Below are 144,179 nucleotides of genomic sequence, written 5' to 3'. Positions count from 1 at the left end.
CATGTTATTTTCTAGTTTATTTCCCATAATTTAAAAAATACCGCTATAGTAGATAATATTAGAGAAAGCAAAATAACATACTGTTTCTTTTATCCTAATAATGGGAAGGTATTTGTCTGGATAAGGTCACAGTTGCTTCTAAGTATAAATTACTTAATTGTTTTCAGTAGGGCTGTTGTGAGCTCCAGCACTAGGCAATCTAATCTAAAGTAGAACTCTCTGTCTTTGAAAGAATGTTTCTGGGGACAACCATTGCAGGATATAGGGACTGCTAGATCACCAGGGGCTGGACAGCTTGGGTTTTATTAATACTTTTTGTGCTGTTTTTCAAGAGAAAATGGATAATAAAGAAACATCATTTTACTGGCATTGTTTTCTATGACCATATACTTTCAATTCTTTGCATTGTGTAGGCAGAACCCACTGTCAAAACTTCTTCAAAAAAAAAAAAACTTCTTCAAAAAACTTCTTCAAAATCAAAACTTCAAAAAATTCTTCATGATAGCTGAATACATCAGCTGCAAGCTTGGTTTGTGAGATGTTTAATAACAGCCTGCTTTTTAAAAAAGAAAAAAACAGAAAATATTTTATGCTATTTATGTTATCTACATGGTAGCAAATTAAAGTCGGGGGACAGTGGCTCCCCGTAAGTATCACCTGCACATGTGCCTGATGCAGCTGGAACCACGTTGCTATGCACTCACGGAGCAGCTCCATCTTCCCAGATAAAAATAAATTTCATTCCATCTAAGTTTTTATATCCTTTGAATATGGATGGACAAGCCTGTGTGCACAGCCTTGCAAAGAACTCTGTCAGCATAAACACTCTCTCGCAAAATCAAAGCTGGAGGCCAGTTCAGTCAAGATATGTACCAGCTTAACAACAAATTGTACTAAAGAGTTGGGTTTTTTTTAACTGATATATCTGTGGACAGTCTAACCCCTACTTTAATCTGGCTTGTATCAACTAACAAACCCACAACTTTTGTGGGAAAACAAGCCCTGGCCCGACCCAAGTCTTGTGCCTGTGCAGAGTTTATAGAAAACTATGCAGCAGACTGCATTAGTTACAATGCAGAGATTCGCTGGGAGGGAAGAAAAGGACTTGTCCTTATGTGAACTGTGTATAAGATGCCTTTAATTCCTCACAGGGGCTTTTCTGGTGACATAAACTGAGGGAATGTTGGAGACAGATTTACAACGTAAATTTATGTAAGGTTTAGGAGCACATTTGAAATTATTAATTAATCAAATTTTTAAATATCCCTTTTATTAGCCAAATGCCTGCAACAGTTCTGAGATGGATAAATGCCAATACTGCAAGAATAAATTTAGCATGCACCACTATGCGAACAAACAGTTATCCAAAACACAAGGCACAAGGGGGGTCGGATTTCAGGGTGGGTTGGTTGGTTGGTTGGTTGGTTGGGGTTTTTTGCAGATTTTCCTATGGAAAGCTAGAGTAACCTTCTTGGAAGAAAGCAGGGCTTGCTTAGGAGCTTTGTCCAGGGCAAGCAGTACACACACACAAACCCACACCTGCAAACGCACAGAGATCCATACCCTACATTGCCTCAGCACCATTATGTCCAGCTCCAGTGGAAGAAGACCTATCGAACAGTTTCTCACTGGTCACGTAAGGAAAACAGGAATAGAAATAAACATTTTAATAAATATTCCAAGTCTCACTTCTTAGCACAGATTTCCAAGTAGCTTATTTCCAAAGACTTTTTACATGTTTGCATTATGATGTTTGACTTTCTTGTCTCCGTCTTGAATCATGTTCAGCCTTATCCCTCTGCCTCAATTTATTTGGTCCTCATATCCCTCCAGCTTGAGGCTCTTTTTGTAAACATAATAGTAAACTTAAATGTGGGAGCATCGATTGCTTCACTTTATTATGCTTTCGGTGCTCAGCAATACTAATATAAATATTTCTGGTTTTACATTTTGATTTTAATAGTTTAATCTTCTGTGTGTTTAAATTGGATGTCAGCATGGCTGCAGCCCTTAGCAGGCAATCCCATTCCTTCAGTGAGGATGCCTATTTTGTATAAAACATGTGATGTTAGAAAGGTTGGTTAGCGTATACAACGAGACAGCTAGGATGCCATCTATGGTTTTTGCTGTAGCCGATTATCTTATACCGTAGCTACAACCTGATAAATGTTGTTTAAATGCCTCAAAGTGCATCTTTAGCATGGTGCGAGGCATTTATACACATGCAGCTCCTGTTATTATCAGTAGGATATATATCTACTGCATACATCACTCTTGGCATGATACAGTAACTCTAGATTTATAGTTGTTCTCTGAAAGAGCAAGCATTTCTGTATAGGTGCTGCTGAATATATACAGAGATATCTTTTTTTACAATGTTCCACAGAGGAAAAGTTTGCTAATATCCTGTATATCTTGATGTGGAGCTTCAAGAGAAAAAAAAAAAAGGGAATAATGTATAGCTGAAAAGCCTCACCAACACTGAAAGGCACTGAAAGGCTCTGGAAAGCTGCAGCAGGACATAAATAAAGACCAGCCCACCATTTTGTGCCAGCTACTACTTAGTTGGGAAACTATGCAATGATTAAACAATGAAATTAAACACATAGGACCTGGTACATTTAAATATTTAAATGCCACTTTTCATAACAAATCATACTAATGCATGACTGTGAGTCTGACCTTGCTCTAGGATGGCCTATAACACTGCAAATAAGACAGCTAACTTTGTGCATTCCTCTACATCTTCAGTTCAGATCTGTGCTCTCACATAAAGGCAGGGCTACCCACATCGGATATTTATTGTGAAACATCTTCGTTCATATATATTTATCAGGGATATGACCATCATTTTTAAGTGAAAGGAGTCTGCTTTCATATAAGCATAAATCTGAAGCAAATCTATTTACCTCAGTAATGCTACAGGAAAATTTGAATCTGGGCTATTGATGGCTTTCTGTTACCTAAAAGTATCCTCATGGCATTTTAACTACTACTCACATTACCTTGCTGAATAACTTCATGGCTTCCTTCAGTGGAGTTATCTCCCTGGTCATCTGCCATTCAGGTAAACTTCATACTGGAAGGTCCTTCAAGAAAGAGGGTGACAGCTAGGGACAAACCTCCAGCAGGAGGAAACCTCCGTACTAGCCATGTAATAAAGCAAAATATTGCTATGTGTTGCCAACAGAAGTTTATATTACAGAAGGGGAGGGTCTGTAGGAGTCCATTCAGTGGCATACCAAACAGTAGTTCTCATTTTTTTAGTGATTTGATTTACATCAGCAAAGAGATGTTGGCTCCGCCTTGTTTCCACGTCAAAACTGTATTATAAGATGCATGTAAGTACATTAAGTGGTTTCCTAAAATTATTTTCAATTGAAAGCAATTGCAGGACTGCAACAGTATTGTGCAGTCATTGAGAAGGTAACTTGCTACTCTCCGTTTACAGCATGTCTAGAGGGGAAACAGAAGTGCACTTAACTAACAGGTTAAAAAAGCAAGAAAAACAAGGTAACATGGAGTCTAACTCTGGATAATGAATAGCTTGAGTTCAAATCGGCATTTTTCCACAGATGTCAGCTCCAGGTGCCAAGCAGAGCTAAACCAGACTTGCACTGTCACTGTCTCAGCCAGGGCTTTGTGTAGCAGAAGGGGGTGGGAAACAGCTTGGTCTGGGACTATGCTGCTCTAAAGGTCACTCTGCCTTGCGCAGGCAGCCTGCAGCAATGTGAATTCCTGAGTCAAGATGGTCAGGAAACATTTTTAGCTGGAACTACCCTTGAAATCATGTTTAAAAAAAAAATCAATAGAAATGGATCATCCTCACAGAAGTCCCTTATCACATGGGCATTTTCTCTTGGAGGGAATTTATCTTGATAGGAGCTTTTTAACCAACTTTAATCCTAAAAACAAAGTATTTGTGGCACAGATATGCAATGGCCCTCAGGGATTATTATTGTAGCCCTACTCTGACACCTGCACATCTTCTGTTTGTTCAGATTTTGCCGCAGGGAAAATATTTGCCCCTACATGCAAACCTAAGAATTTAAAAGGATTTTCTATCACGGATGTTCTGTCTCACAGCTCCAGCTCATATTTTTGAAATGTGTCAAAGTACATATTAGGGTATGCTAAGGCCTGCTGACACAGCCGGCTTCAGCTCCATCATTCACTCTTTTTCAGTTAGTCCTGTAGGGTGCCTGTGTGCGCGTATGTATGTATCTAGCTTGCCATGCACCCATCCATCCATCCATCCATTCTGTCTACCTGTCTGTATCTTTTCATGAGATAAATACATATATAGATTGAATAACCTTTTTATTTTCTGTTCACACCAACATAAAAAAACCCCAAACCGCAAAGGCAGATAATATGGCTTTAGAGATAGTTCAGATAGAAATTGTTTTCAATTGTAAATGACTGGTATATGTTATACAAAATTTCTTTAGGGCCCTTCTATAATTTGAAAGGTAAATTCTGGTTAGTCACCAATACAATAAGTTTTTTATTCCTTTTGTTTCTAGAAGTCTGTCTGCCTAATCATGTACCAAAACATTGCTCTACTCATTCAGCAAGTAATTTATTTTCTGGTTTATGACTTTACAATAGCAAAGACTTCTTTGCCTTTATCCAAATCCTCTCTAAAATTGATTTCTTCTCTTTGATTAATTCTGATCTATATATCCATTTCACCAGTTCTTAACAGTGAGCTCAGAGCTCCTGTTACCTTTAACTTTTTAGAAAGCTGTTCTCATAATGGTGTAGGAAAAGATTTAGTCCATAAAGAGCAGGACTAAGTATTGCATCATGGAGATCACGCGATTGCACTGAGAGTGGAGTCACGGCTGTCGGGCAGTGAGAGCGGTGAGGACATGTCAGAGTGGCTCAGGCTGTGGCCCTCTCACCCCTAGGCAGAAAAGCCATGTTCAAATCTCATTTTCGGATACTGTGGACAGAAGTTGCAACACTTAGTGGCTTCATCGCTCAAACAAGATATTGACCTGTGGTTTCTGGAAGTTGGTGATTTCAGGACACATTTCGAAAAGGGAATAACCCCAGTGCCTTGGCCAACATCCCGGTCTTCAGCAGAACTAGTATCAAAACAGAGTGTGATTAATGCTCAGTGTATAATGGCTGCGACATTTGCCTCTGCTAGCATTATGTCTCTTGCATGACGACTTTTTATTCTTTGTTTCTGGTTCTGGTTAAAAGTCACAAACTTTTCTTAGGTGCAGAACAAGCGCTGTAAAATATTTTGGTGTTCTAATGTTTTATAGAGATTATCTTGACTTTCACATATGTTTTTGCTGCCAATTTTAGATTTATGTAATTTAAAAACTTTCAGAAGATTTCCACTCCTCTTTAAGACAACAGTCTGTGGCCTGAGCTTATTCTCTTCAAACTCAACACCTCTGCTCTGATAATCTCTCTAAAGACAGAATGGTACTTAATATTCAAAGATGGGATTTTTGAGTGAAATATAAATCTCTCCTTGTTTCTGTTGCTCTTGAAATTTGCTGTAGCTAATGCTGGAGAAACCTAAGTGGTCAAGTTTAGTTTGATTTTCAGAATTATACTCTCCCACAAAATATGTGTTTAGAAAATCAGCTTTTGATAGTATGCTCTTCAGTACATAGGAGCTCAGACTGTGTCTCAGACAGTTCCCATGCTGATCACATATGGTTTGGACTTAGCACATTGGGAAACTGCATTAGAAGCAAATGTTATGATAAAAATTTGTCTTAAGCCATATAAAAACTTACTTTTCCAAGTGGTGAAGTTAGGCTGTGGTAGCCATTTGGGGCAGTCAGCAGCAGCTGTACAGCTCCTGGCTGGGGAGAACAACACTCCCTGAGCTGCCTGCCAGCCTTGCCCTTGCAGAAATGAAGCCTCTAAAAAGTAGGAAATGAATCATTAAAATGGCAGAAACTTGTGCTCCTAACATGTAGGAAGTACAGAGGTGAAATACATTCACTTCTGAAATGCAGCCCAAATTCTGCCCTGAGGCCTACAAGGCCAACACTGCGTGTACAAGCAAGCTGCAGTTGTAGATGTACTTTGGAGAGAAACCATATGAATACTGTAGTAAAGTAGTTGCCAGAACACCTTCTCTTTGCTAGGGCAGAGCTTGGCTTCTCAGACACAGAAAACAGGAGCTCCGTATACTTGGCCGATTTTCATATACTCGGGGTCATGTCAGCATGAAGACATTTACCCACTGGCGTTACCTCTGGCACGCAGCTGCCAGCACCATGGTTTGGATAGACCAGGTGAACAGCTGTCACCCACGGTGGCCTTCCCTGGGGAAGGCTGCAGGGTGATGTGCAGGAGGTTGTAGCATGGAGGGTGTTGGTCTCTCCTCCCGAGTAGCAAGTGATAGGACAAGGGGAAATGGCCTCAAGTTGCACCCAGGGAAGGTTTAGATTGGATATTAGGAAAAGTTTCTTCATGAAAAGGGTTGAGCAGGCTGCCCAGGGAAAGTGGATGAATCACAAACCCTGGAGGTATTTAAAAGATGGAAGATGTGGTTCTTAGGGACATGGTTTAGAGGTGGACTTGGCAGCATTAGGTTAACAGTTGGACTCAATGAACTTAAATGTTTTTTCCAACCAAAATGATTCTATGATTCTATACCCCAGCCCCCCTTACCCTGCTGCCTGCTGTGGTGCTGCCCTGGTGGGCAGCTTAGTGCTGTACTGTGAGTCCAAAATCCCTGCTTTAGATTTGTGATGGGACTTATAGGGAAAAGTTATTACATACCAGCCTACACTTCCTATAATCTTCTCATGCCTTTTATTTTATGTTTCCTCTGTAACATCCAGATTTTTTCCTGTCATGGTTCATTCTCTTCATTAATTTGCATAGGAATACAGGTGTGTGCAGGTCAATAGATGTTTTGGTACTAGAGAGATAAAACATCAGGGAGCTTTTTAAATTATCATTATTATTTGCAGAATTTCAACAATTATTAAAAGGACTGGTCGTAAAGCAGTGAGAATAACTGGAGTGGACAAGAAATTAATTCCTGCATATTACTGGTATTTAAATAACACCTACACATGGTAAGGGATTGCAAAGCATGTAATGAAAAGTGAGGCTGAACTGTCATATAAGCCTTGACAATCACCAGGAGGAGAGAGGCTATAGAGACAACTCTCTTGGAGAGTTCAGCCTCACCTCTTCAATTTGACATCCACTGAATGATGAGAGCTTTGATGGAGGAAAAAGACATGGTACTTACACTGCTGAAGACTATTATTTGTTTTTTCCGCAACTATGTGGAAGCTGGAAGATCTAAGGCATTTCATCCAAGACTGCAAAGCTACCAAGTGTGCGTGGTATTATGACCGTGGGCAATATAGGGCAAGTAACAGAGGAACACAATGCAATTTGCCTCCCAAACTGTGCTTTAGAGGGAGGTAATATCACAATTTTGCCACCCACACCCTCCTCTCTACTTTGCCAATGAAAGAAAAAGACCTAATTTGTCAGGGTTGTGAAAATGTTATTGGATCTTTGGGGACATATTACTGTGAACAGAACCGGTTGGGGAGATCCATGGTAAGTCTTCAGAATAAAAGGATTTTTTTAAAGCTTTTTCTAAGTCCTAAGGGGGAAAATCTTCCTCGACTGGCACTTTCACATTGGTTTTGTTGCCAGACTAACAGCTTCCTGAGGAACCACCTGTTTTCCCTATTCATCATGAAGCCACTGGGATGCAAAGGCAGATGTAAGCATAGCTTGAACATTTTACATTGCCATGCAAAATGACTGCTTAATGCATATTACCTGGAAACGCCTCATAATTAGACTATGTCCAAGTAAGCCAAAATATTTTTTCTTGTGATATTTGAACGCTGCATTTTCCAGAATATTTGTAAAACAAAAAGGCAAATGTTACCAGAAAAGGGGGCAGGGATGGAAACACCTTTGCTGATTTTCAACTACCAGACACAAACGCAATTATCAGAGCAGACTGTGGAGATGTGCACCTGAAGGAGGCCTTAAGGGCATGCTTTGATGGTATGTCAAAATCAGAGAACTATCTGCTTTGTGCTCATTTGAGTCATTGTAGTTGGCTTGCATACAGACTTTAAATAAACTGCTGGTTTTAAATGAATATGTCAGTTTTGAAAGCCAAAGTAAAACATGATCTACATAAGAAATCACAGCAAACAGAAACATTTCTATAAGGATTTAAGCCATGAACAGCAAAGATTCATGGTACTGACTATTCCTACATGAATCACAAATTAGAGTATCACTCCCCTTAGTGCACACTGTGGTCATGTGAAAAGACCCGGCTTGGCCATTATATGTTATCACGTGTCAGAAGATGGCTGTAACCCAGATCACAAAACCACTCGTGCAGTAGCTCCTGGCAAGTTTTAGGTTCTTCAGCATCCTAATGCTTTGTGATATATTCTTCTGGTACTTGAAGGGCTGCAAAACATCTTGTGTGCTTCCAGAACCACCTTCTGGTTCTTCTGCCCTCTTTTGAAAAGATACTCCCTTTGCTTCTCAGCTTCTGCACACCCTTGATCAAGTTAGAGGTCATGTCCTCCCTTTTTCAATTTCTTCTTTCTTCTAGTTAAGTTTCTATACTTGCTTTTTCCTGGGGTTGTTCTGCAGCCAAACTTATCACTGATTCTTCTCCACATAGACTGAGGAAGTTCAGGGCTTCTTTCCTGAGAAAGCTGGGGAGCTAGACTTTAAATGGCATTTTTTCTTTAGATTCTGCACCAAGTCATACCTTTATGCTTTAGAGGTAGAAGTACTGGGAAAGAGACCTTTTAAAGCACACTGGAAATTATAATGGAGGGAAAGGAGGGCTTTGAGATGTAATCAACGGGATTTTGGGCCATGGAGTTCAAGCCAATAACATGAACAGTGCTAGTTGTAGGAACATAGGCATTTTTGGTGAAGGACTGCTTTCATTGAGGATTAATGCAGCATCCAGACATATGCTAACAGAAAAGGATCAAAAGGGGATATATGTAGCTAGTTTTATTTAATCAGCCAACATTTGAGATTTTACCAACCAGACTTCAGATTGCAACATGGAAGTGCGTGCCAAACCAGGGGTAGGAAGATGTTCATTGCAGGGGGTTGAACTAGATGACCTTTGAAGGTCCCTTCCAACCCAAACTGTTCTATCATTCTACTGGCAAAATCATGGTGGCTAGACCTTGCCTACCTGTATTTAACAGCAGCCACATGAGATCTGCTCAATGTTAACAGTGTTCATCACTATTCTGACAACATCTTGTAAAATGACAGTCTTTACTCATCACCATGCCATAGAAACTAAAGTTATGCACGCAAACAGCCTGCTGACAATCAAATTGACAAGGTATCTTTCTGCTTCTACTGTTCACAGTCTACAGCCTACAGACTCTGGTACATTAATTCCATCTATCAGGAAAACTGTCTTCATATCTCAGTTTATATAGCCGCTGCTCAGGATCAGCCTTAAGGATCTTTAGCAGTAAAACTCAGAGAGAATTCTTCCCTGCCTTTTTTTGTGTCTCTGAATGCCTGAGTGCTAAAGGACTGGTTTATGAAACAAGAAAAGGCAGAGTATATTTCATGTCCCCGTTCAACAGAGTGGCCGGGCTGGAAAGCATCAGAGAGCTGAGCCAGAAGAGTGATGATGTCTGGCTTTCAGAGCAAATACGAAGTCCACACTAATTATCACCAAAGATATACCAACATAATAGCAGTTCTTGCCACCTTCTCTAATTTGAGTCTTTATCATTAAATAAAGACAGACTTAATTCTTGAAATAATGTCCCTTTTAAAAAATAAATAAATAACTTTTTTCATCCCTGCTTATTGTGAAACAGCAATTGCTGACTCATTTTGAGTCACTATTGCCATAACTGCATGGAAGCAACTGAGGCTTCTCTGCACTAATGGCATATGTAATACATCCTCAACAGTAGTTTTTAAGCAATTGTATTTTACCCAATGACTTTTTCCTTAACAGACCCCTCCAAAATACAACTCATTTTTGGGATTCTGGAAAGACTTTGTTACATGAAAGACACCAACACTACTTCTCTCATTCTTTCTAAAGAGAAACATCCAAATCTCTGCAGTGAGCAAGCACTTTCATGCGTTATAGTCTAAAGCAGGATCTTCCTCTCTTGCTGGTTACCTATACTATTAATATTTTAACAGATTTAGGGCACTAAGTACCAGAAAAAGTGGTATTAGTGTTATCACACCTCCCTTGAACACCTCATATATTATCTAAGGAAAATGTGGTAGAGAAAACTAGACTGTGATTCATTTTACAGCATCCCCAGTGCTTCTAAACACTCCTCAAATGACACTCATTATATGGATCCTGTTTCTAAATAAATTTTGCCAGTCTGGGTTGTCTTAGTTTACTCCTGATCTTCTAAAACCTCAGAAATTTTACATGCTCTATACTAATAACTCAAATGATTTTAAAATTAACCTTCTTTTGTGTGTTGTTCCTCTTCTTCAGAAGTTGTCGGTAAACTCATTTTTTATAAAAGCAGAGCTTTTGAGATAATGTATTTTTAACCTGAATTTTTGAGCCTCTTCACAAGAATTTAATAGACATGATAGCTTTTGTAAACCAGTTACCAAATGTTACAGAGGCTGCACAAAGACCAGGTGTTTTTCTTATTTACATTAAAATTGTAAAGTTATGGAAAAATAACTTTTATTAGTAACTACATTAAATAATCTCTTTTAAATCATTCATCACTATGGCATTAACACATACTTTTGTTGTCAAACGTCTCTGTTCTGAGCTGGGAAAATATATTTAAAATGAGCTGGAGATCAGATGCTCTCATTGTCAAACCAAAAAGTTCATGCCTTGAGACAGCAGCAAATTGTTCTGAAATATTACAAAAGTAGGATGAGTAAGGGTGATTTATTAGGAGTATATAAAATGAAGTGCAAGTTTTTAGATTAGCATAATTCACATACTCACAGTAACTCCTGTAATGTCTTGTTTGCTTCTTAAATATAAAAACAAGCATCTAGCTTCAAGAAACTGAATTCTTCTTCCTGCATGTAAGACCCAGGGTATCTGGTTTATATCCATGACACACAAATGAATGTCACATAACCAAATAAACTGAAAAACTGCAATCCTCCAAGTGTTTTCCATTTCTCTATATAGAAGCTTTAGGAGGGCTGAAATAGCAGAGTGATGTAGTTCATCACACAGATGTGCAGTAATATTAATTAGAGGCAGCAGTCCTGATCCTGGTGAAGATTTGGTCATTGACTTATGGTGGAGCGGTGGAGCGGTCTCAGTGATCAGTGTTCAGTAGCCAGACGCTGCACCTGCAGGAGGGTTTTTGTTCAGAATAGTAGTGAGGTTTCAAAGTGAATCTTCTGATCATCCCCACTCACTACCCATGGGCTTGGCTTGCAGAGTGGATTTGGTGTGTACAACAGATATTCTTTCTGGGAGGAACAGAACTGTAACTTTCACTCCAAAAGTCTATCTACTGCACTCCAAGTCTAATCAGTGCAGAAGGATTTTGAACCACATGTATGGCAGGCACCATCCACAGTATAAACCTGGAAACAGTTCAAGCATCACAGTAAATTTGATCTAATGTAAAGTGCCCATACAGACAGAATATAAATGTAGGACCCAGTGCCAGCCATTTCCAGCTGCTGCTCTGTTCCTGTTGCATTGAATTCCTTCTTGAGGTAGATGTGACCACGGTGCTAACACACAGCAGCTTGCAGCTGACTACTCAGTATTGAACAGGGAATCAGGTTCTGTAACATCAGAAATTTCCAAAACAGATCTACAAAGTGTGGGATCAACAGTGAAAGCTGTGCAAATCCAAGGGTTGGAAATAAAGTTGTGAATAATAATTACTTCCTACAGGCGGTTGCTCTGTGAGGTAAGTCTTGTTTTGGATTCTGCTTCTCTTGTTCATATCACTGGCATATAGTTAATGGGACTATGCAGGCTGAGGTGTAATTGAAGCAGCTTGATTGACTGTCCAGCCATTTACAGGTGTGCAAAGACAATGGAACAGTAGTGTTTAAAATCATCTCACCAGAAGCCAAATCCTTTCATTCCACTTTGTGCATGCATTTTGTCAGTTTAAATGAGTGTAAAGTGGGGGATATTAATGCTGCCTGGCTCCAGGCACCCATCTTAGGAGAGCAGTCTCCTTGGACTCCACAGTCAGTGGGAAGAGAAAGAGCTTTCTGAAGGGCAACTCTGATGACCAAACTTCAATGACTGAATTCGGATTGTGGAAACATTCTCTAATACATAGCAAAACAGAACCAAGTCTCCTGTCAACAGAATTTGGACCTCTATAATATAAAAGTGCATTAAAATAGTGAATTCATGCATTTTAATGCATTAAAATGATGGAAAATCAATTATTTTTGTACAGCACGGAATTTGAAATAAACATGGTTATTTCATGAGAAACCCATGTGATTCTTAAATCTGACGCAACAGAATTTTAGGTTGTAGAACCAGAGGAAAATAATCCTAAAGCTTTGGAAATTTTTGCTTTTTAAACTACTTGATAAACAGCAAACTGAAGAGCACCTGCTTCAAAAACAAAAGACCTGACAAACCTTCCAGCTAGAGCAAGGTTAATACATGATTATTTCTGTTTACTGTGACATGATGAAGTCATCTGTAAAACACAAAGCATTGGAAATCTCACATTTGCTTTTGATACATAACCTAAACATATTGTAAGATATGACATTATCTTTTCCATTTCCTTATTTAATATGTAAGAAATATGAAAAGTATTTGAAATTGTTCTGGTTGTGGGTCTGGTTTTGGTTTGTTTGTTTGTTTGTTTATTTTTCTGGGATAAATGAAGATCACTGTCAACAGAAGATAAGTTACTGTGAGTGCATTTTACAATCTTAAGTATGTCACTGGAAGAAGAAAATTCTGCTTGAAGAAGGTATCTGACAGAAACAAGTAAACGTAGATAATTCAGCACGCAGGCTAATCCCCTTTGTCATGTACGTTTATAGTTATGTAAGAACATCCCATCTTGAAAAACCCATCTCACTGCTGACAGTAGTTAGTCTTACTAATAGTTTATAAGTCTAAAGGTAAGCTGGGGATGAACTGGTGCACTGCCTAAACAGCAAAGGCCAAAACCTTTTTGTTTTTGAAGACCCAAAAGCTGGCATAGTGTCAAACAGCACTTTGTCAGAATCCCACCTTCTTGCATGTATATGTATCAATAAGCCTCACAGCTTTCCAGCTAGAAGCAAATGCACCAAGGGAAAAAGACTCTTATCCGGTCCTGTTGCACTGCATGGGAGCAATGGGTGCTAAAGATGTAATTGTTGTTCTATCTCTTTGGTTAAATTAATATAAATATTGTAATTTATATAGCATTAATCTCCTGGCAGTCATTTCACAGGCGCTGTGCAAAGATGTACACACCTTTGCAGCAAAATGTTTTATTTTAATGAATGACACACATGCCAGAAAGCTAACTCGTCCTCTTGCACCACCTTCAGCCCTACGGGTACTGAAAAGCCCAGGTTCACTGTTTATTACATCCTTTCATCCCCTTAAAAATTAAGGCTCCTGCTTATATTGAAGTTGAGGCCTTAATAAGTAGGTATGCATAAGTGTACATGTAAGCATATGCATACCTACTAGGCATTATAGCTCTCAATGGGACTGATTACATGATTGCACCTCATTATATTGATTAATATTGTGTGGAAACAAATGTTCCACAGATTTCTCTACAGTCCTGCTCTAACTTAATTAAAATTAATAAATGCAGTCCCTTCTAGGCCCGAGTACGCAATGACTAGCCAAGGAAGATGATTCTTCCCTCCAGCAGCCAGTCATTGGGTGCTGTGCCCTCAGGAACTAGACCTGGCTTCAAAAAGAGGTGCTATAGCCAGCAGACAGATGTCATTAGATGTTGGTAGATAGGTGTGTGCACAAAAGATGTCCTGAGAACAAGTACAGTGGCTTGAACTCTGTTCTGTGCCTTGCCTCTAGGTGTGGTCTCTGCTCTTGTCTCTGATTTCACCAGTCAGGATACAGCTCGCATCTGCCGCCACTTCAGTCGTAGTTCTGTCCCAGGCTGTCTGTCCTTGCTGCTGCTCTGTCTGCTCCTTCTCCTGGACCTACCTCATGAATTGCACTCCCTTGTTCCATCCAAAGCTTAGCTACGCTCTTGTCAAGGTGTGTGCAAGCTTCCTGGCTTCTTGGTGCCAAACCCTATCTCCAACCATACGCTTGCCTTGCTCTGTTAGGCTAATGAGTACTATATGTCTCTGGTTCTTGATTTCAGATTGCCTTAATTACATCACCTGGCTCCTGTCTCCACCCCAGACTCCAGCCTGGGGCCTCACTATGAGGCTTGCAACACCCATGTCCCGTCATAACAGTCTATGCGGACAGGTGCAGACAGACAAACAGCCTGTTTCACTAGTGCTCCAAGCTGGGCAGAAACAGGACAGCTTTGGTCTATGAGCCGTACACCTACATTACCTGAAGAGAAGAGCTCTTTTCTTTCCAGACAAGACACACAGCAGCTTGGAGCACAGACAAACCAAATCCACCTCTCTCTATACTTGCTCAGTTAGACATACTGTGTAAACCTATAAGAACTTTCAAGGTACAGAGTAAATTTCAATGCTAAATGTGCAGATTTCTCAAATGTCTACCCTGATGTTGAGCAGCACTCCTCTTGACACATAGATAAACAGAAGACTACTGTGTGGGTCAGATGGAACCAAGGCAGAAAGATTTCCACTAAACTTCTCTCATCTAAAAGTTTTTTTTAGCTTACCTGAGAACGTTACCTATGTTCACCATGTCGTTCAGGTGAGGCATAGAAACTGTATTTCATTATGTTTGTGTATGAACACAATTCTAGTCTCAAGCACACATCTGTGAATTAGGTGTCCCTGTTTCAGTAGTTAGTCTGGACTTTCTCAAAACATCTATTTCTATGAGTGAAACTCAAATCTTATACCTAAAGTACTAAACTTTGAAGTTCAGGCCTTTATCCAGTGTAGTTACATTAAGTTTATATCAGCTGATGATTTGATCCTGTGTAACTTCCATGCCAGCAGATAAAACATCAACAGATACAGAAGATGCCAGAAAGATGCACTTGAGCTACCTTAAAATTAACTAGCTTGGCCACTAGTAGTAGTGTAACCAGAGCTGCAAAAAGCTCAAGTGTAAACTAAGTTAGATTTAATCTAGACCACCAGAATTTTGCAGCTTAGGCTGATCTCTGTGCTTGCATAGCTCATACCCAAGCCAGGTAACACAAACCTAACAAAGGTCCTGTACACTGCAATCATTAAAGCAAAGACTGGATCTAAATGGTGCCTATTTTATGGCAGTTTTCAAAGCAAATGAAGTATTTATTAACTTCCAAACTGTTTCTAATACCCTAGTGCCTCAGTGGAACAGCTCACAAGTACTGCACGATGTGAGCAGCAGTGGCAGGATCTGATCATAAACTCCTTCAGGCATGTGATAGAAACAGAGACTTTTGTGCTTTTGTTTCTAGGTAACTGCCTGTTTTGGTTTACCTATGTTTTCGTTATGGTATGGAGCTCTTTAACACTGTACGGGCAAATGGTAAGCTTTATGTTATATTTAGCTTTATCTCTCTATGTATGATGACCATGTCTGGTAATTGCTTCTTTGAGGATCAATCCTTATCTCCTCCCTAAAGCTGAAGTGTGAATCCACGAGAACCTTACATAACAGGGGAATGTGATTCTAGATCTGCTACAGTATGTTTGACTTGAATAAACAGTCGGTCTGGATGTTGTCTGTGTGTTGTATAAGCCCATCATAAGTTAACACATAATAAAATTTCAGATTTTGGAACTTATACTGGAAATCACTTACTTGCATAAGTAACTCCACTGGTATTCTGTGGGGTATTAGTGGAAGCCAATACAAACTCACTAAGGCAAGGAGGACTTCCTAAACGGAGCCTTGACTGTTAAATAAAAATAAATTAATGTATTTAGACATTCTCTAGACAGAACAAGTGTCTTATGTGACCTATGTATGTATCACCTATACAACTATTATACTTCTAAAAGAAATTGTCATTCAAACAACTGCATATATTTGAGGCATAATATATTAAGAAATGTATTTTCCTTTGTGCTTACTGCTGCTGCAGAGACGTGTGAGTGTTATATGACAGCGATTGTATGCAGGACGTGGTTGCAGGATATTCCTATTTTGTGTGCCTGGTGTCTCTTAGAAGGTAAGAATCTTCCAAAATATGGGATGCAGAAAAGCAGTGACATGGATTTTGAATTTTAAATATGGATTAGCTATTTTTTTACAGAGAAATTCAGAGGAATGTTTCTTCAAGTTACTAATTTTTTCACACTGTTTCCTTTTCTATAGTAGTTAGGCCTCTTCCCCAATCTTATCTAAATGCAAAGAGAGAGTAGGCCCAGACCTTTCCCCTTCTGAAGTAGTTGACATTTATTTTCCTGTAGCTGTGATTTTTTAAGATCATAAGATATAATATTACATACAATGTCAAGATTATGCAAAACCTAAGTTTTTCAAGTATAGGAGCACACAGAACTATAACACAGACATTACAGCACAAAAATCACTTCAGTGCTTTCTAACAGACAAGAGTGTTTGTGTTTTTCAGAGTAGTCCCTGCTCAGTCAAAATTCCCACTGCAGAAGAAGCTGTAGCATCAGGTGCTTTATCTCCAGCAGACTTTTATATCTTTATTAAGGCTTTATTTTAAATCTTTTAAATCTTAAACTGTGAAGATTAGGAGTGGAAAGATACTAATTAATGTGACCAAAGTTTTTTATTCAGCTCTTGAAGTTTAAATACAAACTGAGGTCAGCATTGCAGAATTAAAAACTTTGTCTTATTTATCCCATATAAAATCATGATTCAGATGCAGAGCCAGGAATGGTCTGACTTCCTATTAGTTATTCTACTGATCAGCTCAGTGTCCTAAATAAGTAATCAAAACATTAATAATAAAAATAATCAACTCAATTCAATTTAAAAATTGTATCTTTAATTATATACACTAGTAGAAAGTTAATTTTACTGCTATTAATCTAGTTGAAATGTCATTTCACATCTATCTACCCACTCATTTGTCTTAAAATAAATGTAATGTGGGACTTTTCTAGGACCAGTCTTTACTTTCTTGAGCCTGTTCTATTAAAGAGAGAGAGCAACAAAGTCCACGTAAATAAAACTACAAATCAGGGAGTGCTTAATGCAACCTGGAGCCAAGTGTCTGATCTCAGCAAAATCAGTGTTTTACGTCTCAATTAGTGTTTGAACTAAAAGTAACCTGTGACTGTTTCATAATCACAGAGAGGGAGCTGTACCAGTATTGCATGCAGGGAAGTGACCACGATCCAAACATACCTGAGAGGAAGGGGTAGGTGGACATGGGAGATGAACATCAGCATCGCCCAGTTGTGGTTGGGACTGAGTTTGAGTTGGGGTCCTGGCTTGCTTCATGTCGCTGTTGCTGGAGTCCCAGGACTGAGTGGGTGCTAACAGTGTCCGCTCAAGATTGTTGCTTTTTAAAATGAAAACTGCCAAGAATGAGGAAGTTATTTTTATTATTTAATATGAAAATTATCTATCCCTCTACTTGCTACTGTGTTTGCACAGAATCCTGTTTGAGAGCTGCCACATGGAAACAAACATAAAGTGAAATGAAGACAGATACATTACCTCCATGGAGAAGACAAAATGGTGGGTAAAGGAGCGTGGGGAATTAACTTGACAGTTCTTGCTTGCCTTACTCTAGTTAGGTGATTTATTTTCCATGAGTCAGAATCCAGGCCCAAATGACACCAAATTATTAGAGAAACCTTCCCAGAGAGGAAAGATAATGATTTCATGGTCATAGCTAGAACTATGGGGGAGATTTAATGGGATGGTTGAGCCTACATAATGTGTCCCGGCTTCTGAGGAGAGCAACTCTGTCCTTCCTCAGGCCTGGCCACACACTCCTATCTCTCTGGGAAGCCCTCTGATGAGTCTCCTGAGTTTGCCAGACCAGCAGAAAACTAGCCAAGCCATTAAGTAAACAGTCTGCCAGTGCAGACGACTCGCTCAGGTGTCAAATGAACACCAAAGCCTGGGAAAAGCCTGGGAATGGTGTCTGTGCATCCAGGGGCAGGGAATGAGCAGTACAAAGAAAGGAAGATTGGCCCTTTCCATGGCAGTAACCTTCCTGGATGCCTCCACTATCTAGTGAAACAGCCTATGTCTCTTAGAAAATGCTGGAAGAGATAAGTTTCTCTCAGCCGAAGAGAAGGCTGTGTCATAAATCCAAAATGTTTAGGGGAAGAGAAAAGTTTGGCTAAGAACTAGAGGTTACAGCCTTTTCCTCACCTTACACTAAGCGACTAAATAATGCTTTGGTGGGAAGAAGCTGGCTTTGAGTTACTTTAAGTACCCGCTAAAGGAAAAGGACTTTTACGGTTCCCTTCTCAATGAGGCCTTTTGAGTTATCGTGATGACTGAAAGAGGGAGTTGCAGGACATCAAGACGATTTAGGAATGGTTAGGAAATGTGATTTCATCAGATGAGGGCTGAAAGTCATAAACCTGTTGAACCAGAAGCCATGTAAGAAGATTCTGAAGTGAAGTGTACATCTTTGTGCATTCATGATACAGACATTAAAGCTTCTAGAGTACCTTAGCATTACATTAGTGGTTGCTGCAGATTAATGTTGCTTCGGATTAATTGTCTCAATTAAGTCACTCTTCTTTTGAACTGACAGGATGAAGCAATTCAATTTCTTAATGGCCTTGTGCTAAGGAACAATAGGAGGCCACCAAAGGAGTGATCTGATGGTTTGGGATCAAGTCCGATCAGCTAACCTGTAGCCTGAGGAGTTACCTACCAGAGAAGTAACTCTACATAGCAAACACAGGGCTAGTAACAAATACAGGGGACAGAAAGAGACACCGCAAGTGTTTGTTAGGCCACTGAACTACTAGAAAAAGTGATTTCTAAGCAACGAAACTGCTTTCAGTTGCTCATTTGTGTTGTATTCAGGGAAACAGGTCTTTATGAATATCCTTATAAATAAGCATCACTATACTCTATCAAGCAGTTCTTTTTTAAATAAAACCACTTGGTTTTCCTTTTAATGTCTGTCTGAATAGGCTAAAGGATGACATTATTTTTGTCAGTGATATAGGTGTGTTACTTACATTACTACATTGCTAAGTGTAAACATGATATGAGAATGCAGTTATGTCATATGCTCTGCTGGCTCATAAAAACAGAGCCTGTAGGCACCGGGAGCAGCAGAGCACACTCCTGGATACCCAAAATCCAAGCCAATTGTTCAGCCATGCAGCGATTTTAGTATTTTTAAACTCCAAGTTAGAGAAAGGACACTTTCACATACCAAACCAAATATTTAAAGGAAGGCAGGAAGGCAGAAATCAAAGTGTCACAGCTGTCAATAACCTTTGACTATATGTATATTTGCATTGTGAGTGAGAAGCTAGAGAAGGGTGTCTTTCATTTCTCTTTGTCCAAATCGTCCTCCTGCAGCCCTGTAAGTATGTTTCTCAGCTGTGATATGTTCAGAATGTGGCTCACAGGGAACATCTCGCCTGCATTTCAGAGGGACAGGTCATTCCCTTCCTCCCTCAGTATTTAGTTCGACAGTACACTCCTTCACTCCAGCCACACACAATAGTGGAAAAGAAACACTTTACCAGCAGAAACGTTGAACAGAGGTTCACAAAAGCTACTGTGAGATTATGTGGCCTTGTGGACATCACAGCAAAGCAAAAATACTTGTTCTTAGCAGCAAGAGGCCAAAATGGGCAATTGTCACGGCAGAGTGTCTAACACCATACATGCAGTATTCCCAGCACTGCAGAGGCTGAATACAAACCTATATTGCTGTTACATGATGTATGGCTCAGTTCTGTTTTTGCACAGAGGGACTAGGCAAAACATGAAATTCAGTTGACAGTAAGAATGGTTTTATAAAGTCAATTTTATAAATAAGTGTATTTCCCGATTTCTAAAGGACATAGTGTTACTTTTTACTAGCCAAGGCAACTATTTTTAGCTTAACCCATGCACCGTTGAAATTGTCAGTCGACCAAATGCTGCTTTAACAGATGGGTACACGTAGAAGTATCTCAGAGAATCAAGCTTAAATGTTAGCTTGCATTGCCATCCAAGAATACAGAGACAGCAATCTGTGGAAAGCTCATGAAAGACGCTGGGAGAATACACCATTGCAACTCTGATTCAGAACTGCATAGTTTATAAATATGTGCCCTGGTTGCTATGGTAGTTTTAGTTTGGTGACTCAGGATTATGCAGCATCAAAAAGTAGCCCACCTTGAAACGTGGAGTTTCTGTGTAAGAATCTTACTCAGAACTGACAAAACCAAAGAGTGAGAAGTTCACTTCTTATATAATTGACTTCAAAATTTTGATAGCACTTTGTATATAGTCTTCCTATTTCTTTTTATCTGGATACAGAATGTACCAGAGTTTTCACTGCTACTTGTGTGGATTTGTCACACAACTGGAGTGGAGAATAAACCAGATTTAAAAATAGAAAGGCCTATGAGTGTCAAACTAAAAAATGAAAGAAATGCTTTATTCTTATGGTAAATATCTCTGTCATGACCTTTTCATCATGAAAAAGGTTTTTCTATTTTCTTATCCCATCTCTCCTTTTACAATCTGTGATTCTTTATAAAAACCTGGAAGATTTATTACAAAGTATTGTGTCAATATATACAGTATTTGTCTCTATCTCTTCAAATTATCCATTTTTCCCAGAGCTGGAGTTGAATAAATAAACTTTGATATATTAGTTTTCTTCAGTGGGGAGAGAAAAATGTTAGAACAAAATTTTTAGAAGCCACACTGTGTCTATTGCTGTTCTAGATGAAAGACAAGACAATAATTATCCTTAGGAGGTCAGAACAAAAAAAATTCTACATCCCAGAGGCTGACTATTTTGGGTAGTGCAAAAGCTTCATCTGTGTACTTCTGTGGTTCAGAAGCCTGCATGAAATACCTCTGAACAATGGTTGTAATGTTTTTAAGAAAAAATGGAAACCCAGAAAGCACACTGATAACAATCTCATTGCTAAATAATTTTATAGATCACTTGAAGCCTGCCACTAAATTAACTAAAAATGTATAAATGCACAGATGCTATCTCTGCAAAGGTTTACATGATTATCTCTAGAGAAAAGTAGGTCTACTGAATTCAGTGCTATTATTTGTATGTGGAAAATCACATACTCACTCACCTTTAGGAATATGTATATGCAGGCAAACAAAGGATTTTACAGCACATCTACTGTGTTGAGTAGTCTGGTAGAGATACATCAGAACAGCCTGATAAAACTAGGTCTGCTTAGTCTGTCCTTAAGTTGCATGCATCAGGTACCTAAAATGAGAAGTGACAATTGTTAGCATACTATTATTATTGTAAACACACGTGCAAGCTTATGCAGTTATCTAATCTAATCTTGTGATACTGTATTGCAGTAGTTATTGTTTTAGGACAAATTTTATACTCGCTTTCAATATGGTTTTCAAAGTGAGCCTTAATATATGGGATTTGGTCTAACCCTCTGCACAGATTAATTTCATCCTCCATGCTTAGGTAAATAAACGGATGAGAAAATCAGGTTTCTACTGCAAATATTATTGGTAATTCTTTGTATTTTTCTCAATTAGCACTGAATTAGAAGCTGTAGATGGTCTCACCTTCTCTCAGCTACACTGATTTTACAATAAAATTGAATCATATCAAGCTGGTAGGATGGAGTAAAGAATATGGCCCAGTATGACTTTGCTATAGGAGTATAAACTTTTAGGTGAGATATGAAATAGGAAAAACATGGAAATTAAAACCAAGTTGTTGTTGTTATTATTATTACTCTCACCATTTTTCCCTTCTTGCTCTGAAGTGTGGCTTGATTTTGTTGAATACAGAAAATGTGAACTGTAGAGTTTACATGAATGACAGATCTACCTGTTGCTTAAGGAAGAACAAATGCTTTGCTAGATCACATTCAATGGCCACATATAATTTACTGTAGAGCATACAGCTATCTAGGAAAGGCATATATACCCCATAAATATGGAATAACTGAATTTCAGCTGGCAACACACAATTTATATGTTGCCTGTGGGGTCTGTAAAAGGACTCAAACATAACTTCCCAATCACGTACAACCCAAAAAATATTGAAAATGGAAAGTCAAGGAAAAATAAAGTCAAGAATGTACAACATACAAATAGCTGCAAAGTAAGGAAAGGTATGTGCTCAAGTTCTCTGAAAAGCTGGAGCTGCATCAATGAAAAATGCCTTGGATAAAGGAACAATAGGAAAGTATTAGGTCTGATATTTAAAAAGACTGTGAGATACTGTCCTGGTTTTGTTAAAAACAAGACCAGTTCTCTTTTAATGATTTTTCTTTCAGCTAAGTTCTTCTAGGTGGCTGTATTTTTCTGAGTTTTAGCCTGCATTTTTCCTAGGATGCTGTACTTGGTGCTGATAAGAGACCCACGGAATGCTGAAGAAGCTCATGTTTAGATTTATTACTATGATAAGTAAGAAAGATTGATAAGTTCTCTCACGTTCTGTTGTGAGAGGGGTGTGTTTGAGGAAGGGTGGATGGAACAGGTGACTAGAACTGACCAACGGAAGTATTGCATCCCATAATCATCATACCCCCTATATAAGAGGGTGATCAGGAGGGTCAAGCTCTCTTCGACCATCTAGAGAGGACCCTGCCTGTCTGCCTGTGATCTACAGGCCTCATGCCCTGCATCCCTGCAACCAGGTTCCGGTTTGCTGTGAAGTGCCACCCATGACTTCCAGGGGCCTGAGCTGCACCTGCTGGAGCCGCCAGTTCCACACACCCAGCTCTGCCGCTGCTGGAGTGAAGCCAGCTCCGCACACCCTGCTCCGCCGCTGCTGGAGTGACGCCAACTCCGCATCGAGCACTCACGATTGGTTTTGTATATTTTGTATATATATTCTCTATTTATTAGTAGCACTAGTAAAACCCTTTAAAGCTCTCCAACTGGAAGTCTAAGTCTCTCTTCCTTTCCTCTTACCTTTCCAAACATCTTTCCGATCTAAAGGAAAGGGGTGGCGGGAAGTGAGGGGATAACAGGGAGCGTCTGCCACAGTTTATTGCTGCCTTGCCAGATACTTAAGAACACAAAGAGTTGTGCCTTCTGAGCTGGAGAACCTCTACAATTCGCTAACAAGCCAAGGAGAGTGAGCTGAAGGTGTTAAATAAGGATCCGTGATGAGAAAGAAAAAGCTGAGCTGGAAGAATAGTCAAGGAGAGAGGACTGGAGTCCATCTCCTGATGGAAACCTTAAAAAATGCTCCATAACGATGAAATTCCTGAGAGGGCATTTTGAATAAGTGCCTATCAATTTGCCTAGAATTACTCTGCAACAAAGCATTTGATTTAAATACTGCTTGCTGAAATCAGTGTATTACATTCTTCAGCTATGTGGTGTCTTTGATGAGTCAAATTTTCAGTCAGTCAACTGAAGAAAGAGAGAATCAGTGTGTTGGCGAGGGCACATGCAAAATACCAGAGATGTCTGTGGAAGGAGGACACAGCTCTTGTCTTGCATTACCTTCTCCTGGGTTATAGTTTTCAGCTCCTTGGGAAACAGCACTGGACTGAGAGTCTGTCCCCAGGAAAGTTTGCCCACAAGGACAAGACCACAGCAGGCAGCTGGAGCCTGCACAAATCCCCTCCTCAGGCATGAGTCAGTAGATGCTGCCAAGCTCCCGGCTGGTGACTGTCCACACTGGGCCGATGGTATCAGCACTGTGCCAAAGTACAACTCAGTCACTCCTGTGAGCAATAAACACTGCAAAAACTGCTTCTGAAGTGCATCGTGCACAGCCAGCCAGACTTTCAAACCCAGGAGCCTAAGCTGTACCTCTGGGCAGTCACAAAGGCTGTCAATTGGTAGGTATAAATTAGGTGCTGGGTAATTGTTCATCCACCTACTTGGAACTGCAAATCCTTATATGGCAAATCTTTCATCTGGAGTACGAGATGTCATCTTTCGTTCATAATCACATTGTGCCGTGTCTTATGCGCTGCTGTATGAGTAACCTGATGGATACTATACAAATATCTCCATATGAAAATCTGTTCTGAAAGACACTGAATACAAAACATTGCTGCAGGTACCTTATGACTCCTACTTCTTGTGAAATGCTGCTGACATTTTTAATCAATAAAAATGGAAATAAGAAGTCTGAGTAGGCTGTGAGACTGTCCAACATATGAAGGAGACATTATAATTAGAAAAGAACAAACTATACAAAATTTGAAGCGTATGAGGTTTGGTGATCCTCTCAAACTACACTTTGTTTCCTATAATTAGTTGAAAACAAAACTTGTTTTTTTTTTCCTGTAAATTTAAAACGACATTTTATCTCCAGTGATGATTCAATTTAAAACAAAATACATATTGCTTATAGCTAAAGAAAATACGTTGTTTATGAAAAAAAAAATACTACATATAATTGCTTGGTGCCTAGAAGTCACAACTCTAAATAAATACATTTTAATCTCTATTTATGCTTTGTAACCACTTGGTTTCTTCCAACAGAAAAGATGGATAAGCTACCTCAGGTTTTCAGCTAATAGAAGTTTTCTTTCATTAAAACAAACAATAAGCACAGGGATTTTCCCACTGTCATGCAAAAGTCTCATGGTAAATGGGAGATGATGCTTCTGTATAGCAACCTGGCCTAACGCAGGCATGTCTAACTTCCCAAAATGGAGGACCCTCAGTAAGTCACCCCGTTTGTTTCCTTCTTTCCTCCAGGCAGCTGCATTTGTGCTGTTTGCCAATGCAGGCAGGAATGCTGATGCTGTTGCGGTCACAGACAGCAACAGACAACACCTTTAACTAAGGTGCCTGGTAAGAGGTGAGAAGAGCAACATGTCTCCAGTCACTGCAGGCCCTGGGAGCCGCACGTCCAAAGCCTGGCTTACGTTTTTGGGTTTCAGGCCTACTAGTCCCACTGCCTTTCCTCATACACTTCATAAAATCACAGAATAATCTTGGTTAGAAAAGACCCTCAAGATAAAGTCCAACCATAGCCTAACACTAACCTGTGTCCCTAAGAACCTCATCTACATGTCTTTTAAATACCTCCAGGGATGGTGACTCCACCACTTCCCTGGGCAGCCTGTTCCAATGACCGACGCTTTCCATGAAGAGATGTTTCCTAATATCCAACCAGAACATCCCCTGGCACATCTTGAGGCCATTTGCCCTTGTCCTATCACTTGTTACTTGCAAGAAGAGACCAACACCCTCCATGCTGCAACCTCCTTTCAGGTAGTTGTAGAAAGCAGTAAGGTCTCTTCTCCACCGCCTTTTCTTCAGGCTAAACAGCCCCAGTTCCCTCAGCTGCTTCCCCTTGTGCTCCAGACCCCTCACCAGCTTCATTGCCCTTCTCTGAATTCTCTTCAGCACCTCAATGTCTTTCCTGTAGTGAGGGGCCCAAAACTGAACACAGGATTCAAGCTGGGGCCTCACCAGTGCTGAGTACAGTGGGCCAATCACTTCCCTGGTTCTGCTGGCCACACTATTCCTGATACACGCCAGGACGCTGTTGGCCTTTTTGGCCTTTGCTCTGGTCACCCCTCCGTGGCAGCTGTTTCACTAGCAAGGCCCTCATCTCTCTTTGCGTTCGTCCTCCCAGCCTTGCTGGCAGACCCAGGCCGCAGAAAGAGGAGGTCGGTGCCCCAACCACCCCCTAGCAGACAGCGGGCGCCGTGTGATGCCGCGGCCGCCTCTCGGCCCGGCTCTTCCCCGCAGGCGCGGGGATTTCCGCTCCGCGGCGGAGCAGAGGAAGCCGGTGACCCTTCGGCTGAACTCCTGAACTCATGGGCCCGCGATGAGGCAAAGCGAGCCGGCCTCGCCCCAGTCACAACACGGGCGGCGGCGCCACTCCCCCACCCGGCCCCCGCCAACCCCCGCCCGCCCGCCCGCCCGCCCGTCCGTGACACCTCCCGTCCCCGCCGTCCCTCCCACACCGCTTCCCCGCAGCGTGGCTCCTCCCAGCCCCGCCTTCCCGCCGCCGGTACTCTCGCGGGGTTATGCTAACGAGGCTGCCGCCACCGCCCCGCCCCTCCGGTTCCCTCCCGCCCTGCGCCCTCCATCTGGGTGGGTGAGCGAGCGAGGGCGAGTGCGGGCCGCGGTGCGCTGTGGGATACTGGCGGTATATAGTCTATCCTCGGTGCGGCGTTAGCTAAGGGGGCCAGGCAGGAGCGGGGTATGAAGATGGCGGACGCCAAGCAGAAGCGGAACGAGCAGCTGAAGCGCTGGATCGGCTCCGAGACCGACCTGGAGCCGCCCGTGGTCAAGCGCAAAAAGACCAAGGTGAAGTTTGACGACGGCGCCGTCTTCCTGGCCGCCTGCTCCAGCGGGGACACCGAGGAGGTGCTGCGGCTGCTGGAGCGGGGCGCCGACATCAACTACGCCAATGTGGACGGGCTCACCGCGCTCCACCAGGTCGGTGCGGAGCCGTTCCCGCCGGCCGAGGGGGGCCTGGCCGAGCTCGGCGGCGGGACCGGGGCTTGGGACAGGCAGGGAAGCGGGGGGGTGGGGGTGGTGGGGCTGGCCGGCCAAGTGCCCTCCCGGGAGGAGGTGGAGGAGGAAGGGGCCGGAGGCGGCTGCTCTCCCCTCCGCTGGGGGGTGTCGGGGCGGGGAGGGGCCGGGAGCGCGGGGCGGGAGGCGGCTGCGACCGGGGTCAGGCCCGGGGGCGGCCGGAGGGGGGAGCAGCCCGGGCTCCGGGCCGGCTGGGCTGGAGGGGGTCAGAGAGGCTGCGCCCCATCCCCGTAGGCCGGACGGGGGTGGTTGGGCCTCTCCCTGTGCGGGGAGGAGGTGCCGGTGACCCTCTTTCGCTTTCCCTGCTCGCCTCGCTTCCCTTGGGAGGGCCGGGGGCAGCGGGCCTGGCCCCGTGTTGTCTGGGAGGCAGGCGGGGGGAGCGGGCCAAGTGCCCCCCCGGCGAAGGGAGGGGTGGTGGCCGGCAGGTGAGGGAGGCGGGCCCGCCTCGGGGGCGCTGCCCCGGGTGCCTCCGGCCCGGGATCCCGGCAGCAGTTTCCTGCCGGCCCCGTCTCCCCTGTTTCACACCAGTTGAGGCGGTGAAACCCCCCGCGTGTGCGTGCGGAGGGACGGATCGCCGGTTTCCCTCCGGTTTCTAAGGGGAACCAGTGTTTTGTTCCTAACATAGAGACGTGTATCGATAACAGGCTTTCTGTAGCGATAGCTCCTGCCGCAGTGTGAAAGCCGAACTTTGAGGGGAGCGGGGCTCTTATAGTTCTCTTCCGTGCGGAGAGCAGTAAAAAAAAAAAAAAAAAAAAACCCACAACCGAATCCATATTGCTTTGTTCTGGTGTGGGTATGTAGGAGGGGGAGTTGGTGTTAAGGGAGATAACTTTCACTTGGGGCAGCGGGGGAATGGAAGGGAAACTGGCTGTGAAGTTTCCTCAAAATGGATGCTTTGTGCATGTTGAACTTCATAGCAGTCTGATTGGAATCTCAAAACGTTAGCCAAATAAGGAAAGGCTGTGGCAATCCGGAGATAATGCGGGTTTGCCTGAATAGTTTTTGTTTCTCTAGAAGGCCAAAAGCTTCCACACGACATTAAATTAACTAGATATCTAAAAAAAAAAAAAATCTTTGACAAGCTAGCTTCTTGTTTTTAAGTTTAGAAGTTGTTCCACAGTTAAAAAAAAATCCTTTACGATTATGAGATCTAGGTTGATTAAGTGGAAATCTTCTCAGAATGATTAGGTGAGGTAATTAGGATGTTATTATACAGTACTGTTCTTAAATTCACCACCTCATTTTTATTTGATGTATTTTATCCATCCCATAAAGACTTTTCAAGGATGTGAGGCTCTACAAATACATAAGTTGCCCCATACTACCGGATAGAATCGCCTCTTTGAACATAAGATGTGAAATTCTATTGCTCCTTGCACTATTTCCTGTGTATAAGTAGTTGCTTGCTCCTCTATAAAGGGTTTGGGTTTGCTTTCAGTTATGAACTGAACTAGAAGAATGTGTGTTATGGTTGAACGTGTCAGTATGTTACTGCAGCACGGTTACCTGACTTCAGGCTAGCCTGATGCTAGTGAGGTTTTATGTATTTATCCTTCTCTAATCAAGTCATGATTGCTTCGTACTTCCAGGGAGCTCTGTATGAGAAGTCATACCTTAACTGGTTAGATCGTTAGGTCTACAAGTTATTCTACAGCAGGGATTGGTAGGAAAGGATGACGTTTAGTTTAACTCTGTTAGAATAAGAGATGAACAGTGTTATCTCTCTTCATGAAGTCTGGATGGCATTTTCAAAATGGCTTTGATTACTATATACAACAAAGCTTTTATCAAGATGATTCTGAGCTTATTCTCCCCTTCTTGTTACCTGTAGTCGGCTTGCAGTTTGGAAGGGCAAAGTCTAAGGGAACAGAGGTGAAGATTTACATCACTGCTAAATCTCTTACTCACTCTCCTCCTTCCTCCCTCCCCTCTTGTAGCGATACTGAAGAGTCTTTTCTGGTTTGATGGTATAAAAAGCAAAGAAGAAGATGAATTGTGAAGTTATAATCCTCTTGAGGCAGCCCAGTAAATGTTGCCTGTTGCTATAAAAAAAGAAAGGCATATAACAACCCCCTGCCTGTGACCACCTCTGAATGGTTTCACTTCATTATTAGCAATAAATCAATATTTATCAATGTTATCAAGAAATCGTATTTTCCTCTAATATGCCATATAAGTGGTGCAAATCATACATGATAGAGTCTGTAACATGAAGCTGTTTAATCAGATTTGGCTGTGGCATGGAACAAAGCTGTATGCTTTCCCAAAGGAAACTCTTCAAAAACTTGTCATTCTTCCCGACAGAGTTGTGACTGATTGATGTCATCTGTCTTGAAGCTGGATGTCAACTGTGTTGAAGTTGTTATGTTTAAGACTGCCGTCGTTTTCTTTTGCTTTTGTGTGTGTGTGTGTGTGTGCATATGTGTTGTCTGTCAGATCCTATGTAGAGTTTAGTGCTCCACAAGAATAAATTTATCTTAGCAAGGATAAAGTGACTACCTTTTCTGGGTTCTGTCCTTCTTGTCTTGCATCTAAATTTTTTTGTGGTTATTGAGAACAAATGCATGTGTCTGAAATAGCAGTAGAATTAAATATTTAGTATACTATTCAGCCTTTGTTTTTCCTGCTAGATGTGACAGTTATAAGAAGAGACTTAAGGTTTGTTCTCAGCAGCCCAGGTGGTTGGAAGTGCTAAAGGGAAAGTACCATTAATCCTGGAATTCTGGGGAACTTCAGATCTGGTCTTTAATAGCGCATCAAGCTTTGTTACTAAAGCCATTAGCTAAAGTTTTTCCATATCAGTGGGTTAGAATGCCATCACCATCAGAAAGCTTTATGTAGCAGTTGTTCTCTTGCTGCAGGTACTTTCTTCATCTCTTGACACTGCCAATGAGTGATTTTGTTTTATATTTGCATGTGCATAAATGAGTGGACTTGAGTGTATCAAATCTGAGGACATATCAGTTAAATTTCTTTGCATTAAAAATCTTGCAGAAGGGGAAGAATTGACATTAGATGATGATCATTATTCCCGTATGTAATGTTGGCTTCAAATGTCATTCTCTTTAAGGACTTGTCTATTATATGTTTAGACTTGGCCTTCAGCACAAAGAACAAAACTGTGTATGTACTGTGTTTCTGTCTGTGTGAGATATATGCAATGTAGGATATTGCAGCAGGGTAGTATGTACTGTGCTGCAATATCCTGCATTTTATATAGCTATTGTGCATGTATGTCTGTAAGACCAGAAAACTTACCTTTAAATTAGACCTTAAATTTGCAATTGCATGTCCCTTCCATTAATTTAGTGGAGGCTGGAGTTCATTGTTTTTAAACATTGCATTCCCAGACAGTTGTCACACAGGTTGAGATCTAACTTAGTGCACCTTTTCTAATCTACCTTAACAGTTGAATGTAAGGAGCACTTGAGAAAAAGATGAAGCCCAAAGGTGAGCTGTGACCTTGCAAATTAATAGTTTCTGCAGAGGTGGAGAGAAAAGTGGCATATTTTGAAATAATGTTAAGCTGAGAGTATATACTGTTTCCAGTAAAACTTTGTCCCTTCTAGGACACACATATATTTATTTGGAGTGGGATTCAGTTTTATCATCCTGGAGTCTTAGCACCTCTCCTTAAGAGTCTGGACTCTTTTCTACTCTTTCCTTGGCTTCCATGAAAGAGGACTGGGTTCGCTAGCTCTGATTGGAATTTATCTCTTAAGTGACTGAAAGTAGCTTGTCTGCAAGTGACACAGAGCTTTGTACAGGAAAGAGGAGCCCACCCTTTCTGGGCAGCACCATGGGAAGGCTGTGTGTGGTGGGGAGGGACCGTGATGTGACCGATTTCCTGGAAGGCTGGATTTCCCGTGCACGCTGCTCCCCTGGGAGCGCGGGGTGTGTGCTGTGGAGTACCTGCATGCTCCTGATAAAGAAACCGACTGAGATTACGCTGTGGTTAGGTATGACAGTTTAAGCAGTCTTCTTTTTTGGCTGCCCTTTTTCTTTGAAGCTGCTCAGACTTAGGAGGTGGTAACCTGGTTTTTGGCCTCATTCTCTCCGGGTGAGGAAGGTGGGTGCTGTGGCCTAATTCCACTACACAGCATGAAAGGAGCGTGTCCTTCTGTCTTGATCTTACTTCTTCCTGGGGAATGGTGCTGCTTTGGATGTAAGGTAAGGGAAATTGTCCTGGCTGTTTGTGTGTGGGGCTCATTGAGTACGACTAGGTGTTGTCATTGTTGAAGGCTGAACAGCAAGAGAGGCTCCTTATCCTTAATAAAGGATTCATGTGCTTTTTTTTTTTTTCTAGGACAAATATGGTTTAATTAAGCAAAGTTCCCCAAAGGCTGTGTCTCTGTTGCAAATATTAGTGTTTTTCTGCAACTCTTCAAGTACTAAATTGAATGTGGAGACTGCTTTACCCACACTATAGTTATGTTTTAGTTATGTTTTAGCTTGCAGGCACAGCAGTATGCAATTTTAAATAGAAATTTTGATTTGATGCCACTACTGTAGGACTCTGCTGCATTGATTCCTTAGTAGTAATTAAGATGCTGGGAAACTCTTCACAAGTGTATTTCACTGAACATTTTTTCTTTCGAACTGGTTAAGAACAGTTATTACTGTCTTAACATTTCCTGTAGATTCTATGGGATTTATTTGTTGGGTAGGAATACCTTCTTTTGTGGGAGTCTCTGCAATAGTTTATGTGAAAAATTCTACTGGGACTCCTGGCGGCATGCTCATAGTGCCTGTTATGGTAAAGGGTATTGTTACAGTAGACATTAACTGTTGTCCTTGTTATATCATCCTTTCGAACAGCAGGGAGTGATGGAAAAGGGCCATAGAATCTACCAGCACTGGATCCCTTTGCCTTAGGACTTGATAGAGGCACTGTCAGGATCCTTTTTGACAAATGATAACACAGGTCACATATTTGAGCTGGGACCACAGCATGCGCAGCATGTCAAGACATAAGAGCAAAGAGCAGGTTGCTAAAGTCTTAAATCTCTACGGTGTTTGCATCATAACAGCAGCACCCAGCAACCAAGGGTAAGGAAGTTATGGAAATAGCTCAAAGCTGTCCTGGTAGCCTCCCAGCTATGACTTCTGCATTGCTTCTTTTGGAGGGAGAAAATAGTGGTGTGTATGGTAAATCTGTTATTTTTTCCAAGACTTAAGTAAGAGAACTTCCTTTCATATGAAAAGGTTTGCACTCAATTATGAACCTGATGCTTAAATCTCAGTGTTTGGAGGGGGAACAACCTCCCACCCCCAGAACCATCTAATGCTCTTGTTGTAGATGATACACAACTGAGAATTTTGGAGTAATTTGCTCAGCTTGTATTATGCCATTCTGACTTTTAAAAAAATTTCTCTATCTGGACAGCAAAGCACAGAGAAAATCAGTCCTGAAATAAGCGTGATGTTGAATTCACTCAGTGATTAGACTACAGAGGCATATTTGTTTAAAATCCCCTTTGTAATAGCAGTTGGTTCTTGTGTGGGCCATAGATCTTTCTCTCCATAGTTACAGTAGCTAGGTTCAGGTTCTACAATAAGTACTGGTTAACTTCCTACTAGTCTTGTCATCTAAGAATTTTTTTTAATGCTTTGAAATGGAGGCAAGAAGAGGAGAAAAAAAGTGATTCTTTGTAATATACCAGAAGTATAATAGTGGAAATTTAGATGTTGCATTCAAAACAATTGTGATCTGCTTAGTGTTTTGTAAAATAAAAAAGTAACAATCTTTTCACCTTTTTGTTTGTTATCTCAAAGTGTGTCTTGGCCTATTCGTGGTCTGTCAGGTTTGAACCTGGGATTTCTGTGTCTGGTTACATAGCAGTTTTCATTGCTATGGATCTTTCTTTTGCACAGATAAACAGCCCAAGTCATTTTAAATATGTGAAGCATGTTTCTATGTTAGTGTAACTGACAGATTTCTTAAACTTATGTAGTAATGGAGGAAGAGTTCTACATTCAGTATAAGGATGAATTCAGCTGGTAGGGCTTTAGTGTTTAACAAAGCTAATGTTCAGGGACAATTTCTGCTGTTCTATAGCTATGAGTTTTACTGTAGCATTAATGTTACTTTTACAGTAAAGCTTCCTCTATGGTTTTCTATGTATTCTGGCAAATTCATGGCATTGTTTGAACATTTTTTCATAATAAATCATGAAAAGCACTTTAAGAGTAGATGAGATGTGCTCTTGTATGTATGTATGAAACTGATGTCAACACACTTGATTTGAGGCCTTTTTGATCTTGACATTATAGTAGAAAGCATGCTGGTTTTTACCAGATTACTAAATTTCAGTTTGTTAGATAAATCTGAAGCTAGGTGACAGAAGCAGTCAGTATAAATCATTAGTAGAGATATAGCTTGGGTCTTCTAACTGAGGACCTGTATTCCAGGCTAAAGGGTATATGTTCAATTTTAGTTGGAACACATGGTTTGGCACACTCTTGGTCAGTTCTTGTTTATCCATTTGCTTGTACTCTCACTTGCTCTTTTTCCTCAAAGTTCTTACTTGAGCTTGGAAGACACTTATTGCAATCTTCTCAGACTTTGAGAGCCCAGCAGATTATTGCTTCTTTCTGTGTAATTTTGATTCCTGAGATTGGGCTAACAGGATGTGGAATTGAGGAACATGCATGTGTTCTAGAAAATACTTAAAATTTTATCCAAGAATATATTTGAACAGGTTAGTCTTACACAAACTGATATGCTCTGAAAGGAATGTGGTGGTAGTTTTGGATAACTATAGCATGAGTACACCCCGCTGGGTCTCTTGCAACCAAGAAACTGTAAATTATGCCTTGTTGCTGCCATACTGTAGTATCAGCATAGGGTATATACATATGGGACATGCAATGTATGAGGACATTTACCTAACAAATATTGTATCAGTGCTTAGCAATGTATCTTTCTTCATTGATCTGGACATCTGTATAAGTGAAAACTGGAATGCAGCTCCAAGGCAGTGGAGCTGTTGGTAAGCTGGGCAGCTTCTGATGCTGCTGGATGGGTGGAGACATTCCAAGCTGCTTTACTTTCCTATATGCATTCCTGAAATGACAGTCAATGGAAAGCATGGCATAAGAGTGGCAGCATTCCTCAGCTGTTTCCTTTCTAGTAATTTCAAGACTGTAAGGATAGAACAAGAAGGTAAAAGATAAGGGTACCTGGGGGTAGGGGAGGGAGTGTTTCTGGATTTATTATTTTTAAGTGCTTTGTTTTGACAAGACCTGGAACCCAGCTTTTCTGTCTCAGTTGTTTTGTGAGAACACTGAAACAGCTACTGTGCTTATCCTGGAAACGCTGGATCTTTGACTCTTTCACAAAACCAAAATTAGAGCAATATGATGAAGTCTTTGGAAAATACTATTTCCCACTTAATGCCTGAGCAGTGTTAGCACTTACCCCATTAACAATATATTTCTTAGACTAATGGCTTCTAAAGGTCTGTTGAACAGTAAAGAGTAGAGTTGGCTTTAAGAAGAGGGTGAAACCTCTTAAAAAAACCAACCAAACACAAAAAACGAACCACACCAAACAACAACAACAAAACAAAAAATAAACAAAACAAAAAAAAACTTGACCAGCAAATGCAGCCTCATTTTGGGCCTACATACAGAAGTAGATTTGTCTTCAAGGCAGAGTGTAAATAGTTTTTATGCTACTGTAACTTCTGAATACTTTTATTTTACATTTGGTCTATAACTGGCACATAACCATCTATTTTGATACTAAAATATCTGTAAGCTGTGATTTTTCAGGATGTTTCCAGTTCTAAAACATTCTGTCAGAGAATGGGGTTTTTTTTTAAATTAGTCTGAAATATTCTTTGATTTATTTTCTCATGTTGTGATTGTAATTCATGGTCTTGAGTTCAAACTATGACAGCTGGCTTTAACAAGATCAGTTAGACAGCCAGTGGTGGTTATTTTGCAAGTTTTAGTTCTGGGATGATTATTTATTTAGTTTTGCTGTTGCTGTTTTACTATCCTGATAGTGAAGCAGAGGAGTAACTGAAGTATCTTCTACATACATACTTGGGTATTTGAAGTTTCTTGTACATCAAGGGATTACATGCAGGTCTTGTGTGTTGTGGATCTGGAGTACATATAGATATATGTATATATATGCCACTTTTCATGTGAATTTCATTTTCCTGTTATTTTTTTGGTTCTTTCACAGAATGACTGAGTGTTAGCAACATGAGGCCTGTTTGTTAATAATTCTGCTTAAAACTTATAGGATGAACTTACCAAAAGTATTTTTCTTCAGATTTCATAATTGAATCAAGTATTTGTCTAAGGCAAAACACCAACATCTTCATCTGGTAACAAAGGTGAAGACAGCTGACAGTCGTGTACACCGATGTATGTGTGTGGTCAGTGCTCCCTTGGGAAACACTTAACTTGGATGAAGCTTTTACCAAGAATCTGCATTCTTCTGTCAAGTCCGGGATCCTTGTGGGCCCCATTTGAAAGAAAAATGCTGTCTTGGACTTTGACTTTGAAAGTTTTGGCTTACTAATGCCCTGAAAGTTGCTATAGCATTCTTGACTGAAAACCTGTGCTTCCATTACTTAAGTAGAAAATTTGTTATTTTAAAGCTGCGAAGCATGGCATCCCAAGTTTTAACAAAAGTGTTTTTGCTTGCAGTATGTTCACGAATGTATGCAATAATACTTGAATAAGTAGGCTATATTAAGTGAATAATCTTAATGAAATCAATGAGAATTTTCCAAAAGTGTGCCTCCATCCCAGAGGTGAAACAATCCAAAGATATTGGTGTTGGTTTCTTGGCTTCTGAGTAGAGCAGAACGGGTTGGTTGCATTAACACTGTGACTGTCAGTGGGTTTTTGTGAATCTCTCTGGATGTGGCTTTCTGGTCACTCATTTTCTACTTGCTTGCAGACCACGTGGCCAAATGGTGGAATTTGTATCTCTGTATAGCTGCACTAGTATGTGCATAGTAGTTGTATTGAATACTAGTATATGTATGTCACAGTGCTTGTTGGTTATTTGTGGGTTTAGTAAGAGAATCAACTTTCCCCTTTCTCTTTACAGCAGTAACTTAGCAAATCCAGTGGCTCTTGTGCTTAACGCTTGTAAAATACTGAAGAAAGCCACTGGCAAGTATATGATTGCCCTCTGTTTTAGTTGAGCTGCCCTCAAACTTGGGTTTATGGGAAATAATTTCTTCATATTTTTACCAGCCATTTGCAGTGTCATACTTCACCACAGTCTGCCTGGCTTTGGCCTGATCCATCAAATGTGACTTCAAAGAAAGCTCATGAAATTATTGTATAAACAAGTTTTACCTATAGCTCTAGGTAAGTATAGCAGTGACTTAAAAACTACTCTTTCAATGGAAAATACAAAACAACTTAGTGTGAATGCCAGAGGACATATTGTTTATTTTGTGAAGAGAAAGACGCAAGTTAGAGGACCTGCACCTGGGATCCTGGAAGAGAGTGTCTTGAGAAACTTCTGCTTTGGCAACATCTGCCGGTGCTGGATGTGTCTGCAGATACTGATGTGAAGTATAGAAACACAGGTAACCCTCTGGCTGCTTGTGTATATGAATTCTTATTTAAAAAGAGGTATTACTTGCTTTTCTGAGAGTAGGATGAGAGGTGTGGGGGAATTGTATTCTTTCTCTAATTTCTTCTAGAGGGTTGTTCTTGAGTTTGGTTATCTCAGTGCTAACCTCTGTATCTAGTCATCCTTCACTTAAAACCAGTAATTCCTGGCTAATTCCTTGCTAATGGTCTAGCTTTACACTAGTGAATAGCAATGATAATCTAATTTCATAAGGCTGAGTTTGGAATCCATGTGCTGTTCTAGTGTCTAAGCAATGAAAAGATGATGCTGTCTTATGGTGAGTTTACTTTTAAAAAGCTAAACGCAGACTATGCATTTTTTTCCTCCTTTTCCCTATAGTGATAATTGTAGGTAGTTGACTACTGCTAATTGGGAAAAATATTTAGTGTCAGATAATCAGTTTACATGATGGTGTGGTAGATTACTTCTGTCTCTTCCATAGTACCAGCATGGCAGATGTTACTCTTCTGTTTTTCTGAAGGGGAATGTGCTAAGAGAAGGTATTTATGTCACTATGAGGAAAAGCCTGTTTCCATTTAGCTGTCCCTTTGCCTTTTTTTTTAATGCACTTTTGTGACAGCTTGAGATACTGCTTTATATATGTGTGTGTGTATATATATATATATATGAAATTAATTGCTAGAGTCCATTCAACATATCTAAATTCTGAAATAGTGCTTTTTCCCCCAGTCCCTAGGAAAGCAAAGCTATGCTATGTTGATAGGTGTGACTGTTCTACAGATGGTGGAAGTTCTGCTTGGAGAAATGTCTATTGTAGGCTGGAAGTGCCAGGTGATTCTTAGCATGCCTGAGAAGGACTGTTTGATTTATCTACTTGGTAGTTGCAGATGAGCTGGTATTCAGGTTTAGTTTGTTGGGTTTGGTCTTGCTTAAGGCTAGAGGCTTCCCCAAAGTATTTGATTGCCACATTGCCTTCAGTAAGAACTTTGTGGTCAACTGAACACCACGCAGCCGCTTACTCATTCCCCCCAAAAGGGGGAGCGGGGAGAAAAACAGAAAAGTGAGAACTTCTGGGTTGAGATGGAAACAGTTTAATAAGTAAAGCAAAAGCTGCACACACAAGCAAAGCAAAACAAGGGATTCATTCAGCACTTCCCATCAGCTGGCAGGTGTTCAGACATCTCCAGGACAGCTGGGATCCGTTATGTGTAGTGGTTACTTGGGAAGATAAAATGGCATCACTCTGAATGTACCCCCCCAGCTTTATGTACTGAACATGATGTCATACGGTACGGGATATCCCTGTGGTCAGTTGGCTCAGCTGTCCCGGCTGTGTCCCCTCCCAACTTCTTGTGCACCCCCATCCAACTCTCTGGTGTGGTGGTGTGAGAGGCAGAAATGGCCTTGATGCCGTGTGAGCACTGCCCAGCAGTAACAAAAGTATCCCTGTATTTTTAACACTGTTTCCAGCACAAATCCAAAATGTAGCCCCATACCATCTACTATTATGAAAAAATTAATTATATACCAACCAAAACCTGCACGTAGTTATAAAAACAGGCTCGGAATTCGAGTCTGCATCTGTACAGAGCTAAACAAGGTGCTAATGCTTCTTGAAACTCAGCACATATCCTACTATGATTTCTTCCTCCAAGAAACGTCTGCTGCAAGTTTGTTTCCTTTTTTTTTGTGGTATCAACAGCCATTGAGACACGGGATATTTACATCTCTGCTCCTCTTGACTTTATGAAGATACCTAACATGATACCTTGTCCTCTCAAATGCATGATTGCACTATAAATTTCTTTTTTAACTCTCTTAACACAAATTGCAGAACACAGATTTGTTCCTGTAAAGCAAATTGTGTGAACCAAAGGTTTTTGGGAACTCTAGTTTTTGTCAGTCTCAGTATGTAGATTGTGAAATGCTTGTCGTTTCCAGTGAGTCTTGATTCACTGAGAACATTGGTAACTCAGCTAAGCTATTTACCTTCTTAATCTCAAATATTTCTGGGTGAAGTCCAATTTTAGTAATGCTCTGGCTTTAGAAGGTGCATGTAAGAATCTTTCTTAAATTCTTACACTGAGGTGCAGATAATTTGCCTGCTTTAGGGAAAATGTGGCATGTACGTTTTCTGCAATTTTCTTGATTTCTGAATACGAGACTAAGTTTCAGATACTTCAGTGGCTGAGTTTTATCAGTTGGTAGAACTTGACTCGATGTCCAGGGCTTGGAAAAAAGTTATTAAGCACTCCAGTGAATATTGCAAAAATTTGTCAGTCTCTTGGAGGTGATTCCCTCCTTCCTCAAAAAACTTCAGTTATACAACAATAATACTGTTGTCAATTTAGAAGAGTATGCAAAATGAGGGGAAACTGTTGCTTACAAGATGATGCTGATATATAAAGAGTGAGTAGCAGACTGTTGGTGGCCCACTGGAATAGCTAGGGAAAGGTAATTTATCTGCTTTGTGGGGGTGGAAGGGATGAGAACAGCACTTAATTTGTAAAATTACACCTGCAGGTTGGCACAGTGTCTAAACCAAAAAATAGGCAGTAAGTCACTGGCTAAATGGACTGGTCTGTCATGCCCTCTCTTCAGCCAGTGACTCTGGCTGCTTTGCTATCTTGTATTTGAATGTGCATTTAGAGGCCTGTTTAACTTGAGGCTTTTGACTTGTCATCAGGTTTATCCCTTTGGCTCTGTCACAGCTGATGTCCACAAAAGCAAAAATCAAAGGGAAGCACCTTGCTGAGTGAGAGAGTAGAAAATGTCAGATTGGACATTGGTTATGGTAAAGTCTGTAGGAGCTGTAGTATGAAGTAGAGCTTACTGAAAAGTTGTGCAAAAGATGCTGTAGTTACAAACAACTGTGGGAAAGTTATATTTTTGCAACAGGAATAAATATCCTCTATCAGCAAGTATCAAGAGGTTATAGGTAAAAGCAAACTCAGTGATTTTTTGGTTGATTGTCTAGTTTTAAAAGTATTTGGGGGCATCTCACTTTCTGACCTGCCTGTTCCACTTGAAGAGTATTTGGTTTCTAGCCTGAAGACTGGTGGCATATTTTTAAAATGGGCTGTTGTGATGGTTATGCTGTGTTTTGTTTTTTCTCCCCTCCCACTTAAAGTGTAAACTACATTTTATGGTTAATAATTCTTAAAATTCTGAGTGGCTTTTCTTTCCAGTTATTCAGAGATGTTTCTGTGTCATGTAGTTTGAATTTAGTGGCATCCCTCGAGTTCCAGGGTTGAACAGACAGGTCTGCTGTAGAACCTTCAGGTGTATAGCAGTGATGTGATTAACCTGTAATATCTCCATGTTATTACAAGATCTTCATACTGTTTTTACTAGAGTTTTCACACCTGTGATTAGTGAATAGTACAGGTGCTTAGCGGGTTGCCAGCACTCTTCCGCCATAAAACAAAGAGTTAAAATTTTGGCTTTAATTGATGCAATAAACTTTTACAGCATTATTTTTAAGCTTGAGAATTCAAGTGAATATAATACATCAACAGTAACTTTCTTTTTAGAAGAACATGCAAATTGGCAGGCTTTGTCTTCTCTAATTTATGTTTGCATAGGGTTTGACCGATAATTTAAATATACACACCACATAGAGTTAAAGAATTGTGGATTTTCAGTATTGTCATAATTCCTTCCTGTATTATGCCAGTAGTTACAACACTTTGTACTTCCACTAAATGTTGTAAGCCAGTAATCCTAATTGGCAAACTTAGGTTGAGTTGTACATGCTGCTGAATCTGAAGATAGAGGAGAATTCTCTGAATGCATGAAGCCAAAATGTTTACCCCACCTGTGATATGGGATTATTGAACTTGTAATTGTATCCAGTGCTTGAGCTAAAACTGCTAGAAGCAGGTGTAAAGTTCTCCAGTAGTAGCTGAATATCAGTAATAAAGTTCAGTGCAACTTCTGCCTCAGCTGATGAAGTTCTAGTATGCTTGCTTTGATGAATTTAGATTATCTTTTGTGCATGTACTGGCACAAGTAGATCCTTCAGATTGTAACCAGCCATGATGTGTAATCAAGGATAGCCAGATTGCTCTGACCTCCTGCAAGTTGGTCTCCTAAAATGGAAATTATTCATTTTGCAGATGGAAATTGGAGCCAAGCAGCTGTGAATTCCATAAGGCAAATATTGAGACAAATTCATAACTTTGCTTTTCTGGTCAACAACCGGATGACAGTTGATTCCAGTATTTGCCACTTGCTTTTGATCTTTGATTCAAAGATCTTTACCAGAAAGCCAGCAAGTATTTATATGATGATACTGCTTAATATCCGAAGTGATTTTTGTTTGTAGAAGTCTTTTTTTTATAATCCCTGCAATCCCTAGCTTCCGTTCCTTCCCTACAACAACAAGCTCTCGCTGTTCCCCCAGTCTTTACATCTGTGGCTGGTGTTTCAGGGAGTTATTGTTAATTTGCATTTGATCAGCTCTTACAGACTGAATGACAGGAAATTTGGATAGTTTGACTACTTTGTGTGCACATTTTCCTTGGCGTGCAGCAGTGACTCTGATTACTTGTGGTCTGAGGGGTCAGTGTGGAACTGCTGAACTAAAAGGGCTATGAAAAGTAGAAGTCAGAAACTACATGCTTATAAAAGACACTTCCATGAATCTCTGCTCCACTTTGGCTCAGCATAAGTGTTCTTGACTAGATGGAAGTTTCACTGGTTTATGTTTGATTTAGGTTTGGAAATTAAACACAAAAATTGGGTGAAACTGTAGTACTACTGTTGCTGGTGTTCTGTACTGTTCTCAGAGGACTACTTACTTAAACTTATAAAACCATCATCTAACTGATGTAGAAATTCAGTCTTGTGTGAAAGCTTGCTGCGTATTTCAGGTTTTGATGGAGGCTTACAACTAGCACTACTTCAGGTTTAGTTTTTGACAAAAATCTGACTCAAAAGCAAAAGCAGAGCTGGGAATATATGCAGGCAAACTACCAAACAGTTCTGCTGGTATGTTCTCAGGGTTATACAGAAAGTGGAATAAAAATTATGCAGCCTCCTTAAACTGCAGTCCTGGTAGCTATATTAAAACCTTGCCTTTAAAGAAGGAAGGCTCTTGTAGTTGCGCCCTGGGGCTGCAAAAAACCTAATACAATGGTATACATATGCAGAATGTTTAGGATCCTTTCTGAATAGCCAGGTCAGACTTGGAATTCTTTTTGGTGGAAAGTACTGTTTTGGAGGACCATTAAGAACATGAAAGACAAAGTAGAGCTATGGTTTGCTTTAAATTATTTTAGAAAATTAATTGATAATTATTTATTAATAGATATGTATTTACCACTAATTAATAAATTACTGGGTCCTGAAGGCAAGAAGCTGCTGTTGTGTGAGCTTTACAACCTTCCTGATTCAGCTCTTAAGGAATAAACTCTCTGAACAGGGTACTGCTTTCTTATGTATCTTTAGATGCCAGCTGTTGAGTGCCTAATGAAAGGCTGTACTATTTCTACTGCTGAAGTACCTGGAAGATAATTTGCTTAACCTTTGTCTGAGTATTTTAAGTGGAATTAAAATGGGAAGGCTGTCTTAAAAAAATCTCTAATATGATTTATGTGGCTTTTGATTTATAGGGTCTAAGGAATTCTACCTTCCCTGAGTCCTTAGCTGTGGAAGGCAAGTAAATATTTGGAGACTGGGTATTTACCACAGTTGGGTACCAGTCTTCTGTTTCCTGCTGTATTCTGGGTAGCCTTTTTAAGATGATCTTTGCTCTGCGCTTTTTTGTTTTGGTTTGTTTTTTTTTGTTTGTGTGTTGTTGTGTTGTGTGGTGTTGTTGTTGTTTTTTTTTTTTTTTTTGTTAGCCATGTACATTTAGCAGTTAGTTTTAGAATGCTGTTTGGTATTACACTGACCTCAACAGCTTGTGGTGTGGTCTTTTGTATTTCAGTTGGTGTAATAAGCAAGGAGTTTCTCTTCAGTCTAGATGCAAGCTTCAGTCTCTTAAGATGGGACATCTTTGCTCAACCTATTCTTGGACTTGATTTTATTTCTTTGACAGGTAGGCACGTGTTAGTTAGTTAGTCTAGATAGAAGTTTTGGTCATCTGAAGTGGTCTTGGTTCCTGAAAAGCATAATGTAGGAAGCAGAGGAACTAGGGAAGAGGAGGAATGGCAACAGCAGCATACTGAAAAAGTTTGTGGTTTAGATTGTCTGCTTTGAATAATTATTTTTAGAATTGAATGCAGAGATTTAGATGCCCAGGGTAGCTCTTCAGCAGCATTGTGGAGTTCACGACTTTTGGTGGCATGCTAATTAATGCTCATCTGTCTCTTCCCCGCCCCCCCCCCCCCCCCGCCTCTTTGGAGACTCTCTTGTTTTTTGCTGCACTTGGGGAGATTTTAGGTATTGAAGCAGAAACCTTTTCCAGAAAACCTGAATTGCTCCACAGATGTGGATATAGATACTTCTGGATATCCTGGTCCGTGTCTAGAGCTCCTAGGGGTCACAGTAATACAGGGATTTATGGGGTAACTGTTATACATTTAATGCCTTTTCTCCCACGATCTGCCTAATGTACAGACCCAGCGGAAATTCCTAATGAAACAGCAGCTTCACTTCCACAAAGCTCTGTGCAGAACTTGGAAGACGTTGTTCCTGCTCTACAGTGTGTCATAGTGGAAGATGTATATGAAGTTGAGGGAGGAAGAATACAATCAAATAAATCATGCTAGCCTGCATTTTAATGTCAGTTTCTTGTTGAATGAAAATAAATTTTTGACTTACTATAACATTCTGTCAAAGCTAGGTTGTACTTCATTTGTATCTGTATCTGCAAACTGAGGAGTGCTATAGTCACGCTGAGGGCAAAGAACAAAAAAATTGTCCATTGTTCCTGTGCTGTTTGGTTTTTATGTGGTTTTTTGTTGTGTTTTGGGTTTGGTTTTTGTTGTGTTTTTTTTTTTTTTTGCCTTACCTCATAAATTTAATTAGAGTAGTTGGGTAGGAATAATTATTCAGGATTTCTTGAGGGCAATTTTACTCCAACTTTTAAACATATTTTCTTTCTTTGAAAACTGGAATGGTATCACATCTGTGAAATGATCTGATTCTGTAAACTGTAAGGTTTTTTGTAATCTTATATGCACGTATTTAATGCAATAGCTATTAAAGAAACAAATATGCCATCTTGCTGTTCAGAGACTTCATTTGTAACACAACAAAGCAGAGGATCTTTTAACAGTCCGTAGTTTTTTTTAAGATTTCATTTATATAAAGCTGAGATCCTAAAGAAGTAAGTTTAAAACTGCACAGTTGAATCCCTGTCAGCAGCTGTGATGGTATAAGATATGGTATAAGATATCTGGTGAATTAAAAAAAAAATATCTAAGTGTTTGGTCCCTAAAATCCATCGGAAAGGTAATAAAACTGTTAATGTGTTATCTGATAACAAAGAAGGAATGGGTTATGTTTTGTATTTTGGTATTAAAGTATTACACAGATTTTTTTGTTGTTGTTGTTGGGCTGTAACTCTTACTTCAAGATCATGTTAATTGCAGCAAATTTTATCTTGCTTTAACCATAGTTCTCAATTTGTGATGTTCTGAACATGCTTAGAGTGAAAGGATCCAATAAAAACAAAGTAGCTTGCAGTAATGGAAAACATGACTCAGTACAAGTTGAGAACAGAAATTAGCTAAAAGGCAGACAGTAATCCTTAAAACAGAAGCTAAATTTAAGCACTTTATAAACTAGGTTCGGAATCAGTCTATTCTGCTGGATTTCCAGTTACACAAGTGCTTCAGTCATAGTCTTCATGTGCCGTTTTTATTAAGATTTCTGTTTTTCCAAACAGATTTCACACTTTGATATATTTTAGGTTTAGCCAATTATTATCGTAATTCAAGAACCATAAGCCAAGGCACGTGCAGTCACCTGAGATCAAGGTCCAATTTAACCAAGGAAACTCATGCTGCACACTTCAGAATGTCACCTGAAGAGTAAGGATGGTGCCAATTAGTTTGTCTTCTGCTGGTTGTGCCAAGAAGTGCATACTTCTTTGGAGTAATGAGGAGATTGCTGATGACATGAGGGCCATGGATGGTTCAACTTCTCCAGTTCCGTGTCTACGTGCCAGAGTTCCGTGATGTAGATAAAATAAATCTCAAATGAAAGAAACAAACCATTTATGAGTAAGCCAAATGTACTGCAGTTCCACATTTAACCTTCATTTAGACCTCATATCTTCAGTTCAAGACCTTAAGTACAGGCTAATTTTAAATATTAAACATTAATAGGGAAGATTGCTGTAATTAGGGACTGATTACTTCATAGTTATGAGTGAGGCTAGTTCAAAGACATCTCATATAAAGAATGGTATTAATCAAATTAACAATAAGGTGGTTCTTTCCTTGAATTCCTGTCTAATTCAAGCTGTTCTAACTGAACCTTTGCCCAAATGGAAAGTAATAACTAGAGTATTCTTTTTAAACTACCCAGTTATATTCTGCGATGTTATACTCGGCATTGCTAGACATAGCAGGTACCAACCAAAACAATAGCTGGAACTTGTGTTGTAATATGTGTTGCAAAACTTATTCCATAGACACTTCTTTTGCTGCCTCAGTGTTCCCTGAACATGCTTATGACATGGGAGGAACTAACTCCTGTTTTTATGACATCCAAATGAGATCCAAATTATAGAAAACTGGCTCTGTCACCTGGTGTTCCCAAGAAGAAGTAAAAATTAAAGACAACTTACTCTTGAACTTCTTAATCACTTTTTTCAAGGTGAAAATTCTCAGGTTTACATTCCTTTTACTTTCCCACATCTCTGATGTTGGCTCCTACGTGAATGGTGTCTTTAGTATGTAGGCAGCTGAAGGCACAAATGTGTGGACTTATTCCTTAAATAGCATTAGCTTTCCAAATAAGAATGGATAAGTTCTGAAGCAAAGGCTTTGGGTTACCTTTGTAGGCGCTTGCCACATTTGAGTCCGTCAACGCTTTCTAGTCTCGTTGTTAGACTCTACAATCACCTGAGTGCAGTGATTTAAAACACCAAGAAAATAAATACAATTAATCCTTATTTGTTGTCCTGTTTGTGATAAAATTGAGTCAAGTTACATTGGATAACTTGTTAACCAAACCTTACTAATAATTCTTCTAAGAACACAATTAATCAGTGTCTGACACCTTCATCTGAACACCTCAATTATCAATGCTTGTCTAAAGAAACAATGATTGATGTATTTGCAGGTCCTTATTGGACTCTACTGTAGATGGTAGTGAGCACAGACTCAAAAACTGGATGTTGCTTCTATACCTGGAAACACTTAAACTCCTATAAATGCTGCAGCTTTAGTCACATTATCAATAAGGCTTGCCCAGCTGGGACCAAACTCTACAGTCCTTTCTTAGTATTCTTGGAGCATCCTTTTTCAATGCTCACATTTAAGATCATATCTTACAGATTACTTGAAACTAAAAGCTAAACTTTAATGCAGTTTCCAGTTTGCAAAGGCATTGTTTTCCCCATCTCTAGAACAGTAAATAACCCTTATCTAAGCACACAGTTTGTGTCTGCTTTGAGTAAATAAGCTGCTTAGCAGAAGAAACCATCCTAATAGTAATACCTAAACCTGTTTTACTGCACACAATATCAAAGTGCTTTTTTTTTCTGGTCTGCTGGATAATTATATACTCTACTTTTAGAATGGTGTGGTTAAACACAAACCTCTAGAGCAGCAAGGTGGTGTGTCTTCTGTCACCACTGGTTTTGACTGTCATCTTCATGTGAGGGAACTTTGACACAGCTCAGCTCTTTCTTCTGCTTGCATAATAACCTCATTTGTTCATAAGTGTGCTGCTGCTGGTGTCCCTGATGTCCTGTTGCTTTCCATTAGGGCTAAGAAAAGTGCTTGTCATAACCATCTTAAAACAAAGCCTTTTCTTCTGAAACTCAGCATCTACATTGATTTTAGTGTAAATATATACACATGCTATTTTATTGATGAATACATCAGCAATATGATGTTATATGAAGATACAAAGAACAACTGCAAAGTTACTGCAAGCTTCTTGGCCAGAAAGTGACTGAGTTGGATTTGGATTCAACTAGTTTGGATCTGAACTTCTCTTTGGCCTCAGACAGCGATGGTTGTGTTCTGCCACATGATTGTCTTCCACAACTGCCCTCCACAGCTGCACAGATGCAACTATGTGATAAGCTGAGCACTGCCCTAGCATGTGATGGAAGGCAGCTGTTTGTAGGTTTTGAAAGAAGAGTGCTTGTTATTCTTTGTGACCTTACAAGGCTTAAGATTTCTAAATTATCACACATTAAACTAAGAAGTGTGAATGCTTCTGTTTTGTCCTGACCTGAATTCCCACTTTTCCTAAGTGATCATAAGGACTGCAACATATGAACCAATTCTAAAATTTTAAGCTGGATGACTTGTTAGTGATTGGATAAGAAGGTCTGGAGTGACTGTGCAGCATCAGCTGTTGTATGTATAGAACTCCACTCCTTGTAGGCTGCAGCTTAGGCTATTAAAGTGCAAAGTACTTCACTGTTTTAGCAACCTGTTCTGTCTCAGATGCTGGTTATTTCCATGGAAATAAAGTCATCTATAACCCAGACTAACTTGGAAAGGCAAAATCTCGCCTGCCATCTCACTTCCCTCTCCCTCTTGCCTACTGGCACATCACAGAGGACTTGGACACCCTCATGGTGTTCCTACGCCTGCGGCATGCTACAGCTGCACTGCGTTTTTTGCCTAACCTCATTTAGTCTAACAGGAGAAGTCTTCAGCAGAACAGTAGGTATTTTCTGTACCATTCCTGAGGTCAGTAATGTATTAACGCTGTATTGCTTCAGCTTTAACCCGATGGTTTATTTTTAGTGCAGAACTGTTAAGAGATAACTTTGTTGGATTGTAGAAGAATCTCAGTGCTGAGCACTGTTCTTCTAAATGAGAGCTCGCCTTCCAGCAGCCACAGAGGCAAGGCCTGGGGTGCCCATAGGAACTGAATGAGCATGCTTCCTTAGACACTTAGTCTGACGAGCACCCATATATGCAGCTTTTTGAGTCCAAGCCCACATAAACTGTACTTTAAGTGAGCTAATACCCTGTAGAGCAGAAATATAGTTGTAGCTACTATAAATTTATCTGAAGTAGCTTGGTATAATGATACTTTATTCTAAACCAAGCGTGCATTCACTTTAGATAGGGATGTAGATACTCTCAGCTACAATGCTGCTGTTATTCTAGACTAAACGCTTACTTAAGCACAGTACTTACTCCTTGACAGCTCCTGTACATTCCCATGCTTGTTCACTCTTGTGTAGAGGAGTTTAATTTGTCCACTTGGCAAGTCACTTAGTAGACGAGCTTGTAGTTGGAGTGCAGTAACTTCTAAAATATTGGTATAAGAACTAATTGAGCAGTTCATTAAATTAATGCTTAGGACAACCCATGATAAGATCTTGAGAACTGGAGTCTTAGCTCTCTTCTGTGAATAAAATCACATAAATCTAAATGCTTTACAGCTCCTTAAGGGATCTTTTTAATTTGGGGGAATACCAGCCAAATGAATTCCAAACTTGAATAGAGATGGCTCTGGTTCCCAGCATGGCACATAGATTTCAAAGGTGGTTAGTGTTGGGGGCAAATTTAAGAACAGACTGAAATTTCATCTTACCCACAGATGTAGTTGTCATCTCTCATCTTTGTGTATGTATTTATACTGTGGTCACATAGGTACTTAATTTCTAGATGTACTGATTTTTGAGACTTCTGCCAGTAACTCACACCTCAGCTGGAACAGAATCTTCAGGAGATCTATGTGTATATATTTATATAGTTTAATAGGAAAATTGTCTTGTTACAGAAAGCTCTGTTCTGTCTTAAAGTGATAGCCATCATTTTACATTTAATAACTGTGAAAAGATCCCCCCTGCTGGGGTGTATCAAATATCTTATGAGAAGAGAAAGCAGTAGATTTTTTAATCCTTTCTTAAAGCTTAATGCTTCGAAGACTGTTGTGCCATCCATAAGTATTAAATACATAGGTGAAATCTTACTCAGTCAAAGATGTGTATCCCACGTGCCTCATAGATAAATCTGGCCTTTCCCCAGAAAGAAGCCAGATTTCTGAATCTTATAGCTTTTATGTTCTATTCCAAATCTTGAGGACTGTCTCTCTAAATAAAAGGTTTTTTTTGTCAGTACATCCACTTCTGAGTCTGTTTATTTGCATTGAGGAAAACCTCATGAGCTGTTTTAGTACTTGAAAGTCTGTGCTTTAAGTTCCCAAGGAGCAAAGAGTTGTTTGCCTTCATCCATTATGGATGTTATACTCTTGTTATGGATACAAATACATATCAGTATGGTACTTAGAATAGAAGGTTCGTCCTTCTGTAAGTGGTTTTGCTTTTCCAAATCCGAACTCTGTCTTTTGACTGTTGCCTCAACTAAAAATGCCAGTTAACGATTACATGAAGTTTAAACATTGAAGTGGAACACAGTCTTCTTCTTTTCCTCAGGAAATTAAAAAAAAAAAAAAAAAAACAAACACATAACAAACCTAGGGGATGTAAAATTTAAGAAAAATATTTGAAGTTGACTGGTTTTGGATACAGGAGTTGTCATATGTAGGGGTGCTGTAGTGATGTGATTGATTAGGCATTGGAGTATGTGGTGTGTGTGTGTGTTGATAGTTAACATGATTTTTCAGTGTGCTTGCAGGAACGACTCAGATGCTTTTGTAGGCAATATAATTAAAATGGTTACATTATTTGGAGCTCTTTTATTTTTATGTAAGATATATGAAGTTGATCTCACTACTTGTCATTTTACAGATTCTTTGATGTCAGTGAATGGGATAGTAGCTAATATGTTGGTGATGTTGTCATTCAGTTTGTAAGCAGTTAGGTTGTGGCAGAGGGAATCCCAAAACAGCTATTAGAAATAAATAGCATAAGCCATATGCAATACAGAAAGCATTTAAATTTTGAGCATTTAATGAATAGGATTGTTGATGACTGATACTAATTACTGTGCATTATTACATGTTGTTTCACTGAACGTGTCTTACTTCCATGATAGACAGGATAGCAACAGTCTAAAATTTCCCTTCTTTGTTAGGGAAAGGATATTTTTAGGTGGAGAATTCTGTATTGAAAATACTGACTTCCAGCGTCATGTAACACGAGCCTGTGTCATACAGGCAGCTGGTAACTGGTGCATATAGTAGTAAGGAAGTAGAGATGCTTTTAAAAAAATCTGAGTGTTATTTTTAATATTAGTACAGAGGTTGATGTGTCTGTTAGATAAGTATATTCTCTGAGGTGCAAGCAAGCAGCTAGATCTCACAGCAGTTGGTATTTATTGGAATGAAAAGTTCTGTTCAGATTGTATTAAACTACACACACATTTTTTGTCCTTATGAATCAATAGACTATGTGTCGATTGAAGAATTACCTTCCACTCCCAGATAAAGCAGGTGCAAATGTCCTAGTTAATTTAACAGATCGGGTAGTCTGGTACACAGAATACTGTGAAGTTTGGTATCTGTTTGAAAAACAAATGCAGTGTTGAACAAACTGTACCATGTATTGGCCAGATCAAGTTCTCATAAAGCATTGATCTGTGTTGCAAAATTCATGCTTTAAAATATATTAATTTACATAACTGATTAGCCTTTTAATAAATGCAAATAGTAAGAGTTCTCTAGTAATTTTGATGCTGCGTTAAAAGTGTTGCTTCCCAACATCTAAATGCTTGATTCTTTCTGAAAAATAATTCCTAGAGCTGGAAAGACACTGTCGTCATGCTGGCACATTCCTCTGACTGAGGCTTTTAGTATTGCTGTGTTTGTCTGTCTAACCTTAAAGTCCGCATACTTTCTTGCCCCCCTTCTTTGAGACTGGCGATGTTTTCCTTCCTTCATCTCAAAAGCTCCCCTGCCCTTCTGGAGTGGAAGCCATACATTCCGTTTCGTTTTGCACCCCTGCCTGTTCAAGAATGGTGCTTTCCCCAGCCCTCCTTGTCCTTTCTCTGTTGGCTGTGTATTACCATCTCCTTATAAGCCCTTGCTCGTTAGAGTTATTCCTGTTGGAATCTAGGCTACAAATAATCTTTCCATGCAGCAAGTTGCTGCCTCTGATAAATACAGGCTGCAGCCAGCGGCTGGCAGGGAGTTTTGTTTGCTCTCAGACCCTTGAGTTGTGAATTAGGCTTTTCAGGTACTTTTCATTTGCACCAAAATCAAGGAGGTTGTGTTTATGAATGCTGCCTGCAGTTTTCAAATCGATCTGATCTAATATTACATAAAGAAACATATTCGGTTGAATGTTAAGCTGTAGATTCTTCTGGAATGCTACTTACATGAACTCTGTTAAGGCAAAAGTAATGCTATATCTGTAAGATTTAATTCTGAAGTGTGTTTTAAAAATGTACTGCAAATGTTCATATTAGCTATACTATATAAACTAAAAAGATGGCATGGATCTGATTTGTGTAAGCGTTTTCCATGGGAATCCCAGTGCCTTATATGGTCAACTTGCTTTGTAGTGTTTCAGTGAAATGAAGGCAGTCATCCAAAACCGAAAAAAAGCAGCCCAGCTGGCTTTAGCTTTGTCTGTAATACCCTCTTTCTTGGCCTCCTTCAGAAGCACAGTAGCTAATTATTAAAACTAAAAATGTGGCAAGAGTCTATGCAGCTAGTAGGAGAAATTCCTTTTGTGGCAGTGATTTAATAAAGAATAGTAGCATATTGATAATACAGCTTTATTGCCTAATGAACTTTTGCCATCAGATAAGCTTTACCCAAGCTTGTTGTAAACTAGGTGATAATTCCTGTAGCTGTTATAAACAAAGGTTAGTCGACAGAATCCAGCATGTTTTTTTCTGTGTGTTTGACTTGTTTGTTAACTGCTTGAATAGATGCTAACAGTTTAAATAATTGCCTGTTGAGGCTTGCATGTTAAGGGATTGCTTCAGAGAGATCTGGTTCAGGTTCCTCTGGAAAAAGCATCTGAGCATGATGGCACGAGTCATTGAAAATGACAATGTTGGCACTGAAGTAAGCTACCCTGTATTTACTTTCAAGTGTTAGGATGCCTATAAACTTTTCTGTAATTTTCCTTGTGGTAACTGTAATACCTATACTTTAAAAAACCCTCCTGAATGAGAGGCTAGACTGTCAAACTTAGTCATATATCTTTATTCAGATACACAGAATCCTGTTTTACAAGAAGTATGATAAGTTGAGAACACAGGAACGTCAGTACCTTTATTTGAAATACTAATGAAAAACACAACCTGTTTTCTGTTGCAAAACAGAAAACACAGAGCACTTTGTCACTTACCTGCTGTGATGAGAGTACTCTGCAGTAAAAATGCTATAGTATTCATTTGACTTGCAGTGAAGAGGGTTTCTTTCCCTCTGGGCTGCCTAGGGCCTTAAGGACTCTTTCAGTTAATCACATAGCTCCAGTGTAAAAAGGAAGGGCCAGTCTACTAAGCTCAGTAATAAGTCATCTCTGCTTTTGCTGATATGGGGCATTCCAGTCAGCTCTCAGAAAAGCAGCTTTTGTTTCTTAATGCCTTTTGGTTTCAGCTCTTACTAGCTTCATGAAATGACTTCAGCTCCTTGTACCAGCAGAAAAGGTGAACAACTGGTTTCATATTTGCTTTCTTCCTATTATTCATGATTTTGTAGTTGTATATTATATGGTCATCAAAGTGATTTTGTTCTAGGCTGAAGAGTTCTGGCCTATTGAGTTCTTCCTTTTCAGGAAGTTAGTCTGTACCTTTAATCCAAACCATGGATCTCTATGAAGTCTGTTCTCCTACTATTTTCAGCTAAGGGCTGTAAAGGAAGATGATACTGTCTTTCTTCTTCAGTCAGGCAGTGTTGGGTTTGCCACCATGTAGGACATTCTGTCAATTGTAGCTACAGAATGACAGCTGGATTTTTTTTATACTTAATCAGATTGGGAGAAGCAAAGAGAAAGTCTTGGTTGGATCTGTGTTTTTAATACTCTAGCATTTTGGAAGGTGCTAGGTTTTCTCAGAAGAACTCATTTCTTTAAAGCATTTTCATATTCACTGGAAGAAGAGTGCTTCAGAGAAAAGACGGTATCTAAGAGAATTTACCAAGACCTAAAGAAGAACTGTGGTACTGTACAGTGATTTATCTAAGTTAATTTTCAATATCGTAATTCAGGGCATGGAATCGGTGCAGATGTCAGGTGTCTGTGGAATTCTAAGATTCATTTAGAGATACACTAGTGCTATCTGTGCTGTGACCTCTTTGCCTCCACTAGCACAGAGGAGGAAGCTGTAAGATGCAAAAATAGAGTAGGGATGTAGGAGTGAGTCAGAAGAGTGGAGGCAACAGCAAGCTGTCAGATGTGGGCTGGCTGTCAGGATGAAACTGAGAGTTAGGAAAATTAAATGGTGGTGTGGAAGAGGAAGCAGGAAAGAAAGGCTGACACTAGGAATACTACAATAATGGAAGTTGGGCGTTAGTATATTGGATATCAGGTAATTAATGTTTCCTGTGAAATGTGTACTTGGATTTAACATGCATTAACCTTTTAATACTCTATTATGTCATCATACCTGGATTACAGGGCCTGTATAGAGGATTTGCTCTTAGGATAATTCAGGACATCTGATGAAAGATGCTGTTGCTTGTGGGCCTTCTGCTTGATCAGTGGGGGAAAAAAAGAAGAGAATAGTAAATGGGGTAGGAGACTGCAGGGAAATCTGTAGAAACATTATGCACTTGTGGCTCTGAATGTGATGAAAGGAAGATTTTCTTTAGAAATATGAAATGGTGTATATCTTAAAACCTCAGTTCCATAGTATTTCAAATTGTATGGTTAAATCAGGGAATGTGGCTTATGATGACTTTTTTGTCTGTTTATGACCTATAAAATGAGAACTTTTGTGGTGGAGGGTTTTTGAAAATCTTGCTTATGCCCCTAAATGGTGGTGAGTGCTGATAGGTGGAGGAGCCCATGAGAAAATGAGTTCCGTTTGAAACAAGATTTGAGTAATACAGGCTGAGCACTAAACAGTGAAGAAAAATCCATGATTTTGAATAGCTACATTATGAAAGCAATGATCGTCTCATAGATTGAATGAAACAAGTTCCTTTGGTCACAGGGAAATAGAGCTCACATAGGACTGCACACAGGTCAGATGTTTGTGGAGCTGGTAGCTTTGGCTTAGGTAGCATTAATTAAAGCATTTCCTAGTTCTGGAATATTTGGCTGTTCAGCCTTGCTATTGCTTACATATAGGTCTGTATGTAAATGAACATTTAATGTAAAAGTAGAGTACTTAGAGAAGTATAAAGCTTAAACATTATTTGGCTAATTTAATTGTGTAAGTTAAGCTGGCAGAACAGCTTTCCCCTGCAGGATTTCTTGTAGAGGAGAAAAAGCAAACTCAAGGCATGGAAGGTCATCTTCTGGCATGTCAGGGAGTGGGTTTCTGTTTTCTGTTTAACATGGAGGCATTTTCTCACCATGCGCTCCAAGGTATTTGGAGCATAGCTTCTAGCCAGATGGATAGATCTTCCACGAAAATAAATGGAGAACTAGTTTTAAAAAAAGTTTGCGTTGCAGAAGCTTTTGGTTTGCAGCATGAATGGTGGATGATTGAACAGTAGAGAAAGCCAGATGGGCCTTTGTCCGTCTGTCTGAAATGAGGAAACTTGGAAGTCTTCCCTGTCAGACCCAACCCCAGCCCTTGCCGCTGCTCTGGCCCTGCCAGCGCTGCTGAATGGTTACCTGCCAAAACTGCAGCGCATAGACTGTCCCCATGCTCTGGCAGTGTGTATACTTTCTCCATATAATCAAATCTGTTTCGTTTTTTGTGTTTTTCCACCTGTTTACTTTAGCACTTGTTCTTACGTATTTGTGGGGGAAATGCAGTCAGTAAAGGGCAGTCACGTGGTGATGACTGACCATGAATCTAAGATACTTTTAAACTGGGCTTTCGTTTTTGCGCTCTTTGATAATAATCGTCTTTAACTAGCAGTCTGATGTACAAGAAGCAGACTTTAAAACCTTTATGATTAATTTCATGATGACGTGCATACTGCTAAGATCAGGTAAACAGCATACTTCTGGGTTCTCATTTCTTTCAAGCTGACACAGTCCTGGTAAAGAGAAGGCCAGAGTGTTTTCTGTCCTGGTGCAAATCAAAGCTGTCAGCAGTCTCAGAGCTTAGAAGTCAACACAGAAGAGTTACTATGTAACTAGAAATGTAGACTTTTATCCCTTTCTCCAGAATCTTTTCTGAGAAGAAAAGTCAGAAATGGCTGCAGCTCCAGGTGCGATGAAGGAACTAATACTGTACTTCACTGCCTTGAAAGGGTGTACTCCGGGTTCTTCCTCCTGCCATGCTGCTTTCTTTCCCTCCTTTATTTATTTATTTATTTCAGTGGGTGGGGAGGGAGAAAAGGTTTCTACCTTGCTGGTGAGTTGAATTGGATAATGGAGAGTCTGACAAATGCTTTTGGGAGTGTGCAGTTGAGAATGAACAGGGAGACTGGGACCTCCCTGTTTGTCAACAGTGAGCTCCTGTGGAATCATGCCCTGAGTAATTAGTGTATGTTAACAGAAAACAATTAAGAGTTTGCTGGGTTTATTACACTGCCTCCTGCAAGGAACAGAATATTGCTTAAAACTCATCTTGAAACATAGAAATGCAAATTATCCAATAGGGATGATATTTATGAGTACTTTGAAACATTGTCATCTTCTGAATGTCAGAGTTTCTAATGCAGAATATTCAGTTGAGGGTCTAATTATTATCAACTAGGATATCCTTTCCATATAACTGCCCAAAATCAAGTGTAGTGGGGGAAGAAGATCCTATAAGCTCAGTTAGAATACTTTCTTAAATTGTTTTTATCAGCATTTGACTACAAGACCTTTTACCGAAGATACCTTCTGCTATTAATAACTTCTTAAAAGTGCTATTCTGCACTGCTAAAGACAGTCGAAGAAATACATCAATGTGTTTCTTTGATTCAGATGAAAGCTTCCTGCAGAGTGACACTACTGATGAAGTAGTGAGAATAAGTGCTTAAACTTTTTTAAGAAATATTTTGGTTTTCTGGCAAGTTTCTTTAGTGCCTTTTCTCCTCAAAACTGATGTCTGAGTTTGTGAAGACCAAAGGCTCTGTAAAGGATGAGGAAAATACAACTGTATCCTTTCCCTTTTTGTAAGCTCTTTGCTAGGCATTTACTGAGAATTAGAGGATGTCAGGCACAGTCTCTTCATGTCATGCCCCACAGCTCTGACTTGGAGAGTTTTTAAGTCCTTTCACGTGAGATGCTGCTTGCTGTCTGTTCGGTGGCAGTGGTGAGGGTGGTATAGCATGAACCGTAGCATACAGACAAATATGCCAGAATGGCGCTGGAGACATTGTCGATAATGGAGCAGTTTGAAGAAAAAAAAGCTGCTTTTGTAATATGCTGATCAAAGGTGTAACATTCTTAGTATACTTTACTTTGTTAGTATAGTGACCAAAAGTCAGCATCTATTTTCCTTTCCTCCTCTGTCACAGTAAATATGGAGCTGAGGAGTCTGGTTTGGCTTTCCCTTTAATGCCATGAGAAGAACAGTAATGCTGGTTGCAGAGAACTGCTGCTCAAAAATCTTGAATTCAGGAAGACATACTTAATGGTGTCCTCTAGTGAGGGAGCCTGCTCAGGTTCTCCACCTAAAGTGCCTTTGTTAATGAGCTTTTGTGAATATTTATGAACAGTTGCTGTGTGTGGAGTCAGCTTTCATCTGGCAAGGCTACAAGCTTAAAAAGCCTCATTGGATCCACGTTGGTTCAAAACCGTGTTTGCTGGTGGTCCGAGTCTTAGAAGCGTGTGTGAGCTGGGGTCCTTCGGTGTTGGTCAGCTCTGGCCTCATGGTGCAAAAAAAGTGGTGCTGTTGGTGAGGTTCAACAGCCTTTGAAGCAATATAACTGTGTTGGCACAGTATTGCCTTCCTGCTAATAAGGTTAATGAACCTCTGTTATCATGACATCTGTCACATGGATTTTTGTGTGTGTGGTTTTTATTTATTTTACACAGTGTGGCTGACAAGCTGGCTCATTTAGGCATCTGTGTTACCACTTTGCAGCGCTGGTCCAGTGTTAAGTCATCTACTGTTTCCCAGATGTTGCAAGATCTGTTTCGAAGATAAACATGGGCAAACTGGAAGCTGCCTTAAGTTACTGAATAGTGGCTAGAGACCTCCTTAAGCATACTGGCACTTTGTCCTACTAAGATCCACTGTGGGTTTTCAGTGTTTTTCTTTATTATTAGCAGATGAGAGGGTATATAAGTCTCATTATACAAGACAAATAAAACTTTCTGCTTCTTTCAAAACACAAAGTGGAGATATTTGTTGACAAAATCTCTCTCCCCTATATTATATATATATATATACACACACATATATATATGCCCTATATCATGGCTATTTTTTTCTCATTCTTAATATATTTAAGAAATGCATTGGTATTCCTGCCCCTGCCAGCTGTTTTCTTCCATGGATGTTAATAGCTTTCCTTTCCAGATTTCTGCTCTCTGTTACTTAAAGTTTATACTATTTATACACATTTTAAAAATTCTGGTTTTATATTGATTTTCACAGTTTTGCTTGTTAAACATTTTATTTTCAATTGCTGCCATTCCTTTGCTTTTTCTCTGTAGTACAGGAACATCCTAATCAAATGGCGTTGTAGAATAATGACTTCTGCTATTGGTCTGTGTGATACCCATTTGAAAAAAAAATTACTTAGAAATTGGCCTTTTTAAAATGCCACGTATTGTGTGTATATATAGTGGTATACACTGTTGTATATCTATAAACTTAGATTATTTTACTTGTTGGCTGTTGTCTTCCTGTCCATTTTTCAATGTAATTGGGATGTAAGTGGTTTCCTAGGAACTTGTGATTACTTGCAGTTTCTTCGTTAATCTGTTTTAATGAGTTTCTAATGGGACAACAGTACCAAAGTATTTCCTGTTTAGACAGAGCAGAGGAGTCTGATGCCGAAGCTGGTACTTCTGTCCTGCTCTTTTGGGAGAGAGAAAGTTCACAAAGTGGATGTTGTTTTTATAGTTGTGGGTAGAGATAAATTGTTAGACGTCTCTGCTAAGAAGTACTCACGGCTGTTTTCTTGTGCTGGTAAAAAATTTGGGTGCAGTTGATGGGCAGTTGTTGGAGGTGGAGCTGGGTAGCACGCACCCCTGAGCGCAGATTTCCTTGTCGTTCCAGCCAGTCCGGGTTTGCTCAGCAAGTTCACGAAGTGGCTGGCCTGTTGAAAATAAAGTATTGAGTTACACTGTGAGCAAAAATGCCTTTTTTAGAAGTTGCAAACCATATCTGTGTAGATGGAACAGCTGCGTAGCTAGCCTTTGAGAGAGAGGGGGTTTGGTGTTGAATACTTATTTTTATTCTTTATACTTGACAGAGGCTTGTGCATTTGGTTATCATCCCCTTATTTGTTTGTACAGTTAGCTACACTAAAACATGGCAAAGTATTTCATGTAAGTTGTTTTAGAAGATTGTTTAGCAAATTTAACAAAGGCACAGCATGAGTACACACTTGTTTAATTTTGAAGGGATTCCTGAAGTACCGAGGCTGACTTGAATTTTGGGTTTAGGTGTATTCTGAGCTGATCTTATTCTTGCAGAGGATTTATTCGAGCCTTGGTGACCTTTGTCTGTTGCAGGTTCCTTACCTTTTGGGGATCACAGTGACATTTCTTTGTGCAGATTAAATGAGAAAAAAGGCTTTTGGACAGGTTGTTCCAAGTGTTGTGGAATGCGAAAATGTATATGGAAATTACCCGACATTGATTTTTTTTTGGCGTTGTCTATACCTGATGTGCTCTGCTGAGTAATTCCTTCAGACTTTTGGCACATCAGAAAAGAAACATGATCCGATTTTTTTTAGGCTTTGTGCTGAATATATTTCTGAAGTTAGAAATGAATCGAGCTATTTTAAAATCTAGTTATGTATGTATCTGTATACCACAGCCACTCTTTTCTAAAAAGTAAAAATAGGAGACCTGCTGCTTTTTTTTTTTCATGTTGAAGAGTGAAGTTAAAATGCATATACATCACTGATGACTGTAAAACATACTCTGCTGTCTCTAGGTGTTTCAAATGCCAGGAGGATGATGCTGGAGGTTTATCGACATGTCTCCATTGTCCTGTTTGGGAGCCAGGAGGTTTGTTCCTTCTGCTGCCCCAGGCAAAGGCTGTGCCTGACACCTGCAGGGTTGTGGGAGCTGGAAGCTGCATATTTCTTACCTTCTTACCAACTGAATAGACAAAATCTGTATTAAAAAATATGGTTTTAAGAAAGAGCAGCTCTTTGATATTTACTGTAACAAATTTGGGCTGATTCGCTTTTGGATAACTTCACTAAAACTCTAATTGCTTTTTAGACAGTCCTTGGTTTTCTTCTAAAATTTTAGTGAGACTGTCTGAATACTCCACTTTCATTTTGAACCTGCTGATTTGAAGCCTACATCAGCTTCAAGATCTAGTAGCATTTTTTAAGAACTGAAAATGCTTTCCAATTTATCTAGTCAATTCAGCAAATTGTAAGTTTGATCATAAATAGGAAAAAAATACTGAGATTTATATGAGAGAAGGGTAGCTTTTCTTTTCCCGGTCTAGGAACTGAAAGTAGGAGTAGCAATACCTTCTTTCCTTAAAAATGGAAAGTGTTGAGAAACAGTTAGTTGAATTTCCTGTTAATATGTAGTACTACTTTTACTTAATTGGTTTTGTGTATAAAACGCAGTTTTGATAAACTAATATATTTACCGCATTTAAGATAATTTGATTAATGTTTAAGCAATTCAAAATTTCACTTTTACTTGTAATTTAGTTCTTGTTTCCGTCCAGGTGCAACATGATCATATTAATTTTTTTAACATATAAAATGTATATAAATCTAACTGATGTATCATTCATAGTTCATGTGTACTTTTAAATTCAATTATGTTAAATTGAATTTGTTTGTTTACATATATTCCTCTGCTTTGGGAAGAAAAAAGCCCTGAACGATACCAGCGTTACCTAAAAATATGCTTTTATTTATATTGTATAATGGTGAGGATAAAACCACACATAGCAAATGCTAATTGAATGAAGCATTCATAGGTGTGTAGTTGCAAATTTGAGTGTCTGACTGCCTTTTTGTACCTGTAATCTTGATTTCTTCTGTTAAAGGTGCTGTGTATGCAGTAATGTCTAGTAGGAAAATGAACTCAGGGAATGTTTGTCTTGGTTAGTTTAGTATAACCTGTCAATATTTATATTCTTTTTTTCCCTGATGGGATGAAGGGTTGTCGTTGTTTTTATTAAAGTCAGTGTCATTACTTTTCTTCTACTCAGCTTTTCCTCTTCAGTTGGCTAAAATCAGAAAGCAATGAAAACTTACACTAGATCCTTCTAAAGCAGAAGATAAAATGTCAGTCAACGAGTAGCCTATCGGAATTCGCTGGTAGATGTGGTCCGATTTGCTTTGTCCCTGGGTCCCAGCACAGTTTTTTGCCCCGAAGAACTCAAAGCTGAATAGAGTATCAGTATGTTAGGTATTTTAAATAGAAAAGCTACTTGGGCGCTTGAACTTGTGAAGTTGCCAATATGCTAAAAGCAGATCATGTTTACTCACAAAAAAAATTACGCATTTGAAATATGATTGGCATATACTTGAATTTGACTGTGACAGAAATACGTATACTATATGACACTGCCTTTCTCCTTCTCAAATTTAGTATTTACACAGTGTGACCATGAAAACATCACAATAAATGCGTGATGAAAGCATAGTTGCATAATGGCACTGTGTTTTTACAGTATCAAAATTTTGTTTACTCCTGAAACACATCTCTTTTCAATGAACAGGACTGCTTCAGTACCTGCCAGAAAGTAGATGTGGAGGGTCCTTTGTCTGTGTCCTACTGAGCATGGTGCATCAGCCACAACTGCTGAAATTGCTCCAGAAAGCAAACTGCAAAGGCATAGACCAGAGGAGTGAGAAAACCACTTGTGAAATGTCTGAGTCTGAAATTTGGTTCTGGATTTAATTTCCAAATTCACAGATTTGGTGCTGCTGCGCAAATGGCATAGGTTTCAACAATGTGGAGCTAAAACGAGAATCTGTCACATGTAATCTGTCTGTACATACCTGCCTGCCTATGCCTGCAGGGTTCAAGACAGCTTGTGAATTTATGCATCTACTCGATGTAGTACCATGCTGTCAGTCAAATCTTCGTTTCTCCATTTCACTGAGTAAACTCATGCTCTTTTACCTGCACTATGGTTAAAAAGCTAAGAAACCTGAATCTACATATAAGGGCAGGTTCTGTTGTTCCACAGAATGTACTGGTTTTGTTTTTAAATGGAAAGAAACCAGAAGGAACAGAAGAAGTTGTTTTTCAAATGCATAAGACCAAGAGTTGAAGGGAGACCCTCATTTGTGTCAAGCTAAGGGACAGGCTGCTTCCTAAATTCCTTTGTTTCCAGTATCTTCACCAAGTTCGTGACAGTATATTGAGCCAGGAGAGAAAAGGGCATTCAGGCAAATGGAACTGCTCCAGTATCAGCAGTTTAACAGTCTGAATGCTATATGGTTTGATTTCCTCCAAAATAATTTTGTAAAGGCTACGTTGTTTTTTTTTTTTTCCCATGACATCTCGGTTTTCCATGTTTGTTTGGGGTTTTTTTGGGGTGGCTTTTCAGAAGTATTTTTTGGCAGATTGTCTTGAGATTTTTCTCTGAATTGCAATAAATTACTACCAGTAAAGTTTAATATTAAACATTTAGTATGGTAGTTTTAATTAAGAGGTAACTTCTAGTGTGGGAATTTCAAGTGTTCCTGAAAAGAGATTTGCAGGCCGCTAAAAAAGAAAACAAATATTTATTTGAAAGTAGATTTGCATTTAATACTAGATAGCCTGGAGGATTTGGGTTTTTTTCAGCAAAAACAGGAAAGCAGGCATTAGACTGGGTTGTTTTGCCCATATAATGTCTGTCAGTGAGTCTTGATCCATTACTGGAATTGCTAGCAGGAATGGTAGTATCTCTGGTTATAGTAAATAACATGTTATGGCCAACTCTTCCACTTTATCTCAGCGGGAGGTTAGAGGACAAGAATAATTCTGTATCCAATTGTAACACGCTAAAAACACTTAAATATGTATATATTCTGATTGAGAACTGTACCTAAGCTTTCTTTAGAGCTTAAATGGTAGGATGTCCCTATGAACTTAGTTTAATAACACATAGTTTATATCACTCTCAACAGCAATAAATTTTAATGTTTTCCATGAATTGTGACCTTAATTAAATTTACAGTTTTAACTATAAATTACAAACTAGCAAAGCTCAAGTGCTTGTAATTAATTCAGTAGTTCAGTGTAACAGAGAGAACAAGGCAGAACTGTAGTATGGAAATGACATTATGCTCTTACTGAATAATTGAGCTAAACAATTATCAGTTTCATGTAGCTTCTGGTTTCACCTCTTGGAGCTGAAATGAAATCTAAGTCAACTGCTGTTGAGATATGCATATGACAAGGTGTTTACATGAAGTGGAATTAATAGCTAGAGAACTTTGAGTTCTGCAATGATTTGCCTGTTTTTGTCAGTGTTTGACAGCTCTGCAGTGTTCGAATTAAGTGGTGGTGGTGAATGGGTGCTCAGTTTCCATCGTCTCTGCATGCCTTCCCCATGAGACTTGAATGGACCTGAAATGTTGCATCAGCCTCAAACAGTGTTTTCTCCTTAGGAGAAAGCGTCTTGCCCACCTGCTGTTGCAGGTGTCTAAAAGGATTCTCATTTTCTACACTTAGAAGTGAAACGTTTCTAAGAAGTTTCTCCAGAGAAAAGTTTGCTGCCCTGCAGTGAGGGAAGGGGTTTGACATTGAGATTAACCCCAAGATTGGCTCTGATTCTGGGGTGAAACACACACAATAAACATGAAACTGATGAAACTTACAGAAACAATAAGATGCTCTTGAAATGACATGTTAATTTGGGTTACTGGAGGTGGAAACTATCATTTGAAGAATTTTGTGTGGATTTAAAATTTCTTAACTGAAAATAACACACACACACACTTCAGACACACATTATTTACAAACAAGTTAAACAAAACAACACTGTAGCAATAAAAGGTAATATTGCTAGTTTATCAAGAATGTTTACAAGGTAAAGCATTCTCCTTTTTACTAGTAAACATACTTTTAAAAAGTAAGATATTTAATCAGAAAACTAGATTTTGTCAGTATGCAGAGATATCTGTCATTACCCCAGCTCACTGAAAAATATAAGCTGCGACTTGTGGGTTGGCTAAATGAGCACTGGAAAGATTATACTTAATTTAATAATTGAGCAATATTTGTCATCTGTAATACTAGATTAGTGCCTAGAGTTCTGTTACAACACCAACTGTGCTGTTTCATACAATAAACATGAACGTCAACAGCAGCCTTTCCACCTTGTATGTATTATATTAAAAAAGAATACCCAGCAAATGTAAACTACATGCTTTTATAGTGATTCCTTAAATAGTAAATAGGTGTAATAATCACTAATATTTCATGATCTAATTTGTTGGTTATTTATGTTACCCTTTATCCTGGAAGTGTTCCCAAATAGTCAGTCTTAGGACATTGTCATTACTAATATTAGACTCTTAAGATGTCATGCTTTGTATGAAAACATTGAATTAATGACTTGCAAGCAAATTTGAGGTGCAAAAAGTACTCCTCCATTTTTCTATTGGCTGTAACTGCCAGGTTATCTGAAATCTGTAGCTGGCAAGTTAGATACGGCTTATGATTTCATTTTATACGCCTTACTGACATTTGACTTGTTTATGCTGCATTTGTAATTAATGTGCAGCATAAATATGTTACCTGCCAGAAGTGGTAAGTGTTGCTCAAGCTTGCTTTGGATCTATTGAACAAATTTCTTTTTATGCCTTCTCAATTAGTAGTTTATTGAAATAAAATAAAAAAATAAAATTAAGAAAAGGAATTGCAACACGTAATTTTTTTTTCCCTAAGGAAAATAAAGATGAACAGAAGATGTTCACAAACAGTGTCACCAGTGAACTGTGATGTCCTTTGTCCTTACAAAACCTTTCCTCCTGGTGGCAAAAATCATTGCAGGCTGAGACGGGTGTTCAAATTGTGGGGATTATCTGACAGTGCTGAGCTCACTGGTGGGGCAGCGAGAGCACCCAGGCAGAAGTGGTATGATAGTTGTTGAGTTTACACTGTGAACTGCTCTGGGTCAGCATTGTTCCAGAGGACTCATCCTTAAACTACCTTTTTGTGACAAGCAGGGAATTTAATTCTCTGCAACCTCTATTCCTGTTTCAGTTGAAATTGCAGTAGGGGGGGAGAACAGCCAGGTAGACGCAGTGAGTACCGTGATTTCCTTTGGAAGTCGGTGCAAACATGAAAGTAGTCTAAAGTGTGTTGTAAATTTGAAAGTAGAGGTGGTAGAAGTGATTGCAAATTTAGAAGTATGTTCTTTGAAAAGTGTCAGTTTTAAACAAGAAGCTTTAACACAAAGTTTGTAATGGGTGAAATTTCACAGTAAAAAAAAATTTTGGTTCTCTTCATAGTGGAATTAGGACATAAAGATGAATCTCAGAATAAGGCTTCTTCGCTGAATATGAAAAATGTTTTAATATAATCAAAGTAAATAATTCCGGTTTAGTCAGATAAAGACAATACTTTATTCCTGTCATTATTTTATTAAATTCTAAATTCTCTTTGCTTTTCTGATCCACTTTAGATCCAGTTCAGCAAAGTATGTCGGCATAACTGTAAGGGTGTGGTAGATGATGGCAGAGGGAACAGGTGATCAAGGGTGAAGAGAACAGGAACCACTTCTAACCAGCTCTGCTGCTGGGTGTGGATACCCTCCCTTAATTTGATTCTCAGGTGCAATAAAAAAGATGTTAATGTCCTGCTTAGTTCCATTGGACATACTGGACTTGGTTCACTAGGTGAATCAAAGGAAGCAATAATCTGTTCCCCAGGCCACTGCGTGGTCTTTCTCCCGTTTCAAGCATTCCCACAAATGGTTGTTTGGCTTGTTTTATCCCTTTAAGTCTAATGTATTATTCCATGTTTGTATTTTTGACTCTTTTCTTTATGAAAATTAAATAAGGAAAAATGAAATGTGATGACAGAAGTTAAATATACAGTGTTTATTTTCTGCTGTTAGAGGCAAAATATCTTAATTTGTTGTATAGATCAGGTTACTAATCCGGTAACAATAAAAAATAGGTTTTAACTGCTCTCTCTAGAGAATACTGGTAAAAAATCAAACGTCTAAAGCTTATTAGATGGCATTAGCTCATTAGATCTCATCATTGATGAAAACCAATAAAAACTGTAGTCTAAAGTACATACTGTATAGCTTTGCTGCATGTATGTGGGACCATGGTGTAACTGATCGCTTGTCTCCCTACAAGTTTTCTGATTAAAAAAAAAATGCCCAGGCGCTTTTTTTTTCCTGTCTTTTGAGGAGAATTCTTTAAGTTGTTACTCATTGAGGGATCAAGCACTCTAGATGTCTCTTTTAAAGCTATCTCTTATTAAGGTTACCTACCAAGTTAGGTCACCTCTGTACTTCACACCCGATAGCGAGGAGAGCCACTTGGGTCACACGCCACTTCCACTGGGACACATGGTGAATACAGTTAAAATCTAACACGTTCAGCAGGCACCTGGTTATCCCCTCCCAGGTGATCAGAAGGTATTTCTGGGAAAAGCTGAAAGTGTCGTTTCACTTAACACAGGCATGTTGTTTCCAGGACAAGCTGGGCCTGCCTGGGGCTGGTCTGTATGGGAGCCGGGCGCTGTGGCTCTGTGCTGGTCTTTTGAGTCCAAGTTTCAGGTTGTTGTGTAAATAGAAAGTGGTTTTCTTTCCTGGGCCTTAATATACTTCCTTCCTCTGTTCTTATCAGAAAAGGTAACCAGACTTTGTATTATCAACTTTGCTTTGTTTTGCTTCCTTTGTGACTAATTAGCCTAGTTTCTAAATTAGTTCTCGAAGGAAACGAGGTTTGTATGATTGCACTGTCCAGCTGTTGTTCTGTTTGGGGGCCGCTGGCCAACTTCCATTAAATTTGGCAGGGTAAGGAGTGCGCTTCTTGCAGAAATGCTGCCTTTCTACCAGTTTGTGGGGCCTGGGAATGCGGTTGAGAGACAGAACCCCAGTGTGTGGGATGAAGGGAAGCTAGAGCATGAGCTCACGTGCTCTTCTGCTCACCCCAGGAGCTGGCTGGTGTCTGTGCTCTGCAGATGTTAGCAAGTGCTCAGAAGGAGCTTAGGGCAACCTGTTGTTTCACAAAGCAGGAACTGAAGCTCTACGTGGGAGCTAAGGACCGTGAAGGAAGAGACTGAGGATGGGGAGGTGAATGCCAAGAACCCAGATTAGTCCTAGAAAGATGGTAGCAGGCCTGGAAGAGGAAGGCCTGTGGCTGTCTCTCCCCTGTGCAGAGAGTGGGACAGATGTAGTCACGGAATTTTGTCTTTTTGAGTCACTGTAACATCAGTGGAACTCTTGTTATTTATGTCTTTACATGTACGTTGCATTTTCCTTTGTAATACTTTTGAGCTGAGGTCTAGAAGGGCTGAGATTTCGGAGGCTGTAAGTTTATCATGCTGTTCTGACTAGCTTTCCTTTTGGGGTTGAGATGTCAGTCTTTAACAACAGAGGCACTTCCGACACTTGATAAATACTGCTTTTAGAAGTGACTGTGACGATAGTGCAATGACAGTTGGAATAGAAATGGAAAAAACATTTAGATAAAAATTCTTTTATAACATTTGTTTCTTGGCTTTCTGACTTAAGGTATCTGCTGATAGTCAGAGGTGTCTTTCATAGGGAAATTGCTGAGAGTCATAAGGTCCCTCAAACACCTGCTTGTGGTGCTGTCAAAGGGAAAAGGGAACACAGATGTATTATATATGTGTTCTTCAGTGATAGGATCCATTGCATTTACTTTTCTTCATTTTAAGATAGGTAATAACCTTCTTGGAGACCACAGTGAGTTTTCTGTAAAATATTTCATGTACAAGGCTCATTTTTAAATAATCTTTGTTTAAGGAAGCTTGAAGGTCATATTTTTTAAATTATACAACTGTCTTCCATTTCATCAACTTCAGCTTCTGAGGCTCCTGTTGTCCTATAATAAAATTGTTAGAACAGTTATTCAGATTGTATAATCAGTTATGAGGAACATTTAAACATCACAAATATGATCACTAGTAATGCCAGTACTCTCCCATTTGCATATGCAAGTGAATTCTTTTGCTATCTTAATAGTTACTTTTCTATTATCCTAATATATATAATCTCACAGATTGTTTATCTTTGCCTGTCATTAATGTGCAACCTCTGATAATACTTGAGAAGTGTATTTGAGCTCTCCTGGTTCTTGCCATATATGGCACAATAAACTGCCCAAATTTGGTCAAATATTTTTAGCCACTTAGTCATATGTCTTTTAATGTGCTGCATATGTAAGCTTTTGATTCACTTAGCAACAGTATTTTTATGAGTATGTCTTGCCAGTTTTTCTTATGTATACTTGAAAAACAGGCAAAGATTGTTCTTTGTTGTGTTCTGTCACAATCAGATGGTCAGGATTTTTTTTTTTTAATAGTGCTAATCAATTTTAAGATATCCTTTCTTTCACAGATTATGAATTTTATGAAATTTTAAGATATACCAGTATGCAGCACATTGAAATGTGATATTAAAATACCTCTGTTTAAAAATGCTTAGGCAATTTCAAAGTTTTCTGATATAGATTTATTTTCTTCGAATAAATTGATGAATATTATGCTATACATAGGGTATCAATGGTCAGGCAAATTGTATATCCAGAAAAAATGGATAGATGGCACGTGTGGAATATGGCTAGGTTAATGTTTCTGTTAAGTGTAAACATATGTGTTTCTTGAATTTGTTTTCCTCCTTGTCTGAGGCATAATGTCTTTCATTTAGTTCCTTCTGATTTAAATGACAAAATGCCTTGCAAAGAGAGGCAATTATTTTGTTCCAGAGCTTTTTACTAGCATATAAGCATTGTACACTGAAGTGGAAGAAATTGAAGACAGTATCTATGAGGAGTTTGTACTCTATTTTTGGAGTCTGTTCATCAATTATTTTATTAAAATAATTGCTGATTTTAGGGATGGGTATGGCTAAAAAGCTAATTCAAAAACCCTTTAGGGAGGTAGTTTTCAAGACTACCTGAAAAGCCAGGAAGGTTTACGGATGTTTTCACTCAATAATGTTTTTGTTTTTAATTTAAAAATAAATAATGCAAACAGTGTACTACAGGCCAGTTGCAGTCTAGCTGCAAGTTTATGGATGACCAAGTCCAGATGAGAGTCATCATTAAAACAATTTGGTGTTAAATTCTAAACAAAGCTTTAAGTTTGTACCTAACTAAAGCAGATGGGGTCAAAGAGGGATAATTTCTTGCTGGTTTTGTTTGGCTGGTTAAACGGGGCAGCAACACATCTCCCTCATGGTGCAACTGTTGCCTCACTGCTGCAGAATGAAAGAAAGCTTCGGGATTCATCTTGGAAGGCACAATAAAGACATCTGAGGTTTTTTGCTGTAATAAAGTATATAATGTTCAGTCTTTATTGCAGTAGAATATTCTGAATATACCTTAATTGCACTCAGCTAGAGGCATAATTCTTCAGAAGGATTTTGGAGCCCAGCAGTAAGAGTTCTCATTTCAGCCTTCTGGTTATGTAGTATTGTTTATTTATTAAGCTAAAAAATTAATACCAGTCTTGTGGGGTCTAGCTGTTTTGAGTCCTTGCTGTCCTGAAAGGCAGAGGGACTTTTCTCTCTGTTGCTCTGCCCTTTTAAGGGCAGCAGTATGGAAGTTGGCAAGAAACCTCCCTGAGAGCACCCTGTGAGAAAAATACTCAAATGCAGAGAAGAAAGGGAAAATAGGAGCCAGTCAAGATGGAGATCTGGAGAGCAGCAGTAGTCCTGCGTCTGGGCAACACTGTTTGCTTGGTAATTAAGGGATGTGCACACATGATAATATCTTTGCGATGTGCCAAATTGATACTCAAGTAAGTTTATAAACAGCAGTGATTAATGGACTGTTAAAAGATGTATGGTGGTATAGAATATGCTGCAGTAGAAGACAGCAGGGGGGTGCTGAAATACATCCCCTTCCATACTGCTTAATCTCTGCATTGTAATTAAAACCAGGTTATGCTATTGTTTTCCAAACTGCTTCCCATCGCTTGGTCACAACAGTTCTACTTCATGGCATAGCTGCTTATTCAACTCTAATATCCACTCAAGTGACTAAGCTGGGCCTGGCATGGAGCGAGGGCCTGGGTGCTTGATAAAGGGAACCACTTTGTACTGGACAACAAGATTGCAGTGGGGGTAATAAATGGCTTCTCAGAAGACCTGAACAAGTTCACCTCAGGAAATCACATTTGTTGGTTTTGTTACACTCTGTTTGAATTTGTTTATTTAAGGCTTTGGTTTCATATCTATTACACCTGCTGCTTTTCTCTCAAATTCTTCCTGTATTGCTGTCAAATCCCAACAAATAAACCCTCCTCCCTCATCATATCTGAAAATGCTTAACTTTTTTTCCTGAAGATGTTGTGTAAAGATGCAGAGTGTTGTAGAACAGCTGTAATATGAACTTATTTCTTAAATCTTTCTTTCTTTATAGGCTTGTATAGATGATAACGTAGATATGGTGAAATTTCTGGTGGAAAATGGAGCAAATATTAATCAACCAGATAATGAAGGCTGGATACCTCTACATGCAGCTGCTTCCTGTGGATATCTTGATATAGCAGAGTAAGGCTTTTTCCTCTATTTTTGAAATACATGTATTTTGCTAATACACTAGAAGCAGATGGCATTCATAAATTGTCTTTTTAGTTGCCTCTGGGATGTGTTATGAGAGAGAATGCTTTTATATTGTATGTTGGTTGTGAAGTGTTCTGTGTGTCTTTGTGCACCGCATTTTCTCTTTCTAGCTTTCTAACATTGTATCTTAGGTAGCTGTAAGATGTAAACATTTAAGACTGTTCATGTCTGTAAGATGATTATTTTAAAATCATTTTCTTCTGTCGAAAGGTTGTTATGGGAGAGGCATGGGGAGAAAGTTCAAATTTACACTTCATTAGTAGTCTGAAACCTTACCCCAGGTTAAGTTTATGTGTAGGAGATTAATTTTTCAATTGTGTTTGCAGTCTTGAAACTTGTTTTTCAGGTGTGGTATAAAGTGGTAACTTTTGCTAATTATTTTGGCTGTGGAGCAAAATCTTGCAGTTCAAGTTAGATGCCTGTTATGGTATTAGTTAAAGCTTACTCAGTACTAAATTCCAGGAGTGGTTTTGTTGTTATTCTCAAAGCCTGTTGATGGCCACTGAAGATATGCTAAAATCAAGATTTTTCAAGAGGTTGTCCGTTTTAACCTGAAGTAATTATTGATTTGAGAAAATGTGTGACATATGTTCAGCACTCCATTCTCGCAGTGAAGAAGGTTATAGTTTCTTTCTGTAGTGTCTTTCTTTACCTTTGGGTAAACACAGACTCCATTAATTCTGCTAAACTCAGTGTGGTGTCTGATCAAGTGTAAGACTTGGATAAAATATAAAGTAGTATTTTGTCACATAATTATGTTACTGTACTAATTACAGTGAAAAAACATGGAAATTGTAAGTTTAGGGGATCGCTTAATGATGTTCTGTAAGTTTGAGACATTTGCTTGAATCTTAAGGGAAAGGAACAATTCTGGAGATGTTTGTATATTGTTTTCACTGGGAATTTTTTTTTCTTTTTTTTTGGGTGTTCATACAGTAAAGTGCTTTGCATATCCTTCTTTTAACTGGGACACTGACCACAAATTTCTGTAATCTGCCTTTCTACACTATGCAGATGTTTGATGCTATAATCTCCCTTGCATGCACGCTGGAAGTGTTCACTTGTTGGCTATTCTGTCACAAGAATTTTCCTACAGACTGAGATAACATAAGCCTTTCTTCAGTTTAGTGGAGGTAACACACCTGCCTTTTTCCGCAACGTAATGTAGGCAGATGTTCAGGGAAGAAGCAGCAATGTCCCTTGTCCACAGTAGAGTTTTTCCACTATTGACTTGAGTATCTGAAATCTGTAATATCGCTGAAGTCTGTAATCTTTCAAGACGGGGACAGGACCTGTCTGTATATTTTCTCTAAAGAAATGAGATGATTGGAGGATAATCATGTGGGATGTGGGACATTAATTTGTTGGAAGAGTGCTGTTTTTAAGGTGCAAGGAGTTTGAAGATAAGGTGTGGAAACAAATTTCCACATGTAGCTGAGAAGGATAACCTGACCTGAATGGAGCAATATTTATATCTGATGAGGCCCATAGAGTTTAGATTTTCTTCACACTTCTTCTCCAGGAGCCCAGCTTCAAGTAATTTGCAAAACTGACAGCAGCATTTGCACCTGAGACAAAACTTGAGGGAGATGAAAGGATGATACAGTAAATTGACAGAGGTTAGAAGTTGGGTTTTTATTTGGCCGATACTACATGATGGGTCCAGCATCTGCTTGAGCGAGGATGCATCTTTCTTGAGAAGCGTGAGAATGTGTGTTTGTGTGTGTCTGTGGGTGAATCTGGGTTTTCTTTCTAGCACTACATTTTCTGGTTCAAAGAAGGGAGCTTTTAATTTGAGTAAATGATGAAGCTTATATATATATAGTTCTGAAAAGATAACAGCCGATAGCTTGTCATCTTTCTGTCATATATGATATGGACTAGCATTTTTGTACCGAACATCATAATTTCCTATTTTCTTGCAAGGTGTGAGAGAGAAGAGAGTTAGGGAATGGTTTCTGGTGTTCCCTAAGTTTGATAATGAAGGACTGGAGAGAGTCTGACTTACGCTTCCCGTTCTCCTCCTTGCAGAGAACTAGCTGCCTGTTACACGGCTTTGTAGAGCTTCTCAAATTGGAACCTCAGCACTCTCTATTCCTGCTTCCTCTGCTGCCATCTTAAGTCTTCTTAGGGCTTCCTTCAGATGTAAATAGCTAGAATCTATTTCTCTTGAAATGGCAGAGTCTGTAAAATCCTCCAAATATGCAAAAGTAGTTAATATATTGATTTTGTTTACAATGCTTATATTATTACAATTCATAAGAAAAATGTGGCATAATAGCATACTTTCATTACTTCAGATTTTCTTGTCTCAAAATCTAAAATTATGACAGAGCTTGGAGATGGACATGTTTGCAGTTATGAATGCATTTCTATGTTTAGAGTGTAATTTAGGGACTTTGTAGCACTATATATGTCACCTGTGTGTTGACTATGTTCACCTTTCAATGCTACCATTCTTCATGTTTGTGTGTACATCACTTTCTAGGCTTAGAAGAGGGGGAAAGAAAGCAGAAGTTCTGTTAATGTTGAATGATAACTCTTGCATGATTTATTACTAGGAGTAGTGTATGAAATACAACTGAGATGGGCTGCGGTGGAGTTTGTAGATCTGTTAATAGAATGTGAAACCTTGGTTCTGCTTCCAAACTGGAAAAAAAAACCCTCTGTAGTATAATCTTTGTCATAGTTTTCCTTCTCCTGATGCTCATTTGACTTCCATAGAATTATATTTGGAGTGATTAATGTACTTTCTTATAGACTGAGAAAGGTTTCTGTTCGGATTGCTTTTATAATGGAATCAGTACACAAGCAGTCTCACAGTTCAGCTGTTCTTTCTGTGTGTTCCATCCATTTGCTACTAACACCCATTTCCTATTATGTACAGTAAATGGGAATGGCTGGGAGTCACTCTGGGTTAATATGGAATGATGCCTATGTGGTGAATGCAGGATCCTTGCCATGTCGCTGTGCTTTCACAGAACACCGCATTCTCTCTCTCTCTTGCTCTATAATGTACATGTTCTTAATTAGCACCTGCAACTCCTCAGATGTTCCTGAGTGAACCCAAGACTGGGGAGAAGTACAGGATGATATGTAGGTGGTAGGAGCTTCTCAAAAAAAACTCGTGATCTCTCTAGGAGCCACCACTTCAGCCATGTTTTGGTGCTGATCCTGTGTTAATTGGCCAAATGAATTCGTGGCATGGCCCCCACTCACTGGGTTTTTATTTTGCTTTCTCTAACTGCGCTGTCTGGCCCGTGGGCCTCTCACCGCAGCTGTATTCCCTGTCCCTGTCATCCTGCGCTGTGTTAACCAGTCCTATGGCATCCTCTCCCAGCAGTAGCTCCTGTCCCATTTTAGTTTTCAGTGCCTTTGGAAAAGCCACCTTCTCATGAATGTTAATCCCATCTCCTGTAAAAAAGGCATCCTCCAGTTTAAGAAGTGTTAGTGTTGTAGAAGCCCACTTCAGGCTAAACACAGCAAAGAAACTTAGCTTAGTGGGAATTAGAGTGTCAGATGGTTGCAGATGGAGAGTTGTGCTTTAGAAGCAAAAACTCTGCAATGGGGGGCAACTGATCTTTTTGTTTCTGAGATCTGTAAATCCTGAGAGAGCTTCAGCTTACTGGAAATTCTTTGAATAGTTTAATTTTAGAATTGCCTACTTAAGTTAGTGTTCATCTAGTTTATGATCATGTGAATTAGCTTACAAGTAATTATAACATGAACATGATATACATTAAAATCCTTGAAAATTGCCAAAACAGGTAGATTTTGTATAGCATGTTCTCTTTTTCTCTTGTTCTCCTTTTTTTTTCTTATACAGAAAGCTTTACACAAAGAAGCCTTTGTTTCTCCAATATGTTAGTATGAATTAAAAAGTCAGCATCAAATGCTTTGAAAAATTGTAGTTATGTGGAAACAAGCTTTACTGCAGGAGGACTTCGACAGAAATTTTGTGTGCATTCTTTAAGGTGGTATTTAATGGGTAGGACCCTTAAATTTACCTTTGTTAAACTTTTACAAAACTATTCGGGTGTATGTAATGCGTTTTTTATTTGATAGATCTACACTTTAAAATCTTGTGTATTATTTCAATGTAAGGGAATAAACAAATTCCTTTTTAGAATGAAAGAATCTAGTAGAGGAGGAAAAATAGTGCAAGGTGGCATTTAAGAAACAGGATTTTAAAATGCTTACTTTTTTATTTCTCTCTGCTTTGTATTGTACCAGATTAATGTAAAATAAACCTGAAATGCTAGAAATTTATTTTCTGATCAAGAGTTAAAGTTTGTAAGTAATGTATTTTCTTGTTGACTTTGTACCATGCCTAGTTGTGAGGGCATAGTTGATTTATTTTAAAGCTTGTTTGCAAGTATTTAGTTGCTTCAATACAGTTTTATTACTTAAATACAAATGCTTTTTCCTTTTCCCTGGAATGAAAGACGGTGCATCTTCCAGCGAGTGCAAGGAGAACATTTTTCAAAAATAACAGAGAAGTCAGTGACAGTTACACTTTTTTACAAAAAAAAAAAAAAAAAGAGAGAGAGGGAGGTGGCTCCTGAGGGGGAGAAGAGGGGTTTTATACCTTCATGTGGTAGGTACTACATCAGAATAACAGTTTGGCAGATGTTGCTGTAGATACTAAAATTTCTCACAGGTTCAAGGGACGAGAAATCCAGTGAGGGTGGAAAAAATACAAATGCAGAATTTATACATACAGATGGGATGTGGTTCAGAAAATCCAGGAAAATAATTAGAGAATGAAAAGCTATTACAGGAAGAGTAGCATGTATTTGCCCCATTTTTATTCTCTTTGAAGATGTGCCACTTATGGAGACAGGCTAGATGTTAAATGGATGTTGGGTCTAATTCAGTATGGTTGCTTTCCTGTTTGGGAGGCATGTTTGATACATGTAATTATACATACAGAACCTAAGACTTGGCACAGTTTCTAAATACATCTTCCTTATTTTACAGATTTTAAAGGCTAAAGCATATGATTGCACTTAGAAGGAGAATAACTTCAGAAGTTCAGAGCCTCCTCACTCAGTTTATTTGGGAAGAGAACTCCACTGCTCTGAAACCCAGCTCACCCTCTTTCCTTGCTGCCCAAAGTTTCCTATGTTGTATCCCCTCCTTCCCCTAACATTTAAAAGACTTCATGGGCTTGTGTGTCCCCACTGCCTTGTGCTGACGCCCATCTGTTTTTCCAGGCGCCAGACACGTGAAAGTGAACCCAGCCAAACTAGTTTGCTGAAACCTCAGCAAGCCACTGTCCCAGGATCTCTCTATTTTAGTAACAGTCTGTTAAGACTAAATGAGTGATCATTGTCTGATGTACAGAGTGAGAGGTCTGCAAACCTGTAGTTGAATACATAGATGTTCAGTGATAGGTGGTTTACTTACAGCTCTAATTGCCTTGTGGGGCTTGCTGTGGATGCTGGGTGGCAGCGAGTCCTGCGCTTGGTAGAATTGAGGGATCAGTGCACATCTGGCAACAGCTGCTAAAGCAAATTCAGCGCAGTTTCACAATGTGTTTAATAGGATCTAACTTGAGACTACTGCAGAAACAGGCAGAAACAGTCATTCCCTTGATTCCTTGATTTTCTCTCCTCCACAGGCTCTTACCCCCTCTCTTACATTATCTAATGATCACACAACCATGTGGAAACTGTTAGTGTAAGATGAGCCTGGTGGGGGTTGGAGGGTTTATTCTCTCTTGGATCAGTGAGCAGCAGTTGGCATAGATGTGAGGGTATAAAAAAGAAGTCAGGGCTGCTTTTCAGACATAGCTTGTGCCTCTGGTCAGAAAGCTAGCTGTGCAGAGCTGCCTGTGCTGAGGTGGAGTCCTCTCCTTCATCTCCCACCTCATGAGCCTGAACCAGCTGGTTCTCCCACAACATCTGAGGGTGGTGGTGCCACAAAATATGTTTCGAAGCAGTTGTCTCTTATCCATTTCTCTCTACGTTTTAATAAGCTGATCATCTGGAGCCATTACTTACTGGAGTGTTTTTAATCTAAGCTCTTTCAACTGTAAGCTGTTAAAATCCTAGAGGAGCAAGACGTTATTTAGGCAAAGCAGACTGATAAAAATGTCAGGGATAACTCCTGTCTCGTTTAGCTTTGTTCCTAGTTACAGCGTTAACTGAGTGTGACGTGATGTTATTAGTGATACATTCCAAAACGGATAATCAGAAGTTTGTATTTTTGAATGACAAGGTGAAGTTGGTGGTCTGATGTAAACTACGTGCAAATTGATTATGCAAACTGTTAGGGGCTTTGGTGCTGCAAGGTGATACAGCATTTTTGTCAGGATTCAAGATGTCACTTTAAATGACACAAGGAAATGTTAACTGGAGGAGTAGAATTAAAAGGAAGAAGGACCAAAGATGAAATTTGGTACAACCCACTCAGCAAATAAGAAGCGGACTTCACAAGGATATATTATAAAACAAGCCACGGGGCAAAATAATAGCAGGAAAAAAAATTTATTCCCAGCCAAAGAACAGCTCTTCTAGAAGAATGACTAATGTCTTACAAGTTGACACTGGTAAAGATGAGAGCTGTGAAAAGCTCACTGCGGGCTTTGGAAAATTGTTACAGTTAATTCACCTCCGTTTCCTGCCATGTTTCTTTCCGGAAGAACAGATTGGGAAAAAAATTAATGGGAGAGAAAATATGCTAGTATAGTAGTCTCTTCCCACCCCTGTCCCCAAATCAAAGTGCAATGCTTGTTCTTTAAGAGCAACATAGAAGTTTCTCCTCCAAACTTCTACTGGATACCTGGAGGGATAAAGCTAAATTCCATTGGAGAAAGGAGTGGAGAAACTTGGAGAAGATCAGTGTGCTCATATCAGTTGGCATTTTCTTTTGTGGAGACATACTGGGGCAGTCTGCTGTTTTCAACATGTTTCGTTGCATGTATGTATGTCCTAAAAATAATGAAACACTAATTAAATTGTTTAGGTTGATGGTGAAATTCCCTTTTTAAATTAATGTCATTATGTGGTAGAGTTTAATCTTTTCTGCTGTGTAGCTGTGATCTGCTGTTTGGATAAAAACCAGCTGGCAGAAATACACAGTAAGATATGGTTGATGGGTTACAGGGAATTATAGGACCTAACTGGCTTGATACCTGTTTGTTCAAATGAGGAGGGAGTCCAGAAGAGCTGCTCACTCTAAGATGTACAGACAGTGTGTGCTCTGTAGCTGCCTCCTTCCCATTGGATTATTGTGTGCAGCTCCACTTATGACCATAAATATTTGTTAGTAAGTATATTGTGTTTCTGTTCTTTTGCGGGTAAAACTACTAGACCTTCAAGTTGGAGAGATCTTCTTCAGGGACATAATTCAGTGGAAAGTGTCTTTTTTTTTTTTTTAATATGCTTTAGCAGTTCATTGGATCTAATGAAAAGTGTAAAGCTCAGAGCACTCTCATTTTCGTCTGAAGAAGAATTTAAAAGTGCAGCTCGTATCTGAAAAAAAAACCACATCCTGCTTTGAGAAGCAACGTGCATAGGGAAGATCATAATTGTTTATCACAGAGCACTGAATTTATTGGTATCCTGAGAACAGTTTACTCAAGAATTCTGAAGTTAAGTGTGAGCATCTGAGTGATACGTATGGAGAAGAAGACGTACAACGGATATATATGGAAGCCCCCAGAGCTTGGGCAGACTCCTGAGAAATGTAGCATATCAGGATGATGGCTTGGAACTGCCTGTTGGCACCGATTGACTCCCGTTCTCTGGCTATGACAGGAACATGTGAGGGCAGCTCTAGATACATGAGCCACCACATTTTGAGTTGAGCATGTGCTCGCTAAGTATGGCATCCTGGCACTTGTGAAGGCCTCAACAACTAGTTCAAAATTGCTGTTTTAGAGAGAGGAAGTGATGGTTTCTTCTTAGACAATGACATCTATGGAATTATTAGTGCCATTAAATACTGAATATAGTATTTATTCAGTTATCTGATTTAAAAAAATAATTTTATTCACAATAAAGCTGTTTTTGAGTGTTGTTTTTCAGGAGAAAACATGAGTTTGATGTAGGTTGTCACCTTTGTGCATCTCAGTTTTTATTTTCTTTGAGCATTTTCTCTGTTGTGAGTTTGACCCTATTCTGCCACTTATAGTAAGTTTTCTAATGACACTAAAGCAACTTATGGCCTACTTATCCCTTCTTACAGCTGTCTCTTTTGTTGAATATCCCAAACTACGTCATTTCAGTGCAAGTGATCCTAATCTGTATTTTTCTAGTCTTATCCATGACTGGGGCAGTATAAAAGCTGCTTGAATTCTTCTGAAGTCTCTGTAAATAGTGTGGTATCTCTAGCGACCTAAGGCTGCTGTGCCTTGATGAGAGTGAGTTATTTGGATGCAATTTAGATACTAAGACACAAAAATATGATTTTTTTTTTTTTATTAACAGCAGCTATGACAGAAAAAAAGTGTTAAAAAGGAATTACTTGAAACCTCTTGATTACAGATGAGGAACTGCTTATCAAATTTGAATAAAAAGTAAGAGTTTCGTTTGGAAGAAATGTATTTTCAAAGAAGTTCAGAGTGGACTGGACAGATAAACAACTGCTATGAATTGCAGATTGCTGGTACCTAGTGAGAGGTCAGGCATAGTTCAGTCCTACTGCATGATGCAAAAAGCTGCACTGTGATAGCAGTGTTGCTTCATAGAGAGATTTGGTCACTCTATTATTGCATAATATAATTACAAACAAGTTCTGTGATGTAGTGATTATATCTATGCTAATATCTCTTTAAGCACAGTAAAATAATTGATCCTCATTTAAATTTTTCTGATATAAGTACCAACACACAGCTGTTGGAGGAAAATAAAGTTGTTAAGTTAGGTCCAGACTCAAAACTTCATTGAAATAGAAAGCAGCAGTTAAAAAATCAGGATTTGTGGTACAACTGTAGGCAACTCTAGCAGTGCTGCTCTTGGCACACGGCAGGAGGGATGGGGAGCTGGTGCTGTGACATCTCTTGTTGTTGAGGAGTCAGCTGAGGAAGGTGGGCAGCAGCATGGTTTTCCTTCTTCCTCCTCCTTTTCAGCTTCCATGCTGTTGTTACTTCTTTTTAACTCAATCCCAAGTATTCACCTTGGTGACACTTCTGTAAATCACCACAAGTGCTTGGAGGATTACTGTAGGAAAGCATCCTGAGCACAGAGAGCATCGTGAGCTGGAGTTGCTTTATATACCATGTGTACCTCTGCAGCTGCAACAAGATGTTTTTCAAACTCAACCTTCACTTTTGGACTGTAGGGTACAAGAAGGATAATCAGATTTAGATAAACGCAGTCTCTAGGGAGGAAAAAAAAAAAAGCACGGTCTGTGGTTGAATAATAACATGTATTTTCATTTCAAAACATTATGAAGTCCAAAAATTTCTGATACTATTTGAGAATGTTGGACTTCAAAACATGTTGGTCTGGTACCTTAAAACTTGATGAATTCTTTGGGGATTTTTTTTTTTTTTTAAGCTTTGTTTTGTTTAGGAAATTGTATGAATTTTGACAATATTTGCTATAAAACCTCATTTGCCTGACCTTGAAAATCAGCATATATTTGCTAGCTAGCATAAAAAGTATTTGTTTCTTAATTTTTCAAAGACTTCAAAGTAAAAGAGAGAAACACTTGTTCACAAAGTGCATAGTAGAATTAATATTTGGTATGCACTTTAAAAATACAGTTTGTTTTCTTTCCTTCCTTCCTTCCTTCCTTCTGTCCGTCTGTTCGTCCTTTTCATCCTGGCATTACCAGGCTCCAGATCTCTGGGCTTTTTTTTCTTCCCCCCCATTATTTTTTGCTAAATAGATTATAGCGTATGTTTCCCTATATAGTGTTCTTCATATTTCCCACTTTCCTCTTCTCAGTCACTGTTTACTTACACCTAAACATTACTCTGCCACCTCTCATACGCCTTTCCTCTATATGGATATGGTAAAATATAAAGGCTTAGTTGCTTTTTATATGCTCCCAGTAGGAATTTTTCCTGTTCCATCTTCGCACCATTAATGTTTAGGTGACTGCCTACATACAAATATTTCTAGAGCCTATTGCTGGCTTGTTTCAGAGGTTTCTCTGTACACAGGAGGGCTAAGACTAACTAGATACTGTTATCTACGCTGTTTCTTGGCTCCAGCAAACTAAGGGGAACAGCTGTGATTCTAGTTACTGGGCTTCTTTGGGCGTGCAAGTTGCCGTGCGGGCTGGGGACAGCCAACTATATGCAGAGCTCAGTGGTACGATGATACACTGTGGAGTGTTGGCTTCGTAAACATAAATATGTTTTTCATATAGGTAGAAAGTACTGTTTGCATGGGGGAAAATTTTGTCTCATCTCTGTGGCATGCTACGTTGATAGTTGGGAGTATTTGACAATTTTGAAGCAAAGATGTGTGTCTCTCCAAGATGCCTTTTGTGACAGGTTCACAAGGGAGAATCAGAAGCTAAATTTCCTACTATCTGGAGGAGCTCTTGCGTAGCATTTTTTTTCCAAGAGAGAGAGATATGAGTGAGAATCTTCTGGAATTTGCAAAGAAACATAACCTTAAAAGTGCCTGAGTTTTATCATGATTTGATTTTAATTTAAATGCCATCACAGAAGCCTGCCTTCTTATGTCAGTTTGTATTAAATTCTAGATGTTTAGAGGCAGAAGGTTGAGGCACAGCAGTGACTGATGGCGTGGGATGGTGTTTTGCAAAGTGCCTGAATAAGACACCCCTATGAGTTTGACTTAATTGTTTTTCAAGTCATTTGATTTCTTCTACATCGGTCTCAAAATTATGCAGGAGAAAGTATTCTTGGCCCAATTAAAATTGCACAGTTTGGGCTCCAGTATTACATGTGGAGCCTTCGTTTTCCTCTGTAAATCATAGATTCAGGAGAAAAGATGACTGCAGGAGTATCTCAGCTGCAATGAAAGGGGACAAGTGAAATTATTGGTATGTTGACACTAAAGATGGCAAGGAGATCCTGTGTTGTGTGGAGCATGGTGTCCCTACCCAGGCAAGCAGGGCTCCTCTGTGCCTTATGACACCTGCCAGCCACCTGCCCCGTGTGGCAAACATTTTAACCCTCTCCACCAAATGCTTACGAGGGTTACAATACATATTTCAAAAAATCATAGAATCATTTTGGTTGAAAAAGACCTTTAAGATCATCAAGTGCAACCATTAACCTGTCACTGCCAAGTCCACCTCTAAACCATGTCTCTAAGAAGCACATCTGCACAGCAGGGATGGTGACTCCACCACTTCCCTGGGCAGCCTGTTCCAATGCCTGACGCTTTCAGTGAAGAAATTTTTCCTGATATTCAATCTGAACCTTCCCTGGCACAACTTGAGTCAGTTTGCTCTTGTCCTATCATTTGTTACTTGGGAGAAGAGACCAATACCCTCCATGCTACAACCTCCTTTCAGGTAGGTGTAGAGAGCAGTACAGTCTCCCCTCAGCCTCCTTTTCTCCAGGCTAAACAGCCCCAGTTCCCTCAGCTGCTCCTCATCAGACTTGTGCTCCAGACCCCTCACCAGCTTCATTGCCCTTCTCTGCACTCTCTCCAACACCTCGATGTCTTTCCTGTAGTGAGGGGCCCAAAACTGAACACGGGATTCGAGGTGCAGCCTCACCAGTGCTGAGCATGTTCTGTGACTTTTTGTCATTACATTTATATGGGTTTCAAATAACGTGTTTGAAAGTGAGTGTGACAGTGTGAGTGTCCATGAGAGAGGATTTGGGGGCTGGCTGGGTACTGGCTGTTCACTCATATTAAACTGACTCTACGGTTTCCTTGAAACTTGCCTGCTGACACAGGGCATATGCATACTGTGTGCCATAACAGAATTTAACACAATGTTATTCTAATGCTATTGTATTTGCTTCAAGTTTGTATTATTTGCATTATTATTTGTATATTATTGTATTATTTAAGATTTAAAAGAGAAAGGCTAAGCCTTTTCTTCACCATCTTTAACATCATTGAGAAGTACACCTTAAAAATTCAAGCATCACATATAAACTGTGACTTTATCTCTTGATATATTGTGTATGCAGATAGGTTTAGCTTTGCTTACCTTGCCTTTAAATATTCTTTTTGTTTCAGTTAAAAAACAAATGGACCCAAACTGAATTTGTTTCTCATTCATTGTTTCTTCAAATGGTAACTTGCACAGGTACATGAATATAATGGCAGTTTTTCTGTCTTCAGCTCTTGTCATTCAGCTAAGACACTCATGGAATTAATTTAAATTCCACCATCTATGGATTTTTGAAAAAACAGCTGGGTTTAGCTGAAATTGCTTATTAGTTAAGAGACCGCTTGTGCTGTTGGTTGGTGCCCCCACTAGCAATTAAGCCATGTTTCCCTGGAAGGCCACACTAAATGCATTTATTTTGAATGTATATACTAGATGTTGAACCTCTGTTCAGTGAGATGTCTTTTCGGAGGGTCCCTCTCCTCACATTTTGGGAGTTAGAGGCTACCATCCAGCCTTCTGACTAGTCTGAAGAGGCCTCTACTTTTCACGAGTGAAACTCCAATGACCTCAGTAAGCAATTTTTAATTAACTGGATCAGTTCAGTGGCCACTTCTCTGCCCTATCTTGTGCTTGCCACCCTTCTGGTGACCTTCAGGTTCAGCAAGTACTTAAAGTTAATTATATCCCTAATGACTTGTTTCCAGATACTGTGAACTGAGGTTTGAACGTAAACATAGGCCCCTCTTTCTGTTGCTGAGATAAACAATATTTAAATGATATCTTCTCCGTATGTTGTTGTCAGCACTAACAAACTTTAGTAAAGGCAAAGTTTGAGTGTCTTCCAGGTTCTTAAGTAAATATTTCCTAAATTCACAAATATAAGAAGACTCAAGTTTGGGTGTAACTCTGTTCAGATAGGTGTTTTCCTCTCTGTTTGCTCTGTCTCACTATATGCATTTTGTTAATCGACTTACACACAAAAGTCAGCCCTAAGGATTTTTAATTCAAAGTGTAAGTCAAGCTGCTAGGTAGAACTTTTTGCTCCCAGTTCATTAGCTGGTTTTTGGTGTGGACTGTTTGGCTTTTCTACAGTAATCTCAAAGGGCTGGTATTTATTGTCTTAGAGATACTGAGATTCCAACTCTTTATGAAAGGTATTAAAATGTATTTTTCATAAAATGGTGGGAGACAGTCTGGGTTTCATAATAATTACAGAAAACAAATCTTTCATGTTTTTTTCAATATTGTTAATTTCAGTCTATAATAGCTATCGAGGAGTATACAGCAGTGATTCCTAAAAGACAAATTTAAATTAGAAGTCGTTTTGCCTGCATAAAACTAGTGTATCACAAAGCAGACTTGTTCTTCCAGTCTTTTGCAGACTACATAATGTGTGTCATGGAAACATCAGGGCAGAAGTCCCAGGAGTTATTTTGTTTTCCTGCTCTTGTCTTTCTTTGTATTCCTGCGAGACTTACAATTCTCCATACTTAGACTAAGAGAGTGTCTAGAAGAGGTACCTTTAACTTCAGTATCGACACTCGAAATCTTTAGATCCAAAAATAACCATCTTATGGATCAAGCTACTGTTGCCTTCTCATTTATTTGCTATTTGAAAGAGCACCTACCAGGATATTACATGACTTATGGTTGGTTTTTCTGAATTATTCTGCTATAGGTGTCTGTTGAACATGGACATTTTGCAACAAGTGAATTACGAAAGACACACATTTAGGTACTTTACCAGAATGTTTTGTAAGTAAGTGATGGTGGAAGTCCTGTATGTTTTTACTTTTTCACTATATCCAAGTTTCATAAAGCACCTTTTTCTGGACACGGTGTCAAAGGGCATGGTTCTGGACTTTTTATTACACAGCTCCAATTCCTTTTTCACTGTACACATGTAGCTCTACCAATTAAATATCAGCTGAAGAATTAAAGTTATATTATGTTTACTTGCTTTAGAAAGATGAAATTTCAAGATGAAGGTAACACCCACTAATAAAGATAAGATCCAAGCAATTATTTGCAGGTTTTTTCTTGCAAAACATGGGTTACTTTTTAAACACCCATACATACCTACACACAATGATATGCTGTTGCATGTGAAGATTTTAGTATATGGTACCAGAACAACTGAAATGTCAAATACACCCATATTTGAAGTCATACTGTAAGTTTTAATTAACATTTAAGTTGAAGTAGAATCTTTTGGAAAGTAATTTTAAAAAGATTTTAAAAAAATTAAAAAACACCTTCTGATTTTTAGGATTGTTCTGGTTCTGGCTTCTACTCAACTGTGCCTTACAAACTTATTTATCAAATCTGTTTCCTTTCTGTATGTGATGCGGAGTCAAGTTACCTACACATCTGAAACGATTGCCCTACCTTCCCTTGGTAGCGCTTGGTTTTCCAATTAAAGCTACAATCGTGTAAGCATCAGGGTGACTTCATGCACCATCTGAACTTCATCATTACTTCGCTGCAACTATTTTTACTGTAAATGAAGATAAACAAACACATAAACTTTTTTGGGGCAGGGGCATTTATTACTAAATGGTGCGAAAAGCAGAACAAACATGGATTTCACTTTGCAGGCTTACAAGATATCTTGAAAGTAGTTGGAAATTGCATAATTTGGTTTAGACTGAGTAATGCTCTTTCACTATTAATTTGCTTGAGGGGATCACTATGAATTTTGGTTGGGATAACAGAGGGGAGGCCCACTTGGAGCGGCTGAAGGCAGGTTGGGAAAGGACCGTTCTCACTTCTCTGGCCAGGAGCCTTCTGCCTTTCGTCCTCCTCCTTTTTCTCCCATCCCTTTACATCCTGTGAACTCGAGGCAGGTTCACCCATCCTTCCTTTGCTGACCCAGAAAATCATAAGCCTGTAAGCACATACAAAGGGGAACTCACATAACTCTCCTCTTCCAACCCCACTAATGCCCCTTGCTCTGCCGATCCGATTTTGGTCTGGAAGCAGCTCCATTTTGGAGTCTGCTTTGAAGGATCATTTGGTTGCGAAGTTGTTCATGTATCTAAATAATAACTTTCTGAAATGCTCCTGTAGCCTGTTGTTCATTCCCTACACTTTGTTATGCATTGCTCCTTTTCTTATGTCTATAAGTTTTAGACCCAGTTGACCCAATACATTCACTTCAATGAGATACATATTTTCCTTACAAAAGCACCTGCATTTTTCCTTGTAGGTATTATGCAGAAATAGATAAAAATCAGGTTTTTGAAGTCATCACTTTTTTGTGTCAAAAGAACATGAATGTTGATTTGGGATCTTTTTATAAAAATATTTTTGTCAGTGGTTGACTTTGGTCTTGAATCAACATTTTGTCTTTTTAAGGTAGTTTCCCCACTGCTTTTTTGCCTGTTTAGCAGACATCCTGCATAGCAATTATCTGATCTGCAACCTGGAAGCCTGTGTCACTGTTAGAACAGTACAACTGGTATTGTTGAGAAATGTTGTTGCCTTTTATCAATTTTTATTTCCCACAGTGGTTAAATCTTTAAACTGCAGAGCGTTAAGAGTCACCATGGCACTCTTTTCAGAGGAACAGAATAAAACCAGCACTGCATCTCAGCATCAAAGTTAGTGGTGGCAACTGGTGATGCATATCTCAGGACATACAGTTACACTTCTGGGAATTAATTTCCGTTTTGTGATCTGTCGGTTCTTACCTCTTCTTGATGTAATTACAGAGGTTTCATAAGAGGCGCTATTTAAATCATACATTAAAAAATAGAAATTTATGAGAGTACTTGATGCTGAGTTATCGAATAAAGAGAAGATAAATATGATTGTAGATTTGGAATCTGTTATTGTTAATTGGCAGTAGTTAAGCAGAAAAAAAGCATTTGTGTGAGTGTTGGATTAATTTTGTGATTGGCTTCTGCATCATTTGGCATTTTGCAATAGTGAGGTTAAGAAAGCGCTTTTGATTTCATACACCTGTTACCAAAGGGATAGCTAGTTCTTTATGTCTCTTTCCAGATTTTTTTTTTCCTCAAATCTATAGGAAGTTTAAGTTCTGCAAGGAGGGAGATATGTCTGCATTTTTTTGCTTGTGTGAAGTCCTGTCGTGGCTCAAACTGTTGAGTTTGTTAGGGAAGTGGATATGTTATAGTCAGAAGGTATAAGACTGATCTGAATTGATGTTTTAATTATTGTTCATTGTCTACTTAGAAACAGACTATATATAAAGCTGTAGGTTCTGAATAACTTCATAGGCTTATGTTTAATACAATGAAATAACTTAATCGTTTTGTGACTTATTGTTGGAATTGATCCATTTGACTTAATTTGAAATTCAGAAAGAAATTTCTCTGAGTCTGGATTGTTGATTCGTGACACCGTAGTACTTTAAGTAAGAAAACACTTAGTGGGGTTGGAATAGAATGTAAATTACTGTTTCTTCTCTCCCCTTGCCTCTTCTTTCACCAAAAGCTGACCTTATGAATACTTAAGAGCAGAGGTGGTTCTCGTTTTATTAGCTTTATGAAGCTGCCTCAGAGATCAGGAGTCATCATTCTGGCAAAGCAGAGAAACATGATGTGGCACTGAACATGGGAAGAATGGCTTAATATGAGGAGCTCATGGGAATCAGTGGTTTGACCTCTGTTCGCCTTGTGTTCCTTTTTGTTTCTCATCTAACCGTTTTCTTCTTTCAGTTCTTGCGAGTATGTATTTAAACACGCCAGGAGTCTTTGGGGCAAACTGAAGAGCAAAGTGCTGTTTGTATTTATGGGTATTATGGTGAAAAGACAAACAGATATTCAGGGGTTGTCGACTACCGTGAGGTTTTTTACTTATACCTAATACGGTTGTTTCTATGAATTATATGTGTGCATGTATATACCCATTGCATATGGTATCTTCGTGGCTGCTATTTGTTTTGCATCAGCTTTACTGTATTGCTTACAGTTTGTTTTTCTTTTTCGATTGGCAGGTATTTAATTAGTCAAGGAGCACATGTAGGAGCTGTAAATAGTGAAGGAGACACTCCATTAGATATTGCTGAAGAAGAGGCAATGGAAGAGCTGCTTCAGAATGAAGTAAATAGACAAGGTAATTTTGAATAGGAAAGGGTGGTTTTGTTTATTGGACACTAAATATATTTTTGAAAGCTTATGTAAGTTAGAAATTTTAAAGTCACTCAATTTATTTTCTAAGGAGAACTGTCAATACAATATGTAGTGTTCAAGCTGTCTTCTAGGTGTTTTCACTCAGCCCAGCCTCTTGTGAAGAAAGATGTCAGAAGTATTGAACTCAGGTGTTGATTGGATTTCTGCATTCACTTAACAGAATTTACATGGTATTCAGATACTAGGGATGGTGTTCAGTGCATCTGGGATATAGAGTTCTATATCCCAGCTTTAGACTATCTCTGAAGAGATTCCTGCCTCAGAGAGGAGAGAGATAGGCACTTTTAGGGTGAGTCATAGTCAGTTTTGTGATGAGTTGAATCCAGCCCTGAGGTAACTCTTTCCATTGACTGCAAGAAAGCCTAGAATATGTGAAACAAGAGTAAGCAACTATACTGTATCCCATAAATCACCCTTTGTGTCTAGTTCTGACCTTTTGAATGCCCTTCTGCAGTGCCAAATGCCCAAAACCACTTCTTGGGATAAGAGGTTTTAGATGGCACTTGTTTTTGGCCTGAGAACCCATCATGAACCTTTACGTTCCTCCTGGTTCTCTGTACTCTCTTGAGAGCACTATCTAAGTGAGTGTTCATGTGACAGTTAATGGATAGGTATAAAGTTTTGACAGTATCATTTTAAAACATACCCTGAATATATGTACCTTGCTTCTAGAAGTTGCTAGGGTGGTACTGGCAGTGGTGTCTTCACAAGAGAAATTTGCCTTTGAAAAAGCATATTGATTAGTTTTTCTCTGCTGTTTTTACCCCTCCTTACACCACTGTTTTCCATGTTCCAGTCCTCAGAGGAAAGAATATTAAGTTCTTGACATCTTGAGTCCAGTACAAATGCACTGCTATCCCAGCACTCCCATACAAGAACTGGGGTGATGTGGTCCGAGTTCTACTGTGTATTGAAGGAAGGTGACATTCAGAGTGAAGATGGAGCCTTTTTGGGGCACGTGCTGCGGGACTGCATCTGCATTACTTCTAGACTCCTGCCTGCCTTTTAAAAGGCTTCTTTCTCCTAGAAAATGTTACTTTTTTTGTAGCATTTAATTTATATCTGCAAGACATATTTACATAATTTAAAACAATTAATTGCTTCAGGCTTTGCTCTGATGTAATTTGTGTGGTTAAACCCATTTAGTGCCCAAAGCAAATAATAAAGAGAAAGTGAATGACATGATATGCAGAGAAATAAGAGATGCATACTGATACACAGCAGTAGACTGGAGATTTCACAGAGGCTTTGATTCATTAATTTTGTCGTGTTAACTGATTTTTCATTAGCAGTTCTTATAGTTAACACATGAAGAACATCAGTTTAGATAGCTGGGAATATTTTTTTAATTTGTACTACCATTTGTCTATTTTAATTGGTTTGGAAAACAAATGTTGTTCTCTTTTCAAACAGTACTGTCTATCTTTGCTGGAGAGTTGTTTCTGGAATGTGCTTCAGCCTAAATTCTTTAAGGTTGTTTTTGAAATGTTTGGCTTTACTGATGTGCTATCCTAATTGACTGTAGTAGTTCTTTGTTAAAATGGGCATTATTTTGGAAAATAACTCTTTTCCAAACTGTCTTATTTGGTTTTGCTTTTTAAAAAAATATTATTTGTTATATAGGGTTCTCTTTTTACAATGCAGAGATTCAACATTACATGCTAATTTTTATTCATTTGCAAGTTTAATTATTTGAACAGCCCAATTGTAAAGTTAACATTGTCAACTTGAACTAAATTCCACAATTCACTGCAAATTTCAGTGTGGTTTATTTATTTCATATTTAAAGCTTACAATAAACTATCTATGGTACTGTCTTTATAAGTCTGAGAAGAATATAGATATTCCCACACTGTAGCTGTTAGCTTCTAAAGGAATAATTCAGGTTGTTATAAAATACCACATTTCAGTTGCTGTGGAAGTCCTCTTACATTTTTATGTCAGTTGGTTTGCTGATTAGCTAAAGGATTTTCAGAAGATTTGTCTTCCTAAGATGATTTGAAAAATATATTGATGGAATGAGGCACCATGTTGTGTGATGAAGAAACTTGCTGGGGTTGCACTTGAGTGTGGTTGGACCTCCCTGTGTGGAGAACAGGAGTGGGATCCGCTCCTGAAGAGTCACCACACCATGAACATCCCTGACAGCATTTCTGCCTTCCTGGTCTCAACAGGGCACCAAAGCCTATGGTTGTATATGTAACCTTTACATATATATGTGTGTGTGTGTATATATACATATATACACACACACACACATATATATATAATTTATTTTGTGTATATGTATGTGTATATATTTACACACACACATATGTGAATGAGTTTATACGAAAGTATTCCACCAAGCTTGTTTTGCTGTTAGACCACTTAGGAGTTTCAGTTTCAGAGAAGCATGCTGCATCCCTTCTTCTGAATTTGTGTATGAAATTATAAGAACCAAGGGCTTTTATCTGCAGGGATGAAATCACAGAAAATATTTGATGATTATGGATGAGAATGGAATAGGAAGAGTATGAATCTGGATGGGGATTTGTAGTGGATATCATACTAAATCACGAGACAGTTGTCTCAGTAAAAATATTTTAGTCATGTACTTTTGATGGCATCCTTAACTTGCATATGAAGTTAATATTATATGAAGATTGATTATTTAGCCATTATCATAATCGCTTGAAAAGTGCCTAATTGTGTGTATGTTGTGACCAGAGAAATTCGTAGCTCTAAAGTAGGAACTTAATTGTTTTTGTTAATATGGAATTAACACTGATGTGTTGTGACAGTTTCATCTTTGACTATACATGTGGCTGAATGCAGTTATCCCTCCAGCTTTGGCATTGCTGCTTGTATAAAATAAAGTGGTGCCACAGTTTTGATAATGCAAGTTAACTGTAGGGTCTGTGGAAAGATCAGCCCTATCTCAGCGTTACTGGTAGTGGAAGATCAGCCAATTTATTTTGAAGATAAACAAACCTGGGTGCCAAAAAACCACTTTCCTCTGTGTAGGTAAAACATGCAGCATGAAAATAAAGTGGACGTTATCTCTAAGTCTTGCCTTGCAGCCTTTCCATGTGTATTTGTTCCATCACTCATTTTTGTTTCAGTTTTGTGTTGCTTAGTTGGTGTTGTGAGTGTGGCTTCCTACATATTGACGTTCGCAGTCAGAGTCGTTTGGTGGCAAAAGATTGCCTGGGAAGATCTGTCAGGTTCATTGTGATTTCAGATATCTGTAAGTGATGATGTGTGACATTTTTGGTAGAAATCTGAGGAGAATCACCGTGTTAGCTCACCCTTTTTACTGCTTTTGCCAGGGTTTCAGTTGTCATAGGAAAAGATCAAACAGAACCTTCTGTTGTACAACTATTCCTCCTTCTACAGATCATCAGTTTGTATTTATGCCCAATTTTCACAGGTATCAAATTATATGTTAAGGAAACTTCTAACTACAGGACACAAAATAGGAGCCCCTGGAGACACTAAATTAATGGAAATAAGCTATAGAATAGAATATAATTCAGTTCTATGTGACATTACGGGCTTAATACAAAGAGGGATTTGCAGTGTTTGCTCATCCCACTTTAGCAATCAGACTCCAAAATCTGACCTGCCTAGAGAGAAGATGATCAGTGATCCAAATTAATCTTCTTGTTTTACAAATTCTGTTGTAAGGTGTGTTGGACATCATCCAACAGCTTGCTATCTTCAGTAACTCTGATCTCCGAATGTGACATTTCTGAACTGTGACCCTCGGTTCAGGCTGTGGGCTACAGGTCCCCAGACAAGGCCACCTTGTGTTCTGCGGCGCATATAGCGGGACCCTGGTGATGTAATGGAATATGTGAGAGTTCTGAGACAAGGGGCTCACTGCCTTGTAAGTAAAGCCATAGCACTCCAATGTTAGGGAAAGCATTTTTCTACAAAGAGGAATTTATTTTTTCATTTTTCTTCAAAGGGAAGTCATTGGCCTAATAATTTTTTAAGCTTAAAACCTAGTTTAGTTTTATATTTTGTGAAGAGGTAAATGACATACACACTCTAGTAAGGTATAAAGATTTTCTGACACAAACACTTCAAAAATAGCGAAACTAGGTGTTTTATGGAAATTATTCCACAGCAGTGCTGAAAAACTGTTCCCTTTGCCTGTTTTGTATGTTATACAAAAAATCCATTGTAGGACCTATTTTGTTTCTCCACATGGCTGATGTCTTTATCGTGGGCCAACCCCATGTATATAGATACCACTACCCACAGAATTCCATGTTTTCATTAGAAATATTATGATTTCCAGTTTCTTGATATGATCACTTATGTCTTAGCTTTGCAGTGTTTCATCATTTCGTACTTGTAGAAATTGTCTTTTGCCAGTAGTGTGAAGTTTTCATTTGCACTGGTGAAAACCAGCAGACTGGAGGGAGATGTCGCTTGGCCGTGGCTTCAGTCCTGGCTTGCCCAGGCCAGTTTTAAATGTTGCCTCTCCTCAGGTCTCAAGTAGGGTTAAATGTAATGGTTTGCAGCAGTTTTTTATCTGTTTATCATCCGATGTCCTCTTAAAATTATTTTTAACTGCTTAAGCAGTTATTTTGAATTACGGAAAACATTCTCGGGAGGTGAGTTAGTGAGGAGGGGTGACATGAGGTGAATCAGGAGTTCATGATGCAGCGCGGTAGCTATTCAGTAACTCTTGGAGAGATCATTTCTCCTTTACCAAGGAGAAGTAAATGTTCCTCATACTTAATTATAGGTAAATGTAACAGGACTCTCTTGGATGTATTGCTTAACTCAGCTTTGTTTGTGTGGATAAAATGCGAACTATTACATTTGTATATAAACATTCACTACATGAAGTAAAAAGTGGGTTGATCTTCCATGCAGTATCTATAAAACATGCCTTTATATGGAGGAGCCCTGAAACAATGATTCAGCATTTAAATTTATGCTGAATTTCATTAAACGCTCACCAAACGGCACACCGTTTTCAAACCTACTTGAAAATTTTGAATAATACTTGTTGATCAGAAAAAAAATGAAAGCATTTAGCAACAAATTTTTAATGATTTAAGGAGTTGTTGGAGTGCCAGAGAGGTTAAGTGTCTGGTGGTGTGAGTGAATACTGGGGCTGAGCTGAGCTCAGAGGCAGCACATTGCCATCTATGGGCCGGATGAAGAAAGTGTTTGAAATGTGTGAGGAGCATTTTCATTTTCACTGATATCTTAATAGAGTCTGGAAAACAAAAGCAAGGAGAAAGGTCTGTACAAGGTATAATAAAGGCTGTTTACGTTCTGTTTTCTGTAGTTAATAATGGGAATTGTATCTAGCTTATCTCAGAGCACAGCTTTTTATCTATGACACAAAGTTCAATTCCCATTTTTGTGCCAGTTATTAAAGTGGGATGTTTTGTTTACATTGGCAAGATTTTGCTGCTTTCTTCTGTTGAAATATGATCAGAAATATACTGTCTTGTAAAATAATATATCAATGCAGCCATTAGTCCTCGGCAGACATTAAATCTTGTATGGGCTTCAGAAATGCAATTGTTTGTGATATTAATAAAAATCTATATTCAGTATTAGTTACTTATTCTGCAAAAGCACGTGAATCTTTGGGTCTTCAGGCATACCTGGAAGGTACACTTAGGCATTAACTGTTAGAAGTTCAAGATCAGGGCTTAGGAAGAGCTTTGTTCTTCATTTCTACAAACGTGCCTCAAAACTACCAGCCATGCACAGGAGCAGCTTTACGCTGATAGGAATTTATATCGGATTCTTCGGGTGGAGAAGGTTACTCATGCTGATAAGGATGGACACAAATGTGACCAACAGGTCATATATAAACTATTTATTTGTGTAGTTGTGTTTTGCATGCACCACTGACACGTAAATATGACTGCACTCTGAAGAATGATTTTCCCAGGATGTGCTGGTCTGCACTGCTCTGTCATTCAGAAAGGCGAGCAGATGTGAAGGCCCAAGGAAGTTACAGTTTGCAGTGGTTCACCCATCAGTATGTAGGAGCCTTCTGGAGACACAAGAATATGTGATTTATCAATATGTTATTGATTCAGAGTTCCTGCTTATCATTATTTTTATCTGTCAGAGTTACAAAGATTATGAGATATGTAAAATTTAATCTCTGTTGAGATTTATTTAGTCATGGTTAGTCTTGAGAGAGTCAGTTTTGGAAGCTTCCATGTATTCAATTTTTACCACAGCATCTTTCAAACAAGTGCATTTTAGCTTTTTCCTCTGCTTTGTGCTTCAACAATCTTTTGTATCTTCATGCAACTTAGAGACTTAGCCTCTGTATTATGAGTTTTCATCAGTGTCTGATGGAACATAATTCTATTGGTTTTTATTAAATTGCCAAGACTGAAATGATTGTTTTAATTGAGTAAGTGAATGAGTCTAGGAGTTCAGTCAACTGCTTAGAACAGTAACTGTATAACCTGCCTCAGTTATTTTGATACTCAGAGAACTTTTATATTTTCATCTGTCCTTAGCATAAACTTTTACCAGATCTACTTTTTTTGGTTTGTTTGTTTGATTGTTTTTTGATTATGTTAGTTTGTTGGGGGGGGGGAAGTGTTCAGTAATTTTAAAAAAATTCAATTATTTTTTTCTTAATTTATTTGTAGGCAACAAATATCTGTTACTGGGTGAATTGATGGAAGAATAGTTTAAAAAGAAGTGAACTCTGTTATAGCACTGTTGTATGCTACTGCAAACCAAACAAATGGCATGTTATGTTTCCAGAAGCATGTAATAATTATATTCCTTCTTCCTGCATTTCAGGAAATTTTTATTTGGGCATGTCATTTTCAAGGATTTTTTTGCTCTATAATTGAGGATTGCTGCATTTGTGAAATACTAGTTCACACATAATATAATAGACATATCAGTTAACTGTCCACTGTATTACGGGTGTTTCAACTGTGCCAATATAATTGCTTTCAGTTGGCCAGTTTGTTTCTCTGGCTTTCTAGTTACAAGTTGATTGATAAGAGCTTGACTAATCTGTTTTATTATAATCAGGTTTATCATGCTTTGCACAGTAGAATGATGCATTGTACTACATATGATCAGCTCTGTATTCTATGTCTTCTCATTTTCTAATATCAATAATTTCTTTAATGAAGGCCACTTCATCCCTTAGCTCAGTTTCTGCTGTGTGTTGAAATGGGCAACAGGCTGGATTTCATTTGTCTTCCATATTCTGGGGATCTTTTCATCCTCTGAAGGATTAATAGCTTACAGTTTCTTTGAAGACATAGAGCCTGAAGTTGCTGTTCGTTATAAAGACTTTGAAAGTTAATTAAAATTAATTAATTATGTAGAGTAGTTTTGAAAAGAGACGTTCTATCTTTGCATAGTGTTGTTTGTGGTCTGCTTTATACGGTTGTGATTTGATTATTTGGGCAGTTAGGAAAGTTATGTGATAGGAACGTATGCAGGTGCAGCTTCAGCAGAAAACACTGAAAGAAGGCAGAATTAGATGAGAGTTAAGGATTATCTATCTCTAAAGTGTTTTAAAAATCATCTTCTGTTTTATAGGCTATAAAGAATACTGTTGAAGTTTGCGGTCTTATCTAGCAAATCAGTACCTCTTTCTAGATTTCACTTGTTTTTATTATGTCCAGGTTAATGCTTTGCTCCACAAGAAATTAAAAATTCGTAAAAACAGCATGTATTTCCCAAGTTCCTGCACACCAGTGTCTAAGATTAGATAAATTGTACACATAAAATAATTTTGCTGAAGGTTGGCCCACTGATTTTCTGTTAAGAGGTCAACTCAGGTAGAATTTGTGCTCTTGATGACCACAGTTCCCAAGTCCCCTTTCCTCACAAAGTTGCCACTCTTCAGTCAACACGCACAGAGCAATCAATGCTCATGCGTAGTTCTCTTCAAGGCCCCTTTCCTCTTGTGTTCTATAGATCACTCCATATGGTAGTAATTTAAAAATGCTTGCAAATACATGCTTTGCTTTGCCCATTCAGGGTCTGAGTTGGTTTTCTTTTTCAGTGTTTAACATGATGTGTATACTTGTAAATATTATATTGGGTTCCTCCCTTTTCATCAGTGTGTGATAATTGTGTTGTGACACAGACTACAAAAGATTTTGGTGGGTTTGTTTTTTTTTTTTACCTAACATAGGAAGGGAGATTTCCAAAGGCTTGCCTATTTGAGTGTAAGGTTTCTGTTTTACAGTGATAGAGAAAACAAACCGATTTAATGAGAAATTCTATAGAAAGTATAAAAAACATAGCTCTGTCTTTCTTGTAAGTATTCATTCCCAGAGATACGTCGCTGTTAAAAAATTGTAGCTGTTTTCTACTTTCTTGCAGCTAACATCAACCCAGACATATTTTGCTGCTTAGAAGGTTCAAATATCGTTTTTCTCTTTTTTTAACAGGTCACTTCAGTGATGATTATTGTGATGGCAGACATTCTTAAAATCAAAGGGCCAGTTTTAGTGGAGTTTTTTTGTCCTTCTTTTGGGAAAAAATTGCGTTATGCATGCAAAGAGTCATTCAGTAATGGATGTTTCCATAACCACTTGGGGTTCATCTTCAAAGAGATGTTCATATCTAACCATTAACATCATTCATGTTGTTTAGCTCTTATTTTATTGTACCACATAAAAGTCGTATAAGATTGGTTACGTAACTGAATTGAAGTATTTGTACTAAAATATTTTGTGTCCTTTCTTCCCCTCTCCCCCTCTTGAATTAGGTGTTGATATAGAGGCAGCTCGAAAAGAAGAAGAACGAATAATGCTGAGAGATGCAAGACAGTGGCTCAACAGCGGCCGTATAAATGATGTCAGGCATGCTAAATCTGGTGGTACAGCACTTCATGTAGCTGCTGCTAAGGGCTATACAGAAGTCTTAAAGTAAGTGTGGTTTAAATGGAAAGTTTTCATATTTGATTAGCTTATTGATATAATGCTGCTTGGAATCAAAAGGGTTGAACGATTGTGGTTTTTGGGGCTTGCATCTTGGAAAAAAACAATCTCTAGAACTGTCTTTTCCTCAAAGATTGATTTTATGTTTTCAAGCACTCATAAATCATAATGCTGCTAGCTTTCTGTCATAAGTCATTCAAGATATGAACACGGTGGACCTGTTGAGCCTGAATACTTGTTTTAAAAGAATAAAATTGACAAAAATCTTGGCCTGTTTCTAAAGCCAACTGTGTAAACAAGCTTAATGCCTTTTTATAGTGCCAACTATATGCATATTTTCAAGACAACATATTAGTTTGCATACATGAAGCAGATTTTTCATCCAGACTAAAGATTTTCAGACCTAGAGAACATAGAATTTAATTTTACTTTTTTTTATATTGTTGTTGAAAATCATTACATTCAAAATCTTTTATAGAAACCTTCAGGCTTTTGGTGTCCCGTAATTCTCAGGTGGCTTTTCAGTAATACAACACAATACTGTAACAGAGGTTTAATTTGTTTTTCATCAAAGCTCTGCTTTTATTGAAGCTAAGCTTACTTAATAATGCATTGCTTTACTGTGATTGTGAATGTATTTGACTGCTTTGGCAGTAGTATGAACAGTTATATATTGTAACATGAATGAAAATAGGCACACACCCTGACTGTGCGAGTATTGCTGCCTTTAAGGTCTGCAGGGCCAGTAATGCTTTGTCAACACAGAAGTTGAAAGACAGAGCTTTTTAATTGTTAAAACGGTTACATACAATTTACTGAATGAGAGTTCTGCTTCAAAAAGGACTGATGCTTCAGCATGATGAAGAGAGATTATTCTGTTTGAAAATATTAATAACATTTTTTGGTTTAGAATAGTGTATATCTGTAAGGCAGTTACATCTAGAACCATTTTTTTTTCAGCTTTCTCAGTTCGTGTCTTTTTTGTAGTCCAGTCCATGTACTTTTCCTAGGAAGGCAAAATCATACGTGCAGTCTATTTTTGCGATGGCTTCAAATTATCAAAAATGTGTGCTCTGTGTAGGATGCAAGTTTGGCAGCTGTGCATATGTGCAAGTTGACTCATTGGAAGATATTACTATAAGTATATTGGCTCTTGAGAAATGGGGAGAAATTTTGAGATTACTTCACGGTTATAAGATTTGTAATAATTATGGACAGTGTTTCAGGGGGCTGATAGCCCTTTATACAAAACTCTGTGTCAGGTTAAGTGCGTGTCATCACTCTGACACTCACATCAGAGCCGTGCCGAATTTGAGTGTTGAACGCAGACTGAAAAGCAGGTACTGTATTTGAAGAGCTCCCCTCCCTCTCAGAGAGCAATTGAAGCACATAAACACTGGATTGTTACAACATCAAATGTTAACGACAAGAGGCGATGCAAGTTTCAAGGAGCTGATATTAGACTTAACAGCTTTTAGCAACTAATATAACAGGAGGAGGTTTTAATAATTTACTAGTTAAGAACACTGTATCTAACAGTTTTTTGACATTTTACAGGATCCCTTTCCTTAAAAGGCCTTTTGTCTGTTACTGCACATGTAGAGAAAAATATTAACTGTACAGAAGCAATGGATTTTTAATTAAGAGAAGTGAATAAAGAAGAAAATGGAAAAGGCTGTTTTTCTTGAATTTTACTTACAAATATGTACACCTACTGAACAATGAAAAGAATAAAGTTTCTGTGGGGAAATAAAATTAATTGATTGTCAGTAGCCCAACTAAAATATGTATGATGAAAAAGGAGAAGGGTATTACTGTTGAATGATGTGATGCTTTTACAGAAGATTATTGTTTATCCCTGTCAGCAATCTCAATATCCAATTCTTTCAATTTCTTTAGGCTTTTAATACAGGCTCGCTACGATGTAAATATTAAAGATTATGATGGCTGGACACCACTTCATGCTGCAGCTCACTGGGGTAAAGAAGAAGCATGTCGCATTTTAGTGGAAAACCTATGTGATATGGAGGCTGTCAACAAAGTGGTAGGATTTTTATGTAATCCTTGTCAAGATACAAAGTTCTGGTCTCTAAAGTGACTTTAGAAGCCAGGGTAAGAAAAGTGATGATAAACTGCTGTTTACTGTACGTGGAGCTTTATATAATGCATGTTTTGTCAAAACAGCATGTTTGTGTTCAAAACTAAATTCTCCAATTGTCTAAATTAATTTTTAGGTCCACTTCATGCTTAGTTCTATATTAAATGATCCGTGTAATCTTTGACAGGGAAAATTCTAACAGAATGAGTTTATTCACATTTCAGAGGTACAAAATTAGCGACTTGGTGGATTGCACACGGGCTTTCGTTGCTATACTAAAGGAGTTATCACTGTGCTGGTTTGGGTAAGCTGGAAGATAACTTCCAGGCATCTCTGGGCTCCCTAGACATAACTTGAATGCTTCCTAAGCTATATTTCCTAGATTTTTATGTAAAGACCTGCATAGCTTGCTAGCTTTTCAAGATCTTGCTCCCAACAGGTATAAATTTTTCATGATTCACAAAGGCATCACAAAGATCCAAAACTTTTCATTCACCTGTGTGAGTACTGAAGCTCTCTTTCTTCTCTTTGTACCATGTTTTACAGAGAGATTCTGATCTGTTTCCGATTTCTCTCAATACTGTATATGTAAATTACCTGCCCATTTTTTAGGATAGCTTCTTCATTAAATTTTTTCCTAAACTTTAAAAAATAAATTAGGGGAATATGCAGATACACATCATGAATTAGCAACAACTTACTCCATATAAGGGCAAAACTACAGCTGCTTAACATTTTTAGTCTTTGTTGACTTTTTCTTCCTTAGAAATTGAGGTTGCTTATAATAAAATCAATGAAATCTGGAATTACAATAGCTTCAACGCTGTTTCTGTATAATACTCATAGAACTTCTACATATCAGCTGTGTAGCCATATATTGTATCAGGCAATCAAAAGCTCATGCAATGAATTAAAACCAGTTTATTGAGTTATCTGTTAGACTTTTTACTGGGGTTGTGAGAATGTGGAAGGTGGTGTTCCAGAAAGCACTCTCATGAAAGTATGTTCAACTCAACTGAGGGAAGAATAAGAATGGAAGAGGTACAGAGAGATGTAGGCTGCTTTGTCTGGTGTATGGGCTTGTCTGTGCAAGCTACGAAAGCTTTGCCTGTTTTGTTCTGAAGTAAGCTAGTAAGCATTTTTGCTTTTGGAGATCTTCAGATTGAAAATTCCTTTGAATTTGGTTTTAGCTGTAGGTGTTTAGCATCTCAGAGAACTCAGCCATTATTGTTTAGGCACTTGACTTCAGGTGTCAACTTTTACGGGTTGAATTTAGATAAAACCTTCCAGCTACAACAGTTTTTTTTTGCTAAGTTGCTTTTTCTGGTCAAGGTAGGTCTAACTTGTTTGTTTGTTTGTTTTTAATAAACCCACTTAATAGCTACCTATAAAATAGAAGGCCAGATTAAAAACTGTAGTCATAATGCAGATATAAACTTGAGATAATTTTGTTGTTTAGTTTCCAGGTTAGTACTGTGTTATACTAGATGGAATAGTTCACATGTCAGAGGACCTCAAGCTGTTTTGGGTAATGCTTGTTGAAAGGTGCACGTGCTTCTGCTGTACAGTCAGAAGTTTTACGAATGTGAACATTAGTGGTTTGAACGTCCATCCTTTCTAAACAGTTGAGATAACGTTCACAGTGTAAGTAGGAATATGTTTGCCTTTAGTTCACATTTTGAGAAACTGAAATAAGTAGAGACAAATATGAACACCTTTAGTTACCTTTATAAGCTGCTGTGACCACTTTTAAATGACAGGTCTGCCTTTACTGCTGGTTATTGTACAGAAACACTTACTTGACTGATCTTGTCATGATCCTTCCAACATTTCAGAATGTCCACAGGTCAGTGTTGGGCCAGCTGCATTTATACCAATGGATGTAGGACTATGTTTAGATTCCAGCCTTCTTGTATTTGAATCGAAACTTCCAAATACAAAACTCCATATTGCAGTTTCAATGTAAGTTAGGCTTTCTTTGTGAAACTCTGTGAGCTTCGGCCCTTCTCGTCTTCAAGTAGAGATGAAGAAAGGGAATTTTTGAAATCTTTACCAGTTCAGACCTTAAAGATAGAATCTCATGTCCTGTTGGCATCTGGTCTAATCAAGAATTGCAGTGACTATGTAGATGTAAGATACAGCAAGCTGAAGAAATTCCAGCTGACAGGATTACTCTGTTAATGAATCACATTATGATCTGTTTATTCAAGTACATGTCCAATGGAAATCATACACTAAAGGAGAATGAGAACAAATGGTTGTTAGCAGATCCCTTCTAAAACAGAATGTAAAATGTACAATAAGGTTTTATTGCAAAAATGTGAAAGTTTAACTATTTAGATTTAGTATAACTTGCTTGAATAATTTAAACTAAAAAAAAATCAAGCTGTATGTAGTAGCCTAGGATGGAGAGGATACTGAACTGTTCAGTATTCATCCATACATCTGCAATTGGAATAGTTGTTTGGAACTAATATTATGATAATCATATTCTTTCCATCTGTATTATTTTCCTTCATAGTTTTTTTCCTTCAAAGGGCAGCAAAATTTTTTTGAAGTCATGTTTTTACCTCTTAAAAAATGTGTTTACTCATCAAGAGTAGACGTTTCTGTTTCAATTACCCAAAAAAAGTAATATTGCAACATTGTTTTCAACTACTGACTTACTAATAGTTTGTAATAGACCTTGGCTTATACATTCTAATTCCTCTCTGAATGTGCCCCTTACCAGCATCATCATGTGATAAGGCATCGTAATCTGTTATATTTAAATTCTGCTCTACAGTTACGGTGTTTTATTTTTTCCCCTTCTCCAGGGGCAGACAGCATTTGATGTGGCAGATGAAGATATTCTAGGATATTTAGAAGAATTACAAAAGAAGCAGAATCTGGTAGGCCTTTCGTGTTTGTGTATGTGTACACATATATATATGTTATACTTAATTGTGCATATGACCATGGTACACAGCTCAGAGCAGCATATAACTTAAAAACAAAGGTTCGATTTGGAGCTTCAGTTCAGGTAATGTCGCAGTCATCTCACAAGTTATTTCATCTCCTTGTTTGGTCAATCATGGTGACTAAAAAGCCTTGGAAGAAAGAAGGTGCTTGTCTATGTGCCTTCACCAGCAGGTAGTTCATGATCTGAAGTATCAAGAATTAACAACTTGCTTGAACTAAGTTTCTGAGATATTAGAATTTTGAACTTTGACACTTCCAAAGCTTATGCACATTCTGTTCTTTGTAGTAGTTAGAGGAAATTTCCCTCTGTTTGTAATCTTGTCACACTGATAACCATTCTGTCAATTTAACTGCATCGTTCTATATGTTTTGAAGCTTCATAGTGAAAAACGGGAAAAGAAATCTCCCCTAATTGAATCCACAGCCAACATGGATAATAATCAGACACAAAAATCATTCAAAAAGTAAGTAAACTTGGAAACCTAATAAACTATTAATAAAAAAGATAACTTTTATAAGCTGTCACAAAGTCCTGCTTGACAAACTTCAGTAAATTTTTCAGGACTTAGTAAGTATTTTTCTTTTCAAACTCAGTAAAGAGACATTGATTATGGAGCAAGAAAAGAATGCATCCAGTATAGAGTCTCTGGAGCAAGAAAAAGCAGATGAGGAAGAAGAGGGAAAGAAGGATGAATCCAGTTGTTCTAGTGAAGAAGAAGAGGATGATGACTCAGAATCCGAAGCAGAGACAGGTAAGTTGTTTGTAGTATTGTCTTTCTTTAAGTTTTTGCTTTATAAATTTGCTTACTTAATAATTTATTATACAGAGTTTAGTATCTTAAGTTTCACTTATTCAGCATTCCACTAAACTTCCAGTCGTTTAAAAACAAGTTGATATACATGTCTAAAGTCAAGTCTTAACAGAGATATCAAAAAGGTGTCTTTACTGGTGGCTATTTAGGTTAAAGCAATTAACCTGCTTATTTTATTGACTTTTTAACAGCTGATACTTTTAATCAAATAATTGGAATAATACAAGCCTGAAAGAACATGTCTGAAAACACTGAAGAAGTTAGATGAAATTAGAAATGAAGTCTTTACAGCAGTGTTTGCTTGTGGAACTGGTGTAGAGATTGGAACAGGCGAAAAACATCTGTCAAGCTTTGTAATTAGTCTTTCAACATAGTATACTTGCATCCCTCATTTACAGAGACTGAGCTTTGGTAAACACAAAACACTTGTAATGTATAACATGTAGTAATTTCTCAGACACTGAACTAACCGTAATGTTTCCTGAACTTTATGGCTCTGGTAACTGTGTTCTGTTCGTTACCAGTAGATAGTTTGTGCCAGGAAACTTTGACTGTGACTCAAGAATTAATTTATGTAAACTCTGAGGTTTTTAATATCAACAAGGCTTTATCATACTTTATTTGGCAAGCTGGGCTTTAAACTTTTCCCTGTAGAGCTGCATCTCTAAATTCCAAGCTTGTACTTTCCCTTTTTTCCCATTATTCAGCTTAAGGTAGTTTTCTAGTGAAAAACCTTGAGATTACCAGAAGCATTCCGGTTGTAAAATATGTTAACAGTGTTCAATATTCAGAAGTACTTGAAAGCGCGGTTTCTAATGTATTGGGATATTGCAAATGTTCTCCTAACACATTCTGTTTCATTGATTATGGGAGAATGCAGTTTAAAAATAAATTCATTTCTGTCTGTAAGACCAAGAAGGCAAATATGAATATGAAGCTATCATTTCCTAAAGGACAGGGAAACAAACTGAAAAATACAATTATCAGCAGTTCGTGTTTTTAACCTACTTTGTTTGAGATAGTTTAATGTTTGTTGAGAGTTAGTCAATGTTAGCTCAGTCATGCATAAAGCTATGTTCTTGCCATCCTTGAAATAATTTCAGAATGCAGCTGTGAAAAATCCATTTTGCTCCTTCCATTCTTTAATTCCTGATAACTTTTTCTGGTTTACTCATTTGCAAATTTCCAGCAGATCTGCCAGTGCATCATTTCGAACTGTTCTGTCAGTCCACATTGCCCTGTTGAACTTTTTATCATCATGACCTAGACGTTTACCAGCCTTTATTTTCACTTGTGTTTTAACATAACTTTCCATTAAGTGCACAGTTACTGATGTAAACCATTTTTTTCATTTGTTTACTGCATCATTAATTATTCATAACATCGGTCCACCTATGTCCATAACTCAAACAAGTGTGTAACAGCAATACCGTTACTTATATGATTTCCAGTCATAGGTTGGTACTTTGCTGAATTTGAACGTTAGATATGCGAACGCTGTAAGAAAACATTGCATACTTTCTAAATAGAGCTCCTACACTCTATGGGTACTGTGGATATAAAGGTATGTTTGTAGTAGGGCAAAAACCAGCGGGGACTGAACCCCGTGTTGCTCCAAACTTTAGAGATAGGATGTAGCATCCCACTCCAAATAGATGAAATAGAAGTGAGATGTAAGATTATGAAGCTCAAGCAAGTGCAGTGACAACAGTTGTTGCGTCACAACCATGACATTTTGGGTTTGTTTGTGTAAAAAGGGTTAAGGTACACAAACAAAAGACAGAGGAAGAAATGTGGGCAGGAAGGACAAAGCAGAGGAGGACAGAGTAAGTGAACAGGGAAAGTTTGGTAAGAAAACAAAGAACAAAACAGGAATGAAGCAAAAAGAAAGTCAGAGCTCCACAAGGCAAGTCTCTCAGCTCATTCTGACCGGAATCCCGGGCTGGATTCTCTGTACAGTTAATTATCTCTTTGCGCTCAACATGCAGTTATCCAAGCATAAATGTTTTACTTTGACTTAGCATCTTCTGTAGTTCAAATTAACCATTACATGCCAACATACCTCCTATTGTGGAGGCTGTGGAATCTCTCTAGAGGTTTTCAAGACTTGACTCATCGAAGTCCTAAGCGACCTGATCCATGTGCGATATTGACCCTGCTTTGAGCAGGAGGCTGAATTAGGATCTCCCGAGGTCATGTTAAACCTGAATGAATCTGTGGTTCTGTCTCTACATCTCTGAGCGTTATTATAAAAAAAGTTTGTATATGCGTGAGTGTTATGGAAAAAAGATGGACCTAACTAAGATACAGATTGGGAATGAGGTGGAAAACACTGAGGAAAAAATAATATAATGCTGTTGGGAAAGTTTGCTCTCAAATTTGTTCAGAAGAAATTCAGCTCTGTGTTGTAGAAGTGAAGAAATTGTGAATGAAAAAATTAAAATTAAAATCTTGTAAATATTTTGCAGATAAGACCAAAACCTTAGCAGGTGTAACTAATAATGCAAATACCACAAGTACACAATCAGCATCAGTAGCTGTGACAGCACCTTCGGTAGCTGGTGGCCAAGGAGCACCTACATCACCTGTTAAGAAGGTAAAACAAAATACCTTTCTTGTGATATTAGATTTCTGTTCTTCTGTGTTAGCATACATTTTTTTATTCTTATATAAAACGTGGATTGGGTTATCCAGTGAATTGATGAAAATATCCCCCGATTCCTAAAATATTTTGTTTTTCTGCAGAAACTGTTTCTTTTAAATTTTGAATGGTTTTGATTGTAAAGAAGGATCTAAAATACAGAACTACAAAATAGATGAACATAAGATCCTTTCAAAAAAGCAAAAATCTGTTGCACAGTGACTGGAATTCTTGTTTTTCTGAAGCTAAACATTTTTGAAAGTCTTTTCTTTGCCAGACTCCTCCAGAATTTTTAGAAACTACAATTTTAGTGTCTCTCTCTCTGTGCCTGTATTTGTGATGCACTTAAGGGAGGCAGGTGTAACTAAGGTACTTTCAGGAGTCCCTGGAAGCGTTCAGCTAGTGCTTAGGCACAGAATTTGAAAATCGTACCTGAAATAAGAAATCGAAGTGCTGTAGGTCCCAGCCGTCATTCCAGTATGTTTAGGACCTCACGGGAGGAGCTGGAGAATTGAGACACATGATTTATTCAATGCACAGCTCAAAAACACACCTAGCAAAGCCATATTGCATGCAGGAAGCTTTTTACAGCTTTATGTGAAAAGTTAATTGGAATTAATTTTAGTTTTGGTTATCAAAAGGGAAAATGTGTATGCCTGGGGCAGAAAATTACAGTAGATAATAATGCATAGTCAGTAGTCGGTATACAAGTCAAATATTTAGAATATCTAAGCAAACTGGATAGTAAGCCATTAAGGCTTCCTTTGTCAATTATTACAACTTTTCTGTACCCATCATAATGAAAACATAACCCTCGACTGATGTTTCTGATAAGTGTGCTCAGGAGGAACAGTAGCCATGATATACTGAAACCACAGTAGGGAGAGAAGATGTACTGCTGTGTGAATAGTATGTGTTTTATTTAGTTTATTGGAGTTATACTTTCATATTCACAATAGAACCTAATGATGTTTCATCTTGCAAAGTATAATATAACGGTTGCCCAACTGCATTGTATTATGTGATACTGTACAACAGGGTTGGGCCAACCTTCCTTATCCTAAGAGCTGCTTTACAAAAATTGTGACTGATGTCCATAAGATTTATCTTAAAAAAAACATGAGAGCGAAAGGGAAATCATGGGCACGGCTCACGGGCAGGAATGACCACCACTTCCCCTCTCCGAGCTCTGCGGCTGGGCAGACAGCTGGATTCCATGGTGGCCTCGTGACATTAATCTAAATGGTTCCTGCTGGCTCAGTAAGGAGTTGCGGTTCTGTATCATGGGAGCTGCATTTGCATTGCTCAGGAGCTGCACAGAACTCGGGAGCCACAAGTTCTCTGTACAAACCATAGGAAATGCATGAGGGAGGGACAACGTTGTGAGTGATTGCTGTTTTGCTAGCTGTGCCTAACTGGAATGAGTTCAAATATAGAGTGAGGATTTTATTGCCGGGAAATAGGCCTACTTTATATAGTTTATTTTTTGAAATCACTTCGGTAATACAAGCATTTGTGACAGTTGGGCAGTATAACTGATGCACTCTCCACCCAGTTTTATTACTGCACTTAGAATCTCCAGCATGCAATGACAATTAAGATATCTAACACTTCAAACAGTTCATTATTCATCTTGAAGTCAAAAGTTTCCTAGCTTGTCCCTTACAATCAATTTATTTCATATTATGGAAAAGCCTTCTGAAGTGTATGACCTTCAGCAGTAGGACATTACCAAATTGTTGCTAACTGCGCTGTGGCTTGATATTCCAGAGCTGAATGATCAAATAAACATTTTTTTTTGGTATGTGATTAAATGGCAATGGGAGGCAAGGGGGAACTTTTTTATAAGAAGAATTGGGTGTGGTTTTAAGCTGAATGGTAATCTTTTATAAATAATTAATACACTGGCATTTAGTTCTGATTTTATTATGCAGTTCTATTGGTCTTAAAGGTAAAAGGTGCAGGTTAAAAGTAAAGTGTAGTTATCTTTCTCATATTATGTGTGAAAAATTCAGGGCCTTCTGTATCTACAAAATAAATGCGCATGCATATCAAGACTGATCAACTTGTAACATGGCATGTACAAGTGATCTAGAGAAGCAGTTGCAGCTCATATCAATGACCAAAAAGACTTTAAAATCATCTTAGTAATGAAGGTAAAACAGCACTTTAGGTGTGATCCTGCACCTACCCTTCCACCCACCTTTTCAGGTTTGCACCATCAGTGCTACTGCAGCTGCTTTTCTGCTCTTAGACCATAGATGGCCAAGCCATGTGTTGCTCACTGGTGGTGCAGGTGCTGTGTACCAAGCTTGGAATGGGATTTTCTTCACTCTGTATGGCATTCAGTAATTCTGATTTCTGTCTGAGGGTACTCAGTAAAGGCCAGTTTGGGAGTGAAGGTGTGGGTTGGGTAGCTAAGCCAACATGGGATGTACTTAAGGGATGTGAGTGAAATATTATAAGATTAGAGATATTTTAGTGTGAATCTTCCAGTATTCTCAACCATTTGAGAATGCAGGCCATGGACCTTGTTAGGTCAACAGGCTTTGCTGTCCTCCTCTGTGCAAACTGTAATTCTATCTTTGAATTAGCTAAACCTGCTATGTTGTGTTTTAAAACCTTAGTAACAGATTCCTTTTATCTCTTACTGCTTTTTTGTATTTTGTGCTGTAATGAAGAGCTGCATAACATAAACATAGGAACAAACTGTGCGGTTATAAAACAACCTTTTGTTTCTATTTTCCATTCTTTCAATCTTCATCTTTCTCTCGTCTTAACTGGCTTTAGTCTGATTTCATTCCTCCTATCATGCCTGTCGTGGAGTCAGTAGATCCTGCATCATGGAGGCAGGGCTTGCGCAAAACTGGCATTGTTCTTGTGCCCAATAAGGGTGAAAAATATCTGGTGAGGTTCTGGTGTGCACAGCTTTGTGTACAGGTTGCAAAATAACATTTTTTAATCAAAATGTTGATACTGGATTTGCATGTTTCTAAGTTTGCATCTCATGATCACAGTGTGTATTACAAAGTGTGGGTTTTTCTAACGGTTAGAGGAGTAGTATACCTTGATCAGTCTTACATTTCTTATCTCATTAACTAATTAAAGAGATGAGTGTATAGGTTGTCTCTCACCACAACTCCCCTACAAACTGAACACTTCTATGATGATTAAAAATGGTTGTGTTCTCAAATCTCTGGAAGTAGCATGAATTACCACAGTTAATGTAAATTAATAATGTAAATTAATAATGTAAATCCATGTACATGTGTTTTATAGTTTCCAACATCTACAGCCAAGGTTTCTCCCAAAGAAGAAGAGAGAAAAGATGAATCTCCAGCTTCGTGGAGGTTATGTCTTAGAAAAACTGGTAGTTATGGTGCACTTGCAGAGATTACTGCTTCCAAAGAAGCTCAGAAAGAAAAGGACTCTGCAGGTGTCATGCGTTCTGCTTCAAGTCCTAGACTTTCCTCTTCGTTGGACAACAAAGAAAAGGTGACCATGTTCATTTCAGTGTGAAACAACATTCTGAGGAACTGGTCTGCCTTACTTAGTGTAGATGTTTATGATGTATTGTAGAAGTAAGGCTGTACTACACATCTGTTCTTTACCAAAATCCCAAAAAGCTAAATGGTGCTGCTTCTGCATAGTCCTTTTAAAAGTGTAGTATATACACTTTCATCATCTGGTGACCAGGTACATAGATCTGGGGCTTTCCCCTTTTTGAAATTTGCAATGCTAGTAGTAGTTTTTACAGTTAATGGGGATCAGAGGTTTGGTAATTTCAGCATCACTTGGAGAGTGATGTTGAAAGAATCTTATAAAAAAAGAGTCTCTTTTTGTATTCAATAGTAATTTTTTATTTAAAAAATTTAGTTCTATAATTAAACATGTATACACAGAACCAAGTGAAGGACTGATTTGGAACAGGTAACTGAAAAGCATAGAACCTGTGGTTGTGTTTCAAGTACAGATGTCTAAATGTTTTCAGGAGTAAGAAGTGTAGTGTAGTGTAGTGTAGTGTAGTGTAGTGTAGTGTAGTGTAGTGTAGTGTAGTATAGTATAGTATAGTATAGTATAGTATAGTATAGTATAGTATAGTATAGTATAGTATAGTATAGTATAGTATATAAAAATACTGAAACAGTTGCTTTCAGTAATCAGTGTTGGAATTTTACTGCAGCAAAGCAGAAAAAAAAAAGAAATCAAGTCATTTACATCACTAGAATGAAAACAAAGAGTTTCTTCTTCCCATTGTAGTCCTTATAATATTTAACTGAAGCTTAAAACTCATTTTTATAACCAGGTCACAATAAATCCAGCTGAAATAATTATGATTTTCCAGCAAATGGCAGTGTAATCAATAATAGTAGCACTTAATAAAAAATATGTGTCTTTCAGGAGAAAGATGGAAAAGGAGCTCGACTTGCATATGTTGCACCTACAATACCAAGACGACTGGCTAGTACCTCTGACATTGATGAAAAAGAAAACAGGTAACTCTGAAGTTATAATTTCTGTTAAGTAGAAAATGACTGGATTTTAGAGTGGCTGAAAAACTTACAGATTTTAAGACAATGCTGATTTGTAGCATTATCCTGCTCTATAGATTATGCTAATCGGTAGGGCAATCCAATTCCTGATGGTTTTTGATTTTGTAAATTATAATGACTCATTTTAAAATCAAATTTATTATATGTCAAGAACAGAACTGGGCAATGAGTGTTTTCTTCTTGGAGGAGAAAAGAAATAAAATCCAAAATATGAAGTTATAAACTTTAAGCCACTGAAAAGTGGTAAAAACATTTTACTGCTTTGTCTTGAGCCATAGGTTGCTGCTACTGGGCTCCATCATTACTTTTGATAATAAAAAAATGCTGTTTCTTACAGTCTTTGCTTAAAACCAAATGTACATCAGCAATGATTCACAAAAAGAAGTTCTTCTATTTTCTTGTTTACATGTTGACCTTTCATCTTCTTTTGTAGTTTTTCACCTTCTTTGTGTAGCTTTCAGTATAAAAGAGGCAATAGTTTTGGTGCATAGGCTTGTTACCTGTTAGGATTTGTGGTACTTTCATGGCACATTTACATTGTCAGAACCTTCCTGTTTTTCACTTCTCCCCTTTATTGAGGTTCTTCTTGGACATTTTCTTGAGTTAACAGAATGCACAGTACAAAACTTAGAAGTCTCCTTAATGTCTTGTTTTTGTTGGATCATATCTAGGTAGCTGAATGTTGGATGAGCTGAACTGAAAATCCTCTAATTGCTCAAAATGTGCTATTATAATCATTGTATGCAAGACTGATAAAATTTCCTTATGTCTGAGAGAAACTTCTTTGCTGCTGCTTTGAAAGTGGATCATTTCAGCACAAACACAAGATGAATACTGGCTTTTCTTACACTTGCAGAATACTGTTGCCTAGGGATAGTGTCTGGGTGACAAATTTGGTCTCGAAGTAGGCGTATTCTCAAAAACTCTTGGTCTCCGAAAGTATCTTGACTAGGTGATACCTTACGATTGGGACAAAATATTTCACTGCAATTTTATTTTTAGATGCTGTTACTGTTTGTAACAAAGGAATTAAATTTCACTTTAGTGTTGAGGTTTATTTGTATCCTTGATGTGCAAATTGGAACCATCATGGCTTATTCACAGACACAGTTCCAAAAGTGAGCACCAGCAATAGCATATTTTTCTTCATATGCACTGAGTGAACTGGGGTCATCAGTCTTGTTTAGTCCCAGTCCTGACCAAGCAATCGAGCTGAGAACTTCGTGTATTCCTTGATTTACCAGAGATGAAGCCTACTTTTAGGCCAGCCTATTTAGGCACTGACCCTTTGCCTAGTGTATGATGTGGCAGACAACTCACTTAAAACCGTAAGAGATTTTTGACATTTAGTCTGACCTTCTTTACCTGTTGAATTTAACCATCTGCCCTACAGGTACCTTAATAAACTATTGTTTCTGCCTTTGTCCTTGTTGCTTAGCTTAATGCTGGGTTTGTGTTCAACCTGTCTGAACACCTGCTTGTTTGTCTTATCAATGATGTGGTATAATCCAGCTACATCCTACTGTGAGTAATGGGAAGGGTTTCAAGATGAGTCCCAGCTGGGCTTTTAGATGAACAAATCTCAGACATGCAACCTCAGTCAAGTAGCCAATGCTGCAGCAAAAGTGCTGAGTCTGTAGTGTCTTGGCAAAGTGAAACCTTCAGTAATTATGAAAAATCTGTCATGCAGCAGGACCTTTCTGTGGTAGATGGTATCTTGGAATTTGTGTTTCTCTTTGGTAGTAAGAAATAATACTTCATTGGCCTGTGCTTGGTCATTTTTTAAAGTTGTTACCGACTGCTAGTGTAAATTTATGTGTAGAAAGAGGTACCTGCTGAAGGACAAAGGTATACATCTTTACAAAGTATTCTTTCATTTCCTGTCACAGACCTGGTTGCATTTTATGTATGGTTTTGTGAAAGACAAATTTTTTCTTCCTTCTCTCTGAACTTTACTTCAAATGTGGAGCTGACATTTTTATTAGAATTTCAGCTTTTTACATCTCAGTCTCAGTTTTCGAGGTAGTTTTTCTAAGTAGATTTTTGCAAGGTTATTCCTTGCTTCTATAAACTGCAACAACAGGCTGGAAATTCCTTATGACTAAAGTAATGTCAGCTAGTGATACGTGGCAGGCCGCTCAGGAATGGCTGCTGCAGGCCTGTTTACACTAGTCTGCAGAATCATGAGTTCTAAAGGCTAGTCAGCTTTTGAACTTCTTCTTATAACATCCAAGAATGAAGATCCTGTGAAATAAGTTTCTAAAAAACCTGATTCTTCCCTTTATTGCTTTGAATAATTTCAGGAGCAAACAGAAAAACCTCTTTTTTGAGAAAAACAAAGCCAGCAATGGTCATGGATAAAAGCCAATGATTGATTTCATATTGATTAAATCCTCTTTAGCATTTTTTCTTTTGATGCTGCTCTTCTGTTATATTTCTAACAGTGCTAATATGAATGTAGTATTTTTCCACAGGAGCTTGAAAATGATTCGCCATAAAGGTCATTTTATTCCTGTTCTGCACCGTTATATTTAAGTGCATTATCCCGAGTTTTAATCTTTAATTTGAAACTCCTTTTCAGCTCACAGCAAGAAACAACCTTCCCTGCTTATTGCAGGGGGTTGGAGTAGATGACCTTTGAAGGTCCCTTCCAACCCAAACTGTTCTATGAGTCTTTATACGAGTTTGCTGAACTGAAGTCTTTTTTACAGAGACTCATCTGCTAGCTCGATACGTGGTGGCAGTTCCTACACCAGGAGAAAATGGGAGGAAGACGCCAAGAAAAACAGTTTGAATGAAGGTCCTACATCATTAAACACAGGTTATCAAAGAAGGTGCGGAATTTTCTCTTTTTTTAATCAAAATAAGCTGACAAATTAAAAGAAACAAATTCAAGTACTGAATCACATTTTTAAGGACAGTTAAAAATTGAATGGTGACATATTGAAGTGTTGTTCATAATAATTGCAAAGTATGCACTTACGCTGATGCAATGCTCATGCTGATTTTAAAGCTACGCCATTTTTACTAGTTTAGACTGTTGCAGCAACTGCTATATGATTAAAATTATATACTTACTTTTTCTTACTGTTTATTTCAGATTGAGGTTCATTTGACTCCAGATTAGTTCAGTAGCCAAAGATAACTATTTTAAATATTGGAATGCGAGTAATTCTGCTTGGTATCTGAAAAGGGGAAAAATACTGTCTATGTTGAATTTTGGGTTTTGTATGAGAGTATCAGAGGTCTTGGGCTGCTCTCCAGATTGTAGCTGCGCCTACACTGACTGTCAGCATCATAGAATGCATACGAGAAACTAAGAATGCAAAGTAAATGGTGATTAATATGAAAATAATTTTCAGATGTGCATGGCTACTATCTTGCAGGATCTTCTCAGAAGGAATCGCATCCTGGAAATATATACATGGTTAACGTTACTCAACTGTATAGTTTCAGTGTAGCTATTTGAGTGAAATTCTTCATTGGAATTAGTGGAGCAATATCTATGTAAAATGAATAGATCACAAGAAAGAATGCACGTAGCTAAGCTGCATATTGATAAGCACTGCGGATGTACATAGTGATGACTAGTTAACCTCTTTTTTAGTCTTGACATTGATGTTGTCAGCAGCATGTAGTCAGGCCGTTTCATACAGCGTAATACATCTTATATCTTTGTTAACCTCCTGTCGTAAAAAGAGAACTCAGTTTTCCTAACTTCAAGTTTGGAAAGTTGTTGCACAGGTTTACGGTTATGGAAGGAAAATATCGAGATAAGAACAATCTCTGCATGTTAGCTTTTATCAATATTTGCACTCCCCTCGTCAAATAAAATGTACTCGATCACTTTTAAAGTACGTGTGGTGCTTTAATGGTGTAGTTGTTCTTGTACAGTTATTTTTTCTTTGTCGTTATAGAATTTATAGTAATAGAAAAAATGATCAATTGCAGAATGACTAATAAGCATCTTTCCTTAAATCTTTTGCAGTTAGTAATATGATGCTCTGTCTGTCCTAACTCTAAATTCTGAGGTTTAGTAATGGGCAAACATCTTGACACGGTAATACAAAATTTGTTCAGCCATAACCAATGGATAAAAATGTGGAAATCACTGTGTCTTCATTAAAACTTGAAGAACAAGGGAAAAGGCTGAGTGGGAGGTTAATCTTTCCGGGAATTAATATAAGTTTAAAAAAAAAAAAAAAGGGCAGTGAATTTAATTGGTTGAAAATTGTAAGAGGAGTGATATTGATGACATTTTCTTTTCTGACAAGCTGTGGAGTATAATTCTGCATTTTCTGAGGTATTCAGTGTGGGGGAAACAGCAGTTTAAAAATGGGAACACGGTAGGTGTGATCAAGACAGCCTTACATAAACGAGTGAGATTCTGTTCTTTATCTTCTCTTCTTGTGGAGCAATGGTCAGGACTAAGGGACATTTCTGCTGCCCTCTGAAGTCATAATTTGAAAGTCCTAGTCAAGGAGATAATGAAGAAAATGCTTCTTTTGCCCCAGAAGTTTCTAAGACTGAACTGAACCACAGAATACATGGGCAAGACTTTAATGGATCCTTCACAGCTTTGTGATGTTTTAATGAGCAAAGATAAGTGATACAAATGCATCCCTTGTATGTGTCTCTCTTTCAGTGGCTCCTTTGGTAGAAGACAAGATGATTTGATTAGTTCTAATGTTTCAAGTACTGCATCAACAGTTACCTCTTCTGCTGGTCTTCAGAAAACACTGCCTGCCAGCACAAACACTACTACAAAGAGTACAACGGGTTCTACTTCAGCAAGTGTACAAAGCAGGTAATGGCACCAACACGCTTCTTTTTTCCTTTCTTTTTTGTCAGGTCTACTATGTGCTTATGTACGTGCATGCGTTCTTGTTTAGTAGATCCTGGGGCTCTGGATTTTTTCACTTTTCTTTTAAATTTGTATTGATTTTATACAATTTGGCTCAAAAATTCTGAATGGCTTTCTACTGTAAAGTGATGGCCATGTTGGTGTAAAAGAATAAATCCAATGTTAGAAGGGTGTGAAAAATAAAAATTCAATTATTGTGAACTGCTCAATTCTTAATTCATTCAATTTAATAGCTCAAGTTGAGCTTTTGTAGTAGAGAAATTTCTCAACTTGCTTTTAAAAAAAATCCATCCCTCAATTTACATGTTATTAGTTGTTTAGTAAAGTGCTTTCATTGTTTAGCTGTTTCCTTTTCTCTTTTTTTGTGTTTGCTGCTCGTTATGCTGTAGTACCTCAAATCGTTTGTGGGCTGAGGATAGTACTGAGAAAGAAAAGGACAGTGTTCCTACAGCAGTGACCGTTCCTGTTGCACCATCGGTTGTAAATGCTACAGCCACTACCACAGCCATGACCACAGCTACTTCTGGCACTGTGTCCTCAACATCAGAGGTCAGGGAGAGACGGAGGTGTGTAAAGGTCCTAAGAGTAACATTGCGCTTGTACAAAAGTTTTTTTTTTTTTTTTCTTATGTAAAGGAATGTGTTGGTTACCACAAATTCGGGTAGTACACTACATAATGCAGTGTTGTTTGCTTGCTCTGTATTGAAACAACTAGCGACGTGCCTCAGTTTATGTGAGAGCTTAGTGCTGGTAGAGGCCATTCATGAAGTTTAAACTTTGATACTGTATATTTTTGACTGGCTTGGGGGTTTCATTTGACATGCAGCATTTTCGTATTTTTATTTCTGTTAATAGATTAAATGGGTCCTCTTAAAATACCCATAATGGAACTATGTAAAAACACTGAATTAAAAATAAGAAAATCAATAATTTGTTACTTACTACAAGTACCTTGCTACTGGGTGAGCTACTGTGCCAGTGGCAGTGTGATAATGAATTACAACATAGCATTTTTTTGGTTATTTTTTGTGCCTGACACTACTGAGAAAAAGTATTGAACCCAACACATTCTGTTTCTTTCTTTGCATCCTTTAGAATCTTTTCTACTTGAAACATAATATACTGTTGTAAATGCAATGGATTAAGAGCTATTCAGTATAAAGAATGAGTAAGAAGCTGTTGTAAATCTTATTTGAAGACTATGGTGTTTTTTCTATTGCAGTTACATGGAGGATGAGTTAAGATTGGTGCATATTTATGTTTCTGTAGAGTTGTTACCTGCTATTTATGGATCAAGGCTGTTAATTCTGTTAGCTTTCTCTGGGTTCTTCTTCTTCTGGATATTTATAAATGTTTATCCTTTAACCCTTCTGCTGAAGTGCAAGTTCAGATTTGTGTGCTGCTCCCATAGTAGGTTTGAAATGTAACCCATGTATCAGTGCCAGACATGTCTATCTCTGCATGTTCATGGAGGTGATGGAGCTGTTGGTTGTTACAGAAGAAACCTGCATTCTTTTGGTTCACTTAAGGCTGCAACAACATTTAAAGATTCCTCATAGCTTTAGGCCTATTTAGGGTAGTGTGTTTTCCATAGCCCTCCCTTCACACCCAAAACTGAGATGAAGTAACTTCTAGGAAATTACTCAGGAGGTACCCACACGTGCTTACAGCTCATTTCACTAACAACCGTAGTTGGAACCCTTTTTCCATAGCAAAATTTGACTGAACCCAACAAATCAAAAGAAAAAACAACAAAATGCATCTTTTTTTCAAAAGTAGTTCCAGTTTTAACATGCAAATGATATTTCAGTCTGTAAGAGCTAGAAAAGCAAGGAAAATCAGAATTAAGGCTTTTGCTGTCTCGTTTGCTCTCACTAGTGTGTCCGTACTAATGCGCATATACGACATACATTCCAGTTACCTGCAATTGGCCTGGAATACCTTATTTTATCTGACTCTGGGCCGATTGTGTAATATGCTGTTGCAGATGCATTCTTGATGGCATATTCAAATATCCATTGTATCTTAGAAATCAGCAAAACTGGAATAATTACTGTGTGCATATGAGAAGGTAGTGCTCTAAATATCAGCACATGCACGTATATGTATCTCTATGTGCAGATCCATATATGTGCATGAGTGTGTATCTGTGTGTGTTTATATGCACATGAAAAACTTGTCTGTATATGAAATATTATATGCTGAATATTTTCTTAAGAAGTGAAGTTGGTTAAGCCACATTTATAGACTGTAAATGTATATTTAGAAAGTATGTTTGAAATAGTATTTCAAAGAATATTTGGAAAGCGAGGATATTATTAACTACTTCTAGTAATGAAACATGTAATGGTGCATCCTTTTGGAGTAGCTAAGGAAGCTATATTCTTTACCTAATTTTTAGGATTGATTTAGAGAAACAGGGAAGAGAATGACAAACTTGAATTTTAAATCTTTGTATCAGGACTAATACCTCTTAGGTGAGCTGTGTGGCATATGTATAGGGGGTGCTGGGAAAGGGCACTTGCTACTCTGCTGGTTGCCATACTTGGCAAGTTGAGAGTTTTCTCTCCACGAGGTGTAAATGATTTCAGATTTATTGAAGGGTAGGCATATGTACACCAGTTAATAAAGAGTAACTTATATGGAGTGATTTGTAGCAGTTTTCAGGCCCTACAGATTACACCTGCTCTGCAATCAGAACCTCCTCCATAGGCAACGTTTCAGGTCATGTTTGCTGGAGCATCTAACAGGCACCATCTTCCTCATAGAAATAGAGCCTAGGGCTCTAGGGAAAGTCTATAAAAATGCTGGAAATCAAATCAATTACAGTGGTATTTTTTTAAGATGTGTCATAAGACGGGAGATGTTTCTACATTTGTATTTATAGCAGCTAATTATAAATATTTTGCTGTGTTTTGGGGGTAATTTGATTAATAGAGGTAGAATATGGGTAGTAATCCATGGGTCTGTGTAAATGAAGTTATTTTAAAACTTAAGATTGTTTTAGAACTGGTTTTAGTTTGTGCTAAGGGTGACCAAAGAACTGCTCATGCCATAGATAAATCTCTGCAGCCTTCTACCCCTATATTAGTAGACTAGTGAAATAACAAAAAAAGCTTAAGTTGTATTTAGAGAAAATGGTAAAAGGAAATCTAAAATAACTGCGAAAACACTGTGTATTTTAATTGAGTTCTAAGGCTGCTATCTTGATGAATAGATCATTACGATATGGATGAAGTGACTAAAAAGTAATCTGTCGTATATAGTTAAAGATTTTCTTCTAACTGCTTTGGGTTTCAGTCATAATGTGTTGTGGGTATTTCTTTTTCCTGACCATTTGATACATCTGTAGAAAAACTATGGTTTACCAATTTTGTTTGTAATTAACTCTTTAGATCATACCTCACTCCAGTACGGGATGAAGAGTCAGAGTCCCAAAGAAAAGCTAGATCCAGGCAAGCAAGACAGTCTAGAAGATCTACACAGGTATAGTTTTATTAAACCTTCTACATTTATGGAAATGTACACATGTAGCTCCCTGAGAACAGCAAAGTTCTAATTTCCCACTAAAGCTCCAAATAAATTGATGGGTCTTCCTGGTACAAAACAACTTTCACCAGATGAAATAAAGCCTCTTTTTTTCCCCTCTCTTCCTTGAAGTCTTTAAGACCCTTCATTGTGTACTGAAAGTTGCTGCTTCTAATCACTGAAGAGTGACTTAATACAAATTTGAAAGTACAAACTCCTCCACTGAAAGGAAGTTTTTGATTGCATTATGGTAACATGGCTTCCTGGAGTAATTGTATCTGATGTTATGCAGATGTTTAAATCTAGAACTTTGAATTCTTCCAGAACTAACAGCTCTAAGCTTCTGACTGAAGACTTGATACTTGAGAACCAGGCATAGAGTACTGTATTTGTTTTCATTTCTAAGTCTCTTTCCTGTGCATAGACTATTGAACATAATGTGATTGAGATGACCAACATACAGATAGCTAATAAGATCCATGGCATAGAAAAATATACATTCAACCTAGTTTATGTGGACACGGAAGAGTACTAAGGAAGAGTATCTTGTTACTTGCTAATAATCTAGAATTTCACGGCATGTCTCCTTTCAGCAGTTCTTACTTTACGTACTGAAATATGTGATGGTTCTTTCCAGTTTCTCTCAGAACTAACTCATACTGAATTGCAACCAGTGCAATCCTAACATAGGGAAGGATGTCACAGTAGCAAAACAGATTATCTCTAAATGGTGGTTGAACAATTTTTGGGCAGTGGAGCAGTTACCAGCCACTGTCCTCTGGATTGTATCTCTCCATCTCTTCTTCTGTCTGCTGACAAACTGAGCGTAGTCCCTGGATAAAACAGCACAAAGAAATATTCCAGCCATCATTCTTATCTGCTTTAAGACTGAGTCTATGTCTATGTTGCTTACTGATGTTAGTTTAATATCTTTGCAGTTTTTTAAACCCTTCAAATATTTCTGTTTACCATTCCTGTTGAGAGATCCTCACTGCTTAATACAACTATATCTTGCTGGAGTTCTTTTTTACCTCTTGATACTATTTCAGAGCCCTTGAGAGATGGTCAAACCACAGGACAACTATTGTTGAATCTTTACAGTGAAGAAACTACGAGGAATTACTGCATTAAAGCATTTTCAACACAAAAAAAAAACCCAAATAACAGATAAGCTGCAAAGTTGGCTTTGAAGAATAGGTTATGAGGTGTTTTGAGCAGTATCTTCACAAGATACATCAGCTGAAAAATGCACTTGAGAAAAACTGTCTTAAAAATCATTTGCTTTCTGAGCTTATTTCAAAACTATTTTTTTGCATCAGAATAACAAGGAAATAAGAAATTAATTGCAACTTTCTCTGGTGCTGTCAATGCCATTTTTTTTTGTTGTTGACCTGAAAATCCAGTTGCAATGAGTGAATTTGTAAAGTACCAACATTTCTCAAAATTTTATAAATATTGTATTTTTAGGGTTCTTTCAAAAATATTTACTACGCTTGTGATTATATTGGAAGGATCTAGTGGGTTCTTGCATTATTTCTGTATGATTTTCTGTGTGATCTATGTGTACCAGTTCAACTAAAAATTGTGTTGCTGTAGAATCTGTGGTAGATCACCTTACAGCAAACACTTGCCAGTAATGAAAGAGGGATGTTTGGTTCCAAGATTTGAGAGAAAACCTTATAGGTAGAATATATAGATAAAATTTATTTTTAATAGATAGAATTAATTTTCTGAAGGTGAATTTTGTCTTTAAAATATGTATTTATATAATGTGATCATCTACATTAATAGAAGTGAAATATTGAAATGTTGTTTGCTGACTGCTGTTTTCACAGGGAGTAACACTGACAGATCTTCAGGAAGCTGAGAAAACTATAGGAAGAAGTCGTCCCACACGAACTAGAGAACAGGAAAATGAAGAAAAAGAAAAAGAAGAGAAAGAAAAGCAAGACAAAGAAAAACAAGAAGAAAAGAAAGAATCTGAAACTAAAGATGATGATTATAGACAAAGATATTCCCGAACTGTTGAAGAGGTATTTTCATGATGGGTCACTTTAGGTAGAGAAATTATATGAGTCTTAACTCCAACTATAATATTTTAGTTTTGGTACTACTGTAAGAATTATTTCTATATTTAAATGTTTTAAATCCTGTGGTTTATATTTGTTTAATCTTGGTGAATTAATTTTGACATTTCTCTGCTGAATAGCCATATCATCGCTATAGACCAACTTCGACGTCAACTCCTTCATCAACCACCTCCTCGCTCTCCACCTCCACTAGCTCTCTTTCAACTTCAAGTCAACTAAACAGACCAAACAGCCTTATAGGTATAACTTCTGCCTATTCTCGGAGTGGAACAAAGGAAAGTGAGAGAGGTAGGAGTACTATTTGTGAAGGAATATTTTTTGTTGTTTTAGTTGACAAATGGCAGCTTATGTTTCTAAAGATAGTTCAAAATAGGGTGGGAGGTAAGTAAGACCATCAGGGTTGGATCTTACTCTTGCCTTCTGTAAGAAATTCCAAAACTTGCATATAGAGAGGAAAAATGGTTTTTTTGTACTTGTGGTGTTTTGCAGCCATTTAGTATGTGAATCTGTGTTTTCCATTGGTGGGTCATAGCACATCAAATATGCCACCATCACTATCCACATAATGCTTTCAGGTCTGCTTTACCAGAGCAACTATAATGAAATATCGCATTTCAGAGTTTAAATATTTACATGTATTGAGGAGTAATTTTACTTGATTAAATAATTGCTGGCATTTTGTTTCAGTCCTTCCACACTGAAAGACTGAAAGGATGCTTTAATGCTTTAAGGACCTCGCAGGGTTTCGTGAGCAGCTGAAAACAAAGGGAAGGGGATATTTCCAGTGGTAGTTCAGAATATTTAATGGAACCATACTTCTAGATACTTAACTAGTTCATGTAGTATGAAGCTGGGGATCAGATGTGTGGTTCGGAGGTCAGAAAAAAGCTTTTCTCTAGTATCACAGAGTTTTTGCCCTCATTTCAAATGCGAATCATTGGTTGTAATTCTCAGCAATATTGTGCCTGATTAGTTGCCCACCAAAGGAGGAGGCTGTTGACATACAGTGTGAATCTCCTCTTTTCTCTCAGAGGCATGCCACAGTTGACTTGTGAGAGATACTTTGATTCAAGTTATTGATCAGTAACTGGTATAGGATTACTGAATGAATTTGATATTTTTGTTATACAGAGGATCAGATTAAGCGATCCATTGAACAGATCTCCATTAACTATATAGCACTATTGCCATGTTCCCTAGACTGGTATTTTCTGAGGAAATTACTTCAGGGATGCGCTTTCTGATTTTTTTCTTCTCTGTCCCAATATGAAATGAAATTTGGATTAAGATTCTTCAGTAATGCATGCTTACTCTAGGAAACTCCAGATTGTTCTGTGGAAAAGATTTTCATGGGTAAATATCAGCAGCAACAGTGGTTTTTTTTTCCAATTATGACTTTAGGAGGAGTAATACGTTACTGTTTGAAAGCCCAAAGGTAAAATCACCTTTTATTTAATTAGGAAAGGTATATTTCACCATGAATATTTGTGTTTCCTTCTTTTCTGGTTCATTCTTGTCTCACACTAAAATGTTTATTTACCTCTGAAGACTAGTGATGCTAAAGTTATTAGTGATGGTTCTATCTGAACTCAAATCTGTGGTTTGTTTAATAACAGCAGACTATATAGACTGCAAAAAAATTTGATTTGGGCAGGTTTGTTTCACTTTTTTTTCTTGGTACAATTTGCTGGTAAACATACAGGAGAAGAAACACAATCCCGAGTTATGTCAGTTTTGAATTGCAGCTGCATTTCTTTCAAAGAAAAAAGAAATCTGTAATATAATATTAATCTAATCTACAAGATCACATTTTATTCTTCCTTAGAGCAAAAATGGAGAAGACTGTGATGAAAAGGGGGACTCTAAGGAGCACTTAACAGACTTTTAAAATTTGGGTCATTTTTATATTGAATTCTTGATGTAAGCAAAAAAAACCCTTGTTTGAAGAAGAATGGTGAAGAATTACTTTGTACTTTTATACATTTACTGGCACAAATACTTGAATTATTACGTGACAGTTTTGAAAATTGAATTTTAAGTCTAATTTGTAGTGTATCACTGTTACATGGAAACATTTTCTTTAGGTGACTGAGATGGAATTAGTATTTTGCAGTTGCTCTTCAAGAATTGGAGCAATATTTACAGTATTTAGAGCTATATTCTGAGGAATGTAGATTACAGCAAACCCTGTATGTGGTAAGCTCTTTAGCAAATTCATTTCAGGTTAAAAAGTAATTGTAAGCATTTTAAAGACTGAGAATTATTACAGCAAATGTTCATAAAATTAGATTGTGTCGTGCTTAAATGAGTAAGAAAGTTGTTATTAGCAGAAGGGGGCAAAAAAGAGGAAGAAAAGGAAGAAGATAAGTCACAGCCTAAGTCTATAAGGGAAAGGCGGCGACCAAGAGAAAAACGACGATCTACAGGAGTTTCTTTTTGGACACAAGATGTAAGTAAATGATTGCTACTGCTGATGTTATAGCCTTAGCTTGTAGCAATATGGAATGTGCATAGTGTATTCTTAAAATAGAGAATACTTTAGAGTAACAGAGTATGTAACTAATTGTTCTGGAAAAACTGATGCTTGTTCCAGTTCTGTATTCTCTGTTTTGAAGCTTTCGGGAGCAAAATGAAAATTAAGTCTAAGTTATGTTGGTAATGCTAAAAAGAATTCTTGAATTAATAGGAATTAATCATAATCTAAGGAAAAAATAATAATTGAACAATTCTCTTGCATGCATACCAAAGCTGTAAGAATGACCCTCATTATCTGGCACATCACAAGTAGCCATGTACTTAGATCTGAAGGAACAGCTGTCAGATTAAAAGGGTTGTAGTTGGTGTTTCAGCTGATTGGCTTTCTCTTTGTCATGGTATCAGTATGTAAGTTTGTAAAAGCAAGATTTTCACATGCCAAATGTGAAGTTCCCTTTCCTCTCCTCCTGGTACTGAAAACATGTATTCTTTTGCGAATTTTTATCATATACCCCATATACCCTCTATTCATTTCAGTTAGGCAGAATTCTACTGCTCTTAGATTTTCGTATTAGAAGTCTAGAATGCCTTAGAATCTCAGTAAGCTTTCAGCAGTGTAATTATTTTTCCTTTTCCACTTATTTTAGCAGAGTGATGAAAATGAACAGGAACAGCAGTCTGATTCAGAAGAAGGAACAAATAAGAAAGAAACTCAGGTAATTTTAAAAAGATAATGAGTTTATTACCTTTCTAACAGATACATTTTGATCGTAACATTTCTATTGCAGTTGGATTCAATTAGAAGAATATATGTGGTAGAGTTTTTACAAGTACTTTCTGATTCATAATTTGTGGCTATGGTTCAGTGCCATTTCCTTTGCAGGCTTTAATAACAATTTTTAACGTATTAACCGTGGCTAAAAGTGATGTTTTCCTCTTCCATTCTGATTATGTAGAATAAGCATCCAAAAAATGTAGGTGAAATTTCTGACGCGTAGGTCAGGGACACGTTGCAGCATGTTACTGGAGAGAACCTTCCGTTTCTGCCTTGCAAAAATCTTTGTTCCATCTTCTCTGTAATTTTCAGATAAATGATGCCCAGTGACTTACGCACACTAATTAAAACCTTTTAAAATTAAACCCAGTGCTCTCAGTAATTAATAAATAATATGAGAGGTTAATATAATGAGGTATAGAAAGTTACACGCAGTGTACCTGATTTCTCCATTGAAGAAAATGGATTTCTGAACATCATAGTTCAGTATTATTAGTCTCGTTAAAAATTCAGTGGAAAACAATATAGTATGCTTGATTTGATGAAAAAAAGTCCTTATAAACTGAATGGTGTGTGACAGAGGGGTTAAAAGGGAAGTGGTAACTTGAGCTGTGCTATAAAATGGTGTAGCAGAAATTGAGAAATAAAACTCAAGTGGTGTTTCTCTCCTTTTTTATAAAAGCTTCCATTACACATTCATTAAATGCTTTAGTTAAGAGATTCATACTGTGCCATTTTGGTTTGCTGTATTTTTTATTTCCATGTCACATTAAAATAAATACACAGGCATGTTTCCTTTCCTCCCAGTAGTACTTATGCTTATCCTTAGATCTGTAATTACTCCATATTCTGTTCTGTAGAAATTCATTTTGGTAGAATGTGCATGCGATGCTTCTTCTAGAATTAGACTTATAGAAAACTACAGCGAAATAGTGGTAAATCAGGCCCCAAATTATTACTATGGTCTATGATTAAAAGAGTGGGTGTGTTGGGGTGAGAGGTTGAAGTGTAGAACTGGCTGCTTAATCATGGCTTGGCTCGGGAGTCAGAGCATTCTCCTAGCCTGTATACTTCTTTCATTATAAATCAATATAATATCAGATTTGAGTTCATGGAGAGTTCTGAAATGAATGTGTGAAGCAAGTTCACTGTCACCTAGCTACATAAATTGATTTTGGCTTGTTGATATTAGCTCTTTTGTCACATCAGCTGCATAAAATACAAAAACATAGTGAAAGTGAACTGTATCACTTATCACAATAAGTATTTAATGTGGTTTTAAGTTTTCTTTTCAAATTTTGTCAAACCTAATATGGGATTTCCAGTATAGTATCAAAATTGCAGAAAATGTCCTAGGCTTGTAATTATCATTAACTATAAGAGATCTTAAAATTTGTGTATAGTAATTTCATTGATTTCATATTATTGTGGGTTTTTTTCCTTTGCATACAAATGGTTTGTCACAGATTTAAAACATTATGTAGATTTCAATTAACTTCATCTCATTGATAAACAACTATTTAGCATTTATCAGTGCCGAACTGAGAACTAAATACATTAATTTTGACAATGCAGTATTTTGCCATCTTGGAAAAATAACAGTGGAATAGATCTTGAACATTCTAATAGGCGATTTGTTCCCAAATCCATAGCAAAACGTATGGGGTTTTTATTATTTTTAAATGCTTGAAGAAATTGTACTTTCATTTTTGCAGTTGCTAACGGTGCTTTCACTTCGACAGAAATCTTGCATGCTTTATTGTAGAAATTCATCATTATTTGCTTATAAATCCGTTTCAGTTCTAGGAAGAGAAAAGGGAAAAGGCATGAATAAACTGGAATTATAAAGAATGACGTTCAGAAAATAGTTATGCCTTTTCAGTTCTACTGATTATTTGATGTACTGCTATTCGGAAGACAGAAAATTTGGAAATACTGAAATTCTCAGTTATTCCCTTATGTGGTGCTGCTGTTGTGGTTTTTGCTTGGGGAAGCTACAGGCCAAAGGTAGAAGGCGGTAACTTCCAAAGGCTTTGGCAGTAACTCAGGAATTTAAACTAAAGAGAGGAGGTCAAGAACAAGCCTTGCACATGGGTGCATGCTACAAAGGAAATTAAAGGACTTTAGACAAAATGATTTATAGCCTGAAATCTTTTAGGAGCCAGAAAAATGATCTTATTCATCTCAGAGGTCTTTGAAAGAACTATGTTGTAAGATTTTAGTTTGTGCTTTCTTGGTCTTCAGAACTCTCTTTTAACCTCTTAGGTGGTCATTTGTCCATAAAGGAGAGGTAGTAAAGAGAAGTCGGACTTTGCCAAGCACTTTGACTGCTGGAGGTTGCTCTAATGAAATTTTGTTTAGGCTTTTCAGTGTCAAGAGCTGAGAATTTCTTCAGTTTGCACAAAAAATGCCACATTACGTAAGGGGTTTTCCCACCAGAAGGATAGTCTTAGAACTAAGTTGTAGGGTACCTGTTTAAAAATAGGGAAGTCAGAAGATCACTTGTGCAACTGAAGGATTCTAAGTAAAAAAACGTTTATGTGAAGCCTGTTTTTCAGTATGAAGTATTACAAAACAAAACAAAACAAAATTGAATAGGTACAACAACTCTGATCAGGTTATAATCGGATAGACTGAAATTGGATCAGTATGTAAGTTTGTAAAAGCAAGAGAACAGATACATGACCTCTGAAAGATGAAAGCTAGCAGTATTAGAATAATAAATGTCATCGGGTCTTCTAATCCTGTGGGAATGAACATGAGAAGCTGACATCAATAGTGTTAATGAAGTGCTGTACTCAAATTTTGTTCCTCACTTTCACTGCTGTGGCAGTTTCACAGAAACATTCATTTATAACAATACAGAAAATTCCACCTGACTTCCATATTTTATTTGCATTACCAATAATCATCCTAAGCTCACTAAAATGTGATGTGCCTGTCTAGAAGCTTAGTGTATATTTTTGAACGCAGTTTCTTTTTGGGCACCCTTATGACCTGTATAGACTGATAGCACAGAGTTAGATGTGTTATCTCGGGTGTAGATACGATATGTATGTTTTGATTTTTCATTACTGCTGGTGTGCTGCCAGTGCAACTGTGGCTGCTCATTGTGCTCAGTTCTGTGACTGTACAAAGAACATCCATCTCATGTGATTTGGAGGCACAGGGATATCTGTGTTGGCATCATTTCTTCCCAAGCTTTAGGCAAAGTTTGTACACTTACACCTTTTCACAATTTTTTTTTGTCAAATGTCAGAAATTGTGAGCTGAACTGACAGAAATTGAAAGAGAAAATAAAGAAAACAGCTAAGACTTTGCTTAAAAAAAAAAAAAATCTACAAACCAGACATGTTTTGTGCAAAGTGAGGGGAACAACCACAGGCATGTGCTTGAGGAATGTGCTGCTCCTTCAGTGAGGTGTGGAGCTGGATGGTGCTCAAACAGCAGGAGCCTTACAGCTCCCAGGGAATGGGCACCACTGATTTTCTGGAGATGACGGAGTCCTCATCCAGCTTCTTAGACTCCCATCCTTAGCCAGGAAAACGGGAATGGGCTGCATCCGTGTTTTCCTGCCTCTAGTGATTAGTGCTCTCTTACCTCACCAGTTCATCTGTTGTTCTTCTCTAGCTGGAGAATCGTGTTTTTAAGGTGGTCTTTGGGTAGCTGTAGTGCAGCAGGGGAATGGAGATCTGGGGGGTTTTCACATTCCCTTGGCACCACAGGCAGTCCACTAGAAGCAAAGCAGCCTATAGAAAGCATATTTGTGAAGAAATAATGTAGGAATCATTTATTTCCTTGTAGTGGCTGTTCTACAGTGTAGGTAAAGGTTCAAAGGGCCAGCTCAGCATTTTTCTGTACACAGCGTTCCCCCAAGGTAGGAAGAGGAAACCCAAAGTCTACAGACGAAGCTTCCCCTGCTGAGGTGAGAAGGAAGCAGCAAGAAAGGGATTTTGTAGGTCGTTGATGACTTGGTGGAGTGTTGTAATATCATGCTGATCTTACTTTAACATATGATAATGTGAGATAAGACACTGAGGTGGAAGCTCATCTTGTTTTAGCCATTGGCTTAAAAACTATCCATGTATAGCTGTGTGCCACCTAACTGTGACATTTTATGCAAAATCTCTTGAGTTATCAGAATTATTCATGCTCATAACAGAAAATAACAATGTTTTATTAGGAGTAGTTAGGCCACAGCGTGTTCCTACGTCTAGTAAATGCACTTCAAGGTGTCTGAGGGGAAATTGAGTGTATTGTGAATAATGTGGCTATTCTCCTCAATGCAAGTTGAAAAAATAGTTTCCTTCTAAAAAAGGAAACAAACAAACCACACCACTCCCCAGCAAAACCCACCTGTGGCATTTTTCACCACTGTGAGGTGAATAATGTTGAAGGATGTGCAGGTGATGATACGTCAGTAGAGTTTCTTGACTGAAATGTCTTAATTCCAGATTATTATAATTGGAATAAATGATGAATCTGTATTGACCACCCAGAGGGGAAAAAGGTTTGTTATGACTGACGTAATGCTTAGAGGGTTCTTGCTCACTCTTAAGTCATCACTTCTAATTAAATTCACTTGTCAAGTAAAATGAGTGAACTTTGTGCCTGTGGATTTGCCTGAAATGAATGAATGAAAGTAACTTAAAAAATGAAATAGTGTCATTTAAATTAAGTCTAATAAGTACTCCCTTATGTTGTTGGTATAATGGTGTGTTTCCCATTGAGCTATGTTGAAACAGTGACCTTGTATTTTATATTATTATTTTGAGCTGAAGTCATTATTATGTTGACCTTCCAAAACATTATTGCTAATATTAGAGAAGAGGAAGAAGGAGTAGGGAACACAGGTCTGATGCCTTTGATACCAGGCAGGCAAATCACAGAATGCACTGACTGCTGAAATGACTCCAGTGTTTAGGACAGTCCAGACTTTTAGAGTGAAATGTTAATGTTAAATCAAATTTTGGCAAGTAACATCCTAGCACATACTTCTTTTATGTTCCAGACATAACAAAATTAAATGTTGACAATGTTCAGATAATACATACTGTTGGATAGCATATGCATGTAATGTAAAGCTTTGACCACACTTGTTGACAGATAGTTATATATTTAATTTAATTATATTATTGACTTGATCTATTCTTTTTCTCTCTTTTTACCCCTCCCCACCTCAGAGTGATAGCCTTTCAAGGTATGTGTAATTTAAACAAATGAATTTAAAATTGTTAAGCTTTTTGTTCGCACATTCTCATTGTAAGTTCATTATGTACAAGTTTAGCTTAACCCTTGTAGTCAGCTGCCTTAAAAGGCATTAATGATATTTTACATTTGTGTCATATACGGGTGTAAAGCTACAGAGCTGAATTTTTTTTTCCATGTGTGAGTGGCATACTCGATTCTGGGAAATGTGTTTGACTCTGTAGCGCACTGAAGGCAGGCATGGCATTTTGTAGAACACAGTGGATACAGCACCATTCTCAGCAATTTTTTCAGCATGGTCAGCTTTTACAAAGAAGACAAGAAGTTCTTGTTGCCCCTCTTTTAGAATAATACCCTACTGAAAATTTTCTAAGGAATCTCGAGAAAGGTACTACAGCCTCTGAAAATAATTTGTCCTTAAGATTTGTTGAAAAGGAAATGCAGAAATATCAATAATTTTTTTAAAAAGTTTTCATTTGATTTTAGACTTTTAGAATTAATTATAGGATTTTATTGTGTTCTGTCCGTGCTGCAGATCTGTTAAACAGAACTACTACAGCACACGATCAGTGAAAAGTCAGCAATGTGAAATTATTCTAAACTGTATTAATACTAGCTGTAATTTAGTGATTAATAGGATAAAGACTGCTGAAGATTTGTTTCATAAATCACTTCTGTTGAAATACTGGAATTCAGACCAAATAGTTTTGAAATCTTTTTGATTTCTCTAATAAAACTTGGAGAATTCATCTAGGCCAATATTTTATAAGTTACTTGTTAAAATCCTTCCATTAAAGTAATGCATTTTTTTAAATAGGTCTTCTTTATAAACAAAGAATTATTGAAGTATCTAAACTAATATAAAATCCTTTAAGACACATAAATATTTGCTTGGATTAAAGAATTTAAAAGATTGCATACGAGGCAGGCACTTGGCAGACTGAGCAATTTGCAAGTATTTTCACACAAGAATCTTGAAGTACTGAGAATGTAGAAATTAAATTTGCATCCAAGTAGAAGGCAGTGGCTCAATTAAAATACAGGGTGTTTCCAAAAGATGGACCCAATTTCAAAGCAATGTATTTCCTGATACAACGTGTTACAGTTACACAAAAATTTACATACAGTTTAATGAAGCATCTAGCGGACATCATTTGAAACTCTGTGCCCTGCCCTTTCAAGTGTAAGAGTTTCATTTATGGGCGGTTCGTGGTTGCAAAGATACAGTGATTTCAAATTGGGTCCGTCATTTTGAAACACCCCACATATAATTGGCATTTGGTATTTTCACCAGGGTAACGGCAAACTCAGAATGTTTGATGCAGTGTGTGGTCTTGGCTTGAATGTGAAGGCAAAGAAAAATGAGAACTTTTCTTTTCACAGGTATGATACGGGATCCCTCAGCACGTCCTCAGGTGACCGTTACGATTCAGCACAGGGGCGATCGGGGTCACAGACTTACCTTGAAGATCGAAAACCGTACTGCAGTAGACTAGAGAAAGAAGATAGCACTGATTATAAGAAGGTATCTGATCCAAGAATTTTGGTGTGAAAATAGAGCCTTATTTCTGTTTTTTGTAAGTTGACTGGAAATGATCTCATGTTGCATCACAAATTGCTGCTTAAAGGAACTCAGCTGAATGGAGGAGCAGAACAGCCATTACAGTGGGGAGAATGCACATTACAAAACAGCTTCTGGCTTTTGCTCTTTTCAAGGCAAGGGAGAAATCCAGAGGAGACAAGATCCATTTTTTATGACAAATTCTATCATATTATTTTTTTAGTTGATTGTATCATTAAAACTGCTTTATACATATGAGAAGCCTTTTATTTTATATGTTTGCTAGCTTACATACAAATAGTGTAAAAATGTGGTTAGATCTTGCTTTAAAATAGAGGAGGAAGGAGTTTGTTGAAAAGTTTACTGTGGTGTCTCATTTGTGAAGTCTGGAGCAAAGAAACTGGCAAGTATGTTTTTAATATGTGTAAGGTAAGTCATGTGCTTCCTATGCAAAGTTCCTTATTTCCAGAGATATTTGGTAACAGTTCTTTCAAGTGCTTGCTAATTCTAAAGATCTTTCAAATTTGTAACTGGTTTTTACTTCTTAGGCTGTTGAAGTATTTGTTCATGTTATGTGCAGCTCAGTCATGGTTTTGAAATTTTTCAGCTAATCTCTCTGAATTATTATTTGATATTTTTTTAAATTAATATTTTCTCTTAGCTTTATGAACAGACTCTAGCTGAAAATGAACAACTGAAAGCACAGATACATGATACCAACATGGAACTTACAGAACTTAAGCTAGAGTTGGAGAAGACCACTCAGGTTTGTATAAAACAAATAAGCATGTACGTAGCTGACAAGGTAGACAGCAAACTAGAAGCACCCCAGGGTATGGGCTGCTCTTTACTAGGCATCAGCTTTGTTTCTTATCCAAAGATGGGAGTGAAGAAGAAAGAGTACCTCTCTGTTTCTAAAGAGAAAAGAGCACAGGATTCTGGTCTTCAGCTGTGAACAAAATGTGTGAGGCTGCCTGCTGCCTTTTTAAGTAGTAGTGGTTCTTGCCAGCATGTATCTGGAACTTCTTTGCAGGGTAGGGATAAACACTTTCTACACTGTTATGCTTATATTCAACTGTCAGTTGGGATTGATTGATTAGTTCATAAACCTGCTTGCACATTGGCATGACCGTCCAGTTCTTCCCGGCTGGTTAGATAGCTTTATCTTACAACTGAAGAGCAAATAGTGCACTCCAGTTACACACAACTGCTGTCAGATAGGAGTGTGGCACACAGTGATACCAGATATGTACACAAAACTTAAATTTGTCTTTAAATTGCTCTAGAAAGAGTATTTCCTGTTCTCATATCGCATTTGCCACAATTTGCCTGTGTAGGTACTTAAGTGTCTTCTGTGTGTACCCCGTAAACATCAGCGAAGTACGTTAAAAAGATGTTTGTTTTGTAATGCTTTTAGATAGAAATACTATATTGCTCCTATTTGCCAAAGGCAATGTAATGATTAAATTCCTTAGGGATGGTCACAGAGCAAGTGCGTGATAAATCCAGTTCGTTCTTCTTTATTTTATATTTCAGTGTTACTTCCCTGAACATACTTTAAAATGCCTTTGAAAGCATATTTCAGACAGAATACTAAAATTGTCCAACTGAATTGTTTTTCCTCAGTTTTATTTTGTTCAAGAACAAGTACCAGTGTCTTTATTAATTTTGTGTTTCAGAGACAAGAGAGATATGCTGACAGATCACTCTTGGAAATGGAGAAAAGGGTGAGTTTCTGCCAAAGATCTCTTAAGTACTCCAATTCAGGCTTTTTTTAGTTTGTTTTGCAACCCTTGGCGTGGACACGTTTTAGTGGGAACAGAAGCCTTTATAACTTGCATTTTTTAGAAGATTTGGGGATTTTAGGTTTCAAAGTAGCAATGAATGTGAGATACTGTGAGATGGAATTACTCTTCAAAAATGCCTTCAGGTTGCCTGTTGGTTCCTGATGATCAGGTTCTAAAGACCACTGCCCTCCAGGGATCTGCCACTTGTTCTGTCTCATCCAAAACAATGTTGGCACCCCAGAGGGTTAAGCAGATTCAGGAGCGTTTCACCTTCTAATGCATTTCCAACATTCAGAGACTTTAATTTCCTCAGAGCTTTCCAGAGGCACACATGTCGTTTTACCAGTATTGTTGGTAATGAAGTAGATGTTTCTAGCTCACAGACATGAGACTTTAAACCTGCTAATGATATAAAATGAATCATAATCTGTCTCTGTCCTTGTATTTTAACTTTTTCCAGAGAGAATATGGCAGGTGGGGGAAGAATGATATAAGCAGTGTGGGCAGAGGAGCATCAGGGTCAGAGACAACCACCCTAAATTGAATGGGAAAGGAGTCATGTAATAAATCCATATGTGAGGTAGACTACAGGAATTATTTCAGAAGTTGGACACATTATAATTTTAGGCTGTAGTTTCATGCTAGTTTAAAAACCATCCCTATAAAATTTTAGTTCCACAGCAATGTAAGGCAAACTACACTGGTTTTGCTGTGGTCCTGGCTTCCTTCTTGACCCTGGCCACATCTTCCTTTCTCCTCCTTTCATCCAGGAGAGACATATTAGGCACTTAAACAGGAAGAAAACTAAATGGACTTTGGCAGGAATAAGTGATATGATGTATATTTATTTATCCCTGATAAGCTTCACATTCACTAGCCTTTTATGTTTACTTTCCAGTATTTGAGATTTAGAAAACAATTTTTAGTTCTACAAACCTGTCTGGCATGTAAACAAACACTGGGTAGATTTTATAGGAGCACATGGAGATGCAGAAGTGCTCTCAGGCACTTCCTGAACTTCCATTATCTTAATAATCTCTCCAGATAATTGCAGCAGCCTTTTAGCACCTATTTCTCCTTGATTTTTGGCAACCTGCTGTAGACAGTGATTTCATCCCTAGAAAAGTTTCATCAGCATCTTTAATTACTTTCTTGCTTGCTATCATGGCCACACAAGTGGACATCTAATTATTTCATGGATTTAGCTGCATCCATTACTCTATAGCTTCCATTCTGCAGAACATTCAGTACTGCCTAGCTAGACATTATTTCAGTTTTAAATTAACAGCTGTGCTTTTTTCCAGAATAGGCCATTGCATTAAAACAACTGGCTATATTAGCAATTCTTACACCTTTTTTTTTGTAAAGACATTTAGCCCAACAGCAAATAGAATAGAATGGTACTTACTATGTTCATTACTATCGATCAGCGTCTTAACTTGGAGGAGTTAAGTACATTAAGTACTAACAACTGCAGTAACCTATGTGATTAACTTTTGATAGACTTTTAAATTTGTTTGCTAAAATGAGAAAATGTTGGGATATAACTGCACTATAATTAAACTAAATTCAAATGATTTATATCTGAAAGGTGACCGGCAAGAGTCAGTATCTACTGGGCGGTATGATCTAACCAAAGTTTTACACACCTCAGTCAATGCTGCTTGCTGTTTGCATAACACCGTTGTATGCGGATGCATATGTCCACTTTGCAATAATCTGCTGCTTTTGCCTTTCACACTTTGGAAAAATATGAATGTAGAGTTCTGATAACCGCAGCTGCTTTTCAATGAGACACACCGCATTGTCTGACACAGGAAAGCAAGCAATCAAGCTGTAAAGCCCTGAAGTCTACTGCATTAGCTATTCATCTGTCGGATGTCTTGAAAATTAGGTTTAAATGAAATAATAGAATTTAGAAATACGATAGTGTGTCTGCACTGCAGACTGCAGCATAGTATAGAAAACCCTAAGCTAACTTTCAATAAGGGAGCTTGGGTGCAGTAATCAAAATGACCTGAAGTTCTGTACAAAGGATGATTTCTCCTGCTTCTCAGATAAAAATAGAAGAAAGGAAAATAAAACTATACTAGAAACGCAGAAAATATTCAGGAAACATTTAGTCAAGAAGCAGGTGTTCTTACGTAGCTAGATTTATTTGGTACTCAGCTGAACTCCTTTAGTATAAATTTGGGTGTATCTACACTACGTGGCAGTTTATGGTGTGGGCAGATCCCACCAAGCTGAGACAGATGTTTCAGCTACGTTTGCTTGTCTATGAAAGCTTCTGCTTTTATGCTTAATATTCTTGTTTGTTTCTGATCATTTTCTGCATTTCTTGTATATTAAGCTATTACAGAAGCCTAGCTCACGAAAAATAAATGCAAACAAATGGTAGGTGCAAGTTGTCTAAATTTGTGCCAAGGAAGGAGTATATTTTGTAGGACTTGATGTAAATTTCAGTATCTCTTCCTCCTCAGATATTAATTTTCCATATTGAAAAAATTTCTATTTTTCACTGCCATCACAAGTTTCCTGTCCACACTACGCTTTTGGTTGTATGATCTTTGAAACTTGAAGTATTTCACTGTTACCACAGAATTTACAAGCAGTAATTATTAAAAAATGGTATTGTTCAGTGTTAACACACATCTTTTGATTTAGGAAAGAAGAGCTCTAGAAAGAAGGATATCTGAAATGGAAGAGGAACTTAAAGTAAGTAAACTATTACACTTTAAATAAACAATAACAAAGTGTATGACTGTGTAAGTGTAACATGTAGTCTGGCAGTATTACTGGTCTCTATAATTTAATTAGAAAATAACTAAGCTGTAGCTGCATTTCAGAATCACTCGTGTCATGTAGCCTGTGCCGAAGCTGTTAAACTGGCATAAGCAGTCATACATGCGGGACTTCTAAGAAGGTGCTGAGATTTATACTTCCATAACATATTGGCTAGCGAAAACCATTCAAGAGATGGTTGGAGTGAAGCACATCTTGATCTGATAAAGACAAAATTGCAATCTATGATTTTGATGTGATACCCCATATTTTATTACCTTAAAAATACTAGCAGCATATAATTCCATAGGTATTTAAGCATTAAATGTTGCTCCAACCTGTGTCTCATGCTCTTTAAATTATGTATGAGACAGCATGTTACCTATATCAAAAGAAAAGCTTTCATTTGTATAGAGTAAATAATAAATCAGTTTTTAGCTTACAAAAAGCAGTAGATGGATTTCAAATGTTGATGAATAACTAAAATTTGCCCCATGTACTCATTTCCATCTTTTTCAACTATGTATAAACTGAATCCCAGAAGTAAAGTATTTTTTAATCCATCTCTGGCCTTTTTTTTTTTTTAACCAATCATGGTATAACTTTTCTCATTTCCTGGTTTATCAATGTTAAGTGCTCAGATACGATTAAGAAGGGTGAGAAATGTGGCAGGTTTGTTTTCTATTATGTCCTCGCATATAACATTGGACAGGCCCAACCAAACTGATAGAAGTAAAGTATGACTAGAAAACTAGTGAAACATGATGAAATAGAAAACATTCTTACTCTCCAGAATTTTAAAAAATTACCAATGTTTTGATACTTGTCACTGGTTAATAATAAGTTCCCTTTCAAGCTCATTTTTTAGCTCCCTCTGCTGCTTGGAAATGGCATTAACTTCCAAATACTTTTGATTAAAACACACAGGTGAAGTTTTGTTGAAATAATTGAAACTGACAGGCAGATGTAGGCAGAAGGCAACCACGATGACTCCAGCTCCCTTGGATTCAGGCCAAGATAGTTGTTGTAAGAGAGGACACAATGTCTGTGTTTCCTTGAGGGGTCTTTAGAAGTGAATTATGTAGAAAGCAAACTGTGGTATAGGAAAATAATTGCGTCTAAGAGTGGAAGACTGGACATGAGCTTCTCTCATCAACCTCCAAATTCTTTTCAGGGAAGGGTGGGCTTCCAAGAAAAATAGAGAATACAAATATAATGCCTTTTTTTCGAGAGTTTACTTTCAATAAGCAGTATGTGCAAGTTTTGAACTAAAGACTAAATAATCTTCCTATCATTTGTTACACAGCCATGTAAAAGTGTATGTTAAATGTGTCATTATTTACAGACTTTTGAATAGGAGATTTAGTCTGTGCAATTAGGATGTTAAGTAAAGAATTCCAGGAATAGCTCTCATTGTTAATGTATCCTGGACTGTTTTGGAAGGCTGTGACTAATGACTGCTGGTTGTTAGATTGCTTTTCAAAGAATGTGCCACTTGTTTGATACTTTCCTTTCACAGTGACTTATCTGCTTTAAACAGGACTGTCTCTTCTAAGTTTTCTTTCAATTCTGCTCATCTCTAGTTCTTTTAAACATAATATACATGTTGTTTTCCTGTTTTCACTCCTATTTCTTTGATTCCTGCAGAACCTGCAACAAATAAAGCAGATTCAATCTTTGAGGCACATAAATGAGCGACTGGTGACAGAGAATAGGGCCTTGACCCGAGTGGTTGCCAAGCTGTCAGAGTCCTGTAGGCAACTGCGCTCTGTGGACTTGTAATTTCTGCCTTCTCCTTTGTGTAGCCAGGCAGGTGTTGACGTTCAGTTTGTGCTTGGGTAGAATTTTACTATTAACACTTGTGTGTCAGACACTGACTGACTGCTGCTCGGCTGTGGAAGTGTGGCTAAAGCATGGTGTCCGGTGTACCAACTACAGGTGTCGCGGACGTGTTGGTTTGGTGTGGTGGTGTCCTTACTAGCACCGAAGCTCATCCGACAGACTTGAAGATAAATTGGCAGTGATCCAGGAGACCTTCGACATGTTAAAACCTTGGCAACAATTCAAAGGGTTTGAGTTTGCACTAGAATACCCCAAAGTCACTCCCTTGTTTCAGTGTTTGAGCGAATGCTCAAATAGATAGATCTGCCTCTAGTATTCTGACAAATTGAAATTAAGAATTGAGCTTTCTGCTGCAGTATAACTGAAGTGCACAGAATTGATACAAACCTAGTCTCAATTCAAGAACGTTTGAGAAGTGGTTTCAGTACTGTGCATTCTCAAACAGTTGCGTTAGCAACTTTATTTCTTACGTTTGTGTGTTTTAATGTTTAGAGGGGACCAAACTCTTCCCTTTCAAAAATGCATCGGAGCTTCAAGTTGATTAATATCTTCACATATTAGCTTCCACGTGATTCTGGCCAATTCTTCTTATCTAGACATCTTAAAATATCCAGTTTCACCACTTACTTAAGGTGATAGATTTATATTGCTATATATGTAGGCATTCCAGTCATAGAATCCTATCATGCAAGAACTGTACAAACACACACATGAAAAACACCTGCCTGGTGTGTCAGATTGGTTCATATGTACTAGATCATTTGGCTCAGCCCCCTTCTGTTAAAGGTGTGAACTGCTTTGAGTTTCATATTGGAAAAAAATGCCAGTTTGTTGTCCTTCATGTTATTGCAGGGCTGCTTCAGAAACCCACTGAAGCTTCAGAACTTTTGTGAGGAACAAAATGTGGTTTCATTCCACATCAATCTATGTGCCTTTTTTCCTCCGCTAATATTAACAGCTGTATAGGGTGAAGGTTGCAGTGAGCTTTTAAGATCTGTAGGTAAAAAAACAATAAATTCCTCTGCACAGTCATTCTTGCTAAACTGCTTCCCCTCACCTGCCCCTTTTCTCCCTGAGAAGCAAGGCAATAAACATACATTTTGTCATTCTGCTCAAAGTCCCATCTGAGGTTTTCCTCGCTAAGAGACATGAAATAAAGAGAAGGTTTATCCTTTGGCTTCTGTGTCTACCTGGAGTTGGTCTAACAATAGGATGTGGACAGAAAGCTTGTTCCTGGTCCAGGTCCTGCATTCCTCAGTGTTCCCTTCTGTTAACCCTTGCTGAGTGAGTCAAGTCAGCTCACTGACCTGGCTGAAAACAAATCCCATTATTCGCTATATGATTTGCTCTGTCTCACCCCAGCGTTGTTGAATCACTGGTCTGACAGGCAGAAAGCTTCAGGAGCTGCTCCACGTGAAGGGAGAGCTGTCCCTTTACGGCAGCCCATCTTACATCAGCTTCAGCTCACAATGTGGTTTTTCAACACAGCTGAGCTAATCTAATAACTGCTGTCCACAGCCACATGTCCAAACCGTCCTTTTTTGCTAGCACTGGCATTCCTTTAACCATGCTAAGCCAGTTCAGGGTGTTAAACCACAGAAAACCATTCGACTTTCTTTTTTGTGGGCGTAGTTTTCAATGGAAGATCATTGTGGAGCTTGAGGAGCCTGACTGGCAAAAGAAAAGGAAACACAGCAAGGAGGTTTGATGTTATGATGGTGGCTTAACCCATAGCACTGTGCCTGATTAATCTGAACAGGTACCTTAAGAGTTCATGAGCCTGTTGTAATCTTAATTTACAAAGCTGCTTTGTATGTAAAACCTGTTAAATATTCCAGCAAACACAGATATTATTACTGTACAGATCTGAGTTGGCTCCATGTGTGTCAGGTGATTACTGAACAATTATTTGCTCAAGGACAGCACTCCAAAGTTACCAGCTGGCCGTATATTGCAGATAGGCAAAATAGCACATTTGTAATCTTATTCAAGAATCTCATCACAGGAAGATACTTTGCTATTTTAGTGAGAAGCAAATTGGGATTCAAAGTGTTAAGTACAGTATGTAACTGTAATTTTACGGAATTTACCGCAAAGCCTTTTTTTCATGCCTCTCTGCATTAAAGGTGTGTGGTGTCACCTCATGAGAGGTTTGAGTGCCATAGGAATGCACTGCTACAAGAAAATGGTATAATTGTGTTTGGCTGGGGTTTAAGTATGTGGGGATTAGTATAGATGAGAAGCATAAGTGTCTTAGGTTACTTGAGCTTATCCTTCCTGATCAGTCTCCTATTACTAATAACTGCTTTTGTCTCCTACCAGTCTTCCCTTATTCTTTAACAGACTCCCGACAAAAGAGAAAATATTTTCTTAATACCTATTCTACCTATTATCTTATTCAGGATTAAAATATATCTGCAGTGATTTGCAGACATATACTGCTGCTGGGTTATGTTAAAGCTCTAAATTTGAAGGGCAGCTTTTTTTGTTAAAACAGTTCACCACAAAATATACCTCTCTGTGGGTCTGCCTGTATGTAATTAAGCATTATGGGCTGCGGGGAAAAGGAACTTCCCTAACAACTGTGAAATTCCTGGAGTTGCTTTGAGGTTTCATCGGAAAGCGTACACGACAACTCTTGTTGAGAGACCGTTGAACAAGAACAAAACCAGACTCCCTTGCTTCCTTGTGCATGGCTAGATGAAGGCTGTTGTGGTTTCACTCAGGATCTTTGGTATGAAGTCTGTAACAGAATGAGAGGGAGGAAAGAAAGGTGTTAGTTGCTTTGCCTGAACAAACATTTTTTTCATTGTTAGCAGATGGATGTCATAGAACAACCCCAGGTTTATCCTGGTATTACAGGTGCATGCACAAATGCACCGTACACGTGCCTGTTATCTGGATATGACCCCCAGCACGTGTATCCCAGACAACAGTAGTTGTTTTTTACAGCTTAGAAAACTTAACACAGATAATAGTTGATAATTGCCAAACGATTACTTATGTTGCCCAATTTCAAATTCCTTAACATGGTTTTTGCAAGTAATGGGCATTATACAGCACTTTCTGTTTGGAGCACAGCTCCCCCTTGACTGTAAAGGCAACTTCCCTCGGACTCTGTGAAGAGCTGGGTTTAGGTGGCTTGCCCTAAGCTCCACCATGGTGCACAATTGGAATCCAGGTTGACAGGATTTTTACTTACTGTAAATGTAGAGACCACCTTTTTTCCGCTTACGATCTTTCGTCTTCCTTTCACATACTGTGGTATTGGCAGGTAAATGAACTCAAGATAACCTCAGTCACCTTCAGTGCACGATGGTGTTTCAGTCTGTGAAAGGGTCTTTTGTTTGGGGAGGGGAGTGTGGACAAGAATCCTTTACAGGAGATGCGTAAATGAAGCCTCTAGAGTAATGCACAGTTTATTAACCCTGCATTTTTAAGCTTCTCAGTTCTTTCTGTTCCATAATAATGTTCTGAATATAATGGGGTTGAAAGTATAATTTTGCTTGAATAAAATGAAAACAAAACCAGGGGCAAGGAAATTTCATCATGAAGCAGTTGTTACATAGGTTACTAGCTGGACTTAGACCTCTTGTGTGCACTTGCACTCGAGGTTACTGAATAACCACTGTGCAGGAATAGGCTGTTACCTCCTGTGTAAACCTGCTGCTAGGAAACATACACGTCATTTAGCCCTGAGTTATTATAGGTGGTTTGTTATCAGTGTGTGAATGTAGATATGGAGAACTGCTGAGCTTACTTCTGGTTCCTCCGACAAGTTATAGTCTCCCAGTACAAACCTCTGTGCACTGACTTGTCCTCCTTTCCTGTCTGATCCTGTCCAGCCCTCACCTTACTTAGCTTCCACCTTCCAGCTTTTGTGCTTGTGTGTCACCATCTCGTGTGGCAAGCTGGACTTGCCATCTCCTAACGTGGATGCCTGAGAATGCAGCCTGGTGTTTCAGCGATCTGATCTTGTGTGAACTGTGCTATTCAGGGATAAGATCGCAAATTATACGATGTGTGCTTCAACACGAGTTTCGAAAATTAATGCTATGAGCTAACAAGCTGAATCACACCGTATGTGATCAGGATGAAATCATTCGAGGGCACAGCGGTAGATAAGCTTAGCCACAGCATGTTTTTTTGAAACTGTGCAAGTGCAGTATAGACAAGCCTCTTTAAATTGTTGGTAATTAACATTTGTTTGTTTTGCAGTGAAATTTGAAGCGTTTAATTACTTTCCTCTTGCTACCATAACTGCTTTTTTAGAGGCTTGTCATCTGCACCACTGAAATTTGGTGCATCTAGTCCAAGCAAATGAAAACTCCTGATCTATAAGTCTTAACTGTATCATGCTAAAAGGTGAGATTTTTCTGAACTGCTAATACAAAGGGAGAGAACTGCCGAGATGCTTAAGCTGAATCAAGATTTTTATCCCCAGCGCTTGCCTAGTCTTGCTGCTTTGACTTGGGGTTTAACAGCAAATAACCATCGTGTTTCATTCTTCACAGATGCTACCAGACCTGAAGGCAGACAACCAGAGGCTAAAAGATGAAAATGGGGCCTTGATCAGAGTTATAAGCAAACTTTCCAAATAAAGGGTTTACTACAGCAGCAAATAACGGTATTGCACATCACTAGTAGCTCCAGTGGACCACAGTATGGCAGTCACTGGAAGTGTGGGAAGATCCCTTGGAGACTTTCATTTTCAGATATCCTGCCAAACGCCCTCTTACCTGTGTGGTTTTTTGTATCAAGATCATTGTTTCTGTTAAAAAGCAGCTGCTGAGAAGATAAAATGACTGAGAAATCTTGTTTACAGCTACAGCATAATAAGGAAAGTGTTCAAGGCCAGATACGCCTCAGATATTTAACCAGTAAGCCTTAGTTGTACATAAACACTTTTACATCAACAAAAGCTTTCAGCTCTCACAGAAGACAGTTACTCAATAATGTTTTTGTTGTGCCACAATTCCCAGTTTTTTTCTATACTCAGTTTTTCTTTAAATCTTAAGTTTGGATTTTCTTTCCCTTCTAATTATTCATGTACCAGATTTTCTTGTACAGTGTTTTCACAGCTTTACCATTTGCAGAGACCACACACCCTTTTAAATTACATATTTGTGTAGCTACCTAGAATTGTATTGTCCAACCACCTGGAACAGAGATGTTTGGTGGAACATTTGCTTTCACTGTTTGTGCAATATGCGTTTATTTCCTCTACAAAATGCTTTAAAAGTCAGTTGAAACTAGAAGTATTTTAAGAGTCCTGTTTTCTGCCTTTATTGGTCACTTTAAAGAAAAAGGAAAAAAAAAAGAGTTTGTAGTGAAAGATGTTAGATCCTGTAATCGTCACATTCATTTGAGCAGGTACTGAGTGATGCTGTATATATAAATGTGTACTGGTTTGATTTTTCAGACCACCACGTGGCATGCTTGAATATATTTCCCTATTGCAATGTCTGTTAATGCAAATTAGGCTACTCCAGAATAGTGTGTTTAACAAAGTTCATTAATTTTTATGGTATAAAGAATTTAGACATTGTACATTGTATGGAGCCCTATCTTTACAAAAGGTCTAAACTATATAAAATACTTTATTATCTTTTCCTCCCATTTTTTTTTTCATTTGATAGTGTTCACCATAATAAAAAATTGCATAAATATAACTGCTTCACTACATTTCACATACCTGTATTTATCTGAGTGCTGTCCAAAACTGTTGTGCTAGCCAAAGTAATGTACTAAATCATTTGAAAAACATAACCCATTACACTCACATTAATGTTTATATGCACTGTTGTTGCCATGTGAGAAGGCATCCAATTTGATAACACCATCATGTCAGACCATTTTATACATTTCAGTGGCCTTTAAAAACAACAAAAAAGTACTTAAGTGAAACCGCTTTTGTTAGAAACAGCTTTTATATTTTCACTAAACCATTCAAAATACGACATCCTAACGGCACATAGTTTATTGCCTAAAACCACTGAACAGATCAGCCATTAAAACAAATTGTACATTGTAAAGCTTGTAGTAGCTATTGTATTATTGATTATATTGTATACTATATTAAATGTGAATTTGTACCCCTTCATTTAAAAAGGTCATTGTGTTCTACTGCCTACTTGGGGGGGTGGGGATTAGTTTTACGGGGCTGGGATATGTTTTGGTAAGGAAGACATGATGTCCTCTCTCTGTTGATTGGTTTTTTGAAGATGTAAGGTTATGCTCTTACTACCAAGCTCAGGATTCTTGATTTTAAAGGTACACAGATAGTTTGAGATATCTTATTGTAATTGATCTGTATGAGAGGTGGGTCTGAACCATAGGGACTTCCATTGTCTGACGCTAACATAAAATAAAGAATTGAATGGCTGCAACGTATTGAGTTCTGTTACAAGACAGTTAGGCATATTCTGGATTATATTGGGTAAAGTTTGGGTGCCTGTGAATGATTAAATACGTGTTTCTAATATTTTAGTGTTTTATATTTAGGTTATTTATTCTTTATATCTAAAAAATGAATGGCTAATGTGCTATATTGATTTTATTGGTAGTACTGAGCAGACCTTGTATCTGCATGAAACTAGTTGCAAAACCCACTATTTTGGAAAAAAAAAATTGTATTTTGACATATACAAATAAAATGAATACAAACTATTTTAAATGTGTGAAAGTTTTACTGAGAAGACATTGAAATTTGTTATGAATTTAAACCGTGTTATAAGTTTGCTATTTAAATCCTTTGGTGGGCATTTTTCATTCATTGCGTTACTTGGATGCAAGGTTCAAGTACCTTTAAAAGATTGTAATCAAATTGTGATTATTTGCACATCATTGTACATGCACATCTGTAAATGCAACAGTAAAAATGCCATATTTATGCAATCTGTAACAACTTGGACAAATGTTTATATATTTTACATAAACCTGTCTGTGTGCAGAATCTGAGAACCATTTGTTACGCGATATTAACCGCATCTCACAAAGCAACTGCTAAACTTGTGTCACTGTCTTACTGCACTGATTGTGTTGCAGATCGAACACATCCTCAGAAAATTTGGCTATCACAGAGAGAAAATGGGTAGTGGAGGAATGTTTTATCATTCAGCAGATAGTTTGCATATGAGAAATGTATTATTGCTGGTTCTGGCAAGCCTCCTTCAGCAGCACGAATGGTAATTCAGAGCAGCAACTTTGATTTTCAATTACCTGGAAGAAAAGACTTGGGAGCTGGAACTTCATTTTTTGCCCATCCTCACTCCCTCACCATAAACAGTTCCCTCTGGACCTCCCTAGCTCTGACTACATAGCGCTTTCAGACTTTTGCTATTTCCTTGCCAGATTCCAAACAGAGCAGTTATAATTCATAGAGAATCATAGAATCATTTTGGGTGGAAGAGACCCTCAAGATCATAGAGTCCAACCATAATCTAACTCTGGCACTAAACCATGTCCCTAAGAACCACATCCACGTGTCTTTTAAACACCTCCAGGGATGGTGATTCCACCACTTCCCTGGGCAGCCTGTTCCAATGCCTGACAACCCTTTCCAGGAATAAATTTTTCTTAATATCCAATCTGAATCTTCCCTGGTGCAACTTGATGCCATTTCTTGTCATCCTGTCACTTGTTACTTGACAGAAGAGACCAACACCCTCCATGCTACAACCTCCTTTCAGGTAGGTGTAGACAGCGATAAGGTCTCCTCTCAGCCTCCTTTTCTCCAGGCTGAACAGCCCCAGTTCCCTCAGCCACTCCTCATCAGACTTGTATGTCTTACGGTGTAGGTTGGTGCATTTGTTTGCTCAGCACCAACTATGAAACACGAGTCACAGCATTCTTCCCTTTAAAAATATCCTCCATGCTGAACGTTGGTTTGTGCTCAGATGAACATGAAACCAGTGAGTATTACCTGGCCACTGGCCATTTGGTGGTCTTCTAAGAGCAAATGTATTGTCATAGAACACACATCCTCTCCTTTCTTTCTTAGAGCAGCTATTTAGATGTCATCTTATAGAAGATAATAAAAGCTTCCTTTGGGTAGCTGAAGATACCTGCTTTAGGAGACTTGTGTCAAGGGAGACATTTTAATTACGTCCTTCACCTTTATCATACAAAAATGGGCTCCAAACGAGATGGCTCCTACCCCTGCCAGCCGAACTAACCATGGAGTTTATAGTCAGGCATGAGGGCACCACGTAATGCCAAAAATATCCATATGATGGTAGATGGGAAATCTACACAAATGCAGGTGGCAAGGAGGAAGCATGCCATGATGCTGGACGTGGAAAGGCAACACCATGGCAGAAAATGAAGAGTTCACGTGGAGAAAGGCAGGGGGACACATCAAAACAAAACTGGTCAGAAGTCAGAGCTCAGGGCCCCAGTCGTATCCAAACTCCTCAACAGAGAAAAACTGTCCAAAGTTAGCGAAAGTGTCAATTATGGCTTGTGCTGCTGCTCAAGAGGAGGTATTAATTTCTTGTTAAATGAAGTTGTGATGATGAAAATAATCCTTACACCGACCCTTACTTGATCTGGATGACCCTGGAAATGGTATGACTCTGCACAGCTGGCACTTTACACTTCCCCTATGGGCACCTTGAGGTCTTGCCTGCCTGTGTAACACACCAGCTCCTCTGGAAAGGAATGTTCATCCATTTATCATGTTGCTTGTAGCCTTGTGGCAGCAGCTTAAGTGGAGGTGGCCAAATCTGCCACGGTGCAGCTGTGGGTCCCAGAAGCTCCGGCTGGGCCCCTCCAAGAGCACCCCAGACCCTCCGTGGGGTGAGGGGACCCAGAGCTCTTGGGAGCTGTGGCCTCCAGCCTGTCCCGTGTGGCAGGGGTGGGCAACCACACTTGAGTTACACTTCAAACCACTT

General features: G+C 38.2%; 1 protein-coding gene and 1 long non-coding RNA gene across 7 annotated transcripts; one reads left to right on the top strand and one right to left on the bottom strand.

The window, feature by feature from the left end:
• Window positions 1–15,920: 15,920 nt before the first annotated feature.
• LOC139827059 (uncharacterized) lies at window positions 15,921–21,449 on the bottom strand. The gene is made up of 3 exons (XR_011737244.1): window positions 21,316–21,449; window positions 17,423–17,595; window positions 15,921–15,992 (listed from the first exon to the last, which is right to left on the bottom strand). It is a non-coding gene; the product is annotated as an uncharacterized lncRNA (long non-coding RNA).
• A 4,757-nt stretch (window positions 21,450–26,206) lies between these two features.
• Window positions 26,207–141,954, top strand: PPP1R12A (protein phosphatase 1 regulatory subunit 12A). 6 transcript variants are annotated; one of them, XM_065837735.2, is made up of 27 exons: window positions 26,207–26,587; window positions 69,048–69,178; window positions 86,214–86,332; window positions 95,138–95,297; window positions 97,209–97,353; window positions 100,224–100,298; window positions 100,744–100,832; window positions 100,963–101,120; window positions 103,649–103,776; window positions 106,612–106,728; window positions 107,101–107,316; window positions 108,223–108,317; window positions 111,086–111,208; window positions 113,020–113,181; window positions 113,628–113,804; window positions 116,634–116,724; window positions 118,602–118,799; window positions 118,976–119,144; window positions 121,187–121,305; window positions 121,979–122,047; window positions 127,290–127,306; window positions 128,698–128,839; window positions 129,537–129,641; window positions 130,555–130,602; window positions 133,327–133,377; window positions 135,091–135,252; window positions 139,800–141,954. In XM_065837735.2, the coding sequence occupies exons 1-26, from the start codon at window positions 26,351–26,353 to the stop codon at window positions 135,223–135,225; spliced, it is 3,276 nt and encodes a 1,091-aa protein (XP_065693807.2). In that variant the 5' UTR covers window positions 26,207–26,350; the 3' UTR covers window positions 135,226–135,252; window positions 139,800–141,954. The 6 variants fall into 6 exon arrangements, with proteins under 6 accessions (XP_065693807.2, XP_071655614.1, XP_071655629.1 ...); XM_071799513.1 differs by having other exon boundaries at window positions 121,184–121,305; XM_071799528.1 differs by lacking the exon at window positions 106,612–106,728.
• The last annotated feature ends 2,225 nt before the right edge of the window (window positions 141,955–144,179 follow it).

This window comes from Patagioenas fasciata, chromosome 1, assembly GCF_037038585.1.
Source record: "Patagioenas fasciata isolate bPatFas1 chromosome 1, bPatFas1.hap1, whole genome shotgun sequence".
NCBI classification, from domain to species: Eukaryota; Metazoa; Chordata; class Aves; order Columbiformes; family Columbidae; genus Patagioenas; species Patagioenas fasciata.
The sequence above is the reverse complement of the archived record's forward strand: the minus strand, read 5'-3'. Positions and strand labels throughout refer to the sequence as shown.

Bases quoted from the DNA above. Each gene is read 5' to 3' on its own strand.
- PPP1R12A (XM_071799513.1), top strand. From the start codon at position 26,351: ATGAAGATGGCGGACGCCAAGCAGAAGCGGAACGAGCAGCTGAAGCGC. The intron at 69,179-86,213 runs GTAAGGCTTTTT...TTCGATTGGCAG, and splicing joins GGATATCTTGATATAGCAGA to GTATTTAATTAGTCAAGGAG. The intron at 103,777-106,611 runs GTAAAACAAAAT...AACTGGCTTTAG, and splicing joins CTACATCACCTGTTAAGAAG to TCTGATTTCATTCCTCCTAT.